Source organism: Balaenoptera borealis (assembly GCF_965194805.1).
Source record: "Balaenoptera borealis genome assembly, chromosome: 16".
Lineage (NCBI taxonomy): Eukaryota > Metazoa > Chordata > Mammalia > Artiodactyla > Balaenopteridae > Balaenoptera > Balaenoptera borealis.
The window spans coordinates 31436565-31579714 of NC_138872.1; the positions used below are offsets into that span (position 1 = coordinate 31436565).

A 143150-nucleotide genomic window follows, 5' to 3' on the forward strand; every position below is an offset into this window, starting at 1 on the left:
CACCTTTGACCTAGGCCTAAGCCAGTTAGCCAGTCAGGCTTAACCAAAGCTGATCCAGGACCTGAGTAACCAGAAAGAGTTTCTTTCTTGTTGGATCTGCTAAGAGGCAGTGAGATCTGGAGCTGCGGCCACCCTTTTAAATCCAGCGTGGGAGCCAACCTGGGGGAAGGCAAGGCTGCGAGACAGTCATTGTTTGAGCCCTGATTAAGCCATTCCTGAAGGTAGCTACCCTGGAACCTTTCAGTTATATGAATCAATGAATTCCCTTTTTGCTTAAAGCCAGTTTATATAGAGCGTTCATTCCCTTGTGTGTGATAAGAAATATACACCCTTGAACAACAAGGGCGTAAATCCAAGTATAATTTACAGTTGTTCTGAGGTTTCTTCACATCCTCGGAGTCAACCAACTGCACATCATGTTGACCTGTAGTATTTACTATTGAAAAATATCCATGTATAAGTGGACCCACACAGTTCAAACCCACGTTGTTCAAGGGTCAACTGTACGTCTAATCTTTGTTCCTGGCACAGAGCTCCTAAAACCTCTGTAATTTCCTAAGTGATGAGTGTCTGTTGTTATTAATAACAAGCCCTTTCTATCACACTTGAGTTTATGTTAATGAGGTAACTTAGGGTAGGGTCCCCACAGGGTCTCTGGATAGGGAATGTTTCCTGACGTCACCCAGTGTACCTCTTCAACTGATTGTTCATTTCTATCCTTTATAATAACCTAGTAATCGTAAGTGTTCCCCTGAGTTAGTGAGCCATTGTAGCAAATTATAAGAACTGAGGAGGCAGTTATGGGAACTCCCTATTTATAGCCAAAATCCATCAGAAGTATGGGAGGCCTAGAGTTGCAATAGGCGTCTGAGGTAGAGAGTAGTCTTCCCCTCCCCACCCCAGCTTTACTGAGATATAATTAACATAAAACACTGTGTAAGTTTAAGGTATACAATGTGATGATTTGATGCAAAATGATTACCACCATTTGTAGCCAACACCTCCATCCTGTTATATAGTTTTTTTTGTTAATTGGAGTATAATTGCTTTACAATGTTGTGTTAGCTTTTGCTGTACAGTGAAGTGAATCAGCTATATGTTTACCTATATCCCCTCCCTCTTGGACCTCCCTCTCACTCCCCCCATCCCACCCATCTAGGTCATCACAGAGCACTGAGCTGAGCTTCCTGTGTTTTATAGCTTGTTCCCACTAGCTATCTATTATTTACAATAGCCAGGACATGGAAACAACCTAAATGACCAACAACAGATGAATGGATAAAGAAGATGTGGTACGTATATATAATGGAATATTACTCAGCCATAGAAAGGAACATAATTGGGTCATTTATAGAGATGTGGATGGACCTAGAGTCTGTCATACAGAGTGAAGTAAGTCAGAAAGAGAAAACCAAATATCATATATTAATGCATCTATGTGGAAAAATGGCACAGATGAACCTATTTGCAGGGCAGGAATAGAGACGCAGATGTAGAGAACGGACATGTGGACATGGTGGGGAAGGGGAGTGTGGGACAAATTGGGGGGGTTAGGATGGACCTATATACACTACCATCCTGTCACATAGTTATCTTTTTTTTGTGTGTGGTGAGAACACTTAAGGTCTACTCTCTTAGCAACTTTTAAGCATACACTACAATATTATTAGCTATAATCGCCATGCTGTACATCTGGTCCCCAGAGCTTATTCACCTTACAACTGGAAGTCTATACCCTTTGACAAACATCTCCCCATTTCTCCCACACCCCAGCCCCTGGCAATCACCATTCTCCTCCCTTTTTCTCTGAGTTTGGCTTATTTGTCCTTCTCTGTCTGACTTATCTCACTTTGCATAATTAATGCCTTTAAGTTTCATCCAAGTTATTGCAAATGGCGGGATTTCCTTCTTTCTCATGGCTGAGTAATATTCATTGTATATATATGAACAATATCTTCTTTATCCATTTATCCATTGACAGGTAATTAAGGTTGGTTCCATATCTTTACTGTTGTAAGTAATACTGCAATGAATATAGGGGTGCAGATATCTCTTTGAGATCCTATTTTCATTTCTTTTGGATATATAATCCAGAAGTGAGATTGCTGGATCCCACGGTAGTTCCATTTTTGAGGAACCTCCATACTGTTTTCCATAGGGGCTGTACCAACTTACATTCTGAAGTAGGGAGGGCAGTCTTAACCTGTGGGGTTTGATGTTATCTGTAGGTAGAGAGTGTCAGAATTGAGTTAAATTATAGGACAACCAGTTGGTGAAAAAACCCACACATCTTGTGTCTGAAGTGTTCTTTTTTGGGGGGAGTGGGGTTGGATCTTAGCTTCCCGGCCAGGGATTGAACCTGGACCACCGCAGTAAAAGCGCCAAGTCCTAACCACTGGACCGCCAGGGAATTCCCTGGTGTCTGAACTGTTCTGTGTGAGAATGTAGAGAAAGTTTTCCCAGATCTTGCAAAGGAAAGAGCCCTGGATGGGATGACAGTCACTGAAACTTTGCTCCACTGGCCTGCTGTTGAGTGTGAGAAAGATCAGGACAAAACTACACACATGAGAAGAGGCCTCTCCATGCTTGTGGGAGTCTCTTGGGATGCTTGGGCTCAAACCTGGGTCTGCTTTTAATGAGTTGGGTCAATGGACATGTCCCTTCTGCTCTCAGGGCCTTGGGCTTCTCACGGGTAGCCAAGGGGGAGAACTTCCTTCCCTGCTTTGCCAGTACATGGGCCTGAGTGTATCATTCCTTGGGAGCTGCTGGTGGGGTGTGGAGGCCAGGAGCAGCTGATCCAAACCTGGCTCTCAGATCATGAGGCCTTGTTCCATCTGGGAGAGGAGCCAGGGCCCTCCTGCCCCCATTCTTCATTGAGAAAACTTGGGCTCCCAGCCAGGGTGAGAGCCTCATGCTGTGGCAGCTGAGCCTTCTTCTTTGCTTCTGGCCTTTCTCTCCTCTGCGCTCTTTCCCCAAATCCTGTCCTGAATCAGTGCTCAGGGAAACTGAGCACAGGATGTTAAGAATGACTTTATCAGGAAAGCCCATCTGCTCTCACAACTCAGCCTTTAATCATTGGGAATTGCCTGTCCCACATGACAGAGCAGTGGTTCTCAAAGTTTGGACTCCACACCAGCAGCAAGAGTAACACCTGGGAACTTGTTAGGAATGCAGGTTCTCAGGTCTCATCCCAGGCCTACAGAATCAGGTACTCTGGGGGTGCAGCCCAGCAACGTATGTTTGAAGGAGCCCTCCAGGTCATGCTCCCTCCAAGTGTGAGAACTACTTGGATCTCTTCTAGAACTAGCTTGGAGCTGTTGCTCATATAAAAGATTCAGGAGGGGATGGTCTGGTACTTGCCTAGATCCCTTTTAGCTGCCGATACGCCGTTCCTCAGCTACTATGAATGAGGTTGGCTGCTAAGGCCTCCAGCTGGCCCTTCTCTTGAGCATTGCCTTGTGCTAAATCACTATGCCCAGAAATGCCTGAGAGATTATGTACTCACCCATTGTATGTGGGCCACAGCCAATGACTGATGGATGGGGTATAACAGGCTGACCGCTTGTCTTAAGATGGGACACTCTGGTGTGAATTACTCTCTGGAGGCCCTCTGTGCATTAGGTCAAGTCTAGACTTTAATTGCTCCAAGTTGCTGCTTATCCCAAATCCCAGGCTCTTGTTGGTACAATAGGTATGAATTACCACACAAGACCCTGGTGTAAAAAGAAAATGTCACTTGGTTTGCTTTGGAAAACTAAAAATAAACCTAGCTCCGAAGCCCTGTCTGCCAAGATGGCTATGCTTGGTACCCTCCTTTGAATGCTGGTTTGCAGTCAGCCAGGAGGTCCTCTTGAAGTCCGGGAAGCTGGGGAGGGCCCTGGATCACAGGCCCTGGTGGCCACAACTGTGATGGGCCCATTTTCCTCTTGGTCTTAAAGAATCAACTCATCTACCCTTGATCCAGACATCACAGGGACATGTTTCATAGGGAGCCCAGGAAGTACAAAAAAATTGTCAATGATATTCCTCCCCAAAGTCTCCTTCCTGAGAGGAGAGAGAAGGAAAATGTTTACTTTTTGTCCTCAATAGAAAAAAAAAAGGCAAGACATGAATTAATTTCCCCAATTAGTTTCTGGGAGTTTCAGAGCAGATGGCAAGTGTGTGTGTGTGTGTGTGTGTGTGTGTGTGTGTGTGTGTGTAGGGGTATGTTTGCATATTGTGTACACAGAGATGTGTTTGCATGTGTGAGACTGGGACTTGGGTTCCAGTACTGAGAGATAGTAACCAAGGCCAGAGACTTTATCACTCCCTGAGAAGGTGTCCATCTCTCCCTTAGTCCCAATTTTCTGCCTCAGGCCTCACAAATGATCTCATCTGCTACCCTCTTGGAGCCTATTGGGAGCAACAGAAGGTGGCACTGGACAGGACAGTGGGATGACCTGTCTAAGTTCTAGCCACCTCCCTGTTTTGGCACTTCAGGGGTATGGGGTTCTGACTCCTGTTGTTTGCTGTTTTTGCTGTTTGGGAGCCACAACAGTAAAACCTGGGTAATTATGGTAATATAGTAAAACATTTACAGCATTTTTCCCCTTGGGAGCTGTGATTATGGGTGGTTTCTGTTTGATGTATTTGTGTTTATTTGCATTTTTGAAACTTTCTACAATTGACATGAATTATGTGTATAATAATTAAAAATGAAACCATAAGAATAATTATAAACACCTATTCTTTGAGTGTCAGCTTCCTCTCCACCCACATCATCAATGGAAAGCTTGTATTTCCTCAACTTTGTATTATGAAAATTTCTTGGCATACAGAAAAAAATGGAAAGAACAGTATGACAAACACCTATATAAATTTTCAATATACCCCACCACCTAGATTCAATATATTTTCATATTTGATATATTTATATATATTAAAACATATACTTTTTTCCTGAAGCATTCTGAAGGCAATGAAAACATTCTAAAATAATTTGTAAGTAAATTGCAGATATCATGATATTTCACTTCTAAACACTTTTGAATGCATCTACTAAGAGTAAAGATTCCTGAGAATCCAGGTCAGTTTCTTGTGGAAGGTCCTGCAATCCAGCTTAGTCACTGTCGGCCCTCTCTCCTGGGCCACTTTCCTCCACGGAATATTTCCCTGCATGGCTTCACCTGCCCAGACTGTCTGCAGATTCAGGGTCTATTGCAAACCCCACCTCCCTGACATTATCACTTACTCTCCTCTTTTGTTGTATCACTGTTCATTCTACATTTCGTGAGTAGAACAGTTCAGACCAAGACACAGTCCTGCTCTCAGGGAGCCTGCAGTGCAGGTGTTGGGGGCACGGAACAGGTAACTCTGCAGTATGGGGGGCTGAGGGAGGCACTGGGACTCGGCGCTCTTGGAGGTAGAGGAGGTGTGCCTCCCTGAGGCTGGGGGTGGCCAGAAAAGGCATTTCAGAGAGGCAGATGGTATCTGACCCGGGAGCTGAAGGGTACACGGGAGCAAGTGGAGCCGGGGCAGATCAGGATTGGTAGAAGGTGCCTCGGTTAGATTTTCATGTCAGGAAAATTTCTCTGCCCACATAAATTTCTCTGCTCTAAGAAATATTGTTTGAACAAATGAATCACTGAATGGAGAATGGATTGGAGAAAAACAGGGACTATTTGGGAGCTATGGCAGTAATCTAGAAGACAATCACAGTGTAACTTGAGTAGATGGATATTAGGGTTCTTAAGGGGTTACAATCAGCAGAGTTTGGTTATTGAGTATATGTGGGAGGATGAGCAGGGAGATAAGTCAAAACTGGATAAAGCAGCCGAATTTCTGGCTTGAGCAACTGGACCAACACTGGTGCCTTCAATGAGTCAGGTAATTTGAAAAAAGAAATAAGATTTTATGGCTGGATGGGGGAAATGAGCTTCCTTTCTCACGTGTTTTGTTTGAATTTCCTGAGGCTTATCCAAGTGGAGACATCTGATAGTTGGGAGTTTATATGAAAGGTCAGGGGACTCATCTAGACCCAGGATACAGACTTGTGGGGCTTCACTGTATGCATGGCAAATGACACCAGACCTAGGAAATGAGTGTGGCTTGAGAGGAGAAGTGAGCTGAGCCCCAAACCTGGAGGAACTGTCACATTTAAGAGTTAGTCAGAATAAGACTGAGGTGTGGCCAGAGAAGTGAGAGGAAAGCCAGGACCTGGTGCCAAAGAAACCAACAACACTACCAAAGGAGGATGAAATGGTTAGTGAGCCAAATGATCCCAAGAGGGTAAGACAGATGAGGATGTACAAAGGTCCACGGAAGACGATATCATTGAAGGACAGTATCAATAGAGTGATAAGGGCAGAAAGATTCCAGGGACTTGGGTGATAAGCAGAACCCAAGGCAGGGAGATACCAATGAGGGTATGCTTTGTGAGCAAAAGGAAGGAATTGGAAGCAGTGGATGGGTGGATGGAGGAAGGGAAAGCTCTTTGAAATGGGGTCTCCCATTCTCCATTGTTCCTCAGTATCCAGCTAGTGGGAGCAAAGCTGTGATGGGACCTAGGAATGGAGGAGGATGGTGGTAACTGCCAAATAAACACACCATCCAGGGAAACCAGCCAAGGCTGGGCCCAGAATCTCTGGAACGGAACCCATCTTCCGTCTGCAACAGGAAATGGTGTTGGGAGCTGAGTTTACTGTGGAATTTCCGAGCAGTGAGGATGTTCCTGGTGAATTCTTTTTATTTATTTATTTATTCATTCATGAAAAAGAGTTGGAATTAAGTCATCAGCCACCCCCCACCCCCCAAAAAAACCCCATTCCCTCCCACAGAGGAAGTGCTTAATTTAGCCTTATGTTCCAGTCAAAAAATATCCTTGACGTTTGGAAGTTTCTGCTGGTTGTTTGTCACCCTTGAATATGGCAGGATGTTAAATGCATATGGCAAGATTGGACTCTTTGTGCCTTGATTTCAGCTGCGGTCCTAAGAGAATAGGTGGCACCATCCCAACCTCCACACCAAGAGGAAGTCCTGTTCGACCATCTATGCAGGATGTGGAAAGAGTGTCTCTAAAACCAGCTTTAGGAACCTTAGATGACCCTTCCCTCTCTGGCCCATAAAAGAGGTTGGCGAGACAGAGAAAGAGAGTTGAAATGAGTGCTATGGGTCTATCTCCCTTGGGCTGAGGTAGGGGGTGCTCTCATTTATCTAGAGTCAAATGAGAGGGTCTTCGATTGCACCACTCAGAAAACTTGATATGTGCCCCTGGAGCTTACAGGACATAGCAGACTGGCATCTGATTCACCGAAGAAAGTTGATCTGTGAAAGACTGTGCCTCGAACTGACTGTCTGAGATCTAAATGGAAATGTGACTGTGTTTGGGAAGTAACTGCAGCCTGTGAGGTGGTGGGTCAAAGGAACTAGTCTTTTTGTACCAGATGTAGCCACACACAAGAGGCAAAGAGGATTGTTTAGGTCCTTCCCCAAGGGCTACCTGGCATAACAGGGTGATCCCAGCATAAGGATCCTCAAGGTAAACCATCCCAGAACATGGGTATTTAAAGGAGGTGGCTTTGAAAAGACATTCTAAGCAAGTGTTAAGACTGGGACCCCAAGGCTTTCTCAAGCATTTATAGGAAGGGTTCTTGGCTGTACAATGAACATCTGTCTTGCAGCAAAGATCAGAATATAGCTGTTGCCTTCACATCTGTGATATTGTGATTTATCATGGAAAGTATATATTTGGTCTTTCTCCCTGGTTTCTGGTTATAAAGCTTTGAAAACCCTTGGGATTTCTTAAGTGATAAGAGCAATAAAAGTGTCTTGATATTCATAACAAACCCCTTTCAACCTCACCTGAGTTTATGTTAATGAGGTGACTTTTGGAAAGCCCCTAAGGATGGAGGAGCTGGTTTCCAGGGCAACCAACTTTCAGTCCCATCCCCCCTGACTTCCAGAGAGGGGAGAGGGGCTGGAGATTGAGTTCAATCACTAATAGCCAATGATTTATCCAATCACCTGTGGAGATGGGGAGAGTGGCATGCCTGGATAGGGCATGGAAGCTCCTCACCCTTTCTCCATACCTTGCACTACGCACCTCTTCTGTCTGGCTGTTCTGGAGTTATATCTTTTTATAATAAACCAGTAATATAGTAAATAAAATATTTCCATGCATTCTGCAAGCAAGAACTTAATCAGATCAAAGAAAGGGGTTGTGAGAACCTCTGATCTATAGCCAGTCAGTCAGAAGCACAGGTGACAACCTGGACTTGCAGCAGTTGGTATCTGAAGTGGGAAGGGGGCAGTGTTGTGGGACTGAGCCCTTAACCTGTGGGATCTGACGTTATCTCCAGGTAGATAGTGTCAGAATTGAGTTGAATTGTAGGACACTCAGTGAGTGTCCCCCACGAATTGAAGAATTGCTGGGTGGTGTTGAAACAAACACACACATTGAAAAATCCAAGTCTATTGTTTCATAGGCCTTAGGGAGCTTCCATTAAGCTAAATAACGGAGGATGTCAGAATACAGAGGCCAACGAATAAAAGTCAAGAGTTTTCAAATGTAAAAATAAAAAAGAGAAAGATAAAACGTTGTTATTTGGGTAAGTTTAACATCAAATTGAGTGTGGATAAATATACACCTGAAGGCTTCTAAAGGTTTGATGGGACTGGACTGCTAAAGAAACTCCAAGCCTTATCTGCAACCCGTAAAGCAACACCAGACCTGCTGCACCAGTCAGAAGCCAGTTGTGAAAGGTATGCAGAACCCAGGGAGGGCACATGCTTCAAAGTCCGTTTCATTATTTATTTATTTAGGCCACTCTGTGCAGCATGCAGGATCTTAGTTCCCTGACCAGGGATTGAACTCATGCCCCCTGCATTGGGAACGTAGAGTCCTAACCACTGGACCGCCAGGGAAGTCCCAAAGCCCATTTTAAAATGGAGAAAAATTAATCTCCAAGTGGCAATTCCAAGGCCAAAGAGGAAAAGTGCAGAGCCAAGTGAGCCAGCCGAGAAACTCAGGGCAGAAATTTCACAACTCCTGTCCACCAAGTGCGGCTTGATCATAGCTTAGACCACTGACTGCTGAGCAGGTTTCCCATTCTCCCATTTTTCAAATGAGAGTTTTTGTTGCAATTATCCTATCTCTACTTCAGCACTGTATACATCACCATGTGTGGTGGGGCTGGATGATTTGTCTTTTATTTTATAGGTCACTGAATGGAGAGAAATTTATCCAGATCTGATGGGGAAAGCAGCACATATCCCCTAGACCTGGACTTTGAGCTGGAATCATTCATTGGATAGGACTTCGGGGTCATCTTCCTTGGGGAGGGGCAAAGGTTTTTCCATGTATGGGCAGAAGGGTTTACATGGCCAAAGTGGTGGGCACTTAGAAAGATTACTACATTGTACCCCATATTCTCTATTTTCCTTTTATTTTATGGCAGTAGAAGTAGAAGTTTTTGCTAGGCACTTGATTGCTCATCTAAGACCCCACTTCCCAGATTCCCCAGCAGCTAGATGTGGCCATGTATCCAGGCCAATGGGATATTTGTGGAAGTGATGCATATCATTCTCTGGCTGTACTGTTAAAACGAAGTTTACTTGTGTTCATTCTAGTTTAATCTTCAATTCTGAGATGATATTTTATTTCAAATTCTCTCTTGAGCGCTCTCAGCTTATTTCTAAGTTTTTCCATTCTGATTTATGTTGCTATTCCTATCTTATATGATCTTCTCATTATCTTTTAGCTCATTTTGGTATAGTACATTACATTTTGAAATCTGCTTTGTGGCCACGTCCTTCTGGCTCATGTTCATTATCTGTAGGGATGTTACTTTGCTCCTTTTCCTCTCTTTTTAAAGTAATAACACTGTATGGGATTTGGCCTTGATAATTTTCTATTGCTTATTTCTATGTGGAGTTAGTTTTCCTGAACTTTTTGAAGGAGGCTGGCCAGGACTTCCTGTACCAGGTGAATAGAAGCAGTGACTGTGGGTTTTCTTGTCTTATTCTAGAATTTTAAGGGTAAAAATTTAATGTTTCTCCATTAAATATGATTTTTTAAAAAGGATTTTGGTAAATATCTTTTACCAGGTTTAGGTAGTTCCATTCTGTTTATTTATTTATTTTTTAACATCTTTATTGGAGTATAATTGTTTTACAATGGTGTGTTAGTTTCTGCTGAATAACAAAGTGAATCAACCACACGTATACTTATATCCCCATATCTCCTCCTTCTTGCGTCTCCCTTCCACCCTCCCTATCCCACCTCTCTAGGTGGTCACAAAGCACCGAGCTGATCTCCCTGTGCTATGTGGCTGCTTCCCACTAGCTATCTATTTTACATTTGGTAGTGTATATATGTCAATGCCACTCTCTCACTTCATCCCAGCTTATCCTTCCCCCTCCCCTTGTCCTCGAGTCCATTCTCTACATCCACGTCTTTATTCCTGTCCTGCCCCTAGGTTCTTCAGAACCATTTTTTTTCTTTTTTTAGATTCCATATATATGTGTTAGTATATGGTATTTGTTTTTCTCTTTCTGACTTACTTCACCCTGTAGGACAGACTCTAGATCCATCCACCTCACTACAAATAACTCAATTTCGTTTCTTTTTATGGCTGAGTAATATTCCATTATTTATATGTGCCACATCTTCTTTACCCATTCATCTGTCGATGGACACTTACGTTGCTTCCATGTCCTGGCTATTATAAATAGTGCTGCAATGAACATTGTGGTGCATGACTCTTTTTGAATTAAGGTTTTCTCAGGGTATATGCCCAGTAGTGGGATTGCTGGGTCATATGGTAGTTCTAGTTTTCATTTTTTAAGGAACCTCCACACTGTCCTCCATAGTGGCTGTATCAATTTACATTCCCACCAACAGTGCAAGAGGGTTCCCTTTTCTCCACACCCTCTCCAGCATTTATTGGCTGTAGATTTTTTGATGATGGCCATTCTGACCAGTGTGAGGTGATACCTCATCGTAGTTTTGATTTGCATTTCTCTAATGATTAGTGATGTTGAGTATCCTTTCATGTGCTTGTTGGCAATCTGTATATCTTCTTTGTAGAAATGTCTGTTTAGGTCTTCTGCCCGTTTTTGGATTGGGTTTTTTTAAAAAATTTATTTATATTTATTTTTGGCTGTGTTGGGTCATCGTTTCTGTGCGAGGGCTTTCTCTAGTTGTGGCGAGTGGGGGCCACTCTTCATCGCGGTGCGTGGGCCTCTCACTGTCGCGGCCTCTCTTGTTGCGGAGCACAGGCTCCAGACGTGCAGGCTCAGTAGTTGTGGCTCACGGGCCTAGTTGCTCCGCAGCATGTGGGATCTTCCCAGACCGGCGCATGAACCCGTGTCCCCTGCACTGGCAGGCAGATTCTCAACCACTGCGCCACCAGGGAAGCCACCTGTTTTTTTGATATTGAGCAGCATTACTATACACTAACGAAGAAAAATCTGAAAGAGAAATTAAGGAAACACTCTCATTTACCATTGCAACAAAAAGAATAAAATACCCAGGAATAAACCTACCTAAGGAGACAAAAGACCTGTATGCAGAAAACTATAAGACACTGATGAAAGAAATTAAAGATGTTACAAACAGATGGAGAGATAAACCATGTTCTTGGGTTGGAAGAATCAACATTCTGTTTTTAGATAACTAAGAATTTTTATTTTTAATGGGTGTGAATTAAATTTCTTTAAATTTGAGATAATCTTATGCATTTTAAAAATTTAGTAACGTGGTGAATATTTAATACATTTTAATGTTTAACCATTTCTGAATTCTGGAGGTAAATCTAACTAGGGTATGATGTATTGTTGCTTTAAATACTTTGCTGGATACAGTTTGTAGAATTTTATTTTGAATTTTTATATCTATGCTTATGAGAGATATTGGTCTGTGATATTTCTTTCTCATTTCATTCTTGTTTGATTTGGGCATCAAGGATTTTCTAACCTCATAAAATGAATTGGGGCATGTTCTCTTCTTATTTTCTGGAACAATTTTCATGAGATTGGAATGATCTGTCCCTTGAATGCTTTGAAGAAACTGCCTATAGGGCTTCCCTGGTGGCGCAGTGGTTGAGAGTCTGCCTGCCAATGCAGGGGACACGGGTTTGAGTCCTGGTCTGGGAAGATCCCACATGCCGCGGAGCAACTGGGCCCGTGAGCCACAACTACTGAGCCTGCGCATCTGGAGCCTGTGCTCCGCAACAAGAGAGGCCGCAATAGTGAGAGGCCCGCGCACTGCAATGAAGAGTGGCCCCAGCTTGCCACAATTAGAGAAAGCCCTCACACAGAAACGAAGACCCAACACAGCTAAAAATAAATAAATTAATTAAAAAAATAAAAAAATAAAAAAGTGCTTAAAAAAAAAAAAAAGAAACTGACTATAAAATCATCAGAGACTATTTTCTAATGGGTAGATTTTTAAACTTTTGACTACATTTTTCAAATGGTTATCAAATTATTTAGCTTTTCTATTTCTTCTTGAGTCAGTTTTGGATAGATATAAAATGAGAATGTCACCCATTTCATCTAAGTTTTCAACCATGTTTACTAACAAAAAGTTCTTCATAGTTTATATGAAGTTATACATAGTTGTTTATAGTTTAAATTTCTGTTTTTTCTATCATTATGCACCTTTTTTCATTTTTAATATTAAGTTGTGCCTTTTTCTTATATATTGTATATGTATTTAATTCCTTAATTTTATTATTTCATTCCTTCTTCTTTCTTCAGATTTATTCTATTATTCTTTTCCTCTTGTCTAATGTTGGCTGATTAACTCAACAATTTTCAACCTTTCTATATGTGGAATCTAAGAAACACAACAAACTAGTGAATATAACAAAAAAGAAACAGACTCACAGATACAGAGAAAAAATTAGTGGTTACCAGTGGGGAGAGGAAAGGGAGGAGGGGCAATATAGGGGCAGGGGATTAAAAGGTAAAAAACTATTATGTGTATTAAATAAACTATAAGGATATATTGTACAACACAGGGAATATAGCCAATATTTTATAATAACTACAAATGAAGCATAAACTTTAAAAATTGTGAAACACTGTATTGTACACCTGTAACTTATATAATATTGTGCATCAACTATACTTCAACTAAAAAAACCCAATTTTCAGCCTTTCCCCTTTTCTAATATTATCATTTATGGTTATATATCAATCTTATGCCATGTTTCCTAGAAGTAGAGCCTAAGATAGGGATTCTTGTGTACACAGTTTATTGAGAGAAGGCTCTAAGAATAACGGAGCTGAGGGAAACTGGATAAAGTAGAGGAATGAGGTAAGCAAGGATGTGGGCTCAGCTGGTCTACTTGGGCCTGATATATGGGGAGCTCTAGAGCACGCCTGGCCATAGAACTGTTACCACCTTGAAGCAAGTGGGCTGGACATTTGTACTCCTACTTGAGTCAGTGATTGTCTACAGACTGCTGGTGGGAGTGGTAGATGGGGGCATAATCTCCCAGGTGAGATAGCTCCCATGAACTGAGTGAGGGCAATTCACTGGATAAGGGGCAGACCTGAGCTGCTAGCAGGATACTCATAGACGCTGGAGATGGACACGTTGACCTGTTAAAGGGGCACCACCAACAGCAGCTACTACATCCAATAATGTATAGGTAACATTTTTATTATTTCATATTTGTACCACTATATGATTTTATACTAAATTTATTTTATCTATAACTGATTTAGAAACGAGTTGAAAATAATTTATAAATGTGGTTTTTAGTTATCTCTTTGTCAGATTTATAAATTAATTGCTTTGTATTAAGAGAACATTTATGATACTCATTCTTTGCCATTAGTTGTGAAATGCTTTATTCTGTGGTCAATTTTTTTGTAAATATTGTATATGTGCTTGAGAAGAATGGTGCTTTTTTACCTCTTGTTGGGTGCTAGGTTCTACGTATGCCTTAGAGCCAGCTTACTAATACTATTCTTCAAATCATCTATATTCCTTAAAAATGTTTAATCTACTTTTTTCTCAATCATTGAAAGAAGTTTGTTAAAAATTTACCCTAAGATGATTGATTTGTCAATTTCTTCTTATAATGCTATCAAATTTTGTTTCATCATATTGCATCAATTCTAAGATGTACCTTTTTTTTCACATTTTAACATTTCTGTTATTGGGATGCATTTCACAATTGAAGGTAGGTTGTGATCGCTTTTGGCCAGGTGGAAGTCATGATGAAGTTGTCATTGCCTGAACATGGATGAATTTGGGCATCATTATTCCTATTGCCATCATTTCACTTGAGTGACGTGCATGTTGGCACATCATGTGTGGAAGTTAATGTCCATTTTACATTGCCTAACAATATTATATTAACTCAGCATTGAAATAAAAAGTTGTGTACATTCTATGTGCAGAAAGAGAGCAGCAGACAAAAGCATCTAAATGATGCTGAAGCAATTATCATAATTCTTTTTTTTTTTTTGCAGAACAACAACCAGGGATTTTATGAAATAAAATGAAGATATCCATAAGCAGATGAAGCTGTGTTATGACTAAAAAGCTTGCCTGTCACTCACCAAGCAATGTAATGAAAGGCAGGAGAAATTCCCAAACCCCTCAAATTGGATGAAAGACGTTTCAAAACAGTGAGAAGCTGGTATGACTGAAGTGTCATGTGGAAATTGTTGCTAAAGCTTTGAAAATTAGTTTCCCAGAAGCTTTCTGCTTTGAACAGAAGCTGTTTAATTTCTGGTTATGTGATTCAGTTGGGAAAAAAAGATGAAACTATGAATTTAGGCAAATAGAGAATGATGACAATATCACACATTCTTTAAATACTCAAAACTGTATTGTCAATTCTAAAAGTACTAAAGAAATTAATATCATAAGCATAGGTTACCAAAACAAGGAAATCATTGTGATGTTATATGTAGCTGCTGCTAAGCAAAAGATACCAATATACTTAATGTGAATAAGGTGTTTAGATATGTAAATTTCCAAAATAGAATACTTCAGAGAGTAAAAGAGAGAGTTATGGACTCCTCTTTAAGGATAGCAAGTAAACTGGGTCACCCTAATTTTAAATTATAAAGCAATTTCTGAGGATATTATCTCCAAAGATGCATAAAATAATGGAAGGATGCTGGCTGGACCAATGGAGGATGAGCTAAAAGCCATCTAGAATAGATATAGAGGAGCCGTGGGCAACCAATCCACTTAGTACTTTAGTCTTGATGCATTTTGTGGGCATTTATTTGAACAGTGATATAATAAGCTTAAGAGATGAAAACAATGAAAATATAGATGAGAGGGCCAGAGACTGAGAGAACACAGTGAGAAGTTCTAATATATATTTAATCAGAGTTCCTGAAGTTGAAGACCGAGATAGAAGATGGGGACAGAGGCAATATTTGAAGAGACAATAGCTGAAAAATTTCTGAAACTACTGAAAGATATCTATCCACTGATTTAAGAAGCTTAGTTCCAAACAGTCTACATAAAAAGAAATCTTCACTTAGATACATCATAGTGATGCTACAGAGAACCAAAGACACAGAGAAAAATCTTAAGAGCAGCCAGAGAGAAAAAGAAAAGAGAAAGATTACTTTTAGTTAGCTGGCAATAGAAGTGAGAAGAAAGTGGAATGATATTTTCAATGTGTTGGGGAAAAAAACCCCATAGAATTCTATACCCAGCTAAAACATCTTTCAAGAAAGGTGAAACAAAGTCACTTCCATAAAACAGAACATCTAAATTATGAGTTTATCCCCAGCAGAACTTTACTAAAGATTGTTCAGTCAGTACCTTAGGTAGAAGGAAAATGAACTCAGATGAAAGGGTTGAGATGCAAAAAATAGATGAAGAGAAAAAAAGTAAATGTGCTCATGTGTTTTTCCATTGTATTCACTTCCCAATATCATATGCACTCTCTTGTTATGGCTTTCCCACTTGCCCAATTCTTAGGAGCTTCTGAAATGGAAAATAAAACCACTGCTACCAAATGCGTTTAGGGGGTTGAGAGAAAGTCATTTCAAGGCCAGAGTATTTGCTGCCATCAGAAAGATTATGACTACCTTTATTTTGAAATTTGTGATGGAAACCAGAGAGAGAAAAATATGGCTTAAAGGAAACACATTATGGAATCATTTCAAGGCTTTTTTACTGTTTAAAAAAATGAAATCTTAAAGGAGCTCTCAATTCAATGATAAAACAAACAACCCAATAAAAAATGGGCAAAGGATTTGAACAGACACTTCACAAAAGAAAATGTAGAGATGATAAAAATGCACATTAGAAGATACTCAACATCTTTAGTCATTATGGAAATGCAAATTAAAACTACAATGATCTGTAACTAAATACCTACCCTATGACCCAGCAATCCAACTCCTAGGGATTTATGCAATACTGGATAAATCTGTTCACACATAAATATATATGGAAATGTTTTATTCATAATCTCCCAAACAAGAAATAACCAAAATGTCCATCAACTAGTGAGTGGATATACTGTGATATAGCCATATAATGGAATACTACTCAGCAATAAAAAGGAATGAACTACGAATATACACAACATGGATGAATGTTATATGCATTAGGCTAAGGAAAAAAAGCCAGTCTCAAAGGCTACCTGCTGTATGATTCCATTTTTTTCCAGAAGAGGCAAAGCTATAGGGACAGAAAACAGATCAGTGGATTCCAGAGGCGGGACAAGGGGAAGGGTTTGACTACCAAAGGGTGTGGGGAAACTGTTTTATCTGTTGATTGTGGTGGAAATAACATAACTGTAGTGAGTTTTGCAAATCTTGCAAAACTGCACATGAAAAAGAGTGAGCATTCCTATATGGAATTTATAACCTTAAAAAAAAGAGGAAAAAATGCAGGCCTCCTCAGGGTATTTTACAATCTCCCTCTCTTTGACATGGAAATAAATGCTGTTCATCTCTCTCTCTCTCTCTCTCTCTCTCTCTCTCTCTCTCTCAAACACACACACACACACACCCCACAACCCCCCCAAAACATTGGTCGTTGTCCTGTCAAATTTCCAGAATCACTTCCACTGGCCTTCTCTCTTCTTTTAGCAGCTGACTTTCCCACCTACTGTACCAAGCAGAATTGGATTAGATGAACACATCTGACCTTTCTCTCCTCCACCTCAAGTTGTTTCTTCTATTCATGTGAGGGCATTTGCATTGTAGTATGAAAAATACTTTTATTTATTTATTTAAAAAAAATTTTTGGCCGTGCCACACAGCATGCGGGATCATAGTTCCCTGACCAGGAATCGAACCTGCACCCCCTGCATTGGAAGCGCATAGTTTTAACCGCTTGACCGCCAGGGAAGTCCAAAAAATAATTTTTAAAATAATTAAAAAGTAGAATAAGCTCCGATAAAAGTATAATGACTTGGTGGTATGACCAGACACTGGCATGCTTTGGTGTTTCAAGATTACATGAGGTCTAATTAACCATTTAAGGCTAAATGGAAGAAGTCAATCTGAAAAGGTTACATACTGTATGATTCCAACTATATAACATTCTGGAAAAGGCAAAACTATGGAGACAGTAAAACGATCAGTGGTTGCCAGGGGCTTGGGAGGAGAGAGAGGTGAATTGGTGGAGCACAGGGAATTTTTAGGGCAGTGAGACTATTTTTCTGTATGATTCCGTAATGGTAGATGCATGTCATTATACATCGGTCAAGCCCATAAAATGTACAACACCAAGAGTGAACCCTAATGTAAACTATGGGCTTCAGTTAATAATGATGCATCGATATTGGCTCATCAATTATAATAAATGTACCACCATAATGCAAGATGTTAAATACTGGGAACATTACGAGAAAGGGTGAAGGGGTATATAAGAACTCTGTACTTTTTGGTTAACTTTTTCTGTAAACTTAAAACTGTTTTAGAAACTCTATTAATTTTTAAAAAAGTGATGCAGAAGAGTTGAACTTTAGTTGTGAAGTTTTAGGAATAACCAATTTTACTTCGCTTGAAATTTATTCATTGGTTCTAAGACACACATTAAAAAAATCTCTGAATCAGGACACATCTTAAAATAGATGGCATTTTAGATTTGATGAAATATGGTTTGATGAAATATATATGTCTAAATACGTCTAAAGGAGTTCTTTCAATACATTTGATAAAATAAAATCTAAGATTAGAACATATTGTTTCGTAGTTTAATTGGTGCCGTTTTTCTTTTTAAACAACTTACAACTGATGGTGGCTCAGATTAGGTGAAATATAGTATAAGTGTACACTATAAAAATTGGCTAAATGATGCATATTTAATTTATCTATTGTTGACTCCGGTGGTGGGATTAAGAATTGTAATGCTTTATTTCTTGTATTTAAAAATGCTAAAGCAACTGGCATAAAATGTTAACAATGATTAAATCTGAGAAGTAGGAGCATGGTGTTATGTCTTTTTTGGCTATTTTATTTTCCATATTTAAAAATTTTAAACAACAAAACAGAAATAACTGAAAAAATAAAGTTGAAGAACAGCAGCTCAGAAACTTATTTGCTCTGAAGTATTGGGCAACTGGGGGATAGTAGCACTTGAGGGAGAAAAAAGTTGGGCAGGCAGACAGAAATATTACATGATTCCACTTATATGAGATATCTAATAATAGTTAAGTTCATAGAAACAGGAGAATAGTGGTTACCAGGGACTAAGGTGAGAGTGGGAGGGTTGGGGAGGGGAGAAGGGAAGTTTTTATTGAACTGTTTGGGATGATGAAAAAGTTCTGGAAATGCATAGTGGTGTGGTTATACAACATTGTAAATATACTTAATGCCACTGAATTGTACACTTAAAAATGGTTAAAATGGTACATTTTATGTTATGTATATTTTCTCACACACACACACTAGTTGCGCGGGGGAAATCAAGTGTTTTATTTTGGGTATGTTGAGTTTGAGATGCTCAAGGTAGTTGGACAAAAATCCAGGCATGGGAGAAGTGATCATGGGCTATAGATGCAGATTTAGCAGACACCATGTTGGAGCCATGGGGCTAGAAAGAGTGTAGGGAAGGGAAGGTGGTCAGTTCCAAGACTAGAGCCTTCCAGCACTCAGGAGGCACATCCAGTGAAGTAGGAGGAAAACCAGGGGAGGGTGAGACCAAAGAAGCCAAGAGCTGAAAATCTCAGCTGGAGGCAGTAGTCAGCAATCTTGAATATTTCTGAGAGATTGAGTGAGGACCACAGGATTTGGGAATGAGGGAGTCGTTGGGGTTTCAGCAGAGTGCAAAGGAAGGAAAGCAGACTAAAGTGGGTTGAGAAGGGAGGAAGTGGTGATGGGAATCATCCATAATACCTTGAAGAAGTTTTGCTTTGAATATTAGGTGAGGAATGTGGTGGTAGCTGGGGGCAGATACAGAGGTCTAGGAAAGCCCTTCATCCCCCCCTCCTTTTTTTTAAAGATGAGAAACGCTGGAAGATGTCTGTATGCTTGTGGGAATGGTCCACTATTCCCATAAGAGAGAAAGTGAGGGAAGAAGTAGGAGATGAGGGAGAACTAAAGGAGGAGGGACACAAGTGATGTGAATGGTTTTTGATGTGTGCAGGACCTCCTCTGTGTCTGAGCAGGCTGGGCAAAGAGAGTGGGCCCTGAGCGGGGTGGGTCTGATGATTTAGTGGTGGGAAGAGGATGGCATCTGCTTCCTCAATGAAGAGTGAAGTGATGAAGAGGTTTGTGTCTGTTTCTTCACTAGGTGGGCTGGGCACACGAGGGGGTGTTGGAGGTTTGAAGACAGAGGAGAAGGTGTGAACCAGTCATAGCAGAGAGTGGGAGAGGCAATATGCACAGGAAGTGCAGTGTGCCCAGCAGGCAATGCAGAGTGCCCTGTGGCCCTGGATGTAAAGGGAGACCAGTGTCTAGCCTGAGTGACTTTCCCAGCAGCACTAGCTATCCAAGTTCTCTGGGGTGTGTACAGACAGTGCAGGCAGGTGCAGCTAACTCAATCAGTTATTCTCAAAGTGTGCTTCATGAATCAGCAGAATGAGACTCACCTGGGAACTTCTTAAAAATGCAAAACCTATTGGTGATCAGGCACCACCCCAAACCTATTGAATCGGAAACTCTGGGGTAGAGCCCAGCCATCTGTGTTTTTCACAGGCTTTCCAGGTGATTCTGAAAGTTTGAGAAGCTCTGAACTAGAGTGAAGGAACTTGAGGGCACTGGGGATGATCTGCAACTTGTAGGTGAGAATGGCTACCGTTCTCTGGGGCAGAAGTTCCTAGTGCTGTGAGTTCCGGAGTGTCTTCTCTCTTAACGAGTGACAGATCTATAAACAAACCCTGGGAATTGCCAAGAACAGAATGCTGTTTAAGGGAGCTCTGATCTTTCTGATGAAAGATTATTTCACAAGGCAAACACATCCTTCAAATGTACTTTTTATTTTTCTGAGTCTGAATTTGAATGTTTTGTGTATCTTGATCTTTGCTCCTGCCACAGTGTTTTGAAAGGACCCTAGACTCTCCTTTCTCTCTCCAGATCATGTCTTCCAGGGTTGTCACAGGGACCTGCTCCACCTTTCCACATGGCTCAATTCCAGGGTTCAAGTCTGTGGGGAAACAATGATGAACTGGCCATTCTCCTATGTGTGAGGCCTTTTCCTCCTCCACTAAATAAAGACAAGGATGAGTCAGTCTCTGCCAACCTCCAGGATCTCCCAGTCCTCCCAGTGACTCAGAGGATGGTCTGTTTGATGGGTAAGTGCTCCTCCCAGGAAGTTGGCAGCCCCAGCCTCCACCTACCTGAGTCACCAGCCCTGGGTGCTCCTATTAAGATACAGAGACCTGGGGAGGCAGGCCAAGAAAGATCAGGGATAAGTGGACCAGGAAAGAGGATAGGACATGAAGGGCTAAAATGCAGGAGGCTAAATTTGTTCATTTTCTGGTGGCCCTGGGTGGACCAACAAAGGGCTCAGTGTCCCTATTTGAAAATGGGAGAAATTGAGTATCCTACAATATTAATATACTCAGCAGTGGCCCAAAAGGAGAGAAGATGAGTCCTCCAGGAATATATCTGGCTGGAGACAGACACACTTTGGAACTTTTCTGTGCAAAAGGGAGGGAGCCCTGGAGATGGTTTATCCTCGAGGACTTCTAGGACAAGCTATAGCCTGATCAGGGCCTGCAGGAGGGTGGGGAGGCCTGCATGGGAGGAGGGGCAGGAGGTCAGATGTGGGGAGGCAGGCCTGATGCAAGGGAGCTTGGCAAGTAGGGGCACCTTTGGGGGCACAGAGCAGCTGGTGGAAACACAGCAGCCCAAGACTTTGGTTTTGGTACTGCCTATGATGCTGGCTCTGGTTTTCTTCTCTCTGTCTCCTTCACTGCCTCTCTGTCCATCTTTGTTTTTCTGTATCCATTCCTCCCCTCTCTCCTACAACACAGAGAGTAGTGAAGGTTCCCCTCCCCATGGGTTGAGTGTTTTCTTTCCTGTTTAGATGGTGACTGGCATCTGCTTATGGAGGCAGCAATCAACCCATCCTGTTTACTTGTCACCAACACAGTGCGTTGTGGTCAGCAACGCTGTCTGCCACAGCCCCGCAGGGTGGGGTGGGGGCCAGGATGCTGACACACACAGGCACACACACTCAGCCGTGACCAGGTCAGTCTGCCCCACCTGAGCTATGAGGTCCTGGGCTGTCCCACTCTGATGTCTGGGATGTTGTGAGACAGTCACCTGGACTGAGCTTGGCACAGACTCAGGGCTCAGAAAATATCTCCTGACTGAAGTTGAGTGCACAGTGCACAGCTCTTCGGAGGGTGGGGGAGGTCTCAGAAGCCAGAAGGGCAGCACCCAGAGGGGATAATGTTAGAAGGCATCTTGCTCAGAGCTCCTACTTCTATATGAGGGCATTAGGACCAGAGACGGCAAAGAGCTTGGAGAATGGTTTACCCTTAACCACGTCCCCTCTCTGCTCTGCCTCTCTTGACTAGTTCATGTGATTTGAGACACACATCTTTGTTTTTCTTGGTTTCCCCAAATCCTGTGCAGTGGCTACTATACAGGGTTAGGCTGGAGATTGACAGGGTTTCTAGGGGTTGGTGGTACGAGTGGGGAAAGGGCGGGAGTAAGGCTAGACGTGTAGGGGACAGATGGTGGTGGAGGCATGGAGGAATCGAGGCCAAGAATTTGGTGCTCTGTTTTCAAGGTGATTGCCTAGGACCCAACCGCTAAGCTCTGAGCACAAGAGCCCAAGTAGACAAAGATGGTCAAACAAAAAAAATCCAAGGAAAAAATAAAACCCACATAAGCTTAGAGTCTAGGTGGATGCCCTTTGATGCTTTGCAGAATTCCTGAGGTCATCTGGAACTTGCCAGGGTCTACGTCCTGGCCTGATTGCATCCAACTATGATGGTGAAGAACCAGACAGACATGGGTTCAGGGGCACAACTCCATCACTCATTACTGTGTGACTGGGGCCCATGCTTCCACTAAGAAATGACTCATTGTCTGAAATTCAGATTGAACTGGGTGTCCTAAATTTTTATTTGCTAAATCTGGCAACCCTTCCAAACCCTCCAAAAGTCGGCCCCCACCTCCAGCCCGAGGCCATTGGTAGCAGACCCTGAATTACTTTGAAGTCTGGGATTTCATCTAAAAAACTCACATAAAATTTAAGTTCATCTCCATGTTTCTATCCTTGTTTTGATATAAAACAGGTATTAAACTATTGGGTTAGAAAGCAAATATATTTCACTTATTTACACCTGGTTATGGAGTTGTTAAGGCCTTCTCATCTCAATGGCCAACTTTCCAGGTGGACAGAAGGAGGCCCTGGGCTGCACGCGGGGCCCTGGGATTCTTTGCACCAGGTACCAGTGAACTAGGAAAGGAAGAGCAGGAGGGTGGGACTTTCACAAGGTCATGTTTGTTCAATTTAAAGGACTTCATTTTTGTCTTCTTATTTTACCTTTTTGATTGGTGTTTAATTGTCTCTTCTTTCACAAAATGGGAATCATTTTAGTTAAAAAAAATTAAATTCCCTTACTTGGTAAAGTAAAGGGTAGGCAGGCAAGCAGAGCCAGAGCCTCCAGAAAAGCAGGGAGGAGGCAAGAAGGCACAAACCCCCCGAAAACAGCAGAGGGTGTTTTCAGAGCAGTGGCTACACACTGGAATAATCAGGATGCCCAAGTGGCACCCCAGACCCCTGCATCAGAACCTTTAGGGGTGGGACCCAGGTGTCAGTGCTTTTTAAAGCTTCCTAGGTTATTCCATTATTCAGCTAAGGTTGATACCTTTGCTTTGGACCTTTGTTACTCAAAGTCTGGTCTGAGGATTAGAGGAATCAGCTTCACCTGGGAGCTGGTTAGAAATGCAGAATCTCAGGCCCCACCCCAGACCTGCTGAATCAGAACATGCATTTAACAGAGTCCCCCAGTGCTTTGTACGCAGTCTGAGAGAACCTGCTTTAGTGGATCTGTCAGGAGCCTCATCTTTTTATTTTTTTAATTAAAAAATTTTTTTTTATTTTTAAAATCTTTATTGGAGTATAATTGCTTTACAATGGTGTATTAGTCTGTGCTTTATAACAAAGTGAATCAGCTATACATATACATATATCCCTATATCTCCTCCCTCTTGTGTCTTCCTCCCACCCTTCCTACCCCACCACTCTAGGTGGTCACAAAGCACCAAGCTGATCTCCCTGTGCTATGTGGCTGCTTCCCACTAGCTATCTATTTTACATTTGGTAGTGTATATATGTCCATGTCACCCTCTCACTTCGTCCCAGCTTACCCTTCCCCCTCCCTGTGTCCTCAAGTACATTCTCTATGTCTGTGTCTTTATTCCTGTCCTGCCCCTAGGTTCTTCAGAACCAATTTTTTTTTTTAGATTCCACATATATGTGTTAGCGTACGGTATTTGTTTTTCTCTTTCTGACTTAACTTCACTCTGTATGACAGACTCTAGGTCCAGCCACCTCACTACAAATAACTCAATTTCGTTTCTTTTTATGGCTGACTAATATTTCATTGTATATATGTGCCACATCTTCTTTACCCATTCATCCGTCGATGGACACTTAGGTTGCTTCCATATCCTGGCTATTGTAAATAGAGCTGCAATGAACATTGTGGTACATGATTCTTTTTGAATTATGGTTTTCTCAGGGTATATGCCCAGTAGTGGGATTGCTGGGTCGTATGGTAGTTCTATTTTTAGTTTTTTAAGGAACCTCCACACTGTTCTCCATAGTGGCTGTATCAATTTACATTCCCACCAACAGTGCAAGAGGATTCCCTTTTCTCCACACCCTCTCCAGCATTTATTGGTTGTAGATTTTTTGATGGTGGCCATTCTGACCAGTGTGAGATGATACCTCATTGTAGTTTTGATTTGCATTTCTCTAATGATTAGTGATGTTGAGTATCCTTTCATGTGTTTGTTGGCAATCTGTATATCTTCTTTGTAGAAATGTCTATTTAGGCCTTCTGCCCATTTTTGGATTGGGTTGTTTGTTTTTTTGATATTGAGCTGCCATGAGCTGCTTGGAAATTTTGGAGATTAATCCTTTGCCAGTTGCTTCATTTGCAAATATTTTCTCCCATTCTGAGAGTTGTCTTTTCGTCTTGTTTATGTTTTCCTTTGCTGTGCAAAAGCTTTTAAGTTTCATTAGGTCCCATTTGTTTATTTTTGTTTTTATTTTCATTTCTCTAGGAGGTGGGTCAAAAAGGATCTTGCTATGATTTATGTCATAGAGTGTTCTGCCTATATTTTCCTCTAAGAGTTTTATAGTGTCTGGCCTTACATTTAGGTCTTTAATCCATTTTGAGTTTATGTTTGTGTATGGTGTTAGGGAGTGTTCTAATTTCATTCTTTTACATGTAGTTGTCCAGTTTTCCCAGCACCACTTATTGAAGAGGCTGTCTTTTCTCCATTGTATATTCTTGCCTCCTTTATCAAAAATAAGGTGGCCATATGTGCGTGAGTTTATCTCTGGGCTTTCTATCCTGTTCCATTGATCTATATTTCTGTTTTTGTGCCAGTACCATACTGTCTTGATTACTGTAGCTTTGTAGTATAGTCTGAAGTTAGGGAGCCTGATTCCTCCAGCTCTGTTTTTCTTTCTCAAGATTGCTTTCAGGAGCCTCATCTTGATGGGGTGGTCTTAGCTGCAGCTTGCCTCCTTTAATGGGAACCTGAAGGCCACAGGTGCTGGTCCCTCCATTGGAGTCTGCTCAGTATCTCCCACTGCTGGGTGTACAAAGTTGAAGACTTACTTACAGCAATGGAGCTTGTATCCTTTGCCTGTGTCTGTTAGTGTATTTTTATTAGTGCATCATTATTCCATCAGAACAAATGTACAGTGACCAAGGATGTTGGCTGAAGATCAGGGAATCCTGTCCTGGAGGAGAAACCTAAGGACTCTAGTCAGGGTGTGTGGCGAGGACAAGATAAAGTATACAGTTTGGCCTTGACTTCAGATGCAATATTCATATACTGCATGCCTGGTTTTGAGCCAAGTACTCTCTTGTTTTCTAACTCTTTCGTCAATCAGATGGAATTGACATAACTCGTAAAAGGCTGGGGGTGGGGAACGATGATACTCTTTATTTGTCCTTCTATATCAGCAGCTATTCCCACAACAGTGCTGTGCAACAACCGTGAAACCTCGGTGGCATACAACAACTAGTATTTATTTCTCATGTGTATGTGGGTTGACTGAGGTGACTGTTGATCTCATGTATCTATAAGTTGGCTGGGTGCTGGCTTATCCAGGCTTGCATCAGACAGGCGCCTCAAGATAAATGGCCTTAGGGAGTTTGGCTCTAAGTGCTGGGTTGAGCTCTGGTCTGCTTCTTGTGTCTTCATTTTGTGGCCCCAGAATGAAGGGCAGTAGTTATCCAGGGGAGCATTTCTAATGGAGATGTTGAAAGCATAAGAAGGAAGTAGAAACATGCAGGAACTCTTAAGACTGAGGCTCACAACTGACACGCTACCACTTCTACCCCATTTCATTGATCAGAGAAAGTCATACGGTCAAGCCCAATATCAGTGGGTGGGAAAATATACTCCACCTCCCTGAGTCCATGGCAATAATATGGGAGCACAATACTACACAGGGAAGTGAAGAATTATGGCCCATACGTCAACTCACTGCATCCTCCAACCAGAAACTATACTGCCTTGGGAATATGTGACCCATCCCTTCTAGAACTTTATAAACTCCCCCATGGAAGAGGCTGCTGGCTGTTCACCAAAAATCACTTTCCTACCCTTCCTGGGCTCCCAGCTAGAACACATTTCCCAGCCTTCCTTGTATTTAGGTGTGACTATGTGACTTGTTTTGGCTAATGGTATGTGAGTTGAAGTAATGTCATTTTTCAAGCTAAGGCTTTCCTCTGCTGCTGGCGTTGTGCAGATGACTATAAGGCTGTAATGGTTGCTGAAGACACAAGTTGAAATGAGCCTAGATCCCTGAATCACTATGTGGAGGAAGGCCATTATGAAATGGGAACACTTCTTTATCATGTGGGTAAGATATACATTTCTATTATGTTCGAACCACTGTATTTTTGGGTCTCCTTGCTATAGCAGGCAGCATTATTGTTACTAATACACTTCTTAAAGCCCTTCTTCAAGGGCTCTGTTCTCATAACACAGGGAGACCCAACTCCCTGTGATGGTGGGTGTGGAAGTACTTTGTAAATTGTGAAGTTCTCCACACACATGAAGTCTATGATTAACGCTTTACTAATGTTTCAACTCAAAATGCAGTGTAAGTCAGCTGTACTGACGTGGCAGAGACTGATGTTAATAATTACTGATATCTAGAGGGGGCCTGATGGTTTAGACATCAGTTTTCACGTCCTTTATTCTTTTAAATTTTCACCATAACCCTGAGAGACAGGCTTTTATCACTACCCCCATTTAAAGGATGACAAAAGGGAGTCTGGCAAACTTGCTAAAGGCCTCACAGCTGGTCAGGTGCCTGAGCCTGACCTTCTTCCTTTTGTCATTCTGGGAGAAACCAATGAGGAGCTGTCTTACCTCCAGGTCACTTTGCACCAATCAGCCTCCAAAGTCTCCCTTGGGGGGACAGGAAAACAGGTTATACCCAAGGCTGATGCTGGTGGCTTGATTTGTAAGGAGCATTTAAAGTTCCAGGCCCTAGTTAAAACTGCCTACCCAAGGAATCTGTTCTTGAAGATAAGAGATAGGTATTTCTTGGGGCTTCTGCTTTGTGGTAGATTATCTGCAAAGATGGCTCCTAAGGATTCCTTCTATTCCTGTATGCACATTTGTTATGGGTTGAATTATGTCCCTCCCAATAGACATCTTGGATATGTTGGAGATATATTGGAGTCCTAATCCACAGGACCTCAGAATGCGACCTTATTTGGAGATAGGGTCTTCACAGAGGTAATCAAGTTAAAATGAAGTCATCAGGGTGGGCGCTAGTCCATTGGTGTCTTTATAAGGGGGAATTTGGGCACAGAGATAGGCATAGGCACACTGGAAGAACTCATGTGAAGACAAAGGAATGAAGGCAGAGACTGGGGCGTTGCATCTACAAGCCCAGGAACACCAAACCATCAGAAGCTAGGAGAGAGGAATGGAACAGATTCTCTTTCTCTCATAAAAGGAATCAACCCCCCTGACACCTTGGTCTCAGACTTCCAACCTCCACAACTATGAGACAATACATTGATTAAGACACCCAGTTTGTGGGACTTTGTTGCAGCAGCCCTAGTAAACTAATATAACACCCCACTTCCTCCCATCAAGAGGTAGAGTCAGTTTATCCTCCCCTTGAATCTGAGCTGGATTTGTGACTTTCTTTAGCTAATAGAATGTGACAGAAATAATGAATTGGTAGTTCTAGGCCTAGGTCTTTTTTTTTTTTTTAATTTATTTTTTATTTATTTATGGCTGTGTTGGGTCTTCGTTTCTGTGAGAGGGCTTTCTCTAGTTGTGGCAAGCGGGGACCACTCTTCATCGCGGTGCACGGGCCTCCCACTATCGTGGCTTCTCTTGTTGCGGAGCACAGGCTCCAGACGCGCAGGCTCAGTAATTGCGGCTCATGGGCCCAGTTGCTCCGCGGCATGTGGGATCTTCCCAGACCAGGGCACGAACCCGTGTCCCCTGCATTGGCAGGCAGACTCTCAGCCACTGCGCCACCAGGGAAGCCCCAAGGCCTAGGTCTTAAGATGCCTGGCAGCTTCCATTTTCACCCTCTGGGAAGCCAGGCTGCCATGTTGTTAGTATATTCTGTTGGAGAGGTCACACGGAGAGAGAAGCCATTGGGATTGTTCCAGCTCCAGACAAGCTTCCAGTTGATGTCCCTAGTCAACACTGAATGCAGCAGAAGAACAATCTAGCTGGGCCCAGTGCACCCAAAGAATTGTAAGGAAGAAATCATTGTTCTTTTAAGCCACTGAGTTTTGGGGGTGGTTTGTTACACAGCAATAGACAACTGAAACGTGCACCTTCATTTTTTTGGCAGGTACTCCAGCACTTCTGCCACTGTTGTTCCTAAAGCCAGGTGCCACCAGTACCATTCTCCTCCTGAATGGATTCTGGGTGATGCCTGTCTCCAAACCTTGCTCACTTCCATATGAAAATTTGCAATAGTGCATCTGGTTGGCAGGAGTTGGATGATGCCAGGAGATTGGGAAAGAGTGTTTCTGGCTTTGAAAGTAGGTGGTGCAGGAAAGTTTCCCAAACATAGAAGAATATTCAAAAGGTAGTGGGCACCCCTGAAACATAATGAAAGTCTTCAATAATGGCCAATATTTTTTTGTGAACCTACTGTGTGCTTGACACACAGTTTGGGGTCCATTCATCTTCTAATGGTAAACAGTGCCCTGACTTCACCCTTCCTCACTCTCCATCCCTGTGGTTTAGATGGGATCAACCCCAGGGTTGGGCTTGTGATTCAGGCCCCAACAATGACATGTGACCCAGTCAGAGCCAACTTGGTGTAACCTTTGCTTTTTGCTGGGACAGCTGAAAGAAATGAGGACTTGGGCTGTGAGGATGGAGCCTAGAGCTGCTGGCAGCCATCCTGCTGCTGCAAAGAACAGAGATGAGAGATGAGAAGAGGAAGACCAAGTCTTGATATTTTTTGAGCTTCTTGGTACTGGATCAGTCATACCATTGGAGTCTTCTGTTATGTGAGCCTGCACATCTCCTATTTGCTTACAACAAGTCAATTTAAATAGTTTCCCATCATTTGTAATTTGTCAAGTCCACCTTTTTCTTTTTTTTTAAAGAGTGTAAGATTTTTTTTAATGAATTTATTTTATTTATTTTATTTTTGGCTGTGTTGGGTCTTTTGTTGCTGCGCGCGGGCTTTTCTCTAGCTGTGGTGAGCAGGGGCTACTCTTCGTTGCGGTGCGTGGGCTTCTCATTATGGTGGCTTCTCTTGTTGCAGAGCACGGGCTCTAGGCATGCGAGTTTCAGTAGTTGCGGCTCATGGGCTCTAGAGGGCAGGCTCAGTAGTTGTGGCACATGGGCTTAGTTGCTCCGTGGCATGTGGGATCTTCCAGGACCAGGGCTTGAACCCGTGTCCCCTGCATTGGCAGGTGGATTCTTAACCACTGCGCCACCAGGGAAGCCCTGTCAAATCCATCTTAATCTTGTTTAATACAAGTCTTTGGAGTAGAGACCATTTTACAGATGAGAAAAGTGAAACACAGATTAACTTCCTCAAGGCCACATGGAGGCAGAATCCAAACCCAAGAAAGCTAATCCTGAGAGCCCACTTATAAACATTCTGCTCTCCTTGGTGACAGGGAAGGATTCACAAAGGAGGGTGTGACATTTAACCTGACATTTAACTCCAAGGGGACACAGGGGTTTGTTAGGAGCAGGGAGAAAGGCTTCTAGGTGGAGGGAATAGCTTGGGCAATGACAAGGACTTTGCGTTAAGAAGAAACCTCACCTGAAATTCACCTTGTCCCTGGCCTGCAGTCTGTACTCAAGAGTGTCCCTCTTTCAGGGGAGCATCAAACTCCATTTCTGTAGGAACACCTCTGTCTTCCTGGTCTCTGGACCCATGTGTACCTATGCTCTGCACTGGTGCCTGGTGGGTTCCCTGTGGGGTCCAGGTTAGGTGGGGCACCCTCCTCAGCCTGAAAGACAGTTCAGGCAGGGACCCAGCTTCCACAGAAGGCTTGCCCCCGTTGGACTGGATCTCTATCAGCCCCAGGAGGCCCTGGAGATGCTCACAGGTTAAACAGAATGAAATTGTCAGAGACCACTGCCCCCTACCCCCCCTTAAAGTAGAACAATGAAAGACTACTGGGGAGCAGAATCTCAAATAGAAAAAGAATAAACAAATAACCTCCAAATCTTTGATTTTTTTTTAAGGAAAAAAATGACCCTCATACTTACAGTTGCTTCGGGTTTTATTAAATTCAGGACGAGGCAGTAGGTACCAGTGAAAGATATTTCTTATAGAGGCCACCTCCGCTCAAGGTCGTGGCTGTGAAGGGACAGGCTCCAGCGATTTGAATGCCCCCTTTCCCCATTGCAGTTGAAGGTTCGAGACTAATGCGAGGAGGTATGGGAGGGGGTGGTGGTGGCAGTAGTGTTGCAGAGAAAATGAGGTTGGAGGTGGCCCCCTGGGGACGAGCCCTCTGACCCCAACTGAGATCCAGTGGAGGGTCTGCCGGAGTGAAGGCAGCTCCGGGAGGACAGAGAGGCGCCCCTTCCTTTCAACAGGAGGGTTTCGAGTTCTGCGGGTAAACTGAGGCCTGCGTCCTTGCTCTGCTCATCGCCTGGCAGGCAGCTTCGGCTCCACGTTACGCCCAAGCACAGGGCGCGGAAGGCTGGGCTGCCTGCTTTTCTTTTGGGAACAGGTGGGGACGTTCGGCGCCCAGCCTGAGGAGGGGGCCGTGGAACCCAGGTGGGGAGCGTGGGCCCGGGTCCCTCCGCAAGGAGAGTCACTGAGGTTCTCTGCCAACGCAGCCTTCAGCCTCCCCACCCGCGGCGGGAGGGTCGGGGGAGGAGCTCGGCGCGTCCCCGCCCCGAGGCGGAGCGGGGGCCGGGCCTGAACAGACTGGGAGGGGTGGGCCGGGGACGCTAGGCGGAGCGGGGCCCCACACAGGCCGCGGCGGCTGGCTCGGGCCCCTACGGTCCCGGCGGCGGCTGGAGGAGGAAGCCAGGCGGCTGAAGAGAAGGGGAGGCGGAGGAGGCCGAGGTGGAGAGCCGCTCGTCGCAAACTCACTTCCCCGGCTCAGCAGGGAAAGGTACCACGCGCGGCTGCTCCCGGCTCCCCGACCCCCGGCCGCCGGCCCCGCTCGAGCGCAGGCTGGAGCTGCGTCCGCCGCGGGAGGGTGAGGGGCCCGCTGCGGCCCCGAGGGCTCGTCCGGCCCGGGGCTCCGGCAGCCGGAGCGGCGCTCGGGCGGGAGGGCCAGGTTGCCCGACATTCCCGGAGGCCGGCGAGGGCGGTGGGCGCCGCGCCCCTTCGCTCGCGTCGTGGGAGGCGGCGGTCAGGCCGGGTGGCGGTGGTCCCGAGGTGGGGGGCTGTGGGAGGGTGGAAGGCAGGCAGGACCCTGGGGCTGCGTGCAGCTGGGGAGCGCCCGCGGCGCCCGGCGGGCGCGCTCCGTGGGCGCAGACAAAGCCGGGCGCGGACGCCCCGCGACGGCTTGGGCCGCCCAGAGCATGGGCACTGGGGAGGGAAGAGGAGGCGCCGGGGCGACGGCTGGGACACGGGGAGAGGCTGGGCCGCCCTCCCAAAGGGCGTCCAGGTGGTCTTCTCGGGGTGTCCCCCGGACAATGTGGGGAGCAGCTCTCTCCGAAGAGCCAACTAGGGGCTCACGGGCTGCGCTGGGCTAGGCGAGAGTCAGGCTCGGAAAGGGGTAGGGAGTGTCGAATGCTCAATTTGGGGGAGGGACTCACCCACTGCCCAGGGGTGGGGGCTGGGGCTCTGGTAGAGCCGGTGAGGGGCCTGGGGACCCCCTCGGAGCTTGCACCAGGAAGCGGGGTATGGCCTGATAAGAGAAGCGCCGTGGCTGGCACCTGTGGTGAGATGTGCCCACAGGTTGGTTGAACAGTCTGCCGGTGGTGGCACATCCCGTGCCAATCCGCGGAGGGGGTGGGTAACTTGTCCGTGTTTGGAGCAGGCAGCAAAACGGCAAGTGTCTAGGGGGGTCACTGGAATGGGTAGGCGTGCATCTGAAAGTGTGTGTAGTGAAGGCCCCACATCTGCGTTTTGCATCTTTGCCCCCCTCCCTTTTCCTCTTGTTAGCTGGGCTCCTGCCACAGGCTAATGCCTAACTAGGGTTCCAAGATGGTCTGCTCCCTGTCCCCCATTCTTCAAGTTACTTCCCCTCGCTCCAGTATTAAAAGTGGCTACTTTTCCCCTGGATCATTCACAACAGTGTAAGAACATGCTTTGCCACACCTCCCCTCCATTTTATGGCCCCCCTTTTTTCCTTCATCCCTCATTCTCCCCTAGCTACAGACACACTTCTCCATTTCCCTTCACAGCAAAACTTCTGCAGAGAGCTGTCTGTACTTGTGGTCCCTGGGTTCTTCAGCTCACTTGACCTGGCTTTGGTCCCACCAATTCACTGAAACTACCCAAGTAAAGGTCTCCTGTGATTTACACTCCCCCACAAGTAGGTCTTCCTTGACCTCCCTTGGTCTTGATCATTCTCTCCCATATCCTTTCTTGGCTTCTCCTGGTTTTCTTCCTTACCAACCCCCCTTTACCCCAACCAAAGCCCTTCCTTACTTGTCTTTAAGGACAACTCCTTCACTCACTCTGAATGTTGGAGGATCCCCGGGCTCTGTTCTCAGCCCGCTCCTCTCCCCTGAGTCCCTTCTATTTACATACCCCTCAAGCTCTCATTTTTTCTTATAAGTTTTAAAATCAAACATTAATTTACAAACACAGGTCTTAAATGTATATCATTTTCATTCTCATGATTTTAAGTAGCAAATTTTATCTCCAGTCCCAACCTCTCTATCCAGCCACCCATCTGATGACTTATGGCATCGTGGGTATGAAAAAGTTAATATGGGTGAAACAGAACCCTGACTGCGCTCCCCAAGCATGACTCTCTGCAGGCCTTCCCATCTCAGTAAAGGGCCCATAACCCACCCACCATTAAAGACAGGAAACCAGGTGGCATCATCTCCTCCCTTTTCCTCCCCCTCCACATCTAGTGCTACAGCAAGTGCTTTTGGTTCTTTTTGCCAAATCTATCTCAGGCCTATTCTTCATGCTCTGACTCCACTGCTGCTGCCCTAGGCTACTGCCCCAGGCCAAGCCACCTTTTATATCTTGCCTGAATATTGTAGTAGCTTTTGCCTGCTTTCCCTAAGTCTGCAATTGCCTCCTCAAATCCATTTTAACAGAGCAGCAAGAACAATTTAGAAAAATATTGAGTAGTCTCATTCCTCTAAGACCCTCAATAGCTCCCTATTGCACTTGGAATGAAATTTCAAAGCTTTCCCCTGGCCTTTCAGATCTTCCAAGGTCTGGTCACTGCTGACCTCCCCCAGCCTTATCCTAACACTGTCCCCTTTTCATCTTCCTGACAGCCACACCTGAATCACTTCTGCCCCTTGAACACCTAAGCTTTTTCCTGCCCTGTGTTCCTTGCCTGTGCTGTTTTCTCTGCCTGGAATGTTCTTCCAAGGTTTTCTACTGGGCTGGCTATGCTCCTTCTTATTTTTCAGGTCTCAGCTTAAATATGCCTTCCTCATATGCCTTCCCAGTCTTGGTAGAAGCCCATCATTCCCTGTAATTCATCGTAGCACCTGGTTTACTTTCTTCATTGTATTTATCACAGTTCATAACCATTTGTTGCAGTTGTCTGTTTACTTTTTCTGGCTTTCTAAGGGCTGGAACCTTGACTGAATGGCCCACTGCTGTATCTAGAGCATTTAGCACAGTCCCTGGCATGTAGCTGATACTCAGGAAATCTTGAGCCAGGTGGAAAGGTCAAGGCAGTGCAGGAGCCCCCTGTAAACCTCAGGTGATCCTAAGGATTTTTATTTTCTTTCCATGAAAGCAGTTGTGCAAATCACTGCAAGAATCTGACGGGGTCAGTGGGAAAAAGGGAAGGCTCAAAGGCAGGCCTGTATGCCTAGTGGGAGATTGGGTGGGTCTGAGGGGGTGTGGAGTTGATGTGGGTTGCTGTGGGTGGGGGAGAAATGATTTCCTTTGCTCTCTTTGGTGGAAATCCAGACTGGGTCAACAGAGGAGTGTGTGCCTGTGTGCTTGTGTGTGTTTTCTAACTCATGAGATGGGGATGGCCTGGGCAGCCAGGGCTTTATTTTACCCAGTCTCTTGGGTGAGTGCTGGGTGCCTAGCTCTCAGGGCAGGGAGTTGAAGGGGAGGCAGAAGCTGGAGTTGGGGGTCTCTGTAGACCCTTGTCTTTCCACACACAGCTCTCCTTTTTGCACAGAGGAGCCAACTGAGAATTGAGCTGTTTGGCTAGTGCTCTCAGAATGGAGGGCTAAGAAATGAGGGACCTCAGATCTGGGAGAGGGAAGCTTGGCCCTGGACAGCGGGACTGGTGATGGACCAAGGTAACATTGGGAGGTGAGCGCTGGAACTAGGGGATAGGGGTTCAGATCAGGGCTGGGCTGGCATGCCTAGGAAAAGCTTTGAGCTGGGATAGATGGAAGAAAGGAGGGTATCCTGGGTGGGAGAAATCAGGCAGAGGCCAAGAGGCTAGGCCAGGGCCCTGGTATACTCACTGCGTGCCAGGCAGTGTTCTAAGGACTTTGCAAATATTAGCTCCTTTGATCCTCTTTTCTTTTTAATAAATTTATTTATTTATTTATCTTTTTATTTTTGGCTGCATTGGGTCTTTGTTGCTGCACATGGGCTTTTTCTAGTTGCAGCGAGCGGGGGCTACTCTTCATTGTGGTGGCTTCTCTTGTTGCGGAACACGGGCTCTAGGTGCGTGGGCTTCATTAGTTGTGGCACATGGGTTCAGTAGTTGTGGCTCGTGGGCTCTAGAGCGCAGGCTCAGTAGTTATGGCACACAGGCTTAGTTGCTCCACGGCATGTGGGATCTTCCCGGACCAGGGCTTGAACCCGTGTCCCCTGAATTGGCAGGCAGATTCTTAACCACTGTGCCGCCGGGGAAGTGCTCCTTGAATCCTCTTAACAGCTCTGTGAGGTAAGTCTTATTCCCATTTTCCAGACTGGAAGACTGAGGCACAGTCATACAGCTCGGTAGTGACAGAGCAAGGATTTGAACTTAGGCAGCCTGGCTCCAGAATAAATGCTCTAAGACACTCTACTCTGTCACTTCTTTCATGCCTCTCAGATATGCGCCAGCTGAAGTCTTCTTAACAAATGTTTTTTCCTGACCTGCAGAGGTGCCTGGCCTCGGGGCTGGGGAGGTAGGAAAGAAGTCACACCCTGTAAGGTAGAAAGGGTCCTCACTCAGAGTGGGCAGCTGAGTCTCTCTGTTTCTTCCAGGAGGGGCTCTGGGCCCAGGCCAGGTAGTTGGGTGTCATGCACACTGTGATTTCCGAGAGCTAGGGAGGACACCTACTTCTCGTACAAAAACAGCTCCCTGCTTGAGATGCCACCATTGGAGTGTCACTTCTCTGGGTTCAGCATTGCCACATTGCCCTCTTCATCTGCCTCTGGAGAGCCCAGAGAGGTCAGGTAGGAACGCTGCAGATAAACTGGCCTGTTTTGTATTCCATCTAGGATGTTGTGAGGTGGAGCCTCAGACTTGGCCTTGGGAAACCTGGATGGGGGTCTGAGTAGGGCTGGACTGAAGGTGGGAGCAGAGCTGGGGGAACAGAGAAATGGGAACTGAAAAGAGCTTAATCCACTTCAGTATTGGCCCTGTCCTTACCCCTTTTTGTCTGTCTGTAAAATGAGATTAGAGAGACTTTTCTTTTGCTCCCCAGAGGTTGTAGAAGCCAGGAACTCCTTGAGGTTACAGAAGCCAGGAACTCCTTGAGGTTACATGCTTGAGTACCTTCTTGCAGACCCAGGGTAAAGAGCGAGGACTCCCCATGGGATGCCCGTCTGTAGGAACTGGGCCAGGAAGGAGGGAGTGGGGAGGAGGGTGTGGCAGCCTTGTCCTTTGAGGCTTTCCTGTTTGGTCATGAGGACACCTCTGGGCAGGTGACTTGGCCTCCCAGGGGCCTGGCTAATAGGCTGAGAAAGGGTTTGGAGTCTCTTTGCTGCAAATTCTGACCCCAGGGTTTAGGGGATCTGCTCATCTATCTCAGATCCTCCCAGCCCTCCAGGAAAAGAGGGAGGCAGACTCAGTGGCATTCTCTTCTGCATTTTGGGAAACTGAGGCCCAGAGCAAGCACATTGCTGCTGGAAGCTCACTAGGCCCATGTTTCTGAGGAGTGCTCCTTCTCTGGAGTATGCAGGAGGCTTGTCCACACTGCTTGAGTCCTTGTCTGCTGAGTTGAGGTGAAGGCTGTGGCAGAGCCTGAGTTCAGCAGGCTAGAGCTGAGGGTGGACTTTCCAACAACTGGACACTGTGCCTTGTTACCTCTGGTTGGCACCTGGCATCTTCTATGCCCCACTCTGGTGCTTGGGGCCACTGGGAACACAGGACAGGGTCCCCACTCACCAGGAAATAAGAATGAGCCATGCCAGATATGATGTAATGAGGTGCAGTTCAGACCAGCTTCTTGGAGGAGGTGGTGCTTTTAGAGCGCCCTGAAGTCTTGGGTAGCTTTGACCGACACAGGAGGGGATGGCATTCCTGAGGTGGAAGGGGAGTCCAGGCCTGGACAAGTCAGTCAAATCATTGATTGTCAAGCCACTGAGTCTAGACTTGATTCACTAGGCCCTGGGGAACCATCAAAGCTTATAGGCCATAGGTGCAAGGAATTGATTAGAGCAGTGGTCTATAAAATTACTTCCCAAACTCTAGCATACATGTGGACAGCTTGTTAAAATTCAGGTTCCAATTCAGCAGGTCTGGGGTGGGGCCTGAGACTCTGCATTTCTAACAAGCTCCTGGGTGGTGTGATGCTGCTGGCCAATGGGTTATCTTTGTGTAGTGAGGGTTGAGACTGGGGACTTTGGGCCAGGCAGGTACAGGGATGGGCACAGATCAGGTGAGACCCGAAACAGATAAAGGGGACTGCCCTGGCTCCTATGAACTGTGTTGGGGGAGGCGTATAGACTGCTTGTATGGGGGCAGGGCAGAGGGGAGCATGTGGAGGGTATGGGATGCAGGGGCTACTCTGTTGGGGGGGTGGGGCTGGGTGAGGTGCTTCTGGGGACTTGGGTCTCAGGCTGGGAGCACAGGCCTGATTTCTAGGGTGCCTGACTTTGAGGAGCTCCCAAAACAATGAGAAAGTGTCTTAGGCGACTGCCCCTGGGCAGGGTGACATGCAGGCGGCATGTAGGGCATCTTATCTTTCCCCACAGCCAAGCCCGGCCCTGTGGTTAGCCAATCTGGGGTGAGCACTCTTCCTCCAGCCAGGGTTGGGCCAAGGAGATTGGGGAAACAGCTGACGCCAGACTTAGACATGCCATCTTCTCCTGAAAGCCCCTAAAGTCCCCCCAGCTGCTGAGCTCTCACCCCCAGCGAGCATCCTTGACCCCCACCTGGCCTGCGTGAGTCCTTGTAGCTGCCCTGATGGTTGCACGAGCTGCTGTTGGGGTCTTATTCCACTCAGGCCACCTCCCCAGTGCACCTGGAAGTGGGGAGGCCTGGATGCTTCATTCTGCTCTGCCCCTGGCTGAGACACTACAGGCAAGTGTCTGCTCTGCTCTGAGGACTCAGTTTCCTGTAAATTGAGGGATTCAGTCCCCTCTCTGGGGAGCAGGGGAGAGAGTTGCAGGGTTTGTTGAATAGAGCACTGCATGTTCCCAGAATGGCAGCTTAATACATTTTAATTTTGGTTTACTATTGAAACTTGCGTGCTGATGATGGAGTAGAATGAGCAATTTGCCCAGAAGAGCTGTCCAGCTTGATTTGGGGATCTCCCAAGACCCCTTGTTCTCTGGGCTTTGCAGAGCCTGACGGGTGGTATCTGAGACCACTGGTCAGATGAGGTCCCTCTAGACCCTAGCAGGAGGGTAGGCAGTCACCTCACCCAAAGAAAGGTGGGAAGGGCAGACACTAAAGGCAGAGGTTCTGTTGCCCTGGGCAGTGCCAAGAGGGGCTTTCAGGCTAAGCTCTCAAAATGTCACTCATAACTCCTAAAAGGATAACCCCCCCCACTACCCCTCTTGATTCCTACCCATGTGCCCCCTGCTGTGCCAGGCTGTCCTGAGGGGGTGGGAGGAGGTGGCATTTCTCAAAGACTGTTCTGAGAAACCTCAAGGGTTCAGGGGACAAACAAGGGTAGAAACTGGAAAATCCACTCCACTGTCCTATGGGAGATTCAGAATGCATTTAAGAGAATTAAAGGCTTTGACAAGTCCTGTAGAAAAGAAACTGGTGTTTTCTAAACTGATTTGATCATAGACAATTTTTTTTTTTTGAAGACATCCTAATAATGACCAACTGACCAATAGAACACCTGGTGGGAAGGGCTGATATGGGAGGATGCTGCTCCATGAGAGACTACAAACACGGGTGATGGGTGGGTCCAGAAGTGCCAGGGAGGGAAGGTAGGGTGGAACAATAGCTTCCTGGGGGAGGTGGACTTGGTGGGATGGGTACATTTGGAGAGTTAGTGGAAGAAAAGGGTACTGTAGAGGGAGGGATGGCCTGGAGGGGACTGGGGCCCAGGACCAGACCTGGGTTCTAGTGGCAGCAGCTTTGCTTCACTGTGAGTGAGCAAGGGACCCAATAGTAACCAGGCCTGGGTCTTCGGGATTCTGGGAGGGCCTCCTATCCCATCCTTCCCTCCCATCTTCTTGCCCTGCAAGTTCTTTCCCAGCCTCTCATCTCAGAGAGTGAGGTTGTGATCCCTGGGCAAGAAGGTAAAACCTCTCTGTGTCTCACTATCCTCATTTGTACCGTGGGGATAATGTTACCTCTCTCATAGGGTTGTTGTGACACCCAGATTCTTGTTGGCTGCTCTTAATGTGATTGACATGGCTGCAGGCAGTGTCTCCAGGAAGGACCCAGGGAAGGGGACACTCGTCAGGGATTTGAGAGGCACAAAGGTCAGCAGAGAGCATGTAAGGCTCAGGATAGGGTCTTGATTAGAACAGAGGGGTGATTTTCCAGAACAGCAAGAAAAGAGTGAGGACTGACTTCCTGGGGGAGTGGCTAGCAGGGTGGGGATATCTGGGCAGAGTGAGGAGATTTCACAGGCCACCCTGGGCCCTGTGGGCCTAGTCTGGGTATGGGAGTCGTGGGGTCCAGTGGGTGTATGTAGGAGACAGGGGGGCTGAGGGCAGGGAGGAGGTGTCAGGGACCTGCCTTCATTCATTAGGCCACTGGGAGCCATTGAAGGTTTTTGAGCAGGGCAGTGGTTTGATCAGATCAGTGGTTTAGTGAGAAAAGTGGCAGGGTGTGATGGTGGGTTGGGGGTACAGGACCCCTCCCCCCTCATTGGGCTTCCTTAGAGAATTGCTGTGTGCTTTCATGTCTCAAGCATGGGGAGGGGCGAGTTGCTCATATGACACTCAGATTATCAGAGCTCTGAGTCATTTTCCCAAAAGTTTAGGAATCTCACTCTTGTCACCTTCCTGGAAGGGGTGTCTAAAGTGTAGGACAGGGAGTGTCCCCGGGCTCGTGCTCCTCCTGCCTCCCCTGTCGCTGGGAGAGAAGGTCAGTGAGGCCACCTTGCCTTGCCCCTCACCACACCTCATATCCTCTGAGGTGTGAGGACTCTTTGTTCAGCAGCTCAGGTGGAAGTGATGGGGTGCAGCATTTCAAACAGCGACCCAGAAGTTGCTGTAATGGTGTGATGTGGGTAACAGGCCTATGTGGTGACAACAGCCCTCAGGGAGGCCCTGGTAGGGGGTGCTCAGTGAGCTTTCTTACCCAGTTCAGCTGCACTTTCTTCTTCCTTTGGCCCTGTCTCTTTCTTCCTCAAATAGGCAGGAGCCCAAGGCTTGTCTTGCTCTCTCTAAATCAGGGGTCAGTAGGATGGAGGATGAAGAAAAGCATTTGGGTTCAATCAGACCAGGGTGGCTTGGCTGTTGTGCGGCGGGGGTAAGTCCAGTACCCCTGACCCTCAGTCCAGATTCCTTTATCATCTAGCTGCTTCTTGCAGGAGGGTGTTAAGGAAGGTGTGATTTAAGACCAAGAGAAGCAGCACTTGGAAATGAGTTGTAATTTATTAGGAAACAGAACAAAGAACCCAGCCACCCTCTGCAGCCTTGTGCCAGGCCCTGGTAGACCCATAATTCCTGTCCTCCGCATGTGGCCCACGGGGCATGAGCTATTTCACAAATGGGAACTCTGGCAGTGCCAGCAAATGGCATGACTGGGTCTCAAGCCCAGGTTCTAGGACATCTGGTTTCATGCCTTTTCCTCAAGTCACAGACCCCTCAGAGCCCGTCTCCAAACCTTCAACCATGCCTTCCTACCCACAACCAGACCTCTTCCCCAAGCCAGCCCAGCCCAGCTCCCCCAAACTCCTGACTCTAGGGAGAAGACACTGATGGGTGCTCCTAGTGGACTGGCAAATAACTAGACCTTGAGTCAGCTAAGTAGGAGACACGCAGGACCACCAGTGGGCAAACATTCATAGGAAAGATTTTTAAATGAGGCCTTTAAATGTTAAACAAACATATCTCTTTTATCTTTTCTATTTTGGAAAATTAAAAATCATATACAATTAATGCAAAACTTTTGAGTTAATCTGAGAAAGTAACTCAAGAAAAGGTGATAAACTTGATTCATTCCTTGGTTTTAAAAAAAGAGTAAAGCCTGAGCCTTAGTATCTTACTGAGTATATTTTGGAGTGCCTTATGTTAGATGACAGGTTGTGGAAACTCTCTGAAACTCAGTTTCTTCCTCTGTAGAAGGGGGATAGTGACATGAAGATCAACCGAAATATTCCACGTGAAATGCTTAGCATTGCCCTCTGTACCTTGGACGTACTCAGTGAAAAATAGTGGTAACGATGATAGAATTATAAGGACAGGCATTTCTTGATTCCAAAAGCTGGTCAGTTATTAAGTCTCTCTTTGAACTCAATAAAAGAACTTGAAGAATATGTTTATTGTCTAAGCTCAGCGTCTTAACCCTATAGGTGTTCTATGGATTGAATCATGGGGCCCATGGGTGCATTTTGAAATGAACACCATTGGCTTTTCAGACCTAGTTCCAGCTCTTTCTGAGGTTGGCAGGGGTGGGGGAGGGTGGTGTTCTGCTTCAGGGTTGAACTTTATGAAGAGCCCTTTATTGGGTGATCCTGTGTCAGGAGATCCTGTGCTAGGACTTGTTAGGAGAGCATAGTTAAACCACCTTGGAGTTACCAGGAGGGGAAAATCTTGGGCCAGATGACCAGGAGGTGACTGTTTAGAGGGAATTATCATTTAGTTGCTCTTAGAATTTTCTTTTGTGCTGCCAGAAGCCATTAGACCACTATCCTTGTCACTCTTTATGGAGGATAAAATCAAGGGCAAAGGGCTGTGGTCTGGCAAGCCTTAAGCCAGTCCCTGTGGGGCAGGGAGACTAGGGTGGCTGGCCTGCAGCCCACCTGACTAACGCCCTGGCCAGGAGGCAGGTGATCTCCCGGCGGCAGCCCCAGTTTTGGCAGTGTAGCTGGGTTAAGCTGCCAGGCTTGGGGATACCTCCTGCTAGCCCCGGGTGCCTAGCACAATGTGTGCAGTGTCAGTGTGTGGGGACGGGTAAGACAGAAGTGCCAGGCTGAGGGCTGTCCTTAGGCCTGCTGCCCCGGGAGGCTGAGTGAGGGCCTGAGAGGTGAGCAAGTGCTGGGTAGAGAGAGATGAGCTGAGCATTGTCAAGCCCTGCTTTACCCCTCACTCTGTCTGGGTGGCCTCCATCACACCTGTGAACCTTTCTGATGTTTCCTCATCTATAAAATGGGCACCAGGGTGTTTGGGAGGATTAAATGATGCCATGAATGGAAAGTGCCCAGCATGGGACCTGGCACATGAAGGGCTTAATAAATAGAGATTTGCTATGGGGTTTATCTGTTGGCTGGATTTTGGGGGGATGTTTTCTTTTTTCCATGTTGTGATCATGCATGCCACCTTTGCTCTGTGATAAACCATGCTGAATGGGGGTTGGGGGTGGGGGATGAGCATAGAAGAGGGAGTTTTGCAGGAAGAGAGTTTATAATGGAGGGGACCCTCTTCCCACAAGTACTGCCTGAACCCAGCAAAAGCCTTGGACAGCCCAGCCTTGCTGTCAGGGCTGCGGTCTGCCCTGTGGGCCAGGAGCACGAGTCCTGGGCTGGGCAGAGTGGGGACCCACCCGTGGCTCAGGAGAGAGGATTGGCCTGCAGGGGACCCCCCTCCCTGACCCCCCTCCCCCAGGGGCTGGAGCCGAAGCACAGACGGGCTTTGTGCAGAGTCACGAGGGGCCAGCAAGGGGAAACTGCACTGGCTGAGCTGTCTCACAAGCCTCATTTCTTGTCAGTGGTTTTGAAAGAGTCAGGGGAAAGTGCTGACTGTGCTGTCCTCCTTCCCTCCAGAACTGTGAGGGCTGTGGCTCCTGGCGGGGAGAGGGGAGAAGCCCGCCGGGAGGCTACCTCTTCATCTGCCAGCTCACACCTCCCAGGCTTCAAATGCCCCATCTGCTGAATGGGTGGATCTCCGTGTGGGGACACTAACCCAGGTCAGGGGCTGGTCAGGGCCATGCCTGCATGTGATGCCCTATGCAGTGGGGCTGGGAGAGGGGCCCTGGGCTGTGTGTTTGGAGGCAGGCTCAGCCCTTCGATGGGAGACGGCCTGGAGAAGCTTTCCCAACTCTTGTGATAGCCCTAAGGAGAGAACTGGGCTCTGGAGTCAGACCACCGGGGCCCTCCTCCCACCTGTGGGTCTTGCACCAATTTTTTGTCTTTCCTACCTCACAAGCTTGTTGTGAAGGGGAAAGGAGATGACCACTTGACACAGAACTTGTAAGGGTTGGTCCTGGTGTCATGACTGGTCACCCAAGTCATCCTGACCCCATCCTTGCTCTTACCCACATATTTTGTCATTCAGCAAGTCCCTAGGAGGTCACCACAGCACTTTTGCCCTCTGGTCCTCTCCTGCCTGTCACTTCCTCTGTTCTGGTGTCCCCTTGTCAGAGAGGCTTCCCTGACCTCCCTACCCAGAGCAGCTGCCTCTCCCCTTACCTGCTTTGCTTTGTGGCACCTGTCACCCCTGATCCTCCAAGGGGAGGCATCTGGCTGTTTCAGTATCTCGAGTGCCTGGTACAGAGTAGCACTCACTCAACTTTTTTTTGTTGTTGTTGTTCTTGTTGTTTTTATTGTGGTAAAATATACATAACATAAAATTTATCATTTTAACCATTTTTAAGTATAGAGCTCAGTGGTATTAAATATATTCACATTGTTGTGCTACCATCACCACCATCCATCTTCAGAACTATTTTTCATCTTCCAAAACTGAAATTCTGTATCCTTTAAACAGTAACTACCCATTTCCTCCCTCCCCTGCCCCTGACAACCACCATTCGACTTTCTGTCTCTGTGAATTTGACTACTTCTGTCTCTGTGAATTTGACTATTCTAGGTACCTCATGTAAGTGGAATCATACAGTATTTGTCCTTTTGTGACTGGTTTATTTCACTTAGCATCATGTCTTCAAGGTTCATCCATGTTGTAGCATGTGTCAGAATTTCCTTTTCAAAGCTGAATAATATTCCATTATATGCATGTACCACATTTTGTTTATTCATCCATCGATGGACACTTGAGTGGATTCTACCTTTTGGCTATTGTGAATAATGCTGCTATGAAGGAGCGGGAAGCTGCCTTGAGGGAGATAAAGCATAAATCTCTCTGAAAACTTCTGAGTGGTAGCCTAATACCCATTAGAGAGCAGACCAGGTGTGATGGCAATACCCATTTTGCAGATGAGAAAACAGAGTCTTCCCTCAGAGTTAGACCCCATCCCTGCACCCTGGGTCCTCTCTGAGGGAGCAGTCCCTGTGAGCAGAGGTGCATTACAGGTGTTCAATGCAGAGTGCTTTGGGAGTTGGGCAGCAGCTGGGGAGGGAGGACAGAGGGAGACCCTCAGCCTAGGCTGGAAGGTGGGGAGTGGACCTTGGGTACTGCCTGGCCTTTCTGGTCTCTCTGCCTCCTCTACTCCTGTACAGGCAGATCCCAGATGTTCTGGGCTGGCCTGGAATCTGCATTTGGAATCTGCTGTAGAGAAGTGATTCTTAACCTTGGCTATATGTTAGCATCATGTAGAGTCCTTAAAAAATTTCCATGCTTGAACTCCACCCGGAAGAGTCTGATTTAGATGACCCAATCTCCGGGCTTGGTATTGGTCTTTTGTAAAAATCTCCAGGTGAGTCTAATGCACAGGCTGGGAAGGCATTCCTGTCTCCTGGGCCTTGTATGCTGTAGGGCCTGGGCCAGGCTCTCTGCTCACTCAACCCCAGCCCTGAGTTTTAGAAAAGAGGGAGCTGGGACCCTGAGTAGGATGGGGAGTTTACCTTGGGGTCTCTACTCTGAGGGGTCTCCAAGGAGAGAGAACTGCTGACTGTTAGTTACCTGGTGCTGTGTAACAAACTACCCCAAAACTTAGTAGTTTAAAATGGCAATAAACAGTTATTATCCTCATAGTTTCTGTGGGTCAGGAATTTGGAAGCAGTTTAGTTGTTTCTGGTTTGAGATCTCTTAGGAGGTTGCAGTCAAGGTGTTGGCTGGGAGTGCAGTCATCAGAAGGCTTCACTGGGGCTGGTGGATTTGCTTCCAGGGTGGTTCAGTCACATGCTTAGCAGGATGGTTTGGCTGATGGTAGGACTCAGTTCCTTGCCTCTCAGTGGGCTTATGTGGGTTTCTTCACAACATGGTGATTAGCTTCCCCTCTTGTAAGCAGTCTAAGAGAGCAAGGTGGAAGCCACAGTGTGTATTACGCCCTAGTTTTGAAAGTCACACTCCATATTTCTACAATATCCTATTGGCTATACAGATCAGCTTGGGAGGGGACTGTAAGGCATGAGTACCATGAGGGGAGGATCATTGAGGGCCATCTTGGAGGCTGGTGACCATACAGATTGTCCTGTTTTTGCAGTTTCAGCCTCACAGACCTTGCCTGGGAGGAGCAAGTGCCCCCAGTAAGTGGTGTGGCCCTTCTCTCTTACTTGTCTATTCCTCCCTGTCATCAGACCATAGCAGTGCCACTGTGGGGTGGTGTAGTTCTGAGGCCTGGAGGTCTTGCTTTGGAGTCATCATGCAGGAGGGTCTGTGACCTCTCTACTGGCTGGATTTCCCATCCCTACCCATGTCTGATGTCCTGGCCCAGCCATCCCTGTGGTGACCCCACTAGTGTGCAGACTTAGGCCTGTAGGAAAACTAATATAAAAACCATTGCTGCTACGTGCCTGGCTCTGGGCTAAGCATTCTGCATTGTCACACTCAACCCTGTGAGGCAGGGACTCTTCATCCCCATTCTAATGATGAAGAAACTGAGGCTCAGGTCACTCATCTAAAAAGTTGTGGAGCCTCAAACCACTGGTATTCAAAAACAAGGGCCTGTATGAAAACCATGGTGCAATAAAGTATTCCCAAAGGAGGAGGCTATTTAGCAAGCTGAGTCATCAAGGGAAACATAAGGAAAGTGTGTGTGTGTGTGTGTGTGTGTGTGTGTGTGTGTGTGTGTGTGTGTGTGAGAGAGAGAGAGAGAGGGAGAGAAAGACAAAGGGAGGTGGGGAGAGAGGGAAAGGGAGAGAGAGAGAGGAAGAAAGGTGTCTTCCTGGGGTTCCCCAGGGGCCATGGTGACTTGGGTGCCTCAGAACAGGGCTGGTATGGTCTTGAGGCTGGTGTTCTCTCTCCAGATTCAGCCTTTCCCAGGGTAGTGAGTGACTGTGAGTACCATCTCCCATCAGCCCTCCCCTGCTCATGGCCTGATTTGATGTCACCAAGGGCAGTCTCACACCAACGTAGTCACTGGCATAGTAACCAGTTCTGTGGTCTCTTACATTTCTGTGGTTGATGACTTCCTAGGGGGGGTGGGTTTAGAGTTTGGGTGTCACATCCTGCTCAGAGGGAGGGAATCCAGGCCATGAGGTCTCATCCTAAGGATTGCTAAAGGGAGCCACAGTGAAACCTGTGCCTTTAGGACTTTGCTGAGGAAAAGAAAACTGGCTAATAGGGTCTGGGGTCAGGGCTGGCCTCATTCAAGGTAGGGGTGACTGTTCCCATTCTACAGATGGGGTAACTGAAGCTCAGGTGCTAATGGACTCACCCAAGGGAATGCTGGTTAGGGACAAAAGCTGCTGTCTGGGCAATTTCATCTTCTCCAGGAGTGGCAGCCATCATGTCAGACCCCTGACCTCTCTCTGGGCTGAGGGAGCGTGGGCTGTGCCTGCCTCTGGAAGACCTGGGATCTGAGGGGAAGAATGTGGGCCTTGCTTGCAGAGAGGTGACCTGGCCAGTTAGGACCTCTGTGTGCAGACACACACAAAGATGGGAAACCAGGGCATGCATGGATCAGAGATGGAAGCTGAGCTGGTAGTGCTGGCCCAGATTTTGAGAGGTTCATAGGAGATGTTTAGATGACTAGTACCTGATCTGATCTATTGTCAGAGCATGACCCATTCATTTTTGCTGAAGGTGGATGGGATCTCTAAGATGGAGTTTGGGATAAAGCTCTTTGGGTGTGAGTATAGGGGCAGGAATGCAGTCCTGGACTCTGCCCTGGTCCATCTCCACCTCTGTTTCTCTCTCTACTGCCAGCTGAGCTTTATGCCCATCAGAAAGACCCAACCCTTTCTCTGACTTCTGTCCATGCTTTCTTCCCCTCCTCCACCCCCACTCAGGTAGTCTCCAGTTTCTGTCTCTGCAGGCAGCTATAAGCTGGGGTCCTGAAACAATTCACTCAGGTCTGTCCCACCTTGCAGAGCATCAAGGGGAACAGAAGCCAGCCAGAGCACTCACCTCTCCAGAAATACCTTCCCCTCCTGCCCACCAGTGCCTTTGTGGGCCATGCCTTTGGCTCTGACCTCCCCTCCCTCAAACACTGAGTTTAGGGCTGTCTTTTTCCATGCAATACAGGCTCCCCACTTCTCTTCTGAAAAAGGCTTACAAAGCCTTTTAAAATTGTGTTTTTAGGGACTTTACACATCTGGTTGCAGGGAAGAGGTGTTGGTAATAAAGACATTGTGCTTGGAGAAAAGTCTAAGTGCCAGGAAGGAAGATGGGGCCCCTAGAGCCCCTTCCTCATGTCGGCCTGTGAGGGCCAGAGGACACTGCTGGCTGGAGGGCTCTGCAGAATGAGGCCCCGTGCCTTGTCTCTTTTACTGATTGAGCTTAGGGTTGGCTAACGGCCACTGTATCTGATGCTTACTCCCCACCACTTCCCTGGCCAAGACTGGTGGGATGGTGAGGCTGAGTCAGGGTTGGGGGTCAGTCAAACACAGGTTGTGGAATAGTATGATTGATGTCAATATCAAGGTCCACTCTGATATTAGGGTTGGGGCCAAGGTTGAGGCTGGAGTCTAAGCTCAGGTGAAGACTTGGGTTCTTTTACACATGAAATGGAGCTCTGGGTCCTAGGAGAGGTGGCTCCCTCCTCCGTACTAGTCTCTTTGGGGATTATCCTCCCTCTCCCTCCCACTCTGAGGTGGCCCTGGCAGGTGGCCACACCTTTTACCTGTGCTATCATTTAATTCTCCCAGCAGTCCCACCAGGTAGCTGTACCCCCATTTTACAGATGGGAAAGTTTAAAGACTGAAGGAGGCAGGCAGTTAAGCATCAGATGGGGCTTAGATAACTATGTCCAGGAGGCGGGGTACAGATGCTGTGTCCTTGGGGTGAGTTCAGAGGTATTGGCCAGGTGGGGCCCAGAGAAGGGAAGACACTGGTCTGGGGTCACCTGCCAAGAGAGACTGAGCTGGGACCCGAATCCAGGTCTCTGGGCTCCCAGGCCAATGTTCTCTCCCTTCCCCCTGTGTCTTCTGGGCTGACAGGCTGCTCCTGCCCTGTCCCCACCTTTATACACCCCAACCTACCTTCCGTGGCTGGCCAGGCCTGGCCCAGAAATCCTACTTCTTTCACTTCCTGGCTGGCTGGCCTGGGTGAGGAGGACTGGGAGGGTCTGGCTGGGAGGAGTTCAGGCTCAGTCTCTCCTTGGGTTTTAGGGGTGGGAGGAGCCTCATGGGCAGACACAGAGCCCCTTTGTCTGGGCCGCTGTGCAAAGCAGCTGGTCTGGGATTTCTGGGCATTTTTTACATTTGAAGAATAATTGCATTGTCTGGGGGGTCCTCGAGAATCCAAATCCGCACCCCCCCCCCTCCCCTCCACCCCGCCCCCAAACTGCCAGGCAGTCCAGAGAGATTCCTCAGGACCAGTACCCCAGCTTCCCTCCCCCTCCCTTCCTCCTGTTAGAAGCCTGAGGCAGAGAGGGATTCCTTCAGGGAAACTGAGGTTGGGTTGCTGCCCTAGGGCACTAGGAGTATCTGTTGGGAGGTGACACTTGTAAGTCCCTGATGGGGAAGGTGCAGGTGGCCCCCAAAGCCCTGGACAGAGCTCACATGAGCAAATGTGTGGCTTAGAGGAGAGAAGCCTGCTCATTGGAAAGGGTGGGCCCATTTTTTTTTAATTAATTAATTTCTTTTGGTCGCACCATGCGGCATGTGGGATTTTATTAGTTCGCTGACCAGGGATCCAACTCATGCCCCTTGCATTGGAAGCACAGAGTCTTAACCACTGGACTGCTAGGGAAGTCCCGGGGTGGGCCCATTTTGCAGTGCTTCAGCTGTTGGAGTCTGGACCCTAAGGTCCAGGTGGGCTAAATGCCTTGGCCATACTCTTCTCTGGGAAATGGTCATTCATCCGGGAGTGACCTTGAGGAAAGGACAGGGAGACAGACATATTTGGGAGTAGGCTGTGTTCAGAAGGGAGCCAAGGATGGGCAGACTTCTTTTGTTTCTTCTGAGGGGCAACTCTGGAAGGGTATGGGGCACCTGGGAGGCTGGGCCCCTTGTGGCATTGTTTTTGTTGTAGTGGTCACTGTTAAGGAGGGAAGTGACCTGCTGATTGCCTGATGAGCTGAAGTGGACTCCAACACTGAGGAGGAAGGGGTGTCCTGCACCAACCTGGGCCACTGACTCTCCTTGTGATTCACTCCCTGGGCCTCCTAGTCTTCATCCATCCTTCTTTGGTGACCCTGCCATGGGACAGGGCCTTTCTTCCCTCTTCTTTCCCTGCTGCCTTCTTTCCAATTTGGCTTCTTGGGCAGGTTCAGTCAGGGCAGTGTTGGCTCTGGCCTGCAGGGGGAGGTGGTGGCCTGCAGGCCAGAGAAGTGGGGGTGGGGGTGGGGATGGAGCGAGGTGGGGTAAGGGTGGGAGGCAGTGGGGCATTTGGGCATGTTGAATGGGGGTGGACCTGATTTCTTGAAGCTACTAGGCATGGCCTGCCTGGGGACACGGCGGCCCTAGCCTCCCACCCCTATTTTGCCTTGGAAACAGGAGCAAGTAGGCAAATGTCTGTTGCCCTGTGCCTCCCTCCTCCCTACTCCCCCTCCCTGCCTGGCTGAGCCAACACTTTTTTCTTCTCTCCTTTATCTGCTCAAAAAAGTACAGGGTGTTCTGTTTCTCCTGTGCATACAGATCAAGGAGGGGGATGTTATTTATTTATTTATTTAATTTACTGAAGGCAAGAGAAGGACAGGGAGGCACCAAGGAGCATTAAGTGATTCTTCTTAGGCATTTTCTCATAAGATTAAAAAAATTCCAAAGGAAGAGATGACACAAACCAACAGAAAACAAATGTGCTCCCCCCCCATCCTGAGATAAGAGGGCCCAAAAGTCCAGTTCAGCATTTAGCTGAGGGCCCAGCACACAGTAGGTGTTGCTACATACAGTTTTCTCTTTCCATTCAGTTTGGACCCCAGGGTACATTGGCTCCATGGGCCATTATGGGGGACCATGAGGCAGACGACTCATTTTTGCCATCTGTGGACTGTGCATGTGGCTTCTCTGGCTTCTTGCGGGGGCCCCAGGGGTTGACAGGCTCATCTGGGACAAAGCCTGTGGAGAGACAGAACTATGGGGTTAGCAGTGAGGGCCAGGGGAATAGGTGACCTATATGGTCCCTGTTTACTTGCTCCCACCATGGCACCATATGTGTGATGTCTATTTGAGTTGAAGGTCTCTAATATGTTGGGAACTTGGGGTCCTTTCTGTGTTCATCTTAAAGGCAGACTGCCTGCCTGCATTTCCCACAATCCATTCCTGAAGCCTGTACCAAAGGCAGTCTATTCATAATTTAGCTACAGAACTTTACAGATGATTTTCCCACACAAGGCTCTTAAAAATGCTGACAATCTCTTGACATCCATATAGGGCCTTATTTAACTGTCACAATAATGCAGTTAGGACAAGCTGGGCCACTTCAGAGAGAAGGAAAGGGAGGCTGGGAAGCCAGGAAGTTCAGGTAGCCTCCTGGGAATGCACCACTGCCCCAAGCATTCCTTACCTCTACCGAAGGCTGCAGTTTATCCTAATCCCCGGGTTTTCATAGGTGGTTTTCCAGGGAGCCTGGGAGGTTCTGCCATGAGACCTTAGGGACCTCAGAGGGTAGCGGGAACTCCAGTTTCAACCCAGTTACACCCTGGTCTCCACAGGCGCTTTTCGAGAAGGGGTTCCACCAGTAAGGTCTGAAAACCACTGTAGCGATCCCACCCCTTTACTGTGTAAAAGTGGTTGTTTTGGGGAGGGCGGCCTCAGGCTGGGGGTGGGGCTGGAGGCCCAGAGAGCAGCGCACAGGCAGAGCCCCCTAGTCCTGGGGAACTGGGGCGTGGGGGCGAGGTGGGCAGTCTCGACTCTGGCTTAGCATAGCAGGGTGCCCAGCTGTGGAGGCCGTTAGCAGCAGCTCTGAGCTCCCTGTGTGTTTACAAACCTGACGCAGAGCACGCTCCTTGCCTGCACCGCGGGGCGGACTCTTCCTCCCTGCTGGCCTCTGGTGCAGGCAGCCACACCCTCACCTCTAATTTTAGTCCTCTAGTCCTCCGCCAGAACCTGGGGGAGGGAGGGGAAGGTGGCAGAGGGGGAGAGGAGGAACGGTAAGGGGGAGGGGAGGAAAGGGCTTACGCCAGCTCTGACCTCCATGCTCCCAGGAGGCCGAACAGGACATCACTGGGACGGGGGTGGGGGGTGGGGTGGACCGCAGAAGGACAGAAGGACATAGGAGGGAGGAATGGGAAAGCCGGGACACAGGCTCTCCTAGAAGAAGGCAGGGATCCAGGCTGTGTGGGGAGCCCCGGCCTCTGAGGTTCTCTGGGCCTCGGGCGCCACCTTCCGGCCCTCTAGGGAACCAGTCCCGCACCGAGTCGGCCGCCTGGGGGTGGGGGGTGGGGTGTGGTTTGGAGGGGATTTGGGGTGACATTCCTGTCCGTGCCCAGGTGTGGCATCGGCAGGTGAAGTGGGCGGGGGAGGTGCAAGGAGCAGCTTCTCAGACTGAGAATATTTAGAAAAAGACCGCTTTTAAAATCTGTGATAAAAAGATGTTAGAGGTGGGGTGGAAACCTAAGTGGTCAGACCTTGAGGCGTGTGAAGGAGGAAGTTAGCGCACAGTTTTTATTTTATTTTTTATAGTGAACCAGGAATGAATATCTGAATAGTTATTGAGATGTATATGCATACGTATATATAGTGAGTGGCACAAATCCTAAGTATACAACTATGTACATTGTTAACCACCATTCATATAAAGATACATATTCCTTCCACCCCAGAAAGTTCCCTTCTGACCCATTTCACTCATTCCCCTCCTCCCAATCTCTCTTCTGTCATCACAGATTCATTTTACCTCTTCATGAATTTCACATAAATGGAGTCATACCATATGGTGCTCTTTTGTCTCTGGCTTCTTTTGTTCAATGTAATGTTGCTGAGAGTAGTTTAGTTCTGTTTATTGCTGAAGAATATTCCCTTGTATGAATATGCTACAAATAGCACAATATATTTATCTATTCTTCTGTTGATGGACCTTTGGGGTATTTGTTTTTGGTTATCATGAATAAAGCTGCTATGAGCATTCTATGTCTATTTGGTGGAGTATACCCTGTTTCTCTTGGGTGTATTCTTAGGAGTGGGATTGCTGTGTCATAGGAAGGGTTTTACTTAGCTTTATTAGGTATGGGTGACAGCTTTTTATATGCCCCCTGTCCACTGCCCAGCAGCTACTTTCCACTCACATTCACTCCCCTGTTGTTAGGTCCTGGATACTATGGATAGTATGGATAACTAACTGGACAGTATGCAACTTCTGCCGCTGAAACCTTAGGCAGCTTGGGTCAGGAAAGGAATGGGGACAGGATCAGATATGAGCGGCCCCTTGGGATGGCCCACAGATACCTTCAAACCCTTGTAGTCACTCCAGGAATAGAAGGGTAGCCTCTCCCAGCCCTGGGGCCAGATTCAGGGACCCCCTTGGCCTCCCGTCAGCTCCCTAGGCTGGCGTCTCTGAGCAAGCTGGCTTAGCGTAACTGTCAATTTGATGTCTGGCCTCTGGTGCCATGGGTCCTCACGGTCCACTGTTTCCTGGGCTCTTTGCTGCTTTGTGGTGACTGAGGGGCTGGGTGGCCTGGGAAAAAAAACTGGAGACCTACCCGGAATAGCAGAGGTTCATTCGATACCAGCCTCGTGGCACTTTCTGGGGGGAGGGTGGGACTGTGTCCTGCCTACCAAATTGCCACCTCATTGAGGCTGTGAAAGACTAGCTGAAAGCAAGAGGAGAGAGAAGACAGGGCAAGGGAGAGTGAGGCAAGGGCCAGGGAAGGGAGGGAGAGCAGAGGGTCTAGTGCAGTGTGTGCAAGTATCCTGGGGTTGGCTCCAGCACACTGAGGTCTGTACAAGTGTCCTGGGGTCCATGAGAGCATCCTGAGGTCAGTGTGAGCTGGACCACAGCAGTGGTACTGGGCTGTGCTGGGCTGTGCTGGGCTGTGCTAGGCTGTGTTGGTCCAAGGTTAGCAGCACCAGGATCAGTTTCTCCTGATTTTGACCTTGGTGATACAAGACCAAGACTCTTGTCTTGCTGACTCTTGTCTTATCCTTGGGGAAGAGGTGGTGCCTAATAGGTTTGAGATGGGATTGATGGATTTCAGGGGTTTGAGGTGGGCTGTCAGTTCTCCTTTTTGATGATGGGGGCCCATGGTGCATCCTGCCTTCCTGTTTCCTTCCCTGTGGCTCCCTCCCTCCTTCCCCACATCCTTTGGAGTTGGCTCTTCTTGCCCAGGTCCTCGGAAGGGATTGAGAGGGCTCAGGGTCCCCCCTTGAAGGCAGAGCCTGTGAGCATCTCTTGGGGCAGGTGGGAAGTGAAGGCAGAGCAGGTGAGCTGTGACCCCCTGCCCCCTGCAGGTTCCTAGGAGGCGAGTGTGGACGGTATGCAAAGTTGTGAATCCAGTGGTGACAGTGCGGATGACCCTCTCAGTCGTGGCCTGCGGAGAAGGGGACAGCCTCGTGTGGTGGTGATCGGCGCCGGCTTGGCTGGCCTGGCTGCTGCCAAAGCACTTCTGGAGCAGGGCTTTACGGATGTCACTGTGCTTGAGGCTTCCAGCCGCATTGGAGGCCGCGTACAGAGCGTGAAACTTGGTAAGTGCCTCAGTTCACCTCAGTCCAGTCATCTCCTAAGGTCACTTCTTATCTCCCAGTGCCCTGGCCTAGCCTGAAATCTCGTTATTTTATCTTCTTCTGGGGGTTAGTGTTCTATCATGCATGCTGCCTGGGCATTTTCCCTTCCTTTGCCCCCCTCAGCACTCTTCTGAGGTGGGCAGGATGGGGCTCTGGCCTCTATTTTTGGAACATGACCTAGAATTCACAGTGTTTAGGAGGGAAAGGACACCCAGAACCAAACTTCGCAGTGGGTAGACTGGTTTCTATTTCACAAGAAGGGGAATTATGCAAGTTTCTATTAGTTGTTAACTTTTGAGTATGAATTAGTGTATCATGACTGAGAGCTAGCCCTGGGACAATAGGAGCTAAGGGCAGTGGAGGTGGAAGAAGACTTTGGGCCTCCTTGTGAGTGATGGGCAGGTCTTAGGATTGTCCAGGAATAGGGTCTGTCCAGGTTGCAGAGAAATAAGGCCTCTGGAGAAAGCAGCCAGATAAGAGACATACCCTAGGGGTGGGCAGGTTTTGCCAGGGGTCCTAGAGGGTGGGAAATTGCCTGAAATGCAGGTAGAAGTCAGGGGGGTTTCCCAACCAGGGGGTCTGACCATGAAAATGGCCCACTGGGACCACTCATGGTGGCCTGGAGTGTGTGGGCTACACTGACCCTCCAGAGGATTTTGTGTCTGTTGCTACATGGGCAGCAAGGCCAAGCAGATTCTGTGTGCTTACTTTTGATGAATGGGGCAAATGGCTCAGAGAAGTAGGTGGTCAGACTTAGAATAAGCAGAGGTTGAGGAGCAACCTTCTCTTTTCTTTCAAAAACTTTGATCACATTAAAAGTCTTCCCTTAGAGTATTTCCTGGAAGGTGTATGTGAAGTTATACATACTGTCTTCCCTGGGCACACACAGGAGTATGTGTTGGCAGTGAGGATGAAAGTGCAGTCCAAGGCATGTGCAAACCTGGGGACAGCCAGCTGGGAAGCCCTGAGACTCTTTGCTCAACACCTGATTGGCTGACTAGGAGCCTTAGGGATGGGATGGCTCCATTTGTGGTTCTTGAATCTTGATAAGACATTCAGGGTCTGACATAAAAGCAGAAGACGGGAGGACAAACAGCCCAGTTTCAGTGGTAGTTGACAGCCGAGACGTGCTGTGCAGGGAAGTGATGGTAGAAGGGAGGGAGGTGGAAGGGATGGGGCTGCAGGAGGCTGAGGGTATGCACATGGCAGGAAGCCTTCCTCAGAGGGGAGGGAGCTTGGGTGGGCCTCAGGTGATGAGGGGAGTTGGATAGGTAGTGAAAAGAAGGAAGGGGGTAATTGCACACATGGAATTGCACACATGATGTATGTGAAGAATCAGATCAAGGCAGACCCTGCCAGGATACGGGAGAGCAAATCCAGGCAAGGGCGTATGTGTGTGTGTTGTGTGTGCAGACACCCAGGGCTGAAAGCCCAGGCTGCAGTTGGACCTGCAGCAGTGTGAGATGCTAGCTGTGAATCCCGGTGGTAAGGGCAGCGGCGATGACCAGAAGCCCCAAGGACACCGTGAGGTAGATGTGGAGATGGTGCCTGGTACCCTTTGGATGCAGGATGTAACAAGGATGACAAAGGTGAGAGGCCTGTGGGAGAGGGCAGGAAACATCCTCAGACTGAGGCGTACTCTGGGCCACCCCACCTCCTTGTAAAGCTTGGGGGATGGGGTGGAGCACTGACCTTGCTGCTGACCTTGAGCTGATTACCTCGTTCCTGCTTATGCCTGGATACCCCATGCCTGGACATCACTGCCCGGTGACTATGACTTGGAGCTCCCTGGTGTACCCTGGGGAGGGTACAGGCCCCTTTTGCTCCTATTGGGAGCTCAAACCAGGCAAAACACCTTGGGGAGCCTGAGGCTCTAAAGGAGAATTAGTAATAAATGTCCCCAGTGCCCCCCCCCCCACCAGGAACCCCATGGAGGAAGAAGGGCACTGGGTTTCTAGCTTTTCGTGCCTTCTGGTCTGCCCACTTTCCCTGGACAAAGGGACCCACACATTCTTGCCTCTGATTCCAGAGTCACCAGGAAATTCTGTCTTGCTGGCTGTGGCTTGAGGTTGATTGTGTTTTCTCTTGCTCTGTGTTTGGCACATAGATGCACACAGGGCTTTTTTTTTTTTTTTTAAGTAACTGATGGTTTAATTAGAAGCAGCCCAGGAAAGAGAAGACACAAAAAAGAGAAATGCCCAGTTCCTGGGGTGAGGGGTGAGTGTTGTCTGTTATAGTGTATTAGATAACTATTGCTGCATAACAGACAACCCTAAAATGTAGTGGCTTAAAACAACACCATTTTATTTGCTGATATTCTGTGGCTCCAGAAATTTGGGTTTCTTTTCATGGTGGTCACAGTCTAAGAGGGTGAGAGTGGAAGCCACAAGGTGTCTTGAGGCCTAGGCTCTGAAACCACAAACATTGCTTTCATTGCATTCTATTAATCAAAGCAAGTCACAAGCCCAGCCCAGAGTCAAGGGGTGCAGAAAGACTCCATCTCTTGATGGCAGGACTGGCAAAGTCACGTTGCAAAGGGCCATGTGTGTAAGAATAAGAGGGATTATTGTGACCATCTTGGCAAAAAAGTTACCACACATGATGTCTTGAATCAGGCCTCCAAAAATAAAACAAAACACCAAAAAATGTTCCTTTCTGTTTTCCTTTCATTGTTTCAGCTTCCCTGGGAGCTAGGCAAGGGAGGAGACAAATGTATCACAGCATGCAGCATGAGAAAAGGAAACTGAGGCCCAGAAGAGGAAATAGGCACAGGCACAGTGACAACTTGCCTCAGAGCATCTGATACCTTGGCTATGGATGGGGTGGTAAAATGAGCCACCAGCCCTGTCCCAACTTGGGCCCAGGAGTTTCCCTCTGCCCCAGTCAGACTCTTAGGGTTCTGCCACCTGTGCCATAGGATGAGAAAGCTTAGTTTTCTCCAGAAGTCTGTTTTAGACTGCCTTGGGGAGGAGTCTTCCAAACTGGAATGTTTGCCCTCTTTCTTCTGCCCCAGACTGAGTTGGGAGGTGACCATTTTCCATCTGGCAGAGTGGCTTAGACTCTTGGGCCACTGGATTTTGAGGAATTGGAATAAGGCCAAATGGGGACCTTGGGTCTGGAAGGCTGGGCCTCCTCACTGGGTATTTCAAGCACCCTTGCTCCCCTCACTGGGCCCATTGTACCCACTGGTACCCATAGAAGTTCTCCTGATGGGGAGGAGAGGTCTGTTGTCTGGTGTTATCTTAGGAGAGTCTTCTAATTATTCCAGTGAGATGACTTGGTGTCAAATCATAGAGTTATTCAGGGTGGAAGTTAGCTATAAAGTGGAATCCATTTTGTGCCACACATGGCTTCTACTGAGATATTTTCACTGAAGATTTTGGTTCGTTGCTAGAGCGGGACCTAATCCCCTTCCTTTCCCCTGTTGTTGGGGATGGAAGGATCCTCTTGGAGGAAGGAGGGTGAGGCAGTGTTCTGGCCCTCTTCCTTGCCCCTATAAGAGCCTATTGTCGCCATCAGGACACGCCACCTTTGAGCTGGGAGCCACGTGGATCCATGGCTCCCACGGGAATCCCATCTATCATCTAGCAGAAGCCAATGGCCTTCTGGAAGAGACAACTGATGGAGAGCGCAGTGTGGGCCGCATCAGCCTCTACTCCAAGAATGGCGTGGCCTGCTACCTCACCAACCGTGGCTGCAGGATCCCCAAGGATGTGGTTGAGGAATTCAGTGATTTATACAACGAGGTGAGGTATTAGGGGGATAGTTGGGCCCAAGGGTTTGTGGGGCAGGGAGTGCCCTGGCAGTGTGTGTGTGTGTGTGTGTGTGTATGTATCAGACTTGAGGGGGCTGGGTGACCTGCTTGGGTCTTCTACGATCCTGGTCATGTCTACACATTCTCTGGGCCCTGCATTTGGAAAATCAGGACAATTTGAGGGTAGAATGAAGACAATGAGTGGAGCAGTACTAGGTAAGAGATTATTGATACTCATGATTAAATATTTCCCCAGAAAGTCCTTAAACATCTTTTATTAGATTACTAGGTAAGTGGGTATGATTATTGTTGTTATTGCTCTTGGATACTCTTTTAAATGGTAATTTTAAAATACTTCATTTTCTAATTGTTCCCGGTGTATAGAATTATAACTGCATCTTTTTTTTTTAAATTGAAGTGTAGTTGATTTACAGTATTATATTAGTTTCAGGTGTGCAGCATAGTGATTCAACATTTTTATACATTATACTTCATTTAAAGTTATTACAAAATAATGGTTATATTTCCCTGCTGTGTGCAATATATCCTTGTTGCTTATTTATTTTATACATAGTAGTTTGTATCTCTTAATCCCATACCCCTGTCTTGCCCCTCCCCCCTTCCTTCTCTCCACTGGTAACCACTAGTTTGTTCTCTATATCTGAGTCTATTTCTGTTTTGTTCTGTTCATTCGTTTTATTTTTTAGATTCCACATATAAGTGATAACAGAGTATTTGTCTTTCTCTGTCTCACTTATTTCACTAAACCTCTGGGTCCATTCATGTTGTTGCAAATGGCAGATTTTCATTCTTTTTTATGGCTGAGTAAAATTCCATTGTGTGTGTATATATATTATATATATATATACATAACTATAACTATATAACTATATATTTTATATCTATCTAACATCTTCTTTATCCATTTATCTGTTGATGGGCACTTAGGCTGCTCCCATAGCTTGCCTATTGTAAACAATGTTGCAGTGAACTTTGGGGTATAAGTATCTCTTCAAATTAGTGTTTTCTTTTTCTGTGGATATATACCCAGGAATGGAATTGCTGGGTTATATAGTAGTTATATTTTTAATTTTTTTTTTTTTTTTTTTATTTATTTATTTATTTTTTTTTTTATTTTTTATTTTTTATGGCTGTGTTGGGTCTTCGTTTCTGTGCCAGGGCTTTCTCCATTTGCGGCAAGCGGGGGCCACTCTTCATCGCGGTGCACGGGCCTCTCACTATCGCGGCCTCTCTTGCTGCGGAGCACAGGCTCCAGATGCGCAGGCTCAGCAGTTGTGGCTCACGGGCCTAGTCGCTCCGCGGCATGTGGGATCCTCCCAGACCAGGGCTCGAACCCGTGTCCCCTGCATTGGCAGGCGAATTCTCAACCACTGCGCCACCTGGGAAGCCCTATTTTTAATTTTTTGAGGAACATCCCTACTGTTTTCCACAGTGGCTGCACCAATTTACATTCCCAGCAATAGTGCACAAGGGTTTCCTTTTCTCCACATCCTCACCAACATTTATTATTTGTGTTCTTTTTTTTTTTTTTTAAACATCTTTATTGGAGTATACTTGCTTTACAATGGTGTGTTAGTTTCTGCTTTATAACAAAGTGAATCAGTTATACATATGTTCCCATATCTCTTCCCTCTTGCATCTCCTTCCCTCCCACCCTCCCTATCCCACCCCTCTAGGTGGTCACAAAGCATCGAGCTGATCTCCCTGTGCTATGTGGTTGCTTCCCACTAGCTATCTATTTTACATTTGGTAGTGTATATTTGTCTATGCCACTCTCTCACCCTGTCACATCTTACCCCTCCCCCTCCCCATATCCTCAAGTCCATTCTCTAGTAGGTCTGTGTCTTTATTCCCGTCTTGCCACTAGGTTCTTCATGACCTTTATTTTCCCTTAGATTCCATATATATGTGTTAGCATACTGTATTTGTTTTTCTCTTTCTGACTTACTTCACTCTGTATGACAGACTCTGACTCCATCCACCTCACTACAAATACCTCCATTTCATTTCTTTTTAGGCTGAGTAATATTCCATTGTATATATGTGCCACATCTTCTTTATCCATTCATCTGTCGATGGACACTTACGTTGCTTCCATGTCCTGGCTATTGTAAATAGAGCTGCAATGAACATTGTGATACATGACTCTTTTTGAATTACGGTTTTCTCAGGGTATATGCCCAGTAGTGGGATTGCTGGGTCATATGGTAGTTCTATTTTTAGTTTTTTAAGGAACCTCCATACTGTTCTCCATAGTGGCTGTATCAATTTACATTCCCACCAACAGTGCAAGAGGGTTCCCTTTTCTCCACACCCTCTCCAGCATTTATTGTTTCTAGATTTTTTGATGATGGCCATTCTGACCGGTGTGAGATGATATCTCATTGTAGTTTTGATTTGCATTTCTCTAATGATTAATGATGTTGAGCATTCTTTCCTGTGTCTGTTGGCAATCTGTATATCTTCTTTGGAGAAATGTCTATTTAGGTCTTCTGCCCATTTTTGGATTGGGTTGTTTGTTTTTTTGTTACTGAGCTGCATGAGCTGCTTGTAAATCTTGGAGATTAATCCTTTGTCAGTTGCTTCATTTGCAAATATTTTCTCCCATTCTGAGGGTTGTCTTTTGGTCTTGTTTATGGTTTCCTTTGCTGTGCAAAAGCTTTTAAGTTTCATTAGGTCCCATTTGTTTATTTGTGTTTTTATTTCCATTTCTCTAGGAGCTGGGTCAAAAAGGATCTTGCTGTGATTTATGTCATAGAGTGTTCTGCCTATGTTTTCCTCTAAGAGTTTGATAGTGTCAAGCCTTACACTTAGGTCTTGAATCCATTTTGAGTTTATTTTTGTGTATGGTGTCAGGGAGTGTTCTAATTTCATACTTTTACATGTATCTGTCCAATTTTCCCAGCACCACTTATTAAAGAGGCTGTCTTTTCTCCACTGTATATGCTTGCCTCCTTTATCAAAGATAAGGTGACCATATGTGCGTGGGTTTATCTCTGGGCTTTCTATCCTGTTCCATTGATCTATATTTCTGTTTTTGTGCCAGTACCATACTGTCTTGATTACTGTAGCTTTGTAATATAGTCTGAAGTCAAGGAGCCTGATTCCTCCAGCTCCATTTTTCGTTCTCAAGATTGCTTTGGCTATTTGGGGTCTTTTGTGTTTCCATACAAATTGTGAAATTTTTTGTTTTAGTTCTGTGAAAAATGCCAGTGGTAGTTTGATAGGGATTGCATTGAATCTGTAGATTGCTTTGGGTAGTAGTCATTTTCACAATGTTGATTCTTCCAATCCAAGAACATGGTATATCTCTCCATCTATTTGTATGCTCTTTAATTTCTTTCATCAGGGCCTTATAATTTTCTGCATACAGGTCTTTTGTCTCCTTAGGTAGGTTTATTCCTAGATATTTTATTCTTTTTGTTGCAATGGTAAACGGGAGTGTTTTCTTAATTTCACTTTCAGATTTTTCGTCATTAGTGTATAGAAATGCAAGAGATTTCTGTGCATTAATTTTGTATCCTGCTACTTTACCAAATTCATTGATTAGCTCTAGTAGTTTTCTGGTAGCATCTTTAGGATTCTCTATGTATAGTATCATGTCATCTGCAAACAGTGACAGCTTTACTTCTTCTTTTCCGATTTGAATTCCTTTTATTTCTTTTTCTTCTCTGATTGCTGTGGCTAACACTTCCAAAACTATGTTGAATAATAGTGGTGAGAGTGGGCAACCTTGTCTTGTTCCTGATCTTAGTGGAAATGGTTTCACTTTTTCACAATTGAGGACGATGTTGGCTGTGGGTTTGTCATATATGGCCTTTATTATGTTGAGAAAAGTTCCCTCTATGCCTGCTTTCTGCAGGGCTTTTATCATAAATGGGTGTTGAATTTTGTCGAAAGCTTTCTCTGTGTCTATTGAGATGATCATATGGTTTTTCTCCTTCAATTTGTTAATATGGTGTATCACGTTGATTGATTTGTGTATATTGAAGAATCCTTGCATTCCTGGAATAAACCCCACTTGATCATGGTGTATGATCCTTTTAATGTGCTGTTGGATTCTGTTTGCTAGTATTTTGTTGAGGATTTTTGCATCTATGTTCATCCGTGATATTGGCCTGTAGTTTTCTTTCTTTGTGACATCTTTGTCTGATTTTGGTATCAGGGTGATGGTGGCCTCGTAGAATGAGTTTGGGAGTGTTCCTTCCTCTGCAATATTTTGGAAGAGTTTGAGAAGGATAGGTGTTAGCTCTTCTCTAAATGTTTGATAGAATTCACCTGTGAAGCCATCTGGTCCTGGGCTTTTGTTTGTTGGAAGATTTTTAATGACAGTTTCAATTGCAGTGCTTGTGATTGGTCTGTTCATATTTTCTATTTCTTCCTGGTTCAGTCTTGGCAGGTTGTGCATTTCTAAGAATCTGTCCATTTCTTCCAGGTTGTCCATTTTATTGGCATAAAGTTGCTTGTAGTAATCGCTCATGATCGTTTGTATTTCTGCAGTGTCAGTGGTTACTTCTCCTTTTTCATTTCTAATTCTATTGATTTGAGTATTTTCCCTTTTTTTCTTGATGAGTCTGGCTAATGGTTTATCAATTTTGTTTATCTTCTCAAAGAACCAGCTTTTAGTTTTATTGATCTTCGCTATTGTCTCCTTCATTTCTTTTTCATTTATTTCTGATCTGATCTTTATGATTTCTTTCCTTCTGCTAGCTTTGGGGGTTTTTTGTTCTTCTTTCTCTAATTGATTCAGGTGCAAGGTTAGGTTGTTTATTCGAGATGTTTCTTGTTTCTTAAGGTAGCATTGTATTGCTATAAACTTCCCTCTTAGAACTGCTGCATCCCATAGGTTTTGGGTCGTCGTGTTTTCATTGTCATTTGTTTCTAGGTATTTTTTGATTTCCCCTTTGATTTCTTCAGTGATCACTTCGTTATTAAGTAGTGTATTGTGTAGCCTCCATGTGTTTGTATTTTTTACAGATCTTTTCCTGTAATTGATATCTAGTCTCATAGCGTTGTGGTCAGAAATGATACTTGATACGATTTCAATTTTCTTAAATTTACCAAGGCTTGATTTGTGACCCAAGATATGATCTATCCTGGAGAATGTTCCATGAGCACTTGAGAAAAATGTGTATTCTATTGTTTTTGGGTGGAATGTCCTATAAATATCAATTAAGTCCATCTTGTTTAATGTATCATTTAAAGCTTGTGTTTCCTTATTTATTTTCATTTTGGATGATCTGTCCATTGGTGAAAGTGGGGTGTTAAAGTCCCCTACTATGATTGTGTTGCTGTCGATTTCCCCTTTTACGGCTGTTAGTATTTGCCTTATGTATTGAGGTGCTCCTATGTTGGGTGCATAAATATTTACAATTGTTATACTTTCCTCTTGGATCGATCCCTTGATCATTATATAGTGTCCTTCTTTGTCTCTTGTAATAGTCTTTATTTTAAAGTCTATTTTGTCTGATATGAGAATTGCTACTCCAGCTTTCTTTTGATTTCCATCTGCATGGAATATCTTTTTCCATCCCCTCACTTTCAGTCTGTATGTGTCTCTAGGTGTGAAGTGGGTCCCTTGTAGACAGCATATATATGGGTCTTGTTTTTGTATCCATTCAGCCAGCCTGTGTCTTTTGGTGGGAGCATTTAATCCATTTACATTTAAGGTAATTATCGATATGTATGTTCCTATTCCCATTTTCTTAAATGTTTTGGGTTTGTTATTGTAGGTGTTTTCCTTCTCTTGTGTTTCTTGCCTAGAGAAGTTCCTTTAGCCTTTGTTGTAAAGCTGGTTTGGTGGTGCTGAACTCTCTCAGCTTTTGCTTGTCTGTAAAGGTTTTAATTTCTCCATCAAATCTGAATGAGATCCTTGCTGGGTAGAGTAACCTTGGTTGTAGGTTTTTCTCCTTCATCACTTTAAGTATATCCTGCCACTCCCTTCTGGCTTGCAGAGTTTCTGCTGAAAGATCAGCTCTTAACCTTATGGGGATTCCCTTGTGTGTTATTTGTTGTTTTTCCCTTGCTGCTTTTAATATGTTTTCTTTATATTTAATTTTTGACAGTTTGATTAATATGTGTCTTGGTGTGTTTCTCCTTGGATTTATCTTGTATGGGACTCTCTGTGCTTCCAGGTCTTGATTAACTATTTCCTTTCCCATATTAGGGAAGTTTTTGACTATAATCCCTTCAAATATTTTCTCAGTCCCTTTCTTTTTCTCTTCTTCTTCTGGGACCCCTATAATTCGAATGTTGGTGTGTTTAATGTTGTCCCAGAGGTTTCTGAGACTGTCCTCAGTTCTTTTCATTCTTTTATCTTTATTCTGCTCTGCAGTAGTTATTTCCACCATTTTATCTTCCAGGTCACTTATCCGTTCTTCTGCCTCAGTTATTCTGCTATTGATCCCATCTAGAGTATTTTTAATTTCATTTATTGTGTTTTTCATCATTGCTTGGTTCCTCTTTAGTTCTTCTACGTCCTTGTTAAATGTTTCTTGCATTTTGTCTATTATATTTCCAAGATTTTGGATCATCCTTACTATTATTATTCTGAATTCTTTTTCAGGTAGACTACCTATTTCCTCTTCATTTGTTAGGTCTGGTGTGTTTTGACCCTGCTCCTTCATCTGCTGTGTGTTTTTCTGTCTTCTCATTTTGCTTATCTTACTGTGTTTGGGGTCTCCTTTTCACAGGCTGCAGGTTTGTAGTTCCCGTTGTTTTTGGTATCTGTCCCCAGTGGCTAAGGTTGGTTCAGTGGGTTGTGTAGGCTTCCTGGTGGAGGGAACTAGTGCCTGTGTTCTGGTGGATGAGGCTGGCTCTTGTCTTTCTGGTGGGCACGTCTACGTCTGGTGGTGTGTTTTGGGGTGTCTGTGGCCTTATTATGATTTTAGGCAGCCTCTCTGCTAATGGATGGGGCTGTGTTCCTGTCTTGCTAGTTGTTTGGCATAGGGTGTCCAGCACTGTAGCTTGCTGGTTGTTGAGTGAAGCTGGGTCTTGATGTTGAGATGGAGATCTCTGAGAGATTTTTGCCATTTGGTATTACGTGGAGCTGGGAGGTCTCTTGTGGACCAGTGTCCTGAACTTGGCTCTCCCACCTCAGAGGCACAGCCCTGATGCCTGGCTGGAGCACCAAGAGCCTTTCATCCACATGGCTCAGAGTAAAAGGGAGAAAAAATAGAAAGAAAGAAAGAGGATAAAATATAATGAACTAAAATAAAGCTATTATAAAGCAAAGCTATACAGACAAAATCTCACCCAGAAGCATACACATATACACTCACAAAAAAAGGAAAAGGGGAAAAATTAATATATCCTGCTCCCAAAGTCCACCTCCTAAATTTGGGATGATTCATTGTCTATTCAGGTATTCAACAGATGCAGGCACATCAAGTTGTTTGTGGAGTTTTAATCTGCTGCTTCTGAGGCTGCTGGGAGAGATTTCCCTTTTTCTTCTTTGTTCACACAGCTCCCGGGGTTCAGCTTTGGATTTGGACCCGCCTCTGCATGTAGGTCGCCTGAGGACATCTGTTCCCCGCCCAGACAGAACGGGGTTAAAGGAGCAGATGCTTCGGGGGCTCTGGCTCACTCGGGCGGGGGAGAGGGAAGGATACGGATGCGGGGCGAGCCTGCGGTGGCAGAGGCCAGCGTGACGTTGCACCAGCCCGAGGCGCGCCTTGCGTTCTCCAGGGGAAGTTGTCCCCGGATCACGGGAGCCTGGCCGTGGCGGGCTGCACCGGCTCCTGGGAGGGGCGGTGTGGAGAGTGACCTGTGCTCGCACACAGGCTTTTTGGTGGCGGCAGCAGCAGCCTTAGCATCTCATGCCCGTCTCTGGGGTCCGCGCTGATAGCCGCAGCTCGCGCCCGTCTCGAGTTCGTTTAGGCGGCGCTCTGAATCCCCTCTCCTTGCGCGCCGCGAAACAGAGAGGCAGGAAAAAGTCTCTTGCCTCTTCGGCAGCTGCAGACTTTTTCCCGGACTCCCTCCCGGCTAGCTGTGGTGCGCTAACCCCTTCAGGCTGTGTTCATGCCGCCAACCCCAGTCCTCTCCCTGCGATCCGACCGAAGCCTGAGCCTCAGCTGCCAGCCCCCGCCCGCCCTGGTGGGTGAGCAGACAATCCTCTCGGGCTGGTGAGTGCTGGTCGGCACCGATCCTCTGTGCTGGAATCTCTCCGCTTTTCCCTCTGCGCCCCTGTTGCTGTGGGGTCTGCGCTGATAGCCGCGGCTTGCGCCCGTCTCTGGAGTTCATTTAGGCGGCGCTCTGAATCCCCTCTCCTCGCGCACCAGGAAACAAAGAGGGAAGAAAAATTCTCTTGCCTCTTCGGCAGCTGCAGACTTTTTCCCGGACTCCCTCCCGGCTAGCTGTGGCGCGCTAACCCCTTCAGGCTGTGTTCATGCCGCCAACCCCAGTCCTCTCCCTGCGATCCGACCGAAGCCCGAGCCTCAGCTCCTAGACCCCGCCCGCCCCGGCGGGTGAGCAGACAGGCGTCTCGGGCTGGTGAGTGCTGCTCGGCGCCGAGCCTCTGTGCGGGAATGTCTCCGCTTTGCCCTCCGCACCCCTGTGGCTGTGCTCTCCTCCGTGGCTCCGAAGCTTCCCCCCTCTGCCACCCGCAGTCTCCGCCCATGAAGGGGCTTCCTAGTGTGTGGAAACCTTTCCTCCTTCATGTCTCCCACCCACTGGTGCAGGTCCCGTCCCTATTCTTTTGTCTGTGTTATTTCTTTTTTCTTTTGCCCTACCCAAGTAGGTGGGGAGTTTCTTGCCTTTTGGGAGGTCTGACGTCTTCTGCCAGGGTTCAGTGGGTGTTCTGTAGGAGCAGTTCCACGTGTAGATGTATTTCTAATGTATCTGTGGGAAGGAAGGTGATCTCCGCGTCTTACTCTTCCGCCATCTTGCCCTATTCCCCATTTGTGTTCTTTTTGATGATACCTGTTCTGACAGGTGTGAGGTGATATCTCATTGTCATTTTAATTTGCATTTCTCTGATGATTAGCTACGTTGAGCATCTTTTCATGTGCCTGTTGGCCATCTGTATATCTTCTTTGGAAAAATGTGTATTCAGATCTTCTGCCCATTTTTTAATCGAGTTGATAGTTTTTTTGATATTGAGTTGTATGAGCTGTTTATATATTTTGGATATTTACCCCTTATTGGTCATATCATTTGCAAATACTTTCTTCCATTCAGTAGGCTGGCTTTTTGTTTTGTTAATGGTTTCCTTTGCTGTGCAAAAACTTTTAGGTTAAATTAAATTAAATTTGTTTTTGCTTTTGTTTCTTTTGCCTTAGGAGGCTGATTGAAAAAAAATATTGCTACAATTTATGTCAAAGAGTGTTCTGCCTATGCTCTTCTAGGATTTTCATTGTTTCCATTGTTACATTTAGGTCTTTAATCCATTTTGAGTTTATTTTTGTATATGGTGTGAGAAAGTGTTCTAATTTCACTCTTTCACATGTGGCTGTTCACTTTTCCCAACACCATTTATTGAAGAGACTGTTTTTTTCCCATGTATATTCTGCCTCCTTTTTCAAAGATTAATTGTGTGTGGGTTTATTTCTGGGCTCTCTGTTCTGTTCCATTGATCTATGTGTCTCTTTTTGTGCCAGTACCATGCTGTTTTGATTACTGTAGCTTTGTAGTATAGTCTGCAGTCAGGGAGTGTGATACCTCCAGCTTTGTTCTTTTTTCTCAAATTGCATTGACAATTTGGGATCTTTTGTGGTTCCATATAAAATTTAAGATTATTTTTTCTAGTTATGTGCAAAATGTCATGGGTATTTATAACTGATTTTTATTTATTGATTTTAGCTACCTTGCTAAATTATTATTTTAACTCTAATACTATATCTATTAATATACCACATTAATTTATGTTCTAATGGTATTTTGGAATTTTATGTATATAATCCTATATCAAAAAATGAGAATTTTGCTTTTTCCTTTCTAATCCTCAGACCAGCGTTGTCCAATAGAATTTTCCACAATAATGGAGATGTTTTAGACATCTATCCAGTATGGCAGTCACTAGCCACATGTGGCCTTTGAGCTCTTGAAATGTAGCTAGGAATACTGAGAAACTAAATGCTTAATTTAATTTTAAATTGCTATAGAGATCTAGTGGCTATTGTATTGGACAGCATAACTTAAAACTATTAATTTTTTTTTCTTGCCTTACTGCACTGTCAATCTCCAGTACAGTGTTGGATAGAAGTGTCAATGGCACACATCCTTGTCTTATTCAGGTTTTAAAAAAGAATGTTAATATTTTTAGTAACTTTCAGTGGTGCTGAAAAGAACTGCAAAGAACAAGCAAGGTAACATGTAGATCTTGCCTTCTGATAGCTTGTCATTTATAGTGTAATGACCCTTCACTTCAGGTCAGTAAATTGGTCAACAGCCACCTATTGTACATTTTCTATGTCTCTTGGGCATGGGAAAGGAGAAATGACTCTTGCTTTGGGGTCATCCCTGCTCAATGGAGGGCAGGCACACTCACTGTCTTATGTGTGTGCACCCACATAGTATGTTATGTACAATTCTATAGTGTTATGTGTTCTCACTTCTAATATTATTATTAAGCAGGTAAGAATTAGTATTCTTCAAAGTAGACCTTCTTGGTCTACTGGGAATCAGTCACGTCCTGATTCCCATGTTATTGTGAGTGCTTCAAGCATGGATGCCTCTTGAGAATGACTTTCAGGGTCCATGACTTACTTGTTCTTTTAAATGTCCCTCAAAGTAGATCATCATCAACTTCTGCTTGTGGGTTTGATTTTTGAAAGCCAAGAGTGTGAGTCATGGAAAGTAGGATGAATAAAGGTGGGTTATCGCTCTGGGTAGTGCTGCTTTGGGTCAGAAGGAAGAGGTGTTAACCATGAAGTCAAAAGAGAGATTTCCTTATGTAGCTGTTAGACAATGCTGGAGGCCATTCTGAAGAGGTGTGCTCTAAGAATGTGAAGCCTTGCCTGAGGGTGGTTTCATAATAAATATGTAGCCTCCCTCCCAAGGTGATGACTTTGAAGGGCTACTCATTTGAATGTATTATATTTGTTAACAAATAAATGAGTTTGTTCAGTAGTTATCATATAGAGCTTAATCTCTGTAGCAAGATTACCTTGACTCAAGTATTGGGTTGACCAAACAGTTCATTCGTTTTTTTCCGTAAGATGGCTCTAGTAGTACTTTGTTGTCTTTAAATTCATTCAAAACAATTTTGTTAGATTGTATTGTGACAGCTGTCATATCAGCATGCATTTAAAAAAAACTTATCAAAATTGGTGAATTTTTATGTAGCCATTTTAATATTGAAGATGGAAGAAAAAAAAGCAACATTTTTGCCATATTATGCTTTATTATTTCAAGAAAGGTGAAAATGCAACTGAAACACAAAAAAAGATTTGTGCAGTATATGGAAAAGGTGCTGTGACTGATCGAACGTGTCAAAAGTGGTTTGTGAAGTTTCATGCTGGAGATTTCTTGCTGGACAATGCTCCGTGGTTGGGTAGACCAGTTGAAGCTGATAGCGATCAAATCGAGACATTAATTGAGAATGATCAACGTTATACCACGCGAGAGATAGCCGACATACTCAAAATATCCAAATCAAGTGCTGAAAATCGTTTGCACCAGCTTGGTTATGTGAATTGCTTTGATGTTTGGGTTCCACAGAAGTTAAGCAAAAAAACCTTCTTGACTGTATTTCTGCATGTGATTCTGTACTTAAACGTAATGAAAATGGTCCGTTTTTAAAACAAATTGTGATGGATGATGAAAAGTGGATACTGTACAATAATGTGGAACGGAAGAGATTGTGGGGGAAGGGAAATGAACCACCACCAACCACACCAAAGGCCGATCTTCATCCAAAGAAAATGATGTGTATATGGTGGGATTGGAAGGGAGCCCTCTATTATGAGCTCCTTCTGGAAAACCAAATGATTAATTCCAACAAGTACTGCTCCCAATTAGAAAGCAGCAATCGAGGAAAAGTGTCTGGAATTAGTCAACAGAAAATGCATAATCTTCCATCAGGATAATGCAGGACCTCATGTTTCTTTGATGACCAGGAAAAAACTGTTACAGCTTGGCTGGGAAGTTCTGAGTCATCCGCCGTATTCACCAGACATTGCACCTTTGGATTTCCATTTATTTCGGTCTTTACAAAATTCTCTTAATGGAAAAAATTTCAATTCCCTGGAAGACTGTAAAAGGCACCTGGAACAGTTCTTTGCTCAAAAAGATAAAAAGTTTTGGGAAGGTGGAATTATGAAGGTGCCTGAAAAATGGCAGAAGGTAGTGGGACAAGATGGTGAATATGTTGCTCAATAAAGTTCTTGGTGAAATTGAAAAAATGTGTCTTTTATTTTTATTTAAAAACCGAAGGTACTTTTTGGCCAACCCAATACCAGTTCTACCATTTATTAGCTGTATAATCGTGAGCAAGTTATTGAGCCTCTCTGAGCCTTACTTTCCTCACCTGTAAAGTGGACACAGTTATACCTACTTCATAGTGTCATGACGGTTAAATGAGATCCAATGAAAAGTGCTTAATGAGAATTGGGGTGAGTATTATTAGCTGTTACAGACCTGTCCCATTTCCCTTGCATCACATTGGAAAGATGTCATTTAACCCAGGACAGGAGACTGAACATGACGAATGCATGTTCAGTTAAGGCTGTCCTAGTCAGTGGTTGACACAAAGAATCACATAGATGGACTAAATTTGTTTGTCCTCAGTTGGGCATTTTGGCCTTTAGTTAACATAAGCTGACTAGCCACTGTGTTGCTTATCACTGAAGGGAAAAACCCGGGGTGGGGAGGAGGCAAGTTGAAAGCCTGACTCCTTGGCAGTGGAACTGGGTGAGGAATTTGCTGAGGACTCCAGTTAAGGCCAAACGCCCAGCATCTTGTGACTGTAGGGAGAAGAAAAAGGAATAATTTGTCATTTTCTTCTTTATATTTTATATTCAAAGACATGTTTAATTCATGTTTCTATCTTATGTGGAGGCTTTTCCCTTGAGTGGAGTGGTGGGGGGTGGGCCATGCCACCTTCCTTCCTCTACTCAGCAGCCCCAGGGCCGGGTTGCAGGGCAGACATATTCCTATGAATGTGTGTTGACCAAATTCAGATTCACTTTAGGAGGGGAAACACGCCATTAATCAGCATCAGCCACAGATGTTTGGCCAAGGAGCCCAAACTTGCCAGTGTCCTGGGAGGGAGAGTGGGCATGTGATCATGCTCACAACCCTTCAGTGATGCCAGGCTCTTTTAAAAAAAAAAAAAAAAAATTATTTTTGGCTGCATTGGGTCTTCGTTGCTGCTCACGGGCTTTTCTCTAGTTGTGGTGAGCGGGGGCTACTCTTCCTTGCGGTGCGCGGGTTTCATTGTGGTGGCTTCTCTTTTTGCAGAGCATGGGCTCCAGGCGCGCGGGCTTCAGTAGTTGCGGCGTGCGGGCTTCAGTAGTTGCAGCGTGTAGGTTCAGTAGTTGTGGCTCGTGGGCTTAATTGCTCCGCTGCATGTGGCATCTTCCTGGACCAGGGCTTGAACCCATGTCCCCTGCATTGGCAGGTGGATTCTTAACCACTGCGCCACCAGGGAAATCTGCCAGGGTCTTAGATAAAGTCCAGGGTCCTTGGCATGACTGTTAGTCCTTCGTGCCCTGGCCCCTGCTTGCCTTTCCAAAGTCCTCTCTTGCAACTGTCTTTCTCCTCGCTGCCCACTTCAGCAAGACAGAGACACTTTGCATCTTACACTCTCCCTCTCCCCTGTCTTTGAATATGCCGTTCCTTCTGCCTGAAATACTTTTCCTCTCCTTTCCACTGCCTACTTGGCTATCTCCTGACTGTCCAAGGTTGTCTGAGTTGATCTCACAACCCCTGGGTTCTTTCTTGTCACAGCACATCGTATAGAAACAGCCCAGTTATGATATCTCTCCAACTTGAGTGAGGACAGGAGCTTGGTTCCATGTCCGTCTTCCTCACCATTACAACTTGTGTTGGGCACAGAGGCCAGTAAATGTTTGTTGAGTGAGTGTTGGGGCTCAGACCTTGCCCTTTGGGGATCCCAGCCTGACCCAGGACTGGCTTACTTTCCTCAGGGAGACCTGCCCAGTGTTTGGTGGGAGTTTTGTATCAGGCAGGCAGGGGAGGCAATAGGCCCCCACTCCAAGGGACTGTTCATTGCTTTTTGTTGATGACGTGTGGTTTGGAGTTCTTGCCAAAATATGCCCGTGAAATATACTTCCATTCCTCGGTGCAGTGGGGCCTCCTTCCTCTCCACATGCCCTGCCCCAACATGGCCATCTTCCTTAAATGCGTCTGGGTCCTGCAGTAAAGAGGGCACTTTGTGTGGATCTGAGTATGAATAGGGAGGGTCTCCCGAAAGATCAGATTTCAGGGCCCCTTCTGCTCCCTCTCCCTCAAAACACCCAGGCCACAGCTCCAGACTGCCCTCTTGCGATAGGGTGAAGCAGATACACTTGAGCAGGAATGTCAGGGGAAGGGTTTGTGCATTTGGTTCTTGGAAAAGGGAAATGTGTGTAGACCTGGGTTCTTCAGTGGGCAGTACGCTCAGCCATGTAGAGCACATGAAGTGGCAGTTCCTTCCCCACAGACTGTATAGGCACCAGACATTTCACTTTGTTCTAAGCAGGGGCTCAGCAAGAGAGCCTCTGGGACCCATCCCACCTCCTGTGTGTGGAGGCAAGGAAGCTGACTGCCCAGGTTCAGCCCCAAACCTCAATTTTGTTGGTTCAGCCTCAGTGCAGCACTGAGCACCATGTTGATTTACTAAAGGAGAGGCCCCATGGGCTCAGCACATCCGGGAATACCTTGGAGGTGGTGACTACTGAATTGGAGCTCTTAGGTCTGAGATGGAGGTGGGATGAGTGAATGTGTTTTCAGTCTCCTGGGGTCTCTTTGTAGGTCTATAACTTGACCCAAGAGTTCTTCCGGCACGGTAAACCAGTCAATGCTGAGAGTCAGAACAGCGTGGGGGTGTTCACCCGAGAGGAGGTGCGCAACCGCATTAGGGGCGACCCTGATGATCCAGAGGCCACCAAGCGCCTGAAGCTCGCCATGATCCAGCAGTACCTGAAGGTATCTTTGCCATCTCGGAGATCTGTTGAGTACAAATGCCAGAGTGAGGAAGACTGACCCTGGGGAATCTGGGTCCGAGGAGGGCGGCACTGCCCTAAAGTCCTGCTCCTACCCCTGCCCAGCCTTGGCGGTCACCTGGCTCCCCTCTGGCTCTTCCCACAGGTGGAGAGCTGTGAGAGTAGCTCGCACAGCATGGACGAGGTGTCCCTGAGCGCCTTTGGGGAGTGGACTGAGATTCCTGGTGCCCACCACATCATCCCCTCGGGCTTCATGCGGGTTGTGGAGCTGCTGGCTGAGGGCATCCCGGCCCACATCATCCAGCTGGGGAAACCTGTCCGTTGTGTTCACTGGGACCAGGCCTCTTCCCGTCCTCGGGGCCCTGAGATTGAGCCCCGGGGTGAGGGTAACCATAATCATGACACTGGGGAGGGCAACCAGGGTGGAGAGGAGCCCCAGGGGGAGAGGCAGGATGAGGATGAGCAGTGGCCGGTGGTGGTGGAGTGCGAGGACTGTGAGGTGATCCCAGCGGACCACGTGATCGTGACCGTGTCGCTGGGCGTGCTCAAGACGCAGCATGCCAGCTTCTTCCGGCCAGGCCTGCCCGCCGAGAAGGTGGCTGCCATCCACCGACTGGGCATCGGCACCACCGACAAGATCTTTCTAGAATTCGAGGAGCCCTTCTGGGGCCCCGAGTGCAACAGCCTACAGTTTGTGTGGGAGGACGAGGCGGAGAGCCACACGCTTACTTACCCACCCGAGCTCTGGTACCGCAAGATCTGTGGCTTCGATGTCCTCTACCCGCCTGAGCGCTACGGCCACGTGCTGAGTGGCTGGATCTGTGGGGAGGAGGCCCTTGTCATGGAGAAGTGTGATGACGAGGCAGTGGCCGAGATCTGCACAGAGATGCTGCGGCAGTTCACAGGTGCGTCCCTGTCCCTGCCCCGCTGCCTGCTCCATGGGCCTCACTGCGTCTGCCCTCCTCCGCTAGACCCTCTGAGTCTCCTGAACCGTGTGCTAGCATCCTCATCCCTAGGTTGTGACACTGAGGTGGTGTGCCCACTGGGAGAGATGCGGTAGGGCACTGCATCTTGGCCTTGGCCTCCTAAATTGCAGGCTCTCCCCCTGTTTGGAACTTGAGACACTCAAAACCACAGACTCTGTATTTCTTCTCTGTTTCTAAGGGCTGTTGGTGAAAAAAACAGATTTCACCGCAAAACCTCAGATTGCCGATTTCCTACTCATGTTGTCTTGCTAAGAGATGGATTTGTGGTTTTTTTCTGTCTGATTTTTAGTTGAACATCTTTCCTCCACTATCCCAGAAGAGCCTCACAAGAACCCCTGAAGTTGGAAGGGGGAACATTATTATCTGGACTTTTTTCAGATAGGAAAATTAAGGCCCACAGAGAGGAGGTGTTTTGCTGGGGGTCACAACGAGGCATTGAGGGGTACACAGCTTGAACCCCAGCCTCCATCCCTCCCTCCTCCATCCTCCATGTTTATCCGTAGTAGCCTGGCCTTTCTGGAGCCCTAGAGGTAGAGTGGGAGTTGTCTTCTCAGGGGTGTCTTCTGTGTGCAGCCATTTCATATTCTCCCTCCCCTTGGCTCTTCTTACTCCCCAACAGGGAACCCCAACATTCCAAAGCCTCGGCGAATTCTGCGCTCGGCCTGGGGCAGCAACCCCTACTTCCGGGGATCCTATTCATATACACAGGTGGGCTCGAGTGGGGCAGATGTGGAGAAGCTGGCCAAGCCCCTGCCATACACGGAGAGCTCCAAGACAGCGGTGAGTGTGAGTGTGCTGGGTATGTGAGGGGGTGCAGAGTGAGGGGATCTGTGAGGGGTGCAATGGGCATTTTGTATGTGTGTTTGGTCCAGGGGAGGAGTGGGAGGGTAGTGTTCACTGAGGAGTGCCAAGGTAAGATAGATGGAGTAGCTCCCATAATGAAGGAGAAAACAAGAAAATGTGCACTTAACATCTGGAAGAACAGAGTCAAATAGAGATGTGTTAAACTCTTTCTTGAGGTTATAAAAACTGAGCCATTTAATGCTGTGCTGTCCAATATGGTAGCCATTAGCTTTAAAGTAATAAATACAACATTTTGTTCGTCAGTTGCACTAGCCACCTTTCAAGTTTGAGAGCCACCTGTCACTCATGGTTACCACGTTAGAGTGTGTCACTATAGAGCATTTCTGTCATCGTGGAAGGTTCTTTTGGACAGCACTGACCGAGTATGTTTTGTTTATTTTCCCCGATATGTTTTAGAAAATAAAATTGAGAATACTGACCCTCCCCCAAATTACATCAACTATGTAATAATATACACAGAAAAATAATAAATTGAAAAGAAATTATCTCTATATATTTCTGTTCCCATGAAGTAAATTTTGAGTTTCCCCCACCAAGCATACACATACAATAAATGTTAAAATCCCAACAGAATTATATTTAAAATAATTCTTTGGTGTAATTGGTGAAGAAGATTGTAGTCAACCAATATGTGTTGTACCTGCCCTGGCTGTGCTCAGGGGGAGAGAGGAAAAGGCCTTCACTGCTGCTACAGCCATCCTCCTGAAAAGCACACCTTCTCTTGTCACCTGCATCAGTTAGGACTAGTGCATATAACAAAAAGCAAAACAAAACAAACTGTGGTTTAAACAAGATGGAACTTTACTTAGGTCACATAAAAGGAAATCCGGAGGTAGGTGTCAGGGCCCAGTATCAATAGCACCTGGCTCCATCTTCCAGGTCACCTCGTGGTCCAAGAGGGCTGTGGAGGCTGCTGCTCTCACTCTCATGTCTGTGACAGGCTGATGGGTAAAAGAACGGAACCCCTGGGCTGAGTCAGTGTTTCCAAGCAACAGTGCACTTGAAGTTGATTGGCTAGAACTTAGTCACATGACTCCACCAGCTGCTAGTGGGATACTAGGTTGGGATACATCTTTTTTTTTTTTTTTTTCTGGATGGCAATGGACCCAGTTAAAAGACAGGATTTTTGTTACTGAGGAGAAAGAGAATGGATGTGGGAGTAGGGAGCTTGCCCTCTGCCACAATACGTGCCCCCCTTTCAGCTTAACCACCTCTGTGGGCTCTTTGTTGATGGGTTAAAACCTCACTACTCAAGGTGGGTGGTCCATGGACAAGAAGCACTGGCATCATGTGGGAGCATGTTAGATGTGCAGACTCTCAGCCCACCCCAGACCTGATGAATTAAAAACTGCATCCTACCACGGTCCCCAGCTGGTACCTTTGCACATTCAGTTTGGGATGTACTGGAATAAAATCCAGACTCAAGCTTGGAATGCAAGCATTTGTTCTGTGCTTGGACCCCACCTAAACAGCCTCCTTTCTTAAGGTTAAGCCCTGGCTATACCAAAATTCTCTCTGTCTCCTAGACCAGGCCTGTTTTGGTGCATTTTTGCCCCCATTTTTCCTTCTTCCTGAAACGTCCTTTGCCTGTTTATTTATCCAGCATCTTCTGAGAAGAAGCCCAAAGGTCCTGTCCTCTGGGAAGCTTTGTGTGATCTCCCTGACAGTGGGCCTCTTTTGTGGGCTCTCAGCACCTCGCCCAAACACCCATCACGTCACGTATGACGCCATTTAGTAATTGGGTTTCGTGTCTGGCTTCCCCACCAGCAAGGAAGCTCCTCAAAGCAGCTGCCTGGTCACCTTTTATCTTCCAAGTGCCCAGAACAGTCCCTGGAACCTAATAGGGGCTCCATAAAGGTTTGTTAAATTACTGCCTAACTTTATTGAGGGCTTATATTCTTTCAGGTTCTGAGTCCTTTAAATACATTATTTCACTTAATTCTTACACCCACTCTCAGAAGTAGAGGGTATAAACCCATTTTGGAGATGAGAAAATCAAAGCTTAGGGAGGTTAAATCATTCCCTGAGTTCACTAGTAAGAGGCACAGTGAGTCTCTGAAATTGTAGAGCCAGGACTCATGAAAGCCTCAGAGCAGAAAGGACTGAGGCCTGGATGTTTGGGGAAGAAGCAGGGGAAGATGGGCAGGGGGATGGGCAACTCCTCATCCTGTGGAAATAGCAGTACCTGCATCTCAGATGCCTGCTTATTCCTCTCTGACTTGTAGTATGGATGGGGGGTTCTGAGGCAGACAGGTAGCCTTTCTTGCTCCTCCACCTTCACTTCCCTGTCCCCCTGCCCAGCCCATGCAGGTGCTGTTCTCAGGTGAGGCCACCCACCGCAAGTACTATTCCACCACCCATGGTGCTCTGCTCTCTGGCCAGCGCGAGGCTGCCCGTCTCATTGAGATGTACCGAGACCTCTTCCAGCAGGGGACCTGAGGGCCTCCTTGCTGCCGAGCGTGTTCCTTAAAGAACCACTAACTTGTGACTGTCAGCCCTGCCCCTTGCTGTTTGTGTACTCCTCATTTCCTAATCCTCTGGAGAATGGATTTGTATCTTTTGTAGAGCTAGACATCTAAATGGCTTCAGACCTGGCCCTGTAGCTTTTCCTTTTCTCCTTGCTGGGTGGTGACCAGGGTGGGGTCTGTTGATTTACCTCTGTGCTCTGACCTCTGACCTCCCCATGCCTCCCCTCATCTCCGAACTTGTTATTGTAAGTGCCTTCAATACTCTACATTTTGGGATAATAAAAGAGGCTTGCCCTTCCTGTGCTCCTCAGCTTCTCTCTTCCGTTTTTCTTAGACTCGTGTGTATATGTGTGTGTGTGTGTGTGTGTGTACGTGTGTGTATGTGTGTCTGTGTTTATCTGTCATATCCTCTTTGAGTGAAGGGATGGTGGGGGGCGCTGTGGTCTGGCTATACCCCCAGAAAGGAAGGTGCCTGCCTTTAGTGGAAGGGGCATCCCCTCACCCCAATCTGTTTGTGGTTGTTTCCCTTCCTGCCCGTGAGACCCCTCTGGAGTAAGGGCCCCTCACTGCCCAGCCTCAGCTCCTTCAGGACAGGCCTGGGTCTGCCTGTTGGCCATTTGCCAGACTTCTCAGAGCCTGATTGGGTAACATGGCCACATGGAGTGAAGGTGAGTTTTATGGGAGGGGACACCTGTTGTGGCTCCATGCCAAGCTCAGATGTGTTAATTATTAATCAGTGTCACCTGGCCACAGGGCCCTGGGTCTGGCCCTTGGCTTAGCTGCTGTTGACTTCTGGGAAGGTGGATAGTCCAGCCATTTTTTTGCTGAGTGAAAACACACACACTCACATATACTCCCCTTATATACCCCCACACACATACATCACTCCCACACAGATACACTACCCCACACCCTTACACCTATACACAACTACACCTACACACATGCATAAAACCTTAAAGAACATTTAGTCATTTTCTTACTCCAGATTTCTAGTGACAGAATTTGAATTCTATAGGGTTGAGGGGTTGGGTGGTGGAGGAAGTGATGAAAAGTCAGGTGCACCCCCTGGTCTAACTCTGTATGAACTTAGGTTGGGTCCACTCTTCAGAAGTTTAGGGCAGTGCCCTTGATACGACTCTACATCCTTTCCCCCCTCACCTCAGGCTGTGATGGACATGTCTAACACATAGATATACCTCTACACGCCTCCCTGCACCTGCCTGCACATCCCTACATGCACACCCTCCTACATGCATATACACCCCTACACACACACCTACATGGACATATCTAATAGGCATCCTTGCTTTGCCAGGGTTGACCCACCAGATATCCCTCATGGAGTTTATGTCAGGGATTCATGTTCACCTGATGCATAACTTGAAAAACTGTAAGTATATATTTAAAAAATTTTTTTGAATAGAGGATCTATCAATGTAGTTCAAGCTCTAAAGTCATAAAAGGATACACTGAACAACCTCCTCCCACGCCTGTCCCCAATACCATCGCCACTTCCAATGGCCCCATGTTATTAGTATCTTGTGTATCCGTTTTTAGATATGTCACTGTAAATGTATACCGTTCTCTCTCCTTTTTATGCTAAAGTGACAAAGTATTCATCCTGTTCTGTATTTTGCTTGTTTTAGTTAACATAATGTATCTTGGAGATCTTTCCATAACAATACTTAAATGGACAATGTCAATTTGCATCTTACTTTGGTCAGAGAGTGTCTGTCTCCTTCCTGGCCAGAGTTACTTTGCAGGAAGCACCTTCTATTAACTTCACCTTTGGAGGCACTGATCCAGTCTTGGACCCTCCCCGTGTCCTGGATTTTCCCCACCAACTGTGCTGGGGAAAGTGGTGACAGAAGTGGCCCATCACATAAGTATGGGGGATGAAAGTAATACGTAGTCTCTGGATCACAGGTGTAGGAATTTTGAAGAACTCTATGAGGGTGAAGGGCTGGAAATGTTTATTTGGTGATTGCATGTTGGGGAGATTCAGGTGTGCGCAAGTCAGGAGGGTAGTCGTCAGTGCTGGAGGTAGTCTCTTAATTTGACATGGATGCCAGCTCAGGCTGGGGAGGATGATTCATCCCATCGGGGAAGCAAAACTTCCAGAGAGTTAAGTAATCCAAGTAATGCACCTAAGATCACTCAGGTAGGTGGTGATGCTGAGACTTGATCCAAGGTCTGTTTGGTGCTACAGTGCAGGCTTATTCTAGTTATTATGTGATAAAAAGAAGAGGCTGGTGCCATCAAAAAAAAAATCTTAGGCCATTACCAGACAGAGTGGAACAGGGTACAACCACACTGGGAAACTGTGGTGGCAGATTCTACTAAAGCAGGCCATGTGCCTGCCAACATTTCCACTCCTGGGTATATACCGAAGAGAAATGTGTGCATATGCCCACCAGAAATATGTACCAGAGACTAGATGTACCAGGGACACAGGCTGAGTTCCTTCCTGTGATTAGGTTTCTGAAACAGCCGTGGCATTGATTGAAACTCAAATGACTCTTAGTGGTGTCTAATATGGCATGCTCAGGCCAACACCTGGGCCTATGCCTGCTATACAATTTCTGTCACCTGTGGGAGGTCACTTGAGAGGAAAGTTCTTTCCTGGCACTGGATTCTGTGTAGAATTTGTTGCATGGTTTCTTGTGCTGTGGGCATTAGTGAATCCATGGGCAAGGTGTTCAGTTGTGGCTTTGTGGAAGCCTCAGAAATGTTCCTTCAGGGGGCCTGGGTTACTTGGCAAATACTGTCTCTTTCCACTTTTGCTGCTCTGGAACAGGTGAGCAGTATTAGCTCCCCCTTCATGGGAGCCACTTGGAATGTCTGCCCTACCTACAAACAAAGGTAGGAGTGAAGTGCCTTTGGTTTGAGTCACTCTGCATTTGCTCGGGGCTGTCAGGATGAGCCCACAGGTGATCCCAAGGTGCAGAGTGAGGTGGGCTGCTGGTTCAGTTCTAGAGAACTGCCTGTCTAATTAATGGTCTGCCAAACATAATGGTATATTCACATGAAAGCCGTGTTTTCTCATAATGACCAGCTGGTGTCCCTTCTTCCATGCTTGGCCCTTTTAGCCTGTTCTCCACACAGCAGCCAGTGTAATCCTTTAAACTATATGAATCCAGTTATGTGCTTCCCTGGTTTCCAGTGATTCCCATCATACTGAGCATAAAAGGTGATTTCCAATGTCCTGTGTGATCTGTTCTGTGGCCCCCACTTCCTTCCATGGCCCCCTTCTGTTGGCCCTAGCTGTCCCCTTTATCTGGAATGCTTGCCCCCAGGTAGTACAAGTCTCTTTCCCTCACTGCATTCAGTTCTCTAATCAGCTGTCACTTCTCTAGGAAAACTTCCCTAAGCACCCCATTTCACAGCACTCCCAGCACTCTATGTCTCTCCCCTTGCCTGTTTCTTCATAGCCCTTCTCTTTCCATGATGTCATATTTTTTTTTTGTTTATTTGTCCATCTGTCCCCCCCACCCCTTCCCCAGGATGTAGGTTACATTGTCCAAAATAGTGCCTGGTGTAGTGGGTTATCAATGAATATTTGCAGAATGAATGAACAAGTGAATGAAGAAGCTGAGCTGAATGGTGTCATCCCCCAGACCGACCCTTGGTGCTGGCCAGCAGTCCTTGTGGGCTTCCCTTGTCAGCTCCCCTTCAACTCTGACACCTCCCCTCCCCCACCAACTGTCAACAGGCACCATGGTCTCCTGCTTCACGGACAAAATAGAAGCCACCTGGAGGCAACTTCCTCGACAAATCTACAAACTGCTAGCCTTCACACCTGTCCTTTTAGACCAGGGGTCCCCAACCCCTGGGCCAAGGACCGGTACCGATCTGCGGCCTGTTAGGAACCGGGCTGCACAGCAGGAGGTGAGTGGCAGGTGAGTGAGTGAAGCTTCATTTGCCGCTCCCCATTGTTTGCATTACCGCCTGAACCATCCCCCCTGCTCCCCCAGTCTGTGGAAAAATTGTCTTCCATGAAACCGGTCCGTGGTGCCAAAAATGTTGGGGACTGCTGTTTTAGACCTTTCCCAGGCACAATGGAAGTGTGTGACCCATCACTTGCGCATCCCATGCCCCAAACTCAGGGACTTTGCTTGTCCTTTCCTATCCCCATTCTGTCCACTCCATGCTTGCCACCCACCTTTCAGTGTCTTCACATCTTTCCCATCACCAACCCTCATCTTACTCCCACTTTTCCTTGCCTCTCTTTCAGCCAAGCATCACGTTAGCATTTCCTACACTTGCTCTCTCTGCATTCTTACTATCCTCACCCTAGCAGTGGTTGGTGGGGGTCCTCAGGCCACAGAGGGAGACACAGGAAGGACTGGGCTGGCTCTCCTTTCCATGGCTGGGAGAGGTGAGGAGAACCTCTAGGTCTGTGGAAGGACAACCTCATGGGCTGAACCACATCCTTTGGCGCCATCTGCTGGCTATTTTGGAATGCAACCCTCTTGCTGCACAGGGAACATTTGTGTCCTGGATTCTGTGAGCTTTCCTGAATAAAAAAAAAAAATTCGATAAATCATAGAAAGTACCTTTAATTAATGCTGAATAAGTTAATAAAGTAAGATTGTAACTTATTCTAGAACACCGTTTATTTTTCATTCTTAACCTTTTGTAAAAAGGGGCCTTGTTGGCCCCCAAGATATTTTCTTTTTTATTCATTCATTCATTCGTTCATTCATTATTTTGTTCATCCAGCAGACTTTTGTGTGCCAGCTTCTGTGCTAGAAAGGTTTAATTATGCTTCAGTAAATAAGTTTATTAAGTAAATAAATAAGTATGAACTTATTCCCCAAGTGAATCTGGACTGTATGATTTCAATTCTTTTAAGTTTGTTGAGGTTTTTTTTTATGGCCCAGGATATGGTATATCTTGGTATATGATCTATGGTGCTTGCAAAGGATGTGCAGTGTGCTGTTGTTGGGTGGAATGTTCTATAGATGTTGATCAGATCCTGCTGGCTGACAGTGTTGTTGATTTCCTCTATATCCTTGCTGATTTTCTGTCTAGTTCTTTTGATTGTTGAGAGAATAGTTGAAGTGTCCAATTATAATTGTGTATTTCTTTATCCTTTCAACTCTATCAGTTTTTTGTATTAATAGACTTTTTTAAGAACAGTTTTAGATGTACAGAAAAAGTGAGTATATAGACCCCACCTCCATTTTCCCTATTATTAACATTTTACAGGACTTCCCTGGTTGTCCAGTGGCTAAGACTCCACGCTCCCAATGCAGGGGTCCCGGGTTCGATCCCTGGTCAGGGAACTAGATCCCACATACTGCAGCTAAGAGTTTGCATGCTGCAACTAAAGACCCCGCATGCCACACTAAAGACCCTGCATGCCACAACTAAAGACCCTGCATATCGCAACTAAAGATTCTGCATGCCGCAACTAAAAGATCCCGCATGCCGCAACTAAAAAAGATCTCGCATGCTGCAACTAAAAGATCCTGCATGCTGCAGTGAAGATCCCACGTGCTGCAACTAGGACCTGCGCAGCCAAATAAATAAATAGATAAAATATTAAAAAAAAATCCAGCTACAGAAAAAAATCTTACATTAATATGGTGCATTTGTTATAATCAATGAACCAATATTGGTATATTATTACTAAATAAAGTCCATAGGTTAAATGAATAAACTAATGTCTTTTTCTGTTCCAGAATTCCATCCAGGATGCCACATTACATTTAGCCATCATGTTTCGTTAAGTTCCTCTTGGTTGTGATGTTTTCTCAGACTCTCCTTGTCTTTGATGATCTTAACAGTTTTGAGGAGTATAGTCAGGTATATTGTAGGATGGACCTCTATTAGAATTTTTCTGATGTTTTTCTCATGACTAGACTGGGGTTATAGGTTTCTGGAGGAAAACCACAGATTAAAGTGCCATTTTCATCTCATCATATGACCTTGATCACTTTGCTGAGATAGACTTTGTCAGGTTTCTGTACTATAAAGTTATCTCCACGCCCCCCCCCACCCCCAACCTCCCACCCCCCGCCATCGTACTGTCCTCTTTGGAAGGAAGTCGCTTTGCAGCCCACACTTAAGGAGTTATGCTCCCCTCCTTTAGAGTAGAGTATCTACATAATTTATTTGGAATTCTTCTACGTATGAAAATTGTCCCTTCTCTTCCCTTACCTCTCTCTATTTATTAACTTATTCAATCATTTATTTATATCAGAATGGACTCATGGATATTTATTTTATACTTTGGATTATAATCTAATACTACTTTATACTGTTGTTAAATTGTTCCCACTTTGGTCGCTGGGAGCTCTTTCATTTGGCTCCCATGTCCCTTTGACATGCCCCCATCAATGTGTGGGTTTTTTTTCCTTTTTGGGCACTTCCTTACTTTCTGGCACTATAAGATTCTCCAGGCTTATCTTGTATATTTCCTGCTTCTGTCATTGAAACAGCCGTTTCTCCAGGGAACCCTGATTCCTTTTAATAGAGCTTGTTCTAGCTCAGGGCAAAAGCTAGATTGGTGTTGCCACTTGTGGTTGTTAATGGCAAAAGTGACCTCAGTTCTTCATTTCTCCCTGCTTTGCTGTGTGATCTTGCATCTCCTCCCACTAAAGAGGTTGTTATTGGCTGAATTATGTCCCCTCAAATTCATGTGTTGAAGTCCTAACCCAGCTCCCTATAATGGATTAAAGATTATTCAGCAAATATTCAATTGCTTTCCTCTTCCTCTGGGAGCAGAATATATTTTCCTGCCCCATTGACTTTGGGCTTGGCCATCTGACTTGTTTTGGCCAACAGAAAATGAACAGACATGATGTGGTATGAGCAGAAGCTTCCAGCATGCTTGCACAGTTGGTTTTGGCCTCTCGTTTACTTGCCATTTGTCATAAGAAGAACAGGTCCCTGATAGCTGATGTTTCAAGGAGAATATGGAGAAAGGGGAATAGATGTGAGCCTACAGAAGCCTGGAACCAAACCTACCGCCTGCAGACAGACACATAAACAAGAAAAACAAATGCTTGCTCTTATAACCTGTGAATTTAAGGGTGGCTTGTTTTGCAGCATTATCATGGCAATAGTTGACTGTTACACCTCACTATGGGGGAGTCATCTAGCCCAAGAGGGATATTTCTAGGCACTAGTGATAGAGTGAGCAATGGCCCATAGACTGGGAAGCCACCCACGGTACAGGGTGGTACAGTTCCAGCAAAGGGGCCTGGCAGGAATGGGCCAAGGGATTCAGATTCCTGGAGGGTTCATTTCATGGCTTGACTCTGGCTTAAGGAGCTGGAAGAGATAGAAGCCAGTGGCATTTTTTAAGTTCCATTCTACCAGACTGAGGAAGGATCTTCTAACTGCCACTGCCCAGTTCTCAGCTCATGAGGAAGAACTTTGTTCTAAAAATTCAGAGTTGCTGCTACTCCTCTTCCACCAAATGGAGCACCTGAGAAACTACAATGTTTCCCTCTGCTCTCAAGGTCCCTTCTGACCCAGACCCACAAGCTTGGACAGTATTAAAGTCTTTGCTGAAGGTAGAGAGTTCCTGCAGGGAATCAAGAGGATGGGTGATCATTACTGTGTTCTCGGCTGCTCAGAAAACAATTCTTGGCAGTAGGACAGTCCTCGCTAATCTGATCATACCAGGTCTCCTCCTAAGTTAGGACTTTGCACCTGCTGTTCCCTCTGCCTGGAATGCTTTCCCCCAGCAATCTGCATGGTTTACATCATTACCATCTTCAGGCCTTTTCTCACACATCACCTTCTACCTGAGACCTTCCCTAGGTACTCAAACTGAAAGTGCCACATCCTGTAGCCTCAACACTTCCTGTTCCCTTTCCCTGTTATATTTCTTTTGCTTATCACCATTTACTATATGTTTTGTTGTTATTACCTATCACTCCTGTCTCTCCTGAAATGAGAACTCCATGGAGACTGACTTTTTTTTTTTAAATGGATGTATCCCCATTGACTGGGCACATAGTAGGTGGTCAGTAAATATTATAAAATGCATGCATTGTTTATTGACCATCACCTGGCCATTTGTTATTGGTTGAGAGGCATCAGAGGGCACCTGGGCCCATCTGAGCAGGTGCATTTCCCACCTGGGGTTGGAGGAATACCAAATGCCTAATCTGTAAGAGGCCCAGGCATTTGGCACTTGTAGGCTTGTCTACTAGGGTGACTATTCCCTAAGAGCTTGGACATAAAAGCTCTCAAGACTGGCTTCTGAGGGTTCCACTCTGAGATTGGACACATGATAAATGAGATTAGAGACAAGTAAAGCAAACTTAGAGGTACAGAGTGAGACAAAAGGCTGGGATTGAAGCATGAGATGGGAGGATGGAGAGGGATATATGATGGAAACAGAGGCACAATGCACTGGGAGATGGAACCCTGGCCTGGGGACCGATCTCCATGCCTGGTGCACTAAATAAGTGACTCTTCCCTTTAACTTCCTGGCTTGGCCTCTGAACTCACTAGTGGCTTTCAGACCACAGTTTGGCTTCCCATCAGGTTCATTTATCATCATGAGGACATTGGCTTGTGTGATAGTTAAATTATAGTTCCCATTAAAAATGAGCACATTGGCTTTGAGCTTATGATCTTCATGTCCTAGTGAGTTAGGCCATCTGTGTCAGCTTATATGAGACTGTGGAACACCGTGGAACACCGACCAGACCCATTTTCTAGACCTGTAATACTGAGGACCTGTCCCTTGGCTGGGGGCAAGTTCATTGAGCAAATAATACCTCATTGAGCCTTTTGGGGCACAGCCAGCCAGATATTTTGTTGTGTCCCCTTTTACTTTTTATTAGTCTCTTTCAAAATCCCACACATTTGGTCAGTTAGGGAAAATGTCCTTGAGGTAGAGGGCTTCCAAAAAAAAACCCCTTGTGTTATGTTTGTGGTGAGAGGGGGAACTCTTAGCTTATGCTGTTTCAGATTAGATAACTGACACAGGCTTGCAGTGTGGTGACTCGCCTTTGTGACAGACACTGAAAGCTGCCTGCCTGATATCCATTGCTTCCTCCTGCTGCCAGAATCGTGATTTTGTTCAGAACAGCAGTGTTTCCAACGGGAGGCAATGATCCACCTTGCCCTAAAGCAGGGTCAACAAACTTTTCGACAAAATTTTTTTTTTTTTTTTAATTTAGGCTTTGTGGGCCAAGAGATAACTTTCATACAATACACCTGTCATGAAATATTCTCTTGACTTTTTTTTCTCCAACCATTTAAAAATGTAAAACCCATTCTTAGTTCATAGGCTGTACAAAGTCAGGTGGTGGGCTAAATTTGGCCCACTTTGCAGACCTCTGCTCTAAACCAATCACTCCATCTTGTTTTTTATTTTACCAGTCTCCCTTGCAGGGTGGGCATGGCACCCACTTCTGGCCCTTAAGACCTACGTGGAGGTGTGCTGGGGAAGGGTGGTTTGGGGCAAACTTTATTATCTTGATAAAAGGAGGCAGATTCCATAGCCCAGACCCTTCTCCTTTTTTCTCCTGCTTGAATATGAACGTGAGTTATGGTGCCATTGGTCATGGTGAAGCAACAAGGAGGATAAAAACCGACACACTGAAGACTATGAAGCAAAGACAGAGCTTGTGTGTGTGACTTACACTGCCAGAAACTACCTACTTCATAAATTGTCAGGTGAGAAAAATAATGACCAATGTTTAAGCAGCTTCCTTATTACTTGCAGCTGCATTTTTAACTGATCCAGTGTGCTAGAGATGTCCTTCATTATGTGCTCCACCCCTCCCCCATCTAGGAGAATTACTCTACCCACAGACACCGGTACCCAGACAGCTGTGTTTTGTATCACATGCTCCATCTCATTCCCATCTGCCTGCTCAGCTGTTCAGACCTGACCTCAAATTAGTCAATCCATAGACTGGCTAGTGAACCACGATCTTTGTGGCTGGTCTCAGGAATGAGAGCTGAGACTCCTATGGTTTCTGGCAGGACAGAAAAAGGTGGATGCAAACAGCATGATGGAGTCACATGAATGGCGAACTCCTGGAAGGAATGGCCACAAATGTCATGGGTGAGGTACTCCTCCAGTGCATCCTTCCCTCCTGCTCCTGGCTCTAAAAGCTCAGCCTGTTGTGGCCCCAGTTCCTGCATTTCTTCTTGGTTCCAAATTCACCCTGGAATTCCTGCTTCATTCTTCTCCAGAAAAGAGCAATTTGAGAATGTAGGCCAGGGGCTTGTTCAGCACCCCCTTTGTTTCCCTGCTTCCACCAAGGGGTGGATGGGAGAAGGGAAGAAACGCCAGCCCAGACCTGCAGGAGAGCTGAGCACAGCCCCACTTCCCAAAGGTACCACCCCCAGCACCACCTGGGTCCACTGGGCTCCCCAGAGAGCTATTCTGAGCTGAGAGGCTACGGGACGGATTTAGCCTTTACAAGCATCTGGTTTTGTGCTTTGCTGAACCACAGAAGAAGAAAAAAAAGGAAATTCTTTTGCAAGTGGACAGTGAACATGTAACCTCCTGGGGATATGACAGGATGGGAATAGAAACAGGGTCAGGAGGGCACTGAGGAGTCAGGGATCTGACAGGTCACCAAGGTCCCAGACCTTTCCCCAGGACCTGTCAGTGCCTGGAGCAGGAGGGACTAAGGGACTAGGTTGTAGTGGTGGTACTGGTGGTAGTGGTGGTAGTGGTGGTGAGGGGCCTGCAGGGGAGAGTGGGGCTCCAGGTGGGTGGGGTGGGTGGGCTGCAGGGCACCTGGAGCAGGAGGACTTCTTTCTGCAGAAGTCCAGGGTGTAGCTGGCTCTCTGGCTGGTGAAGAATACAGGTTCTAGCCCGTTGAGGACTGGTGGAACCAGCTGGGGGGAGGGTCTTGCAAAGATGGTGATGTCAGCCAGCCATCAGGTTGGCACCGGGGCAGTGTCCCAGGCAAGGGTAATGGGGCAACTCCATCAATCTAGGATTTAATGAACACTTATACCTAGTCTGGAGCAGCCCTGGGTCAGACAGTCCACTTCCTCATAGTGGATGAAGACATGGATTCTATCAGTGGACTCTAAGCCAGGATGAGCTTGATGTGAGCTACTGGAGAGGCTGAGGGCTACTCAGGGCTTAATTCTGAACAGGGGGTCTGGGAAGAAGGTCTTGGGAAGATAATGGTGAGTGGAGAGGGCGGGCAGGCTCAGGGCCTCTGGGAGCCTGAAGCCTCAGCATCAGTGGCCTTGTCATGCCTGCATGGAGTAGAGGACATGGCTTTGCAGGAGGCTGTTGGGCTTGTATTTGAGGTGTCTGGGGTCATCCAGAGGAGGGTGAACACACATTTAGAGCTAGAGTAGACCCTTGGGATCCATTTATGTTCAAGAGGTCATTTAGATGATTTGGAGTGGATGAGATTGGGTAGCAAGTTGAGATAAGAAGAAAAAAAACCCTGGGGGACACTTAAGGGCATAGAGAGGCACCTGCACAGGAAGGGGGGAGAGAGAGAGAGAGAGAGAGAGAGAGAGAGAGGGAGGGAGGGAGAGAGAGAGAGAGAGAGGGAGAGAGAGAGAAAGAGGGAGAGAGAGAGAGAGGGAGGGAGAGAGAGAAAGAGAGAGAGAGAGAGAGTGGGAGAGAAAGAGAGAGAGAGAGGGAGAGAGAAGATCCCAGGGGTGTGGTTCAGGCAGGACGAGGAATATTTCAGGAAGCAGGGAGCAGCCACCAGTGTGGACTACGGCAGAGACGGGGGCGGGGAGGAGATTGGGGAAATGAAAGGTCCCAGGTGACTTGCAAAAGCAGCCCTGGGGGATGCTGGGACAGAGGTCCTGGAAGGAGTGTGGGAAGCAAGCAAGATGGGTGGCAAGAGCCCAGCTGGAGAGGGAGGGTAGACTGGAGCTGGGGCCTTGTGAGGGAAGTGGGAATGCAGCTTTCTAAGGAATTGCATGTGTGTGGGGGGAATTGGGCAAATACCAGTGCCCTTGGAGGCTTGCTTCTGTTTCTGTCACATTTCACAAGACCATCCTCCTTCCCACTCACGGAATCCTTCAGGCTTCACTCCATCCCTGGAGGATTGTGTAAAGGAACTCCTAGTCCCATTTTGATGGGTACTGAGAGTCTTCCCCGCTCCCCCAGTCACCTTGACATTTCACAGGGGCCTCCTGCAGTCTAGGGCCCCATTTTTCATATGCACCTCAGGGACAGTCTCTTTAATCAGTTGTATGGGCTGGGCTGGGGTACCTGAGGACCTTCTCCCAGATGTCCCAGAATCACTTGCAAGAGGCTACCTTCTCTAGAAGGGCTGTTGCTATTCCCTCCATTCCTCTTGGCCACTCCAGGACTCTTTGCCATGTCCTGAGAACAAGGTCAGCAGCTCAGTGCTTTACTGATGATTAGAACTGCGATGCTGGATGCCTCTGCTGTGGCACAGCCTCTCTGGGGCTCTGTAGCCCCACCCCCCTCTCCTGAAGGCTCCTTCGCTGGTGTGGAGGGCACAGGAGGAAGCAGCTGTGTGCAGAGAGTCCCGTGTGCAGGAGACACGAGCTGAGGCTTAAAGGTCAGATATGTTTTGCTGATTGATCATCAAGCCTAGAGAAGGTACTGGGCAAGCTGCTGACCCCACCTGCCTCTACACCCATTGTTATCCAGGACAGGGAGGCCCCCTAAAATCCTTCTGATGAAGGCTCCCTCCCTACATTTCTCCCTTGTCCTCACTGTTGACCTCCTGTGGGCTCAGCTGCCCTGGCATGTGGGAAACCCTCTCAGAGACCCTCCCCTGCTGTTGAACCCCTGCTGGGGAGCCCAGAGTTCAATCCTCTGACACTAGGGTCTGCCTCCTTGCTGACCTTTGCTTTGACGGATGGCCCCCACCTCTGTGAGAAGACTGTGGGGGCTGTGCCCAGTGTCCCCAGCTTTAGGGCAGCCAGTGTGCTGCAAGATGAAGCCCTCTTTGGGGTGTGCAACATGCTCCCAGTACCTGCTTTTAACTGCCCCTCCTGTTCCTTGTGGGGGTTACCAGGCCTGAAAGTCCAGTACCTGCTGTAGACCCACAGTGTGAAATTTCTGCTCCCAAGCCCAGATATTGGCTGTCTTTTTACCTTGTAATATTGGGATGAGGGGTCTGAAATTGTGGTGATCTTTTAAACAGACTACCTCCCTACTACAGGATGGAAGCTTTTGGCTCAAAATACTGGCTCATGTTGACCCCAGCAGTTGGTTCTTCCAGTTTCAGAACACCTCCACTCCAGACAGCCCAGGGTATTATCTAACCAGCTCTCCTTCCAAGGGTCCATTGGGCTACAGTCATCATTCCCATGCTGGTTGGATGTATGTGGTTGATATTATCTAGCTGAAGACTGAACTACCTGTAGTCTCTTGGGAACATGACAAGTGTTCGACATTTTACTCAAAGCTAATAAGCATGGTTCCTAGGTAGGTGTTCTCTCACCATGTATACCTGTCTACTTGGGCTTGTACATTTTTTCATGTAAAGTAATGTTTCACCCACTTAACTGATGGCCACCTTCCAGACTGAGGCCCTCAGAGCATCACAGATATATCTGGTGAGACTGAAAAAAGCGAAACTTTGTGCTTATAATTACTGTTTGTTCCCAAGACCAATCATGTGAGTTTTAAAAGCCAACAAAATGCCCGAATCTTTTGGTTATGCTGAAAGTCCCAAAGGACAGCAGCCATCAGTTAAAGAGACAGGTTGAAACTAGAAAGGTGAACACAGACCCAATTTATCCTCTTGTGGGCCTTTAGTACTTGAAGGATTTTAGAAAAACAAAAAGTAGTTCTTTATGGGTTGTAAGCTGAAGATGAACAGTTTGCACAGTTTGGACAAAATAGAAGTACTCTGACCAATAAATATGTCTAAAAATGACAAAGTTCTCCCCATTTGATGGTTCCAGAGCCCAGCAAGAAGTGATGGGCACAGGCACAAGGAGCTATATACAGTGTAAACAGTAAGGCCCTTGGGGAGACAAAGTGAGGGGCAGGGCGGAGCCTCAGTAGGGCAAAGTGGGCCCACAGGTTAATACAACAGGCTTGTAGGACAGTCATCCAATCTGCCACCAAAGCTTGTGGGTGGCAATGGCAGGCCACTGGATTCCTTCAGTCTACAGTAAGGATAACTTGTGTCCATTGAGAAGCTTTGGCCCCACTGACTTTTTCCGGAGGGGAGGCATTGGGGGCAGCCAGGCAGGGCCTCTGTGCCCTTTCCTCCCCAAGAGGAGGGACAGGGCTGCCTGGCCATACTTGGGGCCATCTACCCAGGGTTCAAGTCATGGATGGGGCAGTGTTTCTCAAACAGGGATTGGAAGCAAATGGCCCCAAGGAGCCCTCAGCCTCTCCCTTGAAAGGAGGAGCTGGGGGCATCTGTGTCCAGGAGGGGGAGCCCATAACTTTCCACCCTTCAAGGGCTTCACCCACACCTCAGTTCCTCAAGGATTCTGGAGAGCAGTCTCCCTGATCAGTTTCTGGGTCCTTGATTCTCACCAGCCTCTTGAACAAAGCCAGCCTCCATCTCCACACCCTTCTCCCATCCCCAGCACACTCCTCGGCCTAACTCAGGGGTCCTTAAATATCAGTCTCCCGGAGATGGCTAGAGTTTGCCAGTTCGTAGGCCTGGCAGGTGGTGCCCTCAGCTGCATCACTGGGGACGCTTAAGGACACAGCTTCCACCTCCAAGTGCAGGGCGCACGCAGCCTCTCTGGCGTGCTTCTTTTGCGACAGGCTGCAGACCTTGGCATGCAGCTGGGTGGTGGGTCTCTGGAACGGCACGAGAAGCCTCCACTTGCGAAAGGCGCAGGGCGGCTTTCGACGGCCGACGACTGGAGCCTGCGCCTTGGGTGTGCCTGGGGAACCGGGGGCTGAGGGCGCGGTGAGGGCCAGCAGGGCCCCGGAGGGTGCGGCGCCTGGGCCAGGAGCGTAGTCAGGGCGCGGGCCGCCATTCGAGGCTTGCCAGTGGTGACCGTAGATGCTCCAGAGGGGGCGGTGGTGCTGGCGACTACGATGGCATTGGCAGCGCAGGAGGCGGAGGAAGGCCCGCTTGAACTCCCGGCTGGAGCAAGGGTAGATGAGCGGGTTCACGCAACTGTTGAAGTAGCCCAGCCAGAAGATAACCTTGAAGACGCCCTCTGAGGGCTTCAGCTGTGGGAAAAGGGAGCCTGTGGGAAGCAGAGACCCAGGCTGGTTAGATGCTCAGGGAGAGGGAGTCCCAGGCAGTGCCTGGTGCAAAGGGGCCACCCTCTCCGCACTACTCCCCCTCCCCCCACCCCTTTCAGGGGCGCTGGCCATTCATCAACCAGTGGCTCTCAAGATATCTCTCCTCAATGAGTCCCTGATATAATTTGAGGGTGTCCATGAACTTGAATGAGGAAAAATAGTCATCTTCAGTTTTACTCACGTTTACCTGAAATTGAGCATTTCCAGCAAGTGTAAGCAACAAACCTGAGTAGAATTAGACAAAACGATATGAAATCACTGTTTTGTAGCTCAAAACTGGTGCAATATTGGCAGTTTACCCCCTAATATTAGCAGTTGCTACAGATATTTTGGAATATTGTCTACGCTCCTCACTATTTGGAAGTGTCAGTCACTAGATCACACCACTAGATCTTGTTATTTAAAGCCTTCACATGGAAACACATTGGAGACTAAATCACAGATTTCAGTTAAATGAAGTCGATTTCATCTGCAATCCTTTGTATTTTATTTTTTGCATTTGAAAGAGTAACTCTGAGAAAGGCTCCATACACTTTGCCAGATGGCCAAGTAGTCCCTAGTATAAAAAGGGTAAGAACTCCTGAATTAAATGTTGACCCAGGCTTGCCCTGAGCCAGGCACTGTGCTGGGCTCTCATCAAACACCTGAGGCCCTGCTCTCCCGGTAGCAATGTGGATCACATATCATGGGAATGCAGGTGGGATGATGGTGGTGCTCAGTATATTGGGGTGGGGGTCTTCCAGGGTCTCAGGATGGACAGGAGCCAGGCAGGATGAGGAAGGGCAGAGGGTATCAGGAGTGGAAGGGACAGGTGGGCAAGAGGATAACAAGTTTGGGGCATGGGAATGTCCTGTAGGATATGCTCAGAAAACTTCATTTGAGACAAATGGTGAAGGGCCTTAAATGCTGGGAAGTTTGGCTTTTATTTTGTGGGTAGTTAGGAGCCATGGATATTTTTGAGCAGGCAAGAGATAGTACCTAGAATTAAGCCTCAATAAACACAATGCCCATGAGCTGTCGGAATGCAGGATAGTGGGGCTGTCCCAGTGGAAGTGGGAAGTGGTCAGGAAGGCTTCTGGGATGGCTTTGAAAGGGAGCAGAGTGCCAGGCAGGAGGAGGTGGGGGCACTGGGGTCTGAGCTGTGCCAGGAAGACCCTCCTCCCTGCATACCTTTCCCCTGTCTTCCCCACCATAGACCTCAAGGAGTCATGTCTCCAAAGGCACCTAACAAAATGCAAAGACATCATCCAGGAGGCAGAGGCCACTTTGTCACCCTCACTATCCTCAACATCAGCAGGGGTTGGGGGTAGGCGGCAGGAGCGTCCCATGCCAGGCAAAAGCTTCAGGTGTCTGCCAGGCTGAGCAGACAAGGGGTAGTGGTCCTTGACAAATCATGGGACCTGCTTTCTTTTCTCCTTGCCCTCAAAGAAATAAGAGCAGTGCCCCCTACTGAGGGAGCAGAGGCACCATGCCCCCCTCTTTGACCTGGGGACCCTTGCATATCACCCGCCTCCCACCCAGTGGGATCCCTGATGCTAAGAGACACTGTGGAGGAAGAGGAGTGTCAGGCAGTATTGTGTGGCACAGCATTTTCAAACCCTGGTCACGCAGCCTTGAGCAAGTTATTTGGCCATCTAAGTCTCACTCTTCTTTTCTGTGAGATATACACAACAATTTCTCTGGAAGGGATTTTGTGACGCTTCATAAATTTCAGGGCACAAGACTTCGCAGGTTTGTAGTAAATACTGGAGTCTGTTCACTCCCCCTTTCCCTACTTCTGTGGCTTTTGAGAGAGGAGACCTCAGCCCTGGGAAGGGACCCCCTTCCCAGCTCTGGAGAGTGGCCAGAAACAGTAGCCGAGACCTGGTGGGTTTGGGGGAGGCTGGGGCATAAATCAGAATGTGTTAAGGAGATAATTTCCCTTGGGAGAAGAATTGGGCAGTTGTCCCTGGAATGTGGGGGCCACCAGCATTGACCTTAGCCTCCAGAAAGACAGCCTCTGAACAGCATCCCTCAACGGCTGCAAAATAAGACAGAGTGCTGAAAATAACTTTCTGACTCAGGCTAGAATTCTTTTATATTTAGCCCAGGATGACAAATCAGGGGACTATGCTTTAAGCAGTAAGCCAAAAGCCAGCCAAAGGGCTTTGTTATTGGTGTGGTTTTGATTCGGATTGGTGGGCAACATGGCATATAGTAGTGTGGCCTGGGCCTTGTTTGAAGCATCAAAATTCTAATTCATGCTCAACCAACCTATGCAGAAGCCTGCTGCCAGCTGGGAATTCCTTACACACAAAGGAGCTGGGATACAAACTCAGCCTTTCAGCCCCAAGTTTTTCCTACTGTGTCCTGCTGAGGGTTCTGTCTTACTTTGGGCTCTCCCAGAAGCAGACCTGAGACAAGGATTCAAATGCAAGTTGTTAATTTGGAAGGTAAATGAAACACCAGTAGTGAAGTGTGATAAAAAGAGGGAAGAGAAGGAAGCCAATGAAAGGAGAGTTAACAAGTTAGTCACTGCTGTGGGCAACTGAGGTGCAATCTCACTGGGAGCTCTGGGGGACTGGAGAACAGGACCAGTAAGGTGAGGGAGGTGGGGTATCTATACTCCCATTACCATAAGCCAGTGTTTGGGTTGCTCCCTCAGGGTGTTAATTTTCCATACTTCCTGCTTGCTGTGTGGGTGGACAGTGACGATTTTGTTGTTCAGAGAAAGCTGCAGGCGAAGATATGGAGGCAGCTACTGGGGCGGAAAGTGACCCATGTTCAGGGGGGATGGGTGGGGCACTGACAGCAGCCACCACAATTTTGTTTCATTGCTGTCTGCCCTCTGTGCACAGACATCTTGCCCGGAAAATACAGACGTCTGTGCCTTGGGCTCCAGCTTTCACAGACAGGAGCTCCTAAGAGACTTTTACTCTGTTCCTTTCACATATGGCAGTCCTGAGCCTCACACCTACTTCTGCCCAGAGTGCTGCAGTCTACCCCCTACGCCTCCTTGCACCCTGCCTCACTCTTTGCTGCCTGCCTGCCCCAACATTCTCTCTTCTGCCCACAGCCTCTTTCAAGGATCTCTGGGTTGGGGGAGGGGGGCTTGTGGGCACTTCCCTCCCCTTTGCCATGGATGAGGTGGGTAACTGTCCTGAGACTCCCGAGGGTGCTCACTGGCATTATCCCTGCAGCACTGCCCTGCTGTCAGGGCATCAGTGGACAAGCCCCTTCTCAGCCACTCCCAACTTTCTCCTCCTCCAGCCACTCTGAGTTATGGCCTCTTAGGTCGACCACTTGGTTTCACCTCTCTTGCCTTCTCAGTCCTCTCCAGCTGCCCAGCACAAGCCTCTGCCAGCCCCGGAAGCCCAGCTACAGGAAAGCCTCAATGGGTACATGGGGGCTCGGAGGCAAGGCCTCTGTCTCTCAGTACCTGGCACTCCCCTTCTCTGTCCTGAGCTGGCTCCCTCTCCTACTCCCCACATTGTCCACAGCCGTTCTTGAAGGCATAAAGCACAGCTGTGCTAACTCATCTTGGCAGTTGTCACTGGAAACAGGTGCTCATGGGACCCTCCTGTCTCTGCCTCCCGCCATCCAGGCGCCCAGCACCACCCCCTTGTTCTCCTTTCTCTTGCAATTCCCGCTTCTCTTCCGTCTTCATGTGCATCAGCTAAGTTGCCACACTGACTGCTCACTGCCCTCTGGCCACAGCGGGCTCCCCGTCTTGTCTCTGTGCTTTTGCACAGGGTCATCCTGGACTGCCCTTCCTCCTTCCTCCACCTGGTAGTGCTGGCTCCAGTGGCATCTCCTCCTGGGAGCCTTTGTCACACCACCCCCTCCCGACCCAGCAGAGTTAGTTGTATTCCCCCCTCCTCTAGCACATCTATTCACTTCTCAATGCCAAGAACACTGTGGGTAACTACCGGTTTCCCATCTATCTGATCCTTAAATGGAGAGCTCCCCACACCATCCTTGGCACATCGTAGGCGCTCCACACATTCTGACCCCCCTCTTTCTGTCACACTCTGCATCCCCTCCATTACCAGCTCCTGTTGGTCCTGAATCCCCCACTTTGCTCCATCCCCTGTTACCACCCTGGTCCCAGCTACTATCATCATCTACCTACAGTGCCCTTCCAAGTGGGCTCTCTGTTCCTGCCCCTGTGCCCCCCATAGTACCCTGTTCTCCACATAGTAGCTGGGGGGGGGGTGTCCTTTTAAAACATAAGGCTGAGCAGTTCATTTCTTCACTTAAACCTATATTCCACTGCTGACTGCAGCTTTCTGTCCTCTCTCTCTTTCTCATCTGAACTTTGACCTGCCAGCCCCATGGATTTCTCCTATCATCTCTGCTTAGCTGAGACTTCTCCTCATTTGCACCCCAGCCATTCTTTCCTCAGTCCTTCCATGCGCATGTCCTTCTGGATTTGGGTTGTATTTATCCAGCCAGATCCTAACTCTGGAGAGATTCACCCACACTCTGAACACGCTTAGGGTCTCCAACCTCAGCTCTGTGTCCTGGCTTCAAGCAATCTTGCCACCCATCCTCAGCCCACTCCCCCCGCCACCGATTCCTGCACCAGCTCCTTTGAGCCTTTACTCCTCTCCACAGGCCCTGCAGTCTGCCCCTTCGCCTTCTCCAAAGCAGTTGATCTCACTTCCTGTTTCACAGAGTAAACAAGACAAAGAAGTTGGGCACTCACTCAAACCTTCTTCACCTGTCTTCCTCCTTGGTAAGAAAGGAGTCTCTCCTCCCACCCAAGGTTCATGTCCCTACTTGTGTTGTAGAGCTCTCGACCCATCAGTCACTTGTGAGCTTGCCTCTGTCACAGCTGCACCCTCTTTGCTGGTTCTCTGGCTATGACTTCATTCTCTCCACCCTTTCTATCCACACGTGCCGCCTCCTCTTCCCCACCTGCTTTTCACTCCACTGCTTTGCCCCACTGCCCCACTCCACCCCAGCCCTCCCACATGCAGATACAGCTCTTATCCATCCTGGACACTTCTCATCTCACCCGGGGCTTCTGGGGCACCATTCTCTTGGATTTTCTACTCCTTGTCAATTGCCTTTGCTCCTTCTTCCTCATGTCCCCACTGCTACGTGTAGGAGTGCCCTTATAAGAAGAGTCTTGTAATCTCTTCTCTTTGCATTCTCCTGGCAATTTCAGCCAGGCTCACTGACTTTTGGCTGGTAATGCCCACAGTTCTATCTCCAGCTCAGTTTGCTCTCCCAAATTCTAGACTCATAGATCCCAGACTCAATTCTTCCCAGACATTTCCACTTGGATGTCTACTGGCATCTCACACTTATCCTGCCCTCATAAAGCTTACATGTCATAGGGCAAGACCAGAAATACATATGATAAACAAGGAAAATGCAAACGTATCAGATAATAAAACATGCTAATAAAAAACAAAGTAGGGAAGGAAGATACCTAGTGTGTATTTATGTATGTGTGTGTGTGTGGCTGGGGGTGGTGGTATAAATTTTGGGTAAAGTGGCCAGAGAAGGCCTGCTGAGAATGTGACGTTTGAGTAAAGAGTGGAATGAGGCATGTGGACATTTTGGGGAAAAGCATTCCAGGTAGAGGAAACAGTGCAAAGGGCCTGAGGGGGCCCTGGTATGTTTGCAGAACAATGACAAGGCTAATGTGGATAGAATGGAGTGATTGAGTGCACAGCAGAAGGGGATGAGGTTGAAACTCAACCACTACCCTCCTCCCTGCGCCCTCCTACCCTGTCTGAGACACAATCACCTCTCCCCTTGAGTAATTCAGCAGCCTCCCGACTGTCTCTTGCATGTACCCTTGCAGCCTGAAATCTACCCTCAACCTGGCAGCTAGAACGATCCTTTAAAAATATTGGGTTGGCCAAAAGTTTAGTTCAGTGTTTTCCGTAAGATGGCTCGAGTAGCGCTTAGTTGTCTTTAACTTCATTCACAACAATTTTGTTAGATTGTATTGTGACAGCTGTCATATCAGCATGCATTTAAAAAAAACTTATCAAAATTGGTGAATTTTTGTGTAGCTATTTTAATATTGAAGATGGAAGAAAAAAAGCATCATTTACAGCGTATTATGCTTTATTATTTCAAGAAAGGTAAAAATGCAACTGAAATGCAAAGAAAGATTTGTGCAGTGTATGGAAAAGGTACTGTGACTGATCGAACGTGTCAAAAGTGGTTTGTGAAGTTTCATGCTGGAGATTTCTTGCTGGACGATGCTCCATGGTCAGGTAGACCAGTTGAAGCTGACAGGGATCAAATTGAGACATTAACTGAGAACCATCAACATTATACCACGCGGGAGATAGCTGACATACTCAAAATATCCAAATCAAGTGTTGAAAATCATTTGCACAAGCTTGGTTATATGAATCACTTTGATGTTTGGGTTCCACAGAAATTAAGCGAAAAAACCTTCTTGACTGTATTTCCACATGCGATTCTCTACTTAAACATAACGAAAAGTTTCCGTTTTTAAAACAAATTGTGACGGGCGATGAAAAGTGGATACTGTACGATAATGTGGAAAGGATGAGATGGTGGGGCAAGCGAAATGAACCACCACCAACCACACCAAAGGCCGGTCTTCATCCAAAGAAGATGATGTTGTGTATATGGTGGAATTGGAAGAGAGTCCTCTGTTATGAGCTCCTTCTGGAAAACCAAGCGATTAATTCCAACAAGTACTGCTCCCAATTAGACCAACTGAAAGCAGCACTCAACAAAAACCGTCTGGAATTAGTCAACAGAAAATGCATAATCTTCCATCAGGGTAACACAAGACCGCACGTTTCTTTGATGACCAGGCAAAAACTGTTACAGCTTGGGTGGGAAGTTCTGATCCATCGACCGTATTCACCAGACATTGCACCTTTGGATTTCCATTTTTTTCAGTCTTTACAAAATTCTCTTAATGGAAAAAATTTCAGTTCCCTGGAAGACTGTAAAGGAACAGTTCTTTGCTCAAAAAGCCAAAAAGTTTTGGGAAGATGGAATTATGAAGTTGTCTGAAAAATTTCAGAAGGTAGTGGAACAAAACAGTGAATATGTTGTTCAATAAAGTTCTGGGTGAAAATAAAGAATGTGTCTTTTATTTGTACTTTAAAACCGAAGGAACTTTTTGGCCAACCCAATAGAACTAGATCATGTCACTCCTCAAGCTCAAAACCCTCTAAGGGCTGCCATTCCCCCTCACAGCTTGACATGTGGTCCTCTGACCCCCTGACACCCTCTCCTACTCCCCCCCACTCTGTTCCAGCCACACTACCCTCCTTTTGCTTCTTGGACATGCCAGACACACTCCCACCTTGGGCCTTTGCATTTGCTTTTCCCCAGAATCTTCTTCCTCCAGAAATCCACATGGCTCCCTGACCTCCCATCTAAAATTGCAGTGTGCCTGGAAACAACCCAAGGGCCCACCAACAGATGACTGGTTTAAGATGATGTGGTATATATAAACAATGGAATATTACTCAGCCATAAAAAGAATGAAATATTGCCACTTGCAGCAACATGGATGGACCTAGAGATTGTCATACTAAGTGAAGTAAGTCAGAGAAAGACAAATATTATATGATATGACTTACATGTGGAATCTAAAAAATAATACAAATGAATCTATATACAAAACAGAAACAGACTCACAGACATAGAAAACAAACTTATAGTTACCAAAGGGGAGAGGGAGGGAGGGAGGGACAAATTAGGAGTGTGAGATTAACAGACACAAACTACTATACATAAAATAGATAAGCAACAATAATTTACTGTATAGCACATGGGACTGTATTCAGTATCTCATAATAATCTATAAAGGAAAATAATCTAAAAAAAAAAACTGAATCACTTTGCTGTACAACTGAAAACAACACGATATTATAAATCAACTACAATAAAAAAAATTGCAGTGTCCCCCACCCCATACTCCCTATCTCCCTCAACTGGCTCTATCTGTGGCCCTTATCACCTTCTCTTGTACTATTTGAGTTATTCTTCATTTTGTCTATCACCTTTCTCCCTGCAGTAGGAGTCCATGGGGCAGGAATAGTGTCTGTTTTGCTTGGTGCTGCACTCCCATTGCCCAGAAGACCTCATGAACACATTGAACATAGTAGGGGCTCAACACTTGCTGAGTTTGCTGAATGAGTCCCTCTTTTCTACCCTATATGTCACCATGTCTGGTACATTTAATTTTCTCTCTAGTGGGGTCCCTCCCTTCACCTCATTCCTGAAGCCTTTGCTGACTCTGGCATCTCATTTTGTTTACATGGCTGTGACAGCCCCCAGTGGTCCCTTGTCTCCTCTACTCTGCACACAGCTGCTGGAGACTTATTGTAAAAAAAAATGGTTTCTCTCCTTTCCCCTCTGAAAACCGTTGGTGGCTTCTAATGGCTCTGAGGAATAAACCCAAATTTTCTTGTGTTGCATTCAAGTCTTTTCAGAATCCTAAGCTGTCTTCAGCTTACCTCCCTCCCAAATTGGCCACACGAAGCAACAAGCATGTCTTCCCACAGAGGCTGGGCTCCTTCTGCCTTCCTGCGTGGCTCTAACTGCTCCCACGGTGCTTTCTGCTTCCTCCCACCCATCCCTCCAGCCCAGGTCAGGTGTCCTCCCCCACCAAGCCTGGGTTAGGTGCCCTTTTATGCACGCCTGCATCTTAACAAATAAAATTTATTACTGCTCTATCTACTCTCCTAGACTCTAGGTTTCTTGAGGGCAGGGATGGGATTAATTATTCTTTTCATCCCAGCCTCTAACACACGTGCCTGATCCAGAGCAGGGGTCGTAAAGTAGCTGTTGAGTGAGTGGATAAATGCTGTTTGGGTAGATGTATGTAGCCTCTAAAGTGATGAGGAAGGAAATGGGAGCTCACGCTTGCTTTCTGAGTGTTCAGTACCTACCAGGCTCCATGCTGGGCCCTGTATGTAGCACTTCTCATTTAATTCTCATGGCATTAGCATCCCACTTTGTAGCGATTCTAGTTATCTCCGGAGGGCAAGTGGCAGCATCAGGATTTGAACCTGCATCAGTCTAGCCCTAAAGTGCTTGTTCTTTCCATGACATCATGCAAAGATAGAAAAAAAACTTCCCCTGGTCTTCCAGGGGTCCTGGGGTCAGGATCCACAAAGACTCACTTAATACCTTCCAGCAGCTGCTCCACAAGCAGCATGCCCATCCCTACCTCTGGACTTTCATACATTTGGCCTGGTCTGGAGGATGGCCCTCTTCCTTTCTCCATAGCAGGTCTCTCCAGTTCTTCAGACTTGGGCATAGAACCACCTCTCCAGGAGCAGTTCTGTGATTAATTCCACTCCTGGGGTCTGCGGAGGTGAGAGTGGTTTCTGGAGTGTGTGTGCCTTGAGCACTTCTGATTCTGCCTCCACCAAGTGGCACTCATTGGCCTTCTCTATGGCCTTTAGGGTGGCCTGTGGGGGCTGCCATATTGAATTCGGCTCCTGTGCATGCATGCCCATCCAGAACACTCAGAAAGGCTGGGCTGTTGCCTGCTCGCTGCATCTCAGGAAACAGACCCCAGCCTCCTGGGAGGAGCCCCAGAAAGCCACTTGGCCATCTCCTTCCCCTTCTTCAGATCTTTGCTCAAAAGTCACCTTTAAGTTTTGAAGTTGATGCTATTAGTGCCCCACCCAGGTTCCCCTGGTCCCCAGCTGCTGTGAGTGTTGGCTGCTAATGGCTTATAGTTGGCTGCTAATGGAGAATTGCCCTTGACCAATGGGAGCTGCTTCAACTGGGAGATGACACCTTCCCACCAAGGTGGCAGCCCACAGCCAGTGATAGACTGAGCGGGGATGGAAAAGGCCAGACTCCTTATCTCGAGGTGGCACCATTCTCTGCTGTCGTTCTTGTTCCAGGGTTCAGGCTGAGGCCAGACTTTGAGACCACATCCTGGGTTTAGCTCTTTTCTGACTTATCCTGCTTCCCTCCCTCCCAGGTACCTCCTGAGAGCTTCCCTCAGTCCATCACTTGCATAAGAACTCCTGTCTCAGGCTCTATGTACAGGGACGTGACCCAGGACACTCTTTGCATGGATGTATCTTCAAGCTCTCTTGATTGGTCCTAAACCTATAATCCAGGGATTAGCTCTTGGTCACTGTTTCAACTCTTCCACCCACTGCTGAGAAAGGCAGGGCATGAATTTACATGTTCATGTCCATTCCTCTCCACTCAACAGGCAGGCTGGAGAATGGGAGTGAACACATTGACCTACCTATGAGGAGAGGTGGTCAGGATGTAGGTAGGAGATGACTGCAAACACAACTCTTGCCTGCTTCTCTCTGCTCCTCGGCCTTTTCTTGCATGTATCCATCAAGCTTGCTCCCACCTGCCTTCCCCTATTCCCTGTTTTGGGGTGCCTCTGTCAGGAGTCTAACCTAATGTCCAGGGATGCTGAACATCCACTAGTCAGAAGAGGCAGGGCCTCTCCTGTGTCAGCAGGTTACCCCACTCTTTGGCATGTTGGCTGGGCTAGCCTGGCCTGCACACTGTTGGGGAAACTAAGGCAGGCTGAGATTGGTGGCGGAGGTCTGCAGCCTTATCACAGGCCAGTCCCCTCTCCTAAGTAAGAGCAATGTCCAGGCCCAGGAGATGCCGCTGAGATGCTGGTTAAGGCTGGAACTGGCCAATCTGGCCAAGCCTCGCTGAGGAGTGACAGTGCTGAAGCCAAGGGGGGACTGTGTGATTAACAGCATTCTTTTGGCATCACCAGAAGGGAACTTGTTCTTGGTAGAATGTCAGAATTCACAGCCAGTCTTGTTCATAGCTTGCAGCCCACCATGGACTATTAGGCTTCACTCCAGCCTTTCCCCTTTCCCACCTCCTCCCTCACCAGTGACTTTTCTATCCACAAGCAGCCATTTTCTCTAGCCAGAAAGAAATAGAGGGATTAAAAATACCATGTACCATATTCAGGTCTTTCCCTGCCAACAGGGCTAGCAGAGATGGAATTCCCAGTCCTAGACTCCCTTTCTCTCTCCTAGTTCTTTCAGCTGCTCACTCAGTGCTTCTGACTCTAGAACTCAATTGCGCCTTCCCCAAGAGAGGCTGGGAAGCAGCGGACCTCTTTGCAATATTTTAAAGGGTCGGCCTCCCTCATAAGGCACACTTGAGCTGAGACCTGAAGACCCTCTGAGGGAGTGAGTCATGCATCTACCTGAAGAAAGAGAATTCCAGACAGAGGAGAGGGCATGTGCAAAGGCCCTGAGGCAGCAGGGTACCGCACAAGTTCAAGGACAACCAAGTTAGGACTGCTGGAACAGAGAAGGGGAGGAAGAGATGGTAAGAGATAAGGCCATTTTGAAGCAGAGACAATCATGGAAGGCTGTCAGGAAGAGGTGACCTGAATAGGGTCCAGGTCTCAGATGGATTATAAAGACATGGAGTTGAGGCTATTGTGGGGTAGCTGTGCCAAGCCAAATCTCTTGAATTCCTTGCATTGCCAATCTTCCATGGTGAGAGGTAACTGGTGGGTCCTCTGGCTTGAGATAGACAAGGAATAGATCAGAAGTCCCTCTGTGCCCCGTGTTTGCCTCAGGATCCTTGAGCTCTGTGGGGCTGGCCTAGAACTACTGGTCTGGCCCTGGACATCCTTCTGCAGCTGTGCGGATTGGCAGGGAGGGGCAGTTCCTAGAGCCACAGAGGCTGCCCGGTGGGGCCCAAGGTAGGGAGATGAGTCACAGACCTGTTCAGTGTCCTACACTGGACCCCACCCATTCCCCTTCAGCTCTTCTCCTTCCCCTTCTCCCCTCTCTCTCTCTCCACCTTCCCTCTCTCCCTCTTTTCCACTCTTGTTGTCACTTCTTAACTCATTCCCTGATCTGTGGCCTTGGAGTGGTCACACCCCAAGCTCTGCGTGCCCAAGGCTGAAGTCCCTGCCAAATGGCCCTTGTGCTCGACTGAACATGACCCTGATCTGAGCATGAACCTTTCAGTTCTCAGACCACAATGACAAATGGCTCATGAGTTGGAGCAGATCAGTGCTTTTGCCAGAGGAGAGAAGTTCCCAGACAGTGGTCACTCTGTCCAGCAGTCCCAGCACTGAGTTGCTGGGACATTGACCACTAGGTCCCAATGCTGGCTCTCAGGGGCCCAGGCCAATGTTCTGCTGGGTCACCATCTGCAAAGGAGGGCAGGCAAATCCTCTAGCATTCAAGGAGAACTTTTTGGTGGGCATATAGCTCATGAAGCAGGATGGGGCAGGGTTCAGGTGGGGTCAGAGGTGGGCTCAGGAACTCAGAGACTTTCCCATGAGGAGTAGGCTCAAGGGCTCTGGCGGTCTGGGAGGACCAAGCCACGCAGGAAGTGGTCATGTCCTATGGCAATGCTCAGGGCCCTCATGGCCAGGATCTGGGGCAGAAGTGAGCCTGGAACTGAGCCTGGGGGGAGGTAAGCAGGTGCTGAGGCATTTGGTGAGATTTAAAGCTTAAAGCATGGCTGCCAACTGACCCTTAACCCTGGCTTCAGTTTGACCTCTGATCTCTGACCCAGGCAGGAAGTAACAGGACTCTAGGGCCAAGGGCACCCATTGGCCAACCCCAAAACAGTGATGTCTATAATGTGTGACAGATTTAAAAATCACTTTTAACATGGTACTAAAAAACCTATTGGTCCCCTTAGGAAAGATTGCTAGGAAATTGACTCTTCTTTTGATAAAGGAGAGAGCATCGAGCAGCTCTCCTGATTTTCCTGTATGGACTCTATTTCAAGTGACCAAATAGCTAGTGGTGAATTCTTTTTAGAATTTTAGTCTACAAATGCAGAAGGAATGATAGAATTTGGATATCACCACTTTCAGTCCCAGTGATATAATGGGTCCAGGCCATGGTCAATGGCTGCTAAAACTAGCAGGTGAAAGGCTGATGGAACATTTTATAATGAATGAATCAGGCTGACTGCATCTGAACCCCTGATCAATCTTAACATCACAAAAGAAAAGAAATCTTGTCCCAAACACTGAACTTGAATCTGATCAAGCCAGTTTACAGGAAGTACAAGGAACAGGGGACACATTAAATGGCACTAATAGGGACGCAAACTCCAAAATGTGGGCAACTCCTTGGGGACAAACAATCTGGTTTCTTCACCAAATAAGCTGAAAGGGAAAAGGTGGGGGTAGGGGAATCTTATTAATCAAAGAAACTGAGGAGACAAATCAAGTGCATGCAATGTATGTACTTTCTTTCGGACCCTGATTCAAACAAATAAACGAAAATTTTGTGAGGAAATCAGCAACATTTGAACACTAAGATATTTGGTACTATTAAACAACTATTTTTATGTGTTATCATGGATTTTGGTTATTTTTTAAAAGTTCTTCTAGAAATATACATTGAAGAATTTACAGATGAACTGATATGGTGTCTGGGATTTTCTTCAAAATAATAAGCAGTGGTGGAAAGTGGGCGGGGGGTTGAAATGAATGAAGATCAGCCTTGGGTTGATACTTGTTGAAGCTGGGGCCATCATACCGTTCTGTCTACTTATGTGTTTGAAACTATCCATGATTTTTAAAAACGGAAAATAAAACCCCTAGCTCATTGCTTGTTCATAATAATCACTCAATAAATGTTAGCTGTTATGTTTAAAAACTTTTTAAGGTCATATAAAAGGGGGGTCACCCCCAATGCATTGCGAGTAAAGGGGGTCTCTGCTTACACAGAGGCTGTTATACTAAGTGAAATAAGCCAGTCACAGAAGGACTGCATGACTCCACTTCCATGAGGTATCTAAAATAGTCAAATTCAAAGAAAGAGTGGAATGGTGGGTGCCAGGGGCTGAGGGGAGGGGGAAATGGGGAGTTGCTAATCAATAGGCATAAAGTTTTAGTTAAGCAAGATGAATAAATTCTACAGATCTGCTGTACAACCTTGTGCCTAGAGTTAACAATACTGCATGCTTAAAAATTTGTTAAAAGGGTAGATCTCTTGTTGTGTTCTTACCACAGGAATAATAATAATAATAAAGATAGAGGGCTGTGCTTTGTCAACCAGATCCTCGGCACGGAAGGATGTGAAAAGGTTCTGCCACTTCTTCCTTCTATACACACACTGACCAAGCATCTACTATGTGCCAGGTGCCACGAAGGCACAGATAGGAGATGTAATGCCAGCCTCTTCTTCAGGCTTTTGGGCCAGGGAACAGTAATGCCATTCCTGAGAACTTGCTGCAGTGCACCCCCTGCCTCTCTCCCTGAGTCTGTGGACCCTGCACCACCTCAGGGAGCCTGTGGAGATGGGTCCTTCGGCACTTGGCCAGCACTCTGAGACGCAAATGCTGAATCTACCCTCCACACCTGGCTGCCAAAGTGTGCTTTCCAGCCTGGACACCAATTCCTCAGATGGCAGCCTCCTCCTGCCTCCTCCCTCCTTCTCTCCCGCTCTCTCTCTCATTAAGGCATAAGATACTGACAGTCAAGTTTATAAAGTGTGTACATTTTAAGAGTACAGACTGATGACTTTACATATATATTCACCAATGTAGTCACTGCCTAGATCGAGTCACAGACAGGGAAATGGAGGTGTGGGGGATGACCCCTAGTCCCTCTCTGAGCCCCTCAGGATTTTAGGTGCCCTGTGCTTGTGTCCCATTCTTTCCTGCCCAGCAACTTGGGCCCCAATGGCCCCACAGGTGAGCGTACCTTGTCTGTATCTCTCTCTGCTGCAGCTCTGGCTTGACTAAAACATTTCAGGTGATAGATGGCTGTTCACGGTCCCCTGTGCCAGTGTACCCCTGGGACCCTGGGCCCACTTCCTAAAGCTTTCGATATCCTCTGGGCGATTGGGGCTGCTCACTGGCCATGTCACTGCTGTGGCTGAGGCTCCTGCTTCCACTTGGCTTTGTGTGTGGAGATGTGGGTGAAGGGCACCCTGGGTCTGCTCAACAACCCCAGGTTGTGGCCCTACTTGGCACCTTCATTTCCATGGCCTGTGGCCCTTGCTGGCACACAGTGCTTTTTCTCAATCCTCCCACGTTTGCTGCTCCTCACCTGCTCCACCTGGTGTGGGAACCAGGGCCTGCAAGGAGGGAGGTACCACCTTCTCCTGTCTGCCCCCTTCTCTGCCTCCTTCTGGGTTCTTTCAAAGTGGGTACTCCCCAGGGCTCCTTCCCCAGCCCATCTCTTCTCTTTGTCCATCCATCCTCTTTCTGGGAGACTGTTCCCCACACTCCTGCTTCTGCAACCATATCCATCCTTGGTCCCCTTATCTAAGTTCCCAACATCCTCTTCCCCCAAGCACATACTGGCACCTCCTACCAAAATATGCCAGCCCCTTGGATTCCACATTCACCCCCAAAAGTTGCTGCTCAGAATGTTCCCTGTTCCTCCAAAGATGCCTCCCTCCTCCCAGGCCTGGCTCCAGAGCTCCTGGGGGGGGGGTTGCTCCTGGCCCCCCTTCTTCCTGCACAACCCTCAGGCCACTCCTGCTTGTACCACAGGCTCTGTCCTCCTGTTCTCTCTGCTGTCCTGCCCTCCAAGCCACATCATGGCAGATCAGAATATTCTGTTTCCCTGCTTGGCCTCTGTCCTGCTTGCTCATTATTGCCAGATTCCACTAAATTCAGCTCCACTGTGGCCCTGGGCTTTGTTCTAGAACTTGGTGAGGTGCCATGGGAAGCTGGGCACAGTGCAGACCGGCAGGAAGGGAGAGGCAAGGATAGCCCCAGGGTTCCCATACGAGGTGTGAGGAGCAGCAGAGATGAGGGGTTGAGGAAGAGCAGTGTCTGCCAGCAAGGGCAGAGGCCATGGAGATTTAGGGATGACTTTTTGGAAGAGGGAGACGTGATCTCGACCTCAAAAAACAGTAGCCTTTTGCAGTGTTGGTTGTAACAGTGAAAAATTAGAAAAACTGAACACAGCAGGAGACTGCGTCAACACACCATGGCATACTCTCAAACAGAATACTATACTGTTGCTAAAATAACCAGAACGGATAAATCTCAACGACAAAACATTGGGTGAAAAGGGCAAACTGAAGATGTATGTGCACAGCTGGTGCAATTTATATAAGTCCAAAGGACACACAAAACAATACTATTTATTATTATGGATTCAGGTGTTTGTAGTAAGAGTATAAACATGTGTGTGGGAGTGATAAACACCAGATTTACCTCTGTGGAGAGAGGGAGAAAATGAGGAAGGGACAGGAGGAGGGAACTTAGTTGTTCTGTTTATCTGAAAAGAGAGAGAGGAAGTGATCTGAGACAAATATGGCGAAATGTTATCATCTGTTCAATGCGGGTGATTACAGGTACATGGGAGGTCCTGGCTTGGGCTGGCTGGTTGCACCTGTGGGTGAAGTGACTCAGGGCAAATGCAACCCCATAGATGCTGTTCCCTTTCTTCTCCCTGTGCTGACTGAGCCCCAAGGCTTCCAGGAGGGGCCTCAAGGCGTGGGAGGAAGGTCCTGAGAACAGCTGCCCACCTCCCAGGACTAGAGGAAAGCCTGTGAAAGAAATAGCAAAGTTCTCCAGAAGTGCTAGGACTCTGTAATTTAAGAAACTGCAATGAACAATATTAACTTTCCATTTGATAAGATGCCCTTTTCCTTTCTTTCTCACCCCCACACAGACCCCCCCCCCCACCCCAAGAGGAGATTTCAGAAATGAGAGCCCATGGCATTCACAGATACCAGCTGGGGAGGGCCTCCCAGGGGGGCCCAGCTTCCAAACTGAGAGAAAGCAGGTGGCTTCTGGTGTCTGCTGATGTTCACGTAGACTGGCCAGGGATTGCTGCCCATGAATGAATGTAGGCCCTGGTGGTGGAGGGAGGGAGATATGTAGACAAGCACATACACTGCTCGCCACATACTAAGGGAGCAGATGCCCACACAGATTTCCACTGACCTTTTATATTTAGTGGAGTTGGGAGTGTAAAACAAGCCCAGGGCTTGTAATGGCAGTGAAGAAGGGGGAAGGCCAGAAAAGTTAGAAGCTCATAAAACAAATCCTGCAAGCATGAAGAGCCTATTTGTCTCCCACAAAGCAGCACGCGCACGTGTCAAAGAGACCAGGCAGGTTACTAAGTAAACCTTCCATGCTCAGGTGGACAGTCACCCTCCATTGGGAAGGGCCATCCAAGTCTGGGTGCCAGGAAGGGATGGTCACAGGCTCAGGGAGGAAGAGAAGGGGCTGGTGGGAGAGGGGTCACTCACCCAGTGGCAGGACGAAGAAAAAGGGGAACCAGCAGAGCACGAAGACACCCACGACGATGGCCAGCGTCTTGGCTGCCTTCTTCTCACGGGAGAACTTGAGCAGACGCACCGACAGTGAGCTGCGGAAGGTGTGGCCCTTGGCGCTGCGCATCCCACCGTGGGCTCCGTCTGAGCCAGTGCTTGCGCCGCGACAGTGGATGCGCAGCACCACCTCTGAGGCCTTGCCCCGCTCGCGCTTGACTCCCGCCTCCAGGCTGCGCGTGGTGCTTCGCGCTACCACATACACGCGGCAGTACATGACCACAATGATGGCCATAGGCAGGTAGAAAGAGCACAGGGAGGAGAAAACAGCGTATCCCGCCTCCTCCGTGATGCCACAGAAGCGCTCGTCAGGGGGCACCGGCTCCTTCCAGCCCAGCAGCGGCCCCACAGACACCACGAGGGCTACAGCCCAGAGCAGCGCCAGGATGGCGGCCGCCTTGCGCTCGGTCATGATGGCTGGGTACTTGAGCGAGTGGCGCACGCCCACATACCGGTCCACCGAGATTGTGCAGAGGCTGAGGATGGAGGCCGTGCAGCACAGCACATCCACGGCGGCCCACACGTCGCAGAAGGCCCGGCCGAAGGCCCAGAAGCCCAGAACCTCCATGGTGGCCGAGAAGGGGAGCACCGTGGTGCTCAGCAGCAGGTCGGCCACGGCCAGGTTCACAATGAAATAGTTTGTGACCGTCTGCAGGTGGCGGTTGCAGGCCACGGAGAGGATGACCATCAGGTTGCCCGCCACGGCCATGAGGATGAAGGCGGCCAGGAAGACGCCCACGCCCACGCCCTGCGCACTCACCACCAGCCCCCCGACGGCCGCCGTGCTGTTCACCTCGCCGCCGGCGCCGGTGCCCCCGGGCTCCCCAGTGGAGCTCCGGTTGTCCTCGCCGCTGCCCGCGCCCACCACGCCGCTGCCGCTGCCACCGCCTGCGGTCACCCGCACGCCGTCCACCGCCCGGCCCTCCGAGGCAGCCGCGCCGCCCGCGCCGCCCCCGCCACCGCCCGCGCTGGAGCTCCCGGCGCTGCTGTCGGAGCAGGGTCCCTCGAAACTGACGTTCAGGAGATAGCGGAAAGCCATCTCAACGCGCGGCCGTCGGGGGCCGGGCCTGGGCGCAGGACGAGCGACTGGTAGGGCTGGGGGCTCCGGCACCAGCCCCGCGCGCTGGTCCTGTCGGGCTCCTGCCTCAGTTCCTGTGACGTGGAGCACTGCTGCCCGCGAGCGGAGCGGGCGGCCGCGGAGTGGGACCGAAGAGCCGGGGCTGGCGACGCGCGCCGCTCTCGCAGCGTGCCCAGGCGAGCGGGCAAATCGGCGGCTCAGGGCCGGGTGGTGCGGGCGGCGACCACTGAGGCGCTAGCTACTGGGCGCGGGGCCGGGACGGAGGAAGGGCAGCGCCGGGATGAGGAGGGGGCACCGGCACCGAGGGACCCGGCGCCACACTTGCCGGAAGAAGGGGATCTGCGCTCTCGGCGAGCTGGCGTTCCGGGGTCCCAAGGGGCGGTGGCGCTGGCTCGCGCTCCGACCCCGTGAAAGCCACCCCCGCCGCGCCGCGGGTGCTCACGCCCGCCCTCTCCCCTCGCGGTCCGCTCCCTTCCACCTCCCGCGCCCCTCCCCGGCCTCCTCCCTCTTACCACTCAGCTAAGTCTCCCTCCCGCCCTTTCCCCAGCGTCTCGGTCACTGCTGGTGCCCTTGGGCGCGCCGAGTGTAGAAGGTGCGATTCCCGGGTCCCCGGACTCCCAGCTCCCGCCGCCAGAGAGCAGCAAGCTCCTGGGATCTGCAGCCTGCTGACTGGACCGCGCCATGCCGCGGCGGGTCTCCTCCAGGGAGAGCCCGGATGGATCTGCTGCACCTCCTTCCTTCTCTCAGGGGACTGGACAAAGGAGGGTCTCAAACACCTCTGTCCAGTGCCGTGGCGTGGAGAGCTCCAGAGGGTGTCGGAAGCTTTGCGGGCCTGTGATGGGCGAAGGAACAAGAGACTACTTACATGGTTACAGCCTTCAGACCCTGCCCAGGACACATCGGTCTGCATACACCAACTTCTGCACTGTTACTTTACTCCATATCGGATGTCGAAATAAAACTTCCCATTGCTACACTAAATAAGTGGCCTCGTTCTAGGGAGGGAGGGTTTAAGTGCTGGAGGGTGGGAAAGGCCACTTGGCGGGATGGTTAAAGGAGGTGGGGCAGACAGTCTGGCTCCAAATCTAGGCTCCACCCTATGTTATCTGTTTGACCTCTTTGTGTCTTAGTTTCTCATCTGTAAAATGAAGATAAGAGTAGTGTCTACCTACCGGCGTGAAGATTTAATGAATTAATATCTGTTAGGGCCCCAGAGCAGTGCCTGTATTTGTTAGCTGAGTGGGACTACGCAGGGCAGGATTTGAACAGGTAGGACAGAGGACAGAGGGAATGTGGAGCTGGTATGAACCCGGGCCACAGGTGGAGGGGTGGGTTTGAGGAGCCTCTTGTTGACTAACAAAACTGGGTAGGGAGAAACAAAAAGAGACCATTCCTTTGGCCAACATAAAAATACTAACCAGGCTGCTGTCATGTGTCAAGCTATGTTGGACACTCTGGGTGGCAGGGGAGGGGGGAATTGCAGGGAGAATAATGCCACCAATTAAGTGCAGGATGAGGAAGTCTTGAGCCATGCCAGGGAGATGAGGACCTGTTTAGAGAAGTATCTGGGAGGGGGCAGAGAACTCATGGCCTCAGTGCCCACTAGCTGTGAATGACATCTCAGGATGTATGAGAGTCCTAGATGAGAGGTGCTTTGGAGAAGAGCAGAAAAATGGGAGAAATGGGAGAGACGGGTAACCGCCCCTCCCCATCCCCTCCCCAGCCTAGGAAGCCAAAGCTGTTACAGTCATAGCTTAGAAACAGCTCTTCCAAGGCCTTCAGCTTCCCATTACATCTTCCATCTTTTACTTGGGTCTTTGGGAGCTTACTGTGAAGAGTTGAAATGAAAGCAAGTTGTCTTATGAGGATTATTTGGCAGCTGATCTAAAGCAGAACTGTGGGTTTGGGCTTCCTCTCTGAAGGGGAGGGGCAGAGGGCTCTGGAAGGACAGGCCAGGAGCTTCTCACATGGGAGTGTCAGATGGCAGGCTCTGTGTCTGTGACTGGCTGCCATCTCACAGTGTAAGACAGGGATAACCCTCGTGGAGTACATCTGATTCTGGGCTTGGTCAGTTTTCAAGGATGACTGGGAATAGGAGACAAAGTTAAATCTAAGCTGGCCCTGGGGTGGTAGGGGGCTACCTGACAGGTGTCACATAGAGATCTGTGCCTGATTCTGGTCTAGAGAACCAGCATAAGGCTGGCTGGAGGTATACTTGCCAGCAGGGTGAGGAGAAATTGTGGGATAGTGTGCCTGGAAGGAGATGGGGCAGCTTTACCACATCTCAGATCTAGGTCTACAAGAGGGCTTTGGAGGTTCTAGAGCTCTAGGGGGAAGAAACAGGGAAAGGCAGGAGGTGTGAAATTGTGAGTTTTCTCTACCAGTTTATTATGCTCAAATCTGGGAAGGGATCAAATTGCTGGACCTGTGAGCCCTGGAGACCTGGCTGGCCCTTGGTTTCTTTGTGATCCAGCAGCACGGCTTCTAGTTTAAGAAGGAAAACTAAGCACCTGTGTTTATCTCCTCTCCTTTATGAGATCCCTTTAGAGTGAGAGTAAAGAAAAAGGAAAGGTTTATCCCACAACTGAGAAGTTAACTCCTAGACTGGTAAACTGGGACTTTAGCCCTTAAAGAGGAGGTTTAAAGGAACCCTACAAGAGGTCATGAGAGGTTTGAGGAGATTTGGACTCTCATGGAAATGGTGCAGGATGGTTGTTTCTTTCAGTCAGGGTGTTGAGTGGGAGAGAATGCAGGCATTCCTGACAGATATCCTGTTTGTGGGGGCCAGCCAGTCAACCCACAGTTCATTCCTACCCCACCAAGCCTGGACAACTTTTATTCATTCATTCAACACAAATTAACTAAGCACTAGCTATATGCTTAGAACTTTTCCTGGCACTGGGGATATGATGTTGTATAAAGTAAAATCCCTGCCATCCTGGGGCTTACATTCAAATTGTAGAAAGTGCTACTCAGAAGAGTGAAGAGGAGATCTTTCCCATGGACAAAAAGTTTTCTTTGGGTTTGGTATCTGGGTCCTGGAGACTCTTTTCAATTAAATTCTCAAAGAAAATCCAAATGCAAAGGAACTGTTTTCCAATTCTTCCCTGCCTCAGAATAGCAGTGGAGGCTGAAAGGGTGTAAATTCATGTATGTCACTGGAAAACTTGGCTAATGCTGCCACTTCCTGGGATCAGTTCCTATGAAGAACATGGGCATCCTTTCTATTCTTCAGCTGCAAATGGATCTCTACCTCTGGCCTGACCTTTAAGCTTACAATGGCCTGACCCTACCTCTGGCTACAATCTGACCCACAACCCTGACTGACCCTAAACTTAAGCCTCCCAATCCCCCTAATAGTGCCAGTCACCCTAGATGCCTACTATGGTCAACAGGGGTACTGGGTAGAGGGGTGAGGGCTCAGTGCTACCCTCTTCCACCATGAGGACAGTAGAGTTTGGTGCTGGCTACATCTCAGTGGTTGTGGGTTATGGAGTATGTGGGGAAAAGATATTGCTGAGTATGTGGGGAAAAGATATTGAAAAGATAAGCAGAAAGGAAATATGTACTTGGTAATTCATCTTTGCAGCCTCATTCCTATGTCAACAGAAGCTACAGGGAACGAGAGGCCCATTATTTGATTATTTATGCTAATACTTGCCTAAAATTAATGGAGTTGGAAGTTAGTGACTATATTTCTCATCATAGTAGAAATGGTAGAGGCTGGGGATGGCCACCAGTGGAATGATATTCCTCGTTGAAGCCTGGCAAGCAGCCTACTGCTCTGGGGACCCTTGGTGTGGCTGTTTGCTTTGCAGCTGTGTTTGCTTCTGCCCCGAAGAGATATTCTTTTGTTTCTTTTTATTTTCTTCAGGAGAGTAAATAAGCTGGGAAGCAGGATATTGGACAAAGCCACAATGTGTGGCTCCACTATTTCCTACAGCCCTGGAATTCTCCAGGGCCCTGGAGACCTCTTCTAGATTGTCTACATCCACCTGCCCAAAGAAAAAAGGGATTCCTTTTGTGGAGGATTATGTAGACATTTTAGGAGTCAAGCACAGCACTCGTGTCTAAGCTCATGCCCCCACTTAGACGCAAGGGAGAAATGTGGGTCAGCCAAGTGTTCAAGAATAGGGAATGGACTTGATGACCATTCAGCCTGCAGGACATTATGCTGCAGGAAAGCAAGAGTCCCAGGAAGACTCCATTTGAGCATTAATGAGGCAATTCCTGATGGGTGGATTGTGAAAAGAGCAGGTAGATTGGCTGATCTGAACCCCTGGCTAATATTCTACCCAGGCCCAGTGGACACTCTTCATGTGGCTATTCCTTCTAGACCAGGCCCAAAGTACACATTTCCAGTATGGCTTACTAAAAAAACATTAGAGTTGAGAATGCCATTTGGGAATGTGCTGGTGACAATGCTAATTCCAATTCACTCAGCTCTGGGAATGCAAAGGGAGAATTAAGGTGGTCAGTGGGAACTCAGCTAGCATTGCTTTAACCTCCCTGGAGAATAAGCAACCCCTCTCTAGTAGAGTCCACCCAGTGCCAAGGGGAATCTCTTCCCTTCCTTTATTAGTGCCCAAAATCCCACCCTTACAATCTAGGTCTTCTAACTCCAAGAACCAGTGTTTCTCATTACTTCACAAATTCTTTGTACCTCCTAGTAGAGGTGACATATAAGGTTACCATCTCCTCCAGCCCCTGAGATCTGATTACCCATTGTGGGATGTGGAACTGGGAGGAGTGGGGAAGAAGTTCCGTAGGGATATTCTGTGGTAATGAAAAGAAATATGAGAAAATTCTAGGTGTAAACTTGGCTAACCGGACCCCCAAACGGAGCAGCAAATGCAGATGAGGGAGATTTCCTAAAACAGAATCAAAATAGGCCAGTCAGCTCTGAGGAAGTGACATGTAATCAACTTGAGAGGCCTGGCAGGGTTGCATGACTCCAATCCCGATTAAGGAGGCTGAGGCAACTCCTGCTAGGATATCAACCTTCCAGCTCACAAATAAGATGGCACAGAGCCATTTTCCATTTCCTTTCTCCTGGGGCAAGAGTCAGTCTCTGGAGAAGACTGTGAAGAAAGGAGGATTTCCCTTGACAATGATTCCTTGGAGGAAAGGAAGGATGGAGGAAGCAAAAAATCCCAAGTGTCCCAGGAAAAAAATTAGGAAGTGAGGCTGGTTCTCCCCACTTTAGTGTTCTCCATGCCTTATCTCTTGGGCTTCTACCAGTTCTCCCTTCCTCTGTCCTCTGTGGGTTAGTCACTTAATCTCTCTGATGCTTCGTTTCCCCATAAGTGTAAAATAGTGATAATAACTCTGACCCACATGAGGATTGTTTGCAAAAATCCCATTTACCTCCTCCTCTGGGTCCCCAGTATCTTTGATTTATTCCTCTGTTGATTAGTGTTTTATAATTTCATTGTTTACCTGTGGTAGCTGGAGATAGTGAAAGTATGAATCAACAAATGAAGAAATGAATAAATGCACAAAAGCATGAAGGACTGTGCACCTTCGAGTGTCACTGTTGGTTAGAGTATATGTCTCAGTCCCAGAGTTCCAGCCTTTTGCAATAGATGACTGGGGAGGGTTTTCACACATTCTAGGGAGCCTGGTCTGTTAAGGCAGGCGTGAGTACCTTTCTCCTAGGAGGAATGCTTCTGAGAGGCATCAACAGGGATGAGGGTGACCATCTATATTTATAGTTAATATACCTTGGATGTTTAGGGGTAAGAATATATTAGGTGCATTTTCCTTTCTTGGAGCACCTTCATTGACCTAAATTGAGGGACTTTTATTTGTCTTGGGTTTTTTTTTGTTTGTAAAATGGGATGATGTTTTACCAGTGTGCATTCTGTTTACAATATTGACACGTCCTTATTAACAAAGGTGGTCAGTTGGGAAGTGGGCCATCTAGCTCTTTGATCTGCAGGGCTGTAACAGTCAGGTTTTCCAGAGAAACAGAACCAATAGGAGAGAGGTATACATATCTGTAAATAAATAAATAAATAAATTTAGAAGTCTTTATTTAAGCTTTATTTTTATTTCAAGGAATTGGCTCACTCAATTGTAGTGTGTTGGCAAGTCCAAAATCTGTATTTAAGGCAGGCTGGAAATAAAGAGTTTAACTTGCAGTCTTGAGTCTGAAATCTGTAGGGCAGGCCAGCAGGCTGGAGACTCAGGTAGATGTTTTTTTGAGGGGAAGGTGCTTTTCATTTTTTATTTTTTTATTTGTTCTGAGGGGAAGGTGTTTTTTTATTTGTTTGTTTATTTATTTATTTTTAATTAAAAAAATTTATACCTATCTTACATCTTTAAACCTATCTTACAACCAATAATTTGTACCTCCCATTCCCCACCCCTATAATGCCCCTCCCTGCCCCTCCCCACTGGTAACCACTAGTTTGTTCTCCATATCTGTGAGTCTGCTTTTTTTTTTGTTATATTCACTAGTTCACTGTATTTTTTAGATTCCAAACACAAGTGATATCATACAGTATTTGTCTTTCTCTGTCTGACTTATTTCCCTTAGCCTAATGCCCTCCAAGTCCATCCAAGTTGCTGAAAATGGCAAAATTTCATTCATTTTTATGGCTGAATGGTATTCCATTGTGTATATATATATGTGTGTGTATATGTGAGATTATATATATATATATAAAATCTCACATCTTTTTTAGGCATTCATCTGTTGATGGACTTGCCATATCTTGGCAATTGTAAATAATGCTACTGTGAACATTGGGATCCATGTATCTTTTTGAACTAGCATTTTTGGTTTCTTTTTGGATATTTACCCAGGAGTGGAATTGCTGGGGCATATGGTATTTCTATTTTTAGCTTTTTAAGAAACCTCCATCCTGTTTTCCACAGTGACTGCACCAATTTACGTTCCCACGAACAGTGTATGAGGGTTCCCTTTTCTCCAACATCCTCACCAGCATTTGTTATTTGTGTTCTTTTTGATGAAAGCCATTCTGACAGGTGTGAGATGATATCTCATTGTGGTTTTGATTTTCACTGATGATTAGTGATGCTGAGCATCTTTTCATGTGCCTGTTGGTCATCTGCATTTCCTCTTTGGAGAAATGTCTATTCAGTTCTTCTGCCCATTTTTAAATGGAGTTGTTTTTTCTTTTGATGTTGAGTTGTATGAGCTGTTTATATATGTTGAATATTAATTCCTTATCAGTCATATCATTTGCAAATACTTTCTCCCATTCAGTATGTTGTCTTTTCGTTTTGTTGATGGTTTCCTTTGTGGTGCAAAAGCTTTTAAGTTTAATTAGGTCCCATTTGTGTACTTTTGCTTTTATTTCCTTTACTTTGGGAGATTGATCCATAAAAATATTGCTGTGATTTATGTCAAAGAGTGTTCTGCCTATGTTATCCTCTAGAAGTTTTATACTATCCGGTCTTATATTTAGGACTTTAATACATTTTGAGTTTATTTTTGTATATGGTGTTGGAGAATGTTCTAATTTAATTCTTTTACATGTAGCTGTCCAGTTTTCCCAGCACCACTTACTGAAGAGACTGTCTTTTCTCCGTTGTGTATTCTTGCCTCCTTTGTCATAGATTAATTGGCCCTAGGTGTGTGGGTTTATTTCTGGGCCCTCTATTCTTTTCCATTGATCTATGTGTCTGTTTTTGTGCCAGTACCATACTGTTTTGATTACTGTAGCTTTGTAGTATAGTCTAAAGTCAGGGCTCATGATTCCTCCAGCTCCGTTCTTCTTTCTGAAGATTGCTTAGCTATTGGGGGAGGGGGTCTTTTATGTTGCTGTACAAATTTAAAAATTATTTGTTCTAGTTCTGTGAAAAATGCCATTGGCATTTTGATAGGGATTGCAATGAATCTGTAGGTTACCTTAGGTACTATGGTCATTTAAACAATATTGATTCTTCCAATCCAAGAAAATGGTATATGTTTCCATCTGTTTTGTCATCTTCAATTTCTTTTGTCAGCATCTTATAGTTTTTGGAGTACAGGTCTTTTGCCTCCTTAGGTAGATTTATTCCCAGGTATTTTATTCTTTTTGATGTGATGGTAAATGGGCTTGTTTCCTTAATTTCTCTTTATGGTACTATGTTGTTAGTGTATAGAAATGCAACAGATTTCTGTGTATTAATTTTATATCCTGTAACTTTACTGAATTTATTGATGAGCTCCAGTAGTTTTCTGGTGGGGTCTTTAGGATTTTCTATGTACAGTACCATGTCATCTGCAAACAGTGATAGTTTTACTTCTTCCTTTCCAATTTGGATTACTTTTATTTCTTTTACTTTTCTGATTGCTGTGGCTAGGACTTCCAAAAGTATGTTGAATAAATGTGGCAAGAGTGGACATCCTTGCCTTGTTCCTGATTTTAGAGGAAATGCTTTCAGCTTTTCATCATTGCATATGATGTTACCTGTGGGTTTGTCATATATATGGCCTTTATTATGTTGAGGTATGTTTCCTCTTTACCTGCTTTCCAGAGAGTTTTTATCATAAATGGATGTTGAATTTTATCAAAAGGTTTTCCTGCATCTAATGAGATGATCATGTATATGGTTTTTACTCTTCAGTTTGTTAATGTGGTGTATCACATTGATTGGTTTGTAGATATTGAAAATTCTTGCATCCCTGGATTAAATCCCACTTGATCATGGTGTATAATCCTTTTACTGTATTGTTGGATTTGGTTTGCTAGTATTTTGCTGAGGGTTTTTGCATCTATGTTCATCAGTGATATTCGCCTCTAATTTTCTTTTTTTGTCTGCTTTTGGTATCAGGGTGATGCTGGTCTTATAGAGTGAGCTCAGAAGTATTCCTTCCTCTGCAATTTTTTTGGAATGGTTTCAGAAGGATAGGTGTTAACTCTTCTCTAAATATTTGGTAGACTTCACCTGTGAAGCCATTTGTTAGGAGTTTTAAAATTACTGATTCAATTTCATTCCTGGTAATCAGTCTGATCATATTTTCTATTTTTCTCTGGTTCAGTCTTGCGAGATTGTACCTTTGTAAGAATTTGTCCATTTCTTCTAGGTTGTCTATTTTATTGGCATATAGTTGTTTTAGTAGTCTCTTATGATCCTTTGTATTTCTGTAGTGTCATTTGTAACTTATCCTTTTTCATTTCTAATTTTATTGATTTGATCCCTCCCCCTTTTTCTCTTGATGAGTCTGGCTAAAGGTTTATCAATTTTGTTTATCTTTTCAAAAACCAGCTTTTAGTTTCATTGATCTTTTCTATTGTTTTTTTTTAAGTCTCTATTTCATTTATTTCTGCTCTGATCTTTATTATTCCTTTCCTTCTACTAACTTTGGGTTTTGTTTGTTCTTTTTTCTCAAGTTGCTTTAGGTGTAAGGTTAGGGTGTTTATTTGAGATTTTTCTTGTTTCTTGACATAAGATAGTATTGCTATAAACTTCCCTCTTGGAACTCCTTTTGCTGCATCCCATAGGTGTTTTGGTTTTCATTTTTCTCTAGGTACTTATTGATTTCCTCTTTAATTTCTTCAGTGATCCATTGGTTGTTTTGGCCATCCATATGTTTTGGCCTCCACATATTTGTGTTTTTCACAGTTTTTTTCTTGTAGTTGATTTCTAGCCTCATAGTGTTGTGGTTGGAAAAGATGCTTGATAGGATTTTAATTTCCTAAATATACTGAGGATTGTTTTGTGGCCTTGCATGTGATCTATCCTGGAGACTGTTCCATGTGCACTTGAAAAGAATGTGTAGTCTGCTGCATTCGTATGGAATGCTCTATATAGATATCAATTAAGTCCATTTGGTCTAATGTATTAAGGCCTGTGTTTTCTTATTGATTTTCTGTCTGGATGATCTGTCCATTGGTGTAAGTGTGGTGTTAAAGTCCCCTACTGTTATTGTGTTACTGTCAATCTCTCCTTTTATGTCTGTTAATATTTGCCTTATATATTTATGTGGTCCTATGTCAGGTGTATATGTATTTACAATGTTATAACTTCTTCATTTTATCCCTTGATCAGTATGTAGTGTGCTTCTTTGTCTCTCTCTTTTTTTTAAACATCTTTTTTGGAGTATAATTGCTTTACAATGGTGTGTTAGTTTCTGCTTTATAACAAAGTGAATCAGTTATACATATACATATGTTCCTATATCTCTTCCCTCTTGCATTTCCCTCCCTCCCACCCTCCCTATCCAACCCCTCTACCTGGTCACAAAGCACCAAGCTGATCTCCCTGTGCTATGCGGTTGCTTCCCACTAGCTATCTATTTTATGTTTGGTAGTGTATATATGTCCATGCCACTCTCTCACTTTGTCACAGCTTACCCTTCCCCCTCCCCATATGCTCAAGTCCATTCTCTAGTAGGTCTGTGTCTTTATTCCTGTCTTGACACTAGGTTCTTCATGACCTTTTTTTTCCTCCTTAGATTCCATATATATGTGTTAGCATACTGCATTTGTTTTTTTCTTTCTGACTTACTTCACTCTGTACGACAGACTCTAACTCCATCCACCTCACTACAAATAACTCAATTTCGCTTCTTTTTATGGCTGAGTAATATTCCATTGTATATATGTGCCACATCTTCTTTATCCATTCATCCGATGATGGACACTTAGGTTGCTTCCATGTCCTGGCTATTGTAAATAGAGCTGCAATGAACATTTTGGTACATGACTCTTTTTGAATTATGGTTTTCTCAGGGTATACGCCCAGTATTGGGATTGCTGGGTCGTATAGTAGTTCTATTTTTAGTTTTTAAAGGAACCTCCATACTGTTCTCCATAGTGGCTGTATCAATTTGCATTCCCACCAACAGTGCAAGAGGGTTCCCTTTTCTCCACATCCTCTCCAGCATTTATTGTTTGTAGATTTTTTGATGATGACCATTCTGACCGGTGTGAGATGATATCTCATTGTAGTTTTGATTTTCATTTCTCTAATGATTAATGATGTTGAGCATTCTTTCATGTATTTGTTGGCAATCTGTATATCTTATCTTCTTTGGAGAAATGTCTATTTAGGTCTTCTGCCCATTTTTGGACTGGGATTTTTGTTTTTTTGATATTGAGCTCCATGAGCTGCTTGTAAATTTTGGAGATTAATCCCTTGTCAGTTGCTTCATTTGCAAACATTTTCTCCCATTCTGAGGGTTGTCTTTTCATCTTGTTTATGGTTTCCTTTGCTGTGCAAAAGCTGTTAAGTTTCATTAGGTCCCATTTGTTTATTTTTGTTTTTATTTCCATTTCTCTAGGAGCTGGGTCAAAAAGGATCTTGCTGTGATTTATGTCATAGAGTGTTCTGCCTATGTTTTCCTCTAAGAGTTTGATGGTGTCTGGCCTTACATTTAGGTCTTTAATCCATTTTGAGTTTATTTTTGTGTATGGTGTTAGGGAGTGTTCTAATTTCACTCTTTTACGTGTACCTGTCCAGTTTCCCAGCACCACTTATTGAAGAGGCTGTCTTTTCTCCACTCTATATTCTTGCCTCCTTTATCAAAGATAAGGTGACCATATGTGCGTGGCTTTATCTCTGGGCTTTCTATCCTGTTCCTTTGACCTATATTTCTGCTTTTGTGCCAGTATCATACTGTCTTGATTACTGTAGCTTTGTAGTATAGACTGAAGTCAGGGAGCCTGAGTCCTCCAGCTCCGTTTTTCTTTCTCAAGATTGCTTTGGGTATTTGGGGTCTTTTGTGTTTCCATAGATATTGTGAAATATTTTGTTCTAGTTCTGTGAAAAATGCCAGTGGTAGTTTGATAGGGATTGCATTGAATCTGTAGGTTGCTTTGGGTAGTAGAGTCATTTTCACAATGTTGATTCTTCCAATCCAAGAACATGGTATATCTCTCCATCTATTTATATCACCTGTAATTTCTTTCATCAGTGTCTTATAATTTTCTGCATACAGGTCTTTTGTCTCCTTAGGTAGGTTTATTCCTAAATATTTTATTCTTTTTGTTGCAATGGTAAACGGGAGTGTTTTCTTAATTTCACTTTCAGATTTTTCATCATTATTGTATAGGAATGCAAGAGGTTTCTGTGCATTAATTTTGTATCCTGCTACTTTACCAAATTCATTGATTAGCTCTAGTTGTTTTCTGGTAGCATCTTTAGGGTTCTTTGTCTCTTGTAACAGTTTTTATTTTAAAGTCTATTTAGCTTTTGTAAGTATTGCTGCTCCAGTTTTCTTTTGATTTCCATTTGCATGGAATATCTTTTTCCATCCCTTTACTTTCAGTCTGTATGTGTCTCTAGAGCTGAAGTGAGTCTCTTATAGGCAGTATATATACAGGCCTTGTTTTTGTATCTATTCAGCCACTCTGTGTCTTTTGGTTGGAGCATTCACTCCATTTACATTTAAGGAGACTCTCCCAGACCAGCAAGTGGGTCTGACCCTGACTCCTGTCAAATTACTGCTTTTGCCCTGAGTCCCAGTGTGCATGAGATTTTGTGTGTGCCCTATAAGAGTGAAGTCTCTATTTTCCCCAGTCCTGTGGGGCTTCCAAAACTAAGCCCTGCTGGCCTTGTTTTCTCAGTGCAGGACCCCCAGGCTGGGGAGCCTGATGTGGGGCTCAGAACTTTCACTCTTGTGTGAGAACCTCTGCAATATAATTATTCTCCAGTTTGTGCGTCACCCACCGAGGGTATGGAACTTAATTATATCATGAATTTGCCCCTCCTACCTGTCTCATTGTGCTTCGTTTTCTATGTCTTTAGTCATAGAAGAGCTTTTCTGGTAGGTTCCAGTCCTTTTCATCTGTGATTGCTTTGTAGATAATTGTGATTTTGGTGTGCTCATGAAAAGAGCAGAGCTCAGGGTCTTTCTACTCTGCCATCTTGGCTGCTCTCCCCTATGTTACATTATTCAGGCAGAATTTCTTTTCTCTGGGAAACCTCAGTTTATTCTCCTAATACCGTCAATTGATTGGATGAAGCCCACCCATATTATTGAGGGTAGTATCCTTTATTTTAAGTAAACTGATTGTAGATGTTAATCTCATCTAAAACATACCTTCACTGCAACATATAGGTTAGTGTTTGAGCAAACAACAGGGAACCATAACCTAGCTTTTATACTTTTGCGTAATTGAATTATGGTCCAATAGATTTTTATTAGAAATGTTTTACCTATGACTTTTAGGAGACTTTACCCTGCTTTTTGGACCTGTTTTTGACCTTCAGATTTATAGTAGAAAGAGGAATCCAAGTCAGTCTAATCAGCTTTTGTCATCCATGATTCAGTATCTCAGGTTCTGACCAACATGTATAAAATTGATATAGGTCAGGAAACCCTGGGTCATATGTACCCAAAAGAATTCTAAATTCTTCTGTGACTAGTTGCTGGTCTTGTCTGGGTTTCGGAAAATCCTTAATTATAATTATTAATTCAGCTCTGGTCAAAGGTTTAAATTCTACAGCTGTCTGCATAGCTAGCTTATGGAAGGGCTATATCTTTAGAGGTAACTGATATTTAAAGATCTTTGGAGTTGTTGGGAAAGTGTAAGGGTTGGATAGGGGAAGAGCAGGGAAGCATCAGTGGAGGTGTGAAGGCTGAACATTTGGGAGGAGAAGGTGGAAGAGGTAGGACTGGATCTAGGGAATTAACTGGAGGAAAAGGAGGGGGAAGATTTGTTATAAAAATGAGTCTAGTTTTTTGTTGCCTAAGTTTGTCCTATTGCTCGTTAGTGTGGCCAAAGAATCTTTTAGTGAAGCAATTTTAAAATCGGAATTTCCTTTGGAAGCCTCGGCATACTGATCAAAATATCTTATTCCCTTTGTTTTCTAAAGCACCTCTAAAATGAACAATTTTGTTCAAGTCACATGTTTCCTAGAGTGGCAATTGCAGGTCCAAATGATCCCTGGTGAAGTTTATACATTTAGAGAGAGAATTAGGATTCTAATGAGAATACATATAAGAAACAGGAGTTTTTCCTGGAGGAGGAGAGGACTTTGGTGACCCCATGAGAGCTGGCAATGGTGGATAGAAATGTGATGTTTGGACACCTTGTGTCTTGGGCCCTCAGCTTGACAGTTGGCTGTCTCCAAATGCAGAGCTGACAATTTACTCCCTACAGAAAGCCAGGGAGAATACTCTCTCTGGGAAAAGTGTTGGGATGAAAGAAGAATGTTACCCAGTTTTACTGGTGACCTACAGCCAGTATGAATGAGAACCACAAAGTCACCTATGAGGTCTATGAGGCTGGCTTGATCAACAAGCCTAAAGGGGGCCTATGTCTGTGTTTTTCCTTGTGCTTCTTCTTGTGACAGAAAACAACTTTAACAGCACCACTCAAAATGGAAGCACAAAAGAGAACCAAAAAGATGAAAAGGAATGTCCTAATTCCACTGATGATGCAAACAAATGGGAACCAATAACAAAACCTGGGTGCTAAACTGGTAATAAACATCTGAGGACTCAATACAAAGGTATGGAGTTCAAGCCCAGCGCTGATTTACCAGGTTGGCATGGATCTGACAAGCCATGAGCAGCAAGACACAAGGGGTTCATGTTTTATTATCTACAGATAATGCATTTGGCCAAAGATCAGTCTGCAGTGATGGGTAATACAGACTGTATCTCGTTGGGACCTCCAGGAAAACTGTGGAAATAAAAGACCGCCCAAATGATAAAAAAAAAAAAAGCCATTTATTCAGAGCCTGCTATAGCAAGGGAGTCAGCCACAATCACTTGCATTTGTCAGGGGACTCAAAGGCAGGCAGGGAGTAGGAAAGAATTATAGTAAAAAAAAATAAATAAATAAAAAAATAAAGGTAAGGCTTCAGGTGAGCTGTGATTAGAGGTTGTTGGCATGAGGACACTGGAGGGGGCCTGACTAGAAGAGAGGCATTTTATGTGATTAGTTTGGGGAACATACTTGCCTTTTTTTAGTTGGTCCTGAGTTGGAAGCAGGTACAACACATAAGGAAGTTGGAAGTAATTGACCAATTCCTTACCATTCTGGGCTGATTGCTGCAGGGGTTTGGCTTCCTAGGCTGGTTGCTACAGATTGTGGGTCAGAGTTCTATTGTCATATACGGCCATTGTCTGTTTGTATATTCAGTCTCTGAGGAGACATTGGTTTCTTACCCAAAAAGTGCACAGTCTGGGTAAGGAAAAAAGATGTACATTCAAGGACAAGACTGTTTGTGCCTTGAATAAAGGGGATCCATCTGAAACCAGGCTGAATGGTTAGGCTGTAGGTGGAGTGAGGGTTGGGTTGTAATCAGGAGAGGGGTTGGGCTGTGGGCAGGCAGAGCAAGGGGGTTGGCCAGAGATGGTAGGTTACTGATTTAAGTCTGACTCAATAATGCTGGCCCCATCTCTGACCAGCTATAACTTAAGCTCTTTCTGCTTTCCTCACATCTCCTTTGGCATTAAGAGACCTTCCCCCAACTGCACCTGGTATCTTTGGGGGGTACTTTTAGGTATATTCTAAGGTTGGGGAGGAAGTGGCATGGCTTTGATAATAGGGGGGCTGGGCAAAGTTACATGCTGTGGTCTTTCCCGGCTGTGTGAGAAAAGCATTTTCACACCCGCACAAAGATGTTTTGACAATCACATCCTCTAACAAACCAGAATTGCCCCTGTGCCATTAAGAATTAAGAAGCTATGATGCTGCAAACCTCTCAGGTTGGTAGGGGTGAGGAGATGGTGAGAATATTAGGGGTCTTGTTACTTTCATTGTGCTGTTTAATGCATTTCCTTCTCCTTAAAAGATTGGCTCTGGCATAACTATAATTCATAATCTCCAGTTATTACTAATCTAGAGTGACTGAATGGGGACCACAAGATTCTTCTGACAAAACCTCACTTACTTTTTTTAAAAAAATAGATCTTTATTGGAGTATAATTGCTTCACAATACTGTGTTAGTTTCTGTTGTACACCAAAGTGAATCAGCCATATGTCCCCATATCCCCTCCCTCTTGAGCCTCCCTCGCATCCTCCCTATCCCACCCCTCTATGTCATCACAAAGCACCGAGCCGATCTCCCTGTGCTATGCTGCTGCTTCCCACCAGCCAACTATTTTACATTTGGTAGTGTATATATGTTGATGCTACTCTCACTTCGCCCCAGCTTCGCCCTCCCACACCGTGTCCTCAAGTCCATTCTCTATGTCTACATCTTTATTCCTGCCCTGCAACTAGGTTCATCAGTACCAGTTTTTTTTTTTTTTTTAGATTCCATATATATGCTTTAGCATATGGTATTTGTTTTTCTTGTTCTGACTTACTTCACTCTGTATGACAGACTCTAGGTCCATTCACCTCACTACAAATAACTCAATTTCGTTTCTTTTTATGGCTGAGAAATATTCCATTGTATATATATGCCACATCTTCTTTATCCATTCATCTGTCGATGGAAGGTTGGTTCCATGTCCTGGCTATTGTAAATAGTGCTGCAATGAACATTGTGGTACATAACTCTTTTAGAATTATGGTTTCCTCAGGGTATATGCACAGTAGTGGGATTGCTGCCTCATATGGTAGTTCTATTTTTAGTTTTTTAAGGAACCTCCATACTGTTTTCCATAGTGGTTTTATCAATTTACATTCCCTTTAACAGTGCAGGAGGATTCCCTTTTCACCACACCCTTTCCGGCATTTATTGTTTCCAGATTTTTGATAATGGTCATTCTGACCGGTGTGAGGTGATACCTCATTGTAGTTTTGATTTGCATTTCTCTAATAATTAGTGATGTTGAGCGTCTTTTCATGTGCCTCTTGGCCATCTGTATGCCTTCTCTGGTGAAATGTCTATTTAGGTCTTCTGCCCATTTTTAAATTGGATTGTTTGTGTTTTTGATATTGAGCTCCATGAGCTGTTTGTATATTTTGGAGATTAATCCTTTGTCCGTTGTTTCATTTGCAAATATTTTCTCCCATTCTGAGGGTTGTCTTTTTGTCTTGTTTATGGTTTCCTTTGCTGTGCAAAAGCTTTTAAGTTTCATTAGGTCCCATTTGTTCATTTTTGTTTTTATTTTCATTATTCTAGGAGGTGGGTCAAAAAAGACCTTGCTGTGGTTTATGTCAAAGAGTGTTTTTCCTGTTTTCCTCTAAAAGTTTTTATAGTGTCTGGTCTTACATTTAGGTCTTTAATCCATTTGGAGTTTATTTTTGTGTATGGTGTTAAGTAGTGTTTTTTAAAAAATTTTATTTATTTATTTATTTATTGATTTATACAGCAGGTTCTTATTCGTTATCTCTTTTATACATATTAATGTATATATGTCAATCCCAATCTCCCAATTCATCCCGCCACCACCCCACCCCTGGCTTTCCCCTCTTCATGTCCATACGTTTGTTCTCTACATCTGTGTCTCCATTTCTGCCTCGCAAACTGGTTCATCTGTACCATTTTTCTATATTCCACATTTATGCGTTAACATATGATATTTGTTTTGCACTTCTGACTTACTTCACTCTGTATGACGGTCTGTAGGTCCATCCATGCCTCTACAAATGACCCAATTTCATTCCTTTTTATGGCTCGGTAATATTCCATTGTATATATGTACCACATCTTCTTTATCCATTCATCTGTCGATGGGCATTTAGGTTGCTTCCATGACCTGGCTATTGTAAATAGTGCTGCAATGAACATTGGGGTGCATGTGTCTTTTTGAATTATGGTTTTCTCTGGGTATATGCCCAGTAGTGGAATTGCTGGGTCATATGATAGTTCTATTTTTAGTTCTTTAAGGAACCTCCATACTGTTCTCCATAGTGGGTGTATCAATTTACGTTCCCACCAACAGTGCAAAGGGTTCCCTTTTCTCCACACCCTCTCCAGCATTTGTTGTGTGTAGATTTTCTGATGTTGCCCATTCTAACTGGTGTAAGGTGATACCTCATTGTAGTTTTGATTTGCATTTCTCTAATAATTAGTGATGTTGAGCAGCTTTTCATGTGCTTCTTGGCCATCTGTATGTCTTCTTTGGAGAAATGTCTACTTAGGACTTCTGCCTATTTTTTGATTGGGTTTTTTTTTTAATATTGAGCTGCATGAGCTGCTTGGAAATTTTGGAGATTAATCCTTTGTCCATTGATTCATGTGAAAATATTTTCTTCCATTCTGAGGGGTGTCTTTTCATCTTGTTTGTAGTTTCCTTTGCTTTGCAAAAGCTTTTAAGTTTCATTAGGTCACATTTGTTTATTTTTGTTTTTATTTCCATTACTCTAGGAGGTGGATCAAAAAAGATCTTGCTGTGATTTATGTCAAAGAGTGTTCTTCCTATCTTTTCCTCTAAGGGTTTTATAGTGTCCAGTCTTACATTTAGGTCTGTAATCCATTTTGAGTTTATTGTTTTGTATGGTGTTAGGGAGTGTTCTAGTTTCATTCTTTTACATGTAGCTGTTCAGTTTTCCCAGCACCACTTAGTGAAGAGACTGTCTTTTCTCCATTGTATATCCTTGCTTCCTTTGTCAGAGATTAGTTGACCATAGGTGTGTAGGTTTATCTCTGGGCTTTCTATCCTGTTCCTTTGACCTATATTTCTGCTTTTGTGCCAGTATCATACTGTCTTGATTACTGTAGCTTTGTAGTATAGTCTGAAGTCAGGGAGCCTGATTCCTCCAGCTCCATTTTTCGTTCTCAAGATTGCTTTGGCTATTTGGCGTCTTTTGTGTTTCCATACAAATTGTGAAATTTTTTGTTCTAGTTCTGTGAAGAATGCCAGTGGTAGTCTGATAGGGATTGCATTGAATCTGTAGATTGCTTTGGGTAGTAGAGTCATTTTCACAATGTTGATTCTTCCAATCCAAGAACATGGTATATCTCTCAATCTATTTGTATGATCTTTAATTTCTTTCATCAGTGTCTTATAATTTTCTGCATACAGGTCTTTTGTCTCCTTAGGTAGGTTTATTCCTAGATATTTTATTCTTTTTGCTGCAATGGTAAATGGGAGTGTTTTCTTAATTTCACTTTCAGATTTTTCATCATTAGTGTATAGGAATGCAAGAGATTTCTGTGCATTAATTTTGTATCGTGAAACTTTACCAAATTCATTGATTAGCTCTAGTAGTTTTCTGGTGGCATCTTTAGGATTCTCTATGTATAGTATCATGTCATCTGCAAATAGTAGACAGTTTTACTTCTTCTTTTCCAATCTGTATTCCTTTTATTTCTTTTTCTTTTCTGATTGCCATGGCTAGGACTTCCAAATCTATGTTGAATAAGAGTGGCAAAAGTGGATATCCTTGTCTTGTTACTGATCTTAGTGGAACTGCTTTCACTTTTTCACCATTGAGAATGATGTTTGCTGTGGGTTTGTCACATATGGCCTTTATTATGTTGAGGTAGATACCCTCTATGCCCACTTTCTGGAGAGTTTTTTATTGTAAATGGGTGTTGAATTTTGTCAAAAGCTTTTTCTGCATCTATTGAGATGATCATACGGTTTTTATTCTTTAATTTGTTAATATGGTGTATCACATGGACTGTTTTGCATATATTGAGGAATCCTTGCATCCTTGGGAAAAATTCCACTTGATCATGGTGTATGATCCTTTTAATGTGCTGTTGGATTCTGTTTCCTAGGATTTTGTTCAGGATTTTTGCATCTATATTCATCAGTGAGATTGGTCTGTAATTTTCTTTTTTTGTTGCATCTTTGTCTGGTTTTGGTATCAGGGTGATGGTGGCCTCATAGGAGGAGTTTGGGAGTGTTCCTTCCTCTGCAATTTTTTGGAATAGTAGGTGTTAGCTCTTCTCTAAATGTTTGATAGAATTCGCCTGTGAAGCCCTCTGGTCCTGGACTTTTGTTTGTTGGAAGATTTTTTTTTTAACATCTTTATTGGAGTATAATTGCTTTACAATGGTGTGTTAGTTTCTGCTTTATAACAAAGTGAATCAGTTATACATATACATATGTTTCTGTATCTCTTCCCTCTTACATCTCCCTCCCTCCCACCCTCCTTATCCCACCCCTCTAGGTGGTCACAAACCACCGAGCTGATCTCCCTGTGCTATGGGGCTGCTTCTCACTAGCTATCTATTTTACGTTTGGTAGTGTATATATGTCCATGCCACTCTCTCACTTTGTCAGAGCTTACCCTTCCCCCTCCCCATATCCTCAAGTCCATTCTCTAGTAGGTCTGTGTCTTTGTTCCCGTCTTACCCCTAGGTTCTTCATGACCTCTTTTTTGTCCCCCTTAGATTCCATATATAGGTGTTAGCGTACGGTATTTATTTTTCCCTTTCTGACTTACTTCACTCTGTATGACAGATTCTAGGTCCATACACCTCACTACAAATAACTCCATTTCGTTTCTTTTTATGGCTGAGTAATATTCCATTGTATATATGTGCCACATCTTCTGTATCTATTCATCTGTTGATGGACACTTAGGTTGCTTCCATGTCCTGGCTATTGTAAATAGAGCTGCAATGAACATTTTGGTACATGACTCTTTTATAATTATGGTTTTCTCATGGTATATGCCCAGTAGTGGGATTGCTGGGTCGTATGGTAGTCCTATTTTTAGTTTTTTAAAGAACCTCCATACTGTACTCCATAGTGGCTGTATCAATTTACATTCCCACCAACAGTGCAAGAGGGTTGCCTTTTCGCCACACCCTCTCCAGCATTTATTGTTTCTAGATTTTTCGATGATGGCCATTGTGACCGGTGTGAGATGATATCTCATTGTAGTTTTGATTTTCATTTCTCTAATGATTAATGATGTTGAGCATTCTTTCATGTGTTTGTTGGCAATCTGTATATCTTCTTTGTAGAAATGTCTATTTAGGTCTTCTGCCCATTTTTGGATTGGGTTGTTTGTTTTTTTGTTATTGAGCTCCATGAGCTGCTTATAAATTTTGGAGATTAATCCCTTGTCAGTTGCTTCATTTGCAAACATTTTCTCCCATTCTGAGGGTTGTCTTTTCATCTTGTTTATGGTTTCCTTTGCTGTGCAAAAGCTGTTAAGTTTCATTAGGTCCCATTTGTTTATTTTTGTTTTTATTTCCATTTCTCTAGGAGCTGGGTCAAAAAGGATCTTGCTGTGATTTATGTCATAGAGTGTTCTGCCTATGTTTTCCTCTAAGAGTTTGATGGTGTCTGGCCTTACATTTAGGTCTTTAATCCATTTTGAGTTTATTTTTGTGTATGGTGTTAGGGAGCGTTCTAATTTCATACTTTTACATGTACCTGTCCAGTTTTCCCAGCACCACTTATTGAAGAGGCTGCCTTTTCTCCATTGTATATTCTTGCCTCCTTTATCAAAGATAAGGTGACCATATGTGCGTGGATTTATCTCTGGGCTTCCTATCCTGTTCCATTGATCTATATTTCTGTTTTTGTGCCAGTACCATACTGTCTTGATTACTGTAGCTTTGTAGTATAGTCTGAAGACAGGGAGTCTGATTCCTCCAGCTCCATTTTTCATTCTCAAGGTTGCTTTGGCTATTCGGGGTCTTTTGTGTTTCCATAGAAATTGTGAAATTTTTTGTTCTAGTTCTGTGAAAAATGCCAGTGGTAGTTTGATAAGGATTGCATTGAATCTGTAGATTGCTTTGGGTAGTAGAGTCATTTTCACAAAATTGATTCTTCCAATGCAAGAACGTGGTGTATCTCTCCATCTATTTGTATGATCTTTAATTTCTTTCATCAGTGTCTTATAATTTTCTGCATACAGGTCTTTTGTCTCCTTAGGTAGGTTTATTCCTAGATATTTTATTCTTTTTGTTGCAATGGTAAATGGAAGTGTTTTCTTAATTTCACTTTCAGAGTTTTCATCATTAGTGTATAGGAATGCAAGAGATTTCTGTGCATTAATTTTGTATCGTGAAATTTTACCAAATTCATTGGTTAGCTCTAGTAGTTTTCTGGTAGCTTCTTGAGGATTCGCTATGTATAGTACTGTGTCATCTGCGAACAGTGACAGCTTTACTTCTTCTTTTCCAATTTGGATTCCTTTTTTTTTTCTTTTTCTTCTCTGATTGCTGTGGCTAAAACTTCCAAAACTATGTTGAATAATAGTGGTGAGAGTGGGCAGCCTTGTCTTGTTCCTGATCTTAGTGCAACTGCTTTCTGTTTTTCACCATTGAGGACGATGTTGGCTGTGGGTTTGTCATATATGGCCTTTATTATGTTGAGGAAAGTTCCTTCTATGCCTATTTTCTGCAGGGTTTTTATCATAAATGGATGTTGAATTTTGTCAAAAGCTTTCTCTGCATCTATTGAGATGATCATATGGTTTTTCTCTTTCAATTTGTCAATATGGTGTATCACGTTGATTGATTTGCATATATTGAAGAATCCTTGCATGCCTGGAATAAACCCCACTTGATCATGGTGTATGATCCTTTTAATTTGCTGTTGGATTCTGTTTGCTAGTATTCTGTTGCAGATTTTTGCATCTATGTTCATCAGTGATATTGGCCTGTAGTTTTCTTTCTTTGTGACATCTTTGTCTGGTTTTGGTATCAGGGTGATGGTGGCCTCGTAGAATGAGTTTAGGAGTGTTCCACCCTCTGCTATATTTTGGAAGAGTTTGAGAAGGATAGGTGTTAGCTCTTCTCTAAATGTTTGATAGAATTCGCCTGTGAAGCCATCTGGTCCTGGGCTTTTGTTTGTTGGAAGATTTTTAATGACAGTTTCAATTTCAGTGCTTGTGATTGGTCTGTTCATATTTTCTATTTCTTCCTGGTTCAGTCTTGGCAGGTTGTGCATTTCTAAGAATTTGTCCATTTCTTCCAGGTTGTCCATTTTATTGGCATAAAGTTGCTTGTAGTAATCTCTCATGATCCTTTGTATTTCTGCATTGTCAGTTGTTACTTATCCTTTTCATTTCTAATTCTATTGATTTGAGTCTTCTCCCTTTTTTTCTTGATGAGTCTGGCTAATGGTTTATCAATTTTTTTTATATTCTCAAAGGACCAGCTTTTAGTTTTATTGATCTTTGCTATCGTTTCCTTCATTTCTTTTTCATTTATTTCTGATCTGATCTTTATAATTTCTTTCCTTCTGCTAACTTTGGGGTTTTTTGGTTCTTTCTCTAATTGCCTTAGGTGCAAGGTTAGGTTGTTTATTTGATATGTTTCCTGTTTCTTAAGGTATGAGTGTATTGCTATAAACTTCCCTCTTAGAACTGCTTTTGCTGTATCCCATAGGTTTTGGGTCGTTGTGTCTCCATTGTCATTTGTTTCTAGGTATTTTTTGATTTCCCCTTTGATTTCTTCAGTGATCACTTGGTTATTAAGTAGTGTATTGTGTAGCCTCCATGTGTTTGTATTTTTTACAGATCTTTTCCTGTAATTGATATCTAGTCTCATAGCGTTGTGGTTGGAAATGATGCTTGATATGATTTCAATTTTCTTAAATTTACCAAGGCTTGATTTGTGACCCAAGATATGATCTATCCTGGAGAATGTTCCATGAGCACTTGAGAAAAATGTGTATTCTGTTGTTTTGGGGTGGAATGTCCTATAAATATGAATTAAGTCCATCTTGTTTAATGTATCATTTAAAGCTTGTGTTTCCTTGTTTATTTTCATTTTGGATGATCTGTCCATTGGTGAAAGTGGGGTGTTAAAGTCACCTACTGTGATTGTGTTACTGTCGATTTCCCCTTTTTATGGCTGTTAGCATTTGCCTCATGTATTGAGGTGCTCCTATGTTGGGTGCGTAAATATTTACAATTTTTATATCTTCTTCTTGGATCGATCCCTTGATCATTATGTAGTGTCCTTCTTTGCCTCTTGTAATAGTCTTTATTTTAAAGTCTATTTTGTCTGATATGAGAATTGCTACTCCAGCTTTCTTTTGATTTCCATTTGCATGGAATATGTTTTTCCATCCCCTCACTTTCAGTCTGTATGTGTCCCTAGGTCTGAAGTGGGTCCCTGTAGACAGCATATATATGGGTCTTGTTTTTGTATCCATTCAGCCAGTCTGTGTCTTTTGGTGGGAGCATTTAATCCATTTACATTTAAGGTAATTATCGATATGTATGTTCCTATTCCCATTTTCTTAGTTGTTTTGGGTTTGTTATTGTAGGTGTTTTCCTTCTCTTGTGTTTCTTGCCTAGAGAAGTTCCTTTAGCCTTTGTTGTAAAGCTGGTTTGGTGGTGCTGAACTCTCTCAGCTTTTGCTTGTCTGTAAAGGTTTTAATTTCTCCATCAAATCTGAATGAGATCCTTGCTGGGTAGAGTATTCTTGGTTGTAGGTTTTTCTCCTTCATCACTTTGAATATGTCCTGCCACTCCCTTCTGGCTTGCAGAGTTTCTGCTGAAAGATCAGCTCTTAACCTTATGGGGATTCCCTTGTGTGTTATTTGTTGTTTTTCTCTTGCTGCTTTTAATATGTCTTCTTTGTATTTAATTTTTGATAGTTTGATTAGTATGTGTCTTGGTGTGTTTCTCCTTGGATTTATCCTGTATAGGACTCTCTGTGCTTCCTGGACTTGATTAACTATTTCCTTTCCCATATTAGGGAAGTTTTTGACTATAATCCCTTCAAATATTTTCTCAGTCCCTTTCTTTTTCTCTTCTTCTTCTGGGACCCCTATAATACGAATGTTGGTGCGTTTTATGTTGTCCCAGAGGTCTCTGAGACTGTCCTCAGTTCTTTTCATTACTTTTTCTTTATTCTGCTCTGCAGTAGTGACTTCCACTACTCTCTCTTCCAGGTCACTTATCGGTTCTTCTGCCTCAGTTATTCTGCTATTGATCCCTTCTAGAGTATTTTTAATTTCATTTATTGTGTTGTTAATCATTGCTTGTTTCCTCTTTAGTTCTTCTAGGTCCTTGTTAAATGTTTCTTGCATTTTCTCTATTGTATTTCCAAGACTTTGGATCATCTTTACTATCATTATTCTGAATTCTTTTCAGGTAGACTGTCTATTTCCTCTTCATTTGTTAGGTCTGGTGGGTTCTTACCTTGCTCCTTCATCTGCTGTGTGTTTTTCTGTCTTCTCATTTTGCTTATGTTACTGTGTTTTTGGGGTCTCCTTTTCACAGGCTGCACGTTCATAGTTCCCGTTGTTTTTGGTGTCTGTCCCCAGTGGCTAAGGTTGGTTCAGTGGGTTGTGTAGGCTTCCTGGTGGAGGGAACTAGTGCCTGTGTTCTGGTGGATGAGGCTGGCTCTTGTCTTTCTGGTGGGCAGGTCCACGTCTGGTGGTGTGTTTTGGGGTGTCTGTGGACTTATTATGATTTTAGGCAGCCTCTCTGCTAATGGATGGGGCTGTGTTCCTGTCTTGCTAGTTGTTTGGCATAGGGTGTCCAGCACTGTAGCTTGCTGGTCGTTGAGTGAAGCTGGGTTTTGGTGTTGAGATGGAGATCTCTGGGATATTTTTGCTGTTTGATATTACGTGGAGCTGGAAGGTCTCTTGTGGACCAGTGTCCTGAAGTTGGCTCTCCCACTTCAGAGGCACAGCACTTACTCCTGGCTGGAGCACCGAAAGCCTTTCATCCACACGGCTCAGAATAAAAGGGAGATAAAATAGAAAGAAAGAGGATAAAATAAAATAAAATAAAGTAAGATAAAATAAAATAAGTTATTAAAATAAAAAATAATTATTAAGAAAAAGAATTTATAAAGTAAAAAAAAAACCAAAAACAAAAACGTATGGACAGAACCCTAGGACAAATGGTGAAAGCAAAGCTCTACAGACAAAATCTCACACAGAAGCATACACATACACATGCACAAAAAGAGGAAAAGGGGAAAAAAATAATACATCTTGTTCCCAACGTCCACCTCCTCAATTTGGGATGATTCGTTGTCTATTCAGGTATTCCACAGATGCAGGGTACATCAAGTTGATTGTGGAGCTTTAATCTGCTGCTTCTGAGGCTGCTGGGAGAAATTTCCCTTTCTCTTCTTTGTTCGCACAGCTCCGAGGGTTCAGCTGTGGATTTGGCCCCACCTCTGCGTGTAGGTCGCCTGAGAGCGTCTCTTCTTCGCTCAGACTGGACAGGGTTAAAGGGGCAGCTGATTCGGGGGCTCTGGCTCACTCAGGCCGGGGGGAGGAAGGGTATGGAATGCGGAGTGAGCCTGCGGCGGCAGAGACCAGCATGACGTTGCACCAGCCTGATGTGCTCTGTGCGTTCTCCCGCGGAAGTTGTCCCTGGATCGCGGGACCCTGGCTGTGGTGGGCTGCACAGGCTCCCAGGAGGGGAGGTGTGGATGGTGACCTGTGCTCGCACACAGGCTTTTTGGTGGTGGCAGCAGCAGCCTTAGCGTCCCAGGCCCGTTTCTGGGGTCTGCACTGATAGCCGCAGCTCGCGCCCGTCTCTGGAGCTCCTTTAAGCGGCGCTCTTAATCCCCTCTTCTCGTGCACCGGGAAACAAAGAGGGAAGAAAAAGTCTCTTGCCTCTTCGGCAGCTCCAGACATTTTCCCGGACTCCCTCCCGGCTAGCCGTGGCGCACTAGCCCCCTTCAGTCTGTGTTCACACCGTCAACCCCAGTCCTCTCCCTGCGATCCAACCGAAGCCCGAGCCTCAGATCCCAGCCCCCGCCTGCCCCAGCGGGTGAGCAGACAAGTCTCTCAGGCTGGTGAGTGCTGGTCAGCACCGATCCTCCATGTGGGAATCTCTCTGCTTGCCCTCCGCACCTCTGTTGCTGTGCTCTCCTCCGCGGCTCCGAAGCTTCCCCCTCCACCACCCGCAGTCTCCACCCATGAAGGGGCTTCCTAGTATGTGGAAACCTTTCCTCCTTCCCAACTCCCTCCCACTGGTGCAGGTCCCATCCCTATTCTTTTGTCTCTGTTATTTCTTTTTTGTTATGCCCTACCCAGGTACGTGGGGAGTTTCTTGCCTTTTGGGAGGTCTGAGGTCTTCTGCCAGTGTTCAGTGGGTGTTCTATAGGAGCAGTTACACGTGTAGATGTATTTCTGATGTATCTGTGGGGAGGAAGGTGATCTCCGCGTCTTACTTTTCCGCCATCTTCTCTTCAGCCTGTTGGAAGATTTTTAATTACAGTTTCAATTTTATTAGTTGTGATAGGTTTGTTTATATTTTCTAATTCTTCTTGGTTCAGTCTTGGAAAATTGTACTTTTCCAAGAATTTGTCCATTTCTTCGTGGTTGTTCACTTCATTGGCATATAACTGTAGTAGTCTATTATAATCCTTTGTATTTCTGTGGTGTCTGTTCTGATTTCTCCTTTTTCATTTCTAAGTTTATTCATATGTGTCCTCTCCCTTTTTTTTTTTTGTTGTTTTTTTGGTGAGTCTTGCTAACAGTTTATCCATTTTTTTATCTTCTCAAAGAACCAACTTTTAGTTTATTGATCTTTGCTATTTTCTTCATTTCTATTTCATTTATTTCTGCTCGATCTTTATGAATTCTTTCCTTCTCCTGACCCTAGGTTTCCTTCATTCTTCTTTATCTAGTTGCTTTAGATGTAAGGTTAGGTTTTTTATTTGAGATTTTTCTTGTTTCTTGAGGTGAGATTGAATTACTATAAACTTCCCTCTTATACCTGCTTTTGCTGCATCCCATAGGTTTGGGGTCGTCATGTTTTCTTTTACCTTTTTAAAAAAATTAATTAATAAATTTAGTTTTGTTTGTGTTGGGTCTTCATTTTTGTGCGCGGGCTTTCTCTAGTTGTGGCAAGTGAAGGCTCCTCTTCGTTGTGGTGCATGAGCTTCTCATTGCAGTGGCTTCTCTTGTTGCAGGACACAGGCTCTATGTGCATGGGCTTCAGTAGTTGTGGCACACAGGCTCAGTAGTTGTGGCTCGTGGACTCTAGAGCACAGGTGACCATGGGCTTAGTTGCTCTGGGACTTGTGGGATCTTCCTGGACCAGGGCTTGAACCTGTGTCCCCCTGCATTGGCAGGTGAATTCTTAACCACTGTGCCAGCAGGGAAGTCCCAGGTCATCATGTTTTCAATGTCATTTATTTCTATGTATTTTTTAATTTCTCCTTTGATTTCTTCAGTGATCTCTTGGTTATTTAGTAGTGCACTGTTTAGCCTCCATGTATTTGTGTTTTTTACAGTTTTTTTTTTTACCTGTAATTGATTTCTAATATCATAGCACTGTGGTTAGAAAAGATGCCTGATACCATTTCAATTTTCTTAAATTTTCTGAGGTTTGATTTGTGACTCAAGATGTGATGTATCCTGGAGACTAATCTCTTCAAATATTTTCTCAGATGCTTTCTTTTTCGCTTCTTCTTCTGGGACCCCTATAATTCCATGTGCACTTGAGAAGAAAGTATATTCTTCCACTTTTGGGAGGAATGTCCTATAAATATCAATTAAATCTATCTGGTCTATTGTGTCATTTAATACTTGTGTTTCCTCATTTATTTTCTTTTTGGATGATCTGTCCATTGGTGTAAGTGGGGTGTTAAAGTCCCCTACTATTATTGTGTTACTGTCAATTTCCCCTTTCATGGTTGTTAGCATTTGCCTTATGTATTGAGTTGCTCCTGTGTTGGGTGCGTATTTATAATTGTTACATCTTCTTCTTGGATTGATTCCTTGATCATTATGTAGTGTCCTTCCTTATGTCTTGTAACAGTCTTTATTTCAAAGTCTATTTTATCTGATATGAGTATTGTTACTCCAGTTTTCTTTTGATTTCCATTTGCATGGAATATCATTTTCCATCCCTTCACTTTCAGTCTGTATATGTCCCTGGGTCTGAAGTGGGTCTCTTGTAGACAGCATATATAAGGGTCTTGTTTTTGTATCCATTCAGCCAGACTGTGTCATTTGGTTGGGGCATTTAATCCATTTACATTCAAGACTATTATCATTATGTATGTTCCTATTACCATTTTCTTAATTGTTTTGGGTTTGTTTTTGTGGATCTCTTTTTTCTATTGTTTTTCCTGCCTAGAGAAGTTCCTTTAGCGTTTGTGGTAAGGCTGGTTTGGTGGTACTGAATTCTCTTAGCTTTGGCTTCTCTGTAAACTTTTGATTTCTCTGTCAAATCTGAATGAGATCCTTGCTGGGTAGAGAAATCTTTCATCACTTCAAGTATATCCTACCACTTCCTTCTGGTCTGCAGAGTTTATGCTGAAAAATCAGCTGATAACCTTATGGGGATTCCTTTGTATGTTATTTTTTGCTTTTCCCTTGCTGCTTTTAATATTTTTTCTTTGAATTTAATTTTTGTTAGTTTGATTAATATGTGTCTTGGTGTGCTTCTCCTAGGGTTTAACCTGTATGAGACTCTGTGCTTCCTGGACTTGGGTGGCTATCTCCTTTCCCATGTTAGGGAAGTTTTCCACTATGCTCTCTTCAAATATTTTCTCAGACCCTTTCTTTTTCTCTTCTTCTTCTGGAACCCATATAATTTGAATGTTGGTGCATCTAGTGTTGTCCCAGAGGTCTCTGAGATTGTCTTCAATTCTTTTCGGTCTTTTTTCTTTATTCTGCTCCTCGGCAGTTATTTCCACCATTCTGTCTTCCAGCTCACTTCTTCGTTTTTCTGCCTCAGTTATTTTGTTATTGCTTCCTTCTACGGTACTTTTCATTTCAGTTATTGTGTTGTTCATCTCTGTTTGTTTGTTCTTTAGTCTTTGTAGATCTTTGTTAAACATTTCTTGTATTTTCTCAGTCCATGCCTCCATTCTATTTCTGAGATTCTGGATCATCTTTACTATCATTACTTTGAATTCTTTTTCAGGTAGGTTGCTTGTTTCCTGTTCATTTATTTGGTCATGTAAGTTTTTACCTTGCTCCTTCATCTGTAACATATTTTTTTGTTGTCTCACTTTTTTTTTTTTTTTTTTTGATGTGTAGGATTTTGTTCCTGTCTTACTGGTTGTTTGGCCTGAGGCTTCCAGCACTGGAGTTTGTAGGTTGTTGGGTAAAGCTAGTTCTTGGTGCTGAGATGAGGACTTCTAGGAGACCTCACTCCAACGAATATTCCCTGTGGTCTGAGGTTCTCTGTTAGTCCAGTGATTAGGACTTAGAGATCCCACCGTAGGAGCTCAGGTCCCACCCCTTGTTCGTGTACCTAGATCCCACAAGCCACATGGGGTGGCAGAAAAATTAAGGAGAAGAAAAATAACAAACAGTAAAATTAAAATATGATTAGAAAACTAAGATATATTAGAAAAAATAAAAAAATAAACATATAGACAAAACAGCAACCAGAATGTAAAACAGAACCACAGTAGCAAAAAAGAGGAGAAAAAAAACCCCCTAGCAAATACTTACTGACGTAATGAATAAATAAATAGTAGCTGGTTTCCATTTTAATTCCATGAAACAGTTTAAGCCAGCACGTGACCCCCTCTCAGTGCATCAGCATCTAAATCATTAAGGCTGAATTGAATGGGAGCAATTGGTTATTGTGGCAAGTTAAAGTAGACATGGTACGTAAGTACAATTTTTTCCAAGAGTTCCTGTGGGTGTGAAGAAGCTGGGTAAGCAGCATTTGGCAAAGAAATGATTTTCCCTTGTATGGTCACACCTTGGCTGCACTTCTTGCTTAGGTCTAGTTTTATAATTTTTTAAAATTACAGCTTTATTGATGTAGTCATATACCATACAATTCACCCACTTAAAGAGTACAATTCAGTGGTTTTTTATTAGATTCACAGATGTGAACAACTATCACCAAAGTCATTTTTAGAACATTTTCATTACTTACTGTCCCTCCTCCACCAAAATAAAATCCCTACCCATAAGCAGTCACTCCCCATTCCCTCACACTTACCCTCTCCAGTCTTAGGCAATCACTAATTTACTTTTTATCTCCATAGGTTTGCCTATTCTGGACACTTCATACAAATGGAATAGTATATGTCTTTTGTGACTGGCTTTTTTCACCTTGCTTAATATTTTCAAGATTCATCTATGTTGTAGTATGTTTCAGTACTTCATTCCTATTTATGGATGAATATTACTCCATTCTATTTAAAGTAGCTGATTTAAAGTCTTTGTCTAGTTAGTTCATCATCTGGGTTTCTCAGGGATAGGTTCTATTGATTGCCCTTTTTTTGTGTATGGGTCATATTCTCTAGATTTTTTGCATGTTTCCTAAATTTTTGCTGAAATCTGTATATCTAAAAATACAGTCTGAAAAAAAATACAGTATGGCAAGTCTGGAAATCAGATTCTTCCCCCTCCTCCCCATCAGGGTTTGCTGTTGTTGCTGTTATTTTTTAATAAATTTATTTATTTAATTTATTTTTGGGTGTGTTGGGTCTTCATTGCTGTGCACAGGCTTTCTCTAGTTGCAGTGAGTGGGGGCTACTCTTTGTTGTGGTGTGCGGGCTTATTGCAGTGGCTTCTCTTGTGGAGCATGGGCTCTAGGGTACCGGGGCTTCAGTAGTTGTGGCTCGTGGGCCGGCTCAGTAGTTGTGGTGCACAGGTTTAGTTGCTCCATAGCATGTGGGATCTTCCTGGACCAGGGCTCGAACCCATGTCCCCTGCATTGGCAGGCAGATTCTTAACCATTGTGCCACCAGGGAAGCCCGTTGTTGCTGTTTTTTTGTAGACATTTTTGTTTTTTGTTTGTTTAATGACTTTTCTGAACTAATTCTGTAAAGTCTGTGTTGTTTACCATGTGTGGCCACTGAAATGTCTGCTTGGTAGCTTAGTTGTCAGATAATGAATAAACAGAGATTTCCTTAGATAAGTCTCCCATTCTTGGCCAAGGGGATCTGTGTTCATATTGAGGCACAAACTTAACACTCAGCCAGGCAACTGATACCCCTTCCTCCTTCTTTTGCCTTCACTTGCTTGTGTATTGCCTCAAAGTCAGCCAGAGATGAGAGTTGAGGGCCTTCTCAGGCCTTTTCTGAGCATGTGCACAGCCCTATGCATGCAAGTGGTCTTCTAGATTCCCAGGAATATGTCAGAGATTTTCAAAGTCCCTATGGATATCTCACTCTTAATGTTTTCCTTTTAAATTTTTGGTTAGTCTAATGTTTGATCCAACTGCTGTCCACCACTATACATAGCATGGAGTTAAGCATTTGCCTTTAATCTTTTTTCATATTTGGAAAGCACTGAATCAGGTCAAATACAAACATCCTTGCAAGTCTGCAGATCTTCCAAGGAATCATCAAACCAGTCAGATTATGGAAATTCTTAAGGATTGTAGTTTTGAAAGCGCTCCAGCTCTGTAGTGCTCTTGGTGGCTGCCAGGCAGCTACTTTTCACTGAGAATGTGGGTTGTTATTTTTTTAAGACTACTGTGGAGCTGGAGAGTGCGGAATGGGATGAGGGCAAGTTAAAATGCAACAAAGCTCACTGTTCTTAATAAGATTCACTTGTTTTTCTTTGAATAAATAACTCTATTAACAATAAACTCTGGTTAATTTCCAGAGTTGTAAAAAAGCTAATTCTGATGAATTTTGCTTTTATGGAGGAGACAATTATCAGAGATCCTTACTCTGCCATTTTTGCTCATGCCATCTCCTCATGATGTTGTTTAACATATTCATCTGGACGTTTTTAGATTTTGTTTTGTTTTATTTTTCTGTGTTTCTGTTTTCTTTGCTTGTCTTTATTTCTTTAGCAAGTACATTTCATAGGTTGTGTTGTATATTTCCTACTGCATCACATTAGGAATTCTGTAATATCCTGTCATATATTTAGGATGTTAAGAATAAACTGTGGGTTTAGGTGTTGTCAGCCCAGTCTCTTTGTTATAAAGCTTCCTCACAGACTTCACACAATGGTTTGTGTAGCCATTTGTTGCCTAGATTCATTATTTCTTTAGAGGTTGTGAAACTGTGATTTTTCTACATCTGTCATTCCTTCTGCATTTATTAGCTGTGATTCATCTATGAAGAGCTTTCTGTCATCATTTTTTGGTTATTCTGGAATATAATTATGCATGAAAAGAAGGATAGAAATTTGATTCTTTTTTTATTTGTTATTATGATAAAAAAGACACATAACAAAATTTACCACCTTAACCATTTTAAGTGTATATTTCAGTGGTATTAAGTAT

At 45.5% G+C, this 143150-nt stretch overlaps 2 protein-coding genes across 6 annotated transcripts; one reads left to right on the plus strand and one right to left on the minus strand.

Moving 5' to 3' along the window:
* The first annotated feature begins 30997 nt into the window (after positions 1-30997).
* Positions 30998-80535, plus strand: SMOX (spermine oxidase). 5 transcript variants are annotated; one of them, XM_082359078.1, is made up of 8 exons: positions 31002-31211; positions 53335-53568; positions 57127-57353; positions 72296-72469; positions 72632-73391; positions 74092-74252; positions 76104-76193; positions 76638-77114. In XM_082359078.1, the coding sequence occupies exons 2-8, from the start codon at positions 53361-53363 to the stop codon at positions 76773-76775; spliced, it is 1758 nt and encodes a 585-aa protein (XP_082215204.1). In that variant the 5' UTR covers positions 31002-31211; positions 53335-53360; the 3' UTR covers positions 76776-77114. The 5 variants fall into 5 exon arrangements, 4 of the variants coding, with proteins under 4 accessions (XP_082215206.1, XP_082215204.1, XP_082215207.1 ...); XR_014235378.1 differs by lacking the exons at positions 76104-76193; positions 76638-77114 and adding exons at positions 78123-78197; positions 80520-80535 and having other exon boundaries at positions 31010-31211; XM_082359081.1 differs by having other exon boundaries at positions 31011-31211; positions 73037-73391.
* A 6995-nt stretch (positions 80536-87530) lies between these two features.
* Positions 87531-120441, minus strand: ADRA1D (adrenoceptor alpha 1D). Its single transcript, XM_082359093.1, has 2 exons — positions 109127-120441; positions 87531-91918 (listed from the first exon to the last, which is right to left on the minus strand). The coding sequence occupies exons 1-2, from the start codon at positions 110244-110246 to the stop codon at positions 91329-91331; spliced, it is 1710 nt and encodes a 569-aa protein (XP_082215219.1). The 5' UTR covers positions 110247-120441; the 3' UTR covers positions 87531-91328.
* Between the last annotated feature and the right edge of the window lie 22709 nt (positions 120442-143150).

What these genes read in the sequence shown, in the direction of transcription:
- SMOX (XM_082359078.1), top strand. Translation starts at nt 53,361, where the DNA reads ATGCAAAGTTGTGAATCCAGTGGTGACAGTGCGGATGACCCTCTCAGT. An exon ending in GATGCTGCGGCAGTTCACAG is followed by an intron (nt 73,392 to 74,091) that starts GTGCGTCCCTGT and finishes ACTCCCCAACAG; the next exon opens with GGAACCCCAACATTCCAAAG. An exon ending in CGGAGAGCTCCAAGACAGCG is followed by an intron (nt 74,253 to 76,103) that starts GTGAGTGTGAGT and finishes CTTCCCCACCAG; the next exon opens with CAAGGAAGCTCCTCAAAGCA.
- ADRA1D (XM_082359093.1), bottom strand. Translation starts at nt 110,246, where the DNA reads ATGGCTTTCCGCTATCTCCTGAACGTCAGTTTCGAGGGACCCTGCTCC. An exon ending in TTTCTTCGTCCTGCCACTGG is followed by an intron (nt 91,919 to 109,126) that starts GTGAGTGACCCC and finishes TGCTTCCCACAG; the next exon opens with GCTCCCTTTTCCCACAGCTG.